A 144,179-nucleotide genomic window follows, 5' to 3' on the forward strand; every position below is an offset into this window, starting at 1 on the left:
CCATGTCTTCCTGGAAATCTAGACCACTGCAGCAGCTAGGGGAGAAGGCCCAACCTCATCCTCAAGGCTGACCTTTACAAAAACTCTTTAACATTTGACATGATATGGGGCTTGAACAAAGGGCCTGGGTGCTGTCCCTTACGGTTTTGTTTTTGCTTTTGTTTCTGTCAATTATATAGCTTGAACTCAGGGCCCTATCCCTGAGCTCTTTTGCTCAAGGTTGGTACTCTATCACTTGAGCCACAGCTCTACTTCCTAGTTAATTGGAGATAAGAATCTCACAAACTCTCCTGCCTAGGCTGACTTGGGACCATGATCCTCATATCTCAACCTTGTGAGTAGCTAGGATTGTAGGTGTGAGCCACCAGCACCAGACTTTGATGCAATATTTAAAAAAAAATATGAGGCATAGATGCTTTTCTGGGGATAGAAGTAAATAAAAATGCATGAATGAATGAGAGAAGGAACTCTTGCAACTATTTTAATCTTTGTTAAATTCCACTTATTTGGAAGCAAGCTGTGACAAGTGTGATGATGCCATCCAGATCTGAGACAGACAACAAAAATACCATTTTCTTGCTGGGTCAAGGAAAGGAGAAGTTGAATCTTCTGTCTCTCGGTTTTAGTTTTTATTTCTTTATCGTTATGTATATAGTTGAACCAAGAGACTTCAATTTATATTTCTACAATGCATCTTGATCAATGTCACTCTTCCATCATTTCCTCCACCTCTTCCAATCCTACCCGTACCCTCCATGAGGAAGTTCCATGTTCACCTGGTTCAGTGTTTCTCTCTCTCTCTCTCTCTCTCTCTCTCTCTCTCTCACACACACACACACACACACACACACACACACACACACACATACACACACACACACTTGTATGCCTAGCCCCCTCCTCTTGATCTCCTTCTCATTCTAGCTTCCTGGTAAAAGAAATGCTAATGAATCTTCCTAGGGTTGTCCTAATAATCAGTTCAGTTGACTTATAATAATGTCTGGTCCATGGTAAAAAAAAAAACAAAAAACAAAAAACTAGTTGCTATTAGAACTAAGACTGCATTATAATGTGCTCTATACTGTGCAAGAAACCATTCATCGAGGAGAATTGTGTGTGTGTGTGTGTGTGTGTGTGTGTGTGTGTGCATGCAGTTCTGAGGCTCTTAGCTTTTACCACTCAAGGCTGGTACTCTCCCACTTGAGGAACAACTCCACTCCAGGTTTTTGCTGGTTAATTGGAGATCTGAGTCTCATAGTCATTTCCTGCCCAGGCTGGCTTTGAACTATGATCTTCCTATCTCCGCCTCCTAAGACATGCACAAATACTTCCAATGAGTAATTTCTGAGTCACTGGGTCATGCCTAACATTTGTTCCTGTGCTGTGAATTCACATGACATCCCACCAGCCAAGGAGAAATGGCTTCTGATACAGACATATTAATAGTAGCTAGAAATAGAGGAAAAGCACAAAAGCTCTATCATTTCTCTTTATTCATGAAATAAAGCAAGAACTATGAACTTAAAAGGGGGAGAGGTTAAAGCCTTACCAATCAATACCTTCCAAGGATTGAAATGGGATTTCACCTGAATCTGTTGTATGCATTCCTAAAATTGCCTCTCCTGTAGGTTCCAACTGAGATTGTTTTCTTCCCCAAGAAAACTGATTCACTATAGCAATGGTACCTCACTGAAACCACAGTGCCCTCTACTGGATGTCAGAGATCAAATCAGGAAGGAAAAGTATAAAGAGTTGGTCATTTTAAATAAACCTTATAGAAGTTATGCATGAGAAATGCATGGAAAGTGAAGAGGACCTGTTACAGGTGCAAAACCTGTCACTCTCCAGAGGCAAAAGTAGGAGGTCAGAGGTGTACGTGGAGATGGAGGGAACTCCAAGGTGAGCTTAGGCTCACTCTGGGGGCCCCAGCACTGCTTATGCTTGCTGTGCCGTTGGGTAATTGATCATACCTTGCTAACCTTTTGTTTTCTATTTGCGAATGGAACAATTCATAACAGTGTCACTGTTGGGCCTTAGTGGCTCATGCCTGTAATCTTAGTACTGAGATCTTAGGCTGAGATCTGAGGATCACAATCCAAAGCTAGTCCAGGCAGGAAAGCTGTGAGACTCTTACCTCCAATTAACCACAAAAAAAGACAGAAGTAGAGGTGTCGCTCAAATGGTAGAGTACCAGCCCTCAGCAAAAAAAAAGCTAAGAGACAGTGCCCAAACCCTGAGTTCAAGCCCCAGTCATGGCATTTAAAAAAAGGAGTATTATTGATGCTGAAACTGGGGACTTGCAGGCTGTGACCACAAAGATTTTAGTAACTATCCTTCTTCGCTCCTTCTTTTGTAGGATCCTGCCCCCATTTCATTGCCAGGCAGGTTTATCAGCTTATCCTGCCATCTGTAAATTCTCTAGGCCACAATTCCTCACCCACTTTTCTACTAACTTGCTTCACTAGCATAGGCTGACAAAGTCTAAGCATATGTGTGAAGGGGAGAGGTCACAGCAGCTGGACTCGGCCTCAAGCACCTGTTGGGTGGGTGGATTGCTTCCCCTTTCCTGTGAGCTGTCATACTCTCAGGACTGTGACTGAAACTGGGCAGGCATGAGTGAGCATGCCCTCCAGTAAACAAGCTCCAGTAGTAGAGGGCTCAGACTGACTAAAACTCTGATGCCACCAAAAACATAACTCACTGTGTCTGGAGGGGCTGTCTCTCATTGCTTCAAAACTGTCTGTGAGGGGCCTTGCTGTATATTCTGGAGGTGCTGTAGATTCTGTAGGCATCAGCACACAGTTCTGAGTTCATCACGTAAGAACAGACAAGAATCATTACCACTAGTGGGTTTGCACTGGAATTCCAGAGATAATCCGCCTTGGTCACTCACTATTCACAGCTGCTATTAGCTCACTGGTGCTCTGGAAACACTTTTCCTTAAGACTAGGAGGGAGAGAGTTATCCTTTTCTCACCAACTCCATCCACTATTGGATTAAAGGTCCTGAGAATTGCAATAAAAATAAATAAGTAGAAAACAAGAAGTCGAGGGAGCAAGGAAAGAAGGAAGGAAGGAAGGAAGGGAGGGAGGGAGGGAGGGAGGAAGGAAGGAAGGAAGGAAGGAAGGAAGGAAGGAAGGAAGGAAGGAAGGAAGGAAGGAAGGAAGGAAGGAAGGAAGGAAGGAAGGAAAGAAGGAAACTACAAAGCACTGTTTTGTAGGGGTCTCAGTTGAGAGACTCTGTGGGCTGGAAGATTTCTTTGTTATGGTGGTATGTTCCCCATGCTCACTCCTAGCTTCAGTGCAACCCCGTGTCTGTCAGCTTCCAGATGCTGTGACAAATGCCTGAAGCACTCCACATTTAAGGAGGCAAAGGTTGATGGGTTTATTTCAAAGGTCTCAGTCCATGAATCCTTGGCCCTGAGGCAACACAGTGCACATGGCAGAAGCACATGATGGAGCGATTTTGTGCTTCATAGCGTGGGAAGCAGAGAGAGGACAAGAATGAGCTGGAGCCCATGTGGCCATGAAGGGCAGGCACCCCATTGACCTTTCTCCCAGTAGGCCTCACTTCCTGAAAATTCCATCAGTTCCCCAAAGGACCAAGCCTTCACCATATTGGCCTTAGGTCCAAACAAGGGAAAATACTAATCAAAATTGAAAGAGAGCCGGGCACCGGTAGCTCATGCCTGTAATCCTAGCTACTCAGCAGGCTGAGATCTGAGGATCACGGTTCAAAGCCAGCCCGGGCAGGAAAGTCTGTGAGACTCATATCTCTAATAAACAACTAGAAAACTGGAAGTGGTGCTGTGGCTCAAGCAGTAGAGCGCTCACCTTGAGCTGAAGAGCTGAGGGCGCCCAAGCCCAGAGTTCAAGTCCCATAACCGACAAAAGAAAAAAAATTGAAAGAAAGCTTTTATAGGTTGTAAACAATCTGGTTTATATGGAAATGACAAGACCTGGAATAGGCCTATCTCAAAAATAAACAATAAATGTCAATACTAGATTTTATAACTATTGAGGAACTATAATAATTGGTTTTAAATATTACTGTAGTATAGGGATCAGACAGTATAGCAAGGTGCTAGTAGCTCATACCTGTAATTCTAGCTACTTAGGAGGTTAAGATATGAAGACCACAATTCAAAGCTAGTCTAAGCCTGATCTATAAGTTGCTGATCTCTAGTAAACTACCAATAAGCTGGAAGTAGAAATATTGCCTTAGTGGTAGAGTGCCAGCTTTGACAAAAAAGGTAAGGGACAGTACACACACACACACCCCACACTCATTTACAAATCAGCTACTTTTACCTTAACTGGCTCATTCACAAATCAGCTACTTTTACCTTAACTTGGAATAGAAATATTGATCAGCAAAGAAGTATCTGGCTTGTCATTTTCTTCAAAAAGTCAAAAAATTGCTTATTTGGTAAGTTTTTCTAGAAAAATCAGCTATTACATTGTAAAGATGTAGATGTCGTTCTAGCTAGAGGTACCATAAAAACATCAGTACCTGTCTCCCAGGCTACAGTAATATACCACTGGGCAGTACCAGGACCTTGTCCAAGGCCCATGGTACCAGATTTCAAGTGGAAAATTACATGCTTTTGATTGACATCTCCACAATATGAGAAAACTAGATTCCCAGCACATTGTCCAAATAGCTGTGTGAAAACAACTGTGGACTTTGAATATGAATGTGAGTGTCGCTCTGATTTGGGTTTCTCTGACCTCTACAAGAAGAGCAATCTGCATTGATCAAGATACATTATATTGGTTCCATATCTTGGGCTATGGTAAATAATGCTGTGATGAACATTGTCATGGCTTTAGTGTGGCCTTTTTTTGGTCAATTGGGTAAATTCTCAGAAGTGAGATTGCTAGGTCATAGGGGAGGTCTGTGTGTAGTTTTATTTTTTTTAATTTTTTTTTATTGTAAAGATACTATACAGAGGGTTACAGTTACATGATTAAAGTAATGAGTACACTTCCTATTGAGCACTGTTACCCCCTCCATTGTTTTCCCCCTACTATCCCTTCCCTCCCTACCTTCCCTGAGGTTCTTTTTTTTAAAATTGTGATTAAGTGATTACATAATTTCCCAAATTTCACAGTATTGTGGAATAATGATGCTCATGTAAAGTCATTGTGTAGTTTTATAAGGAACCTTCACACTGCTTTCCAGAGCAGTTAACAAATTTGCACTCCCACCCACAGTGCAGTAGAGCTCCTCTTTGGTCACATCTCCACCAGCATCTCAAATGCCTCTCGGTAGATGAACAGATCAACAAAATGTGGTACACATACACAATGGAATTCTATGCTTCTATCAGAAAGAATAACATTGTTGCGTTCATCAGGAAATGGAAAGACTTGGAAAAAATTATATTAGATGAAGTAAGCCAGACCCAAAGGAAAGCAGGTCATATGATTTCCCTCATTTGTAAAAACTAGAATATGTATATGATATTCTTCACAAGGGATCTCAACAACCCAAATGCTTAGTGTAAAGGGCTATATATAATGAAGCATATCAACATGAACTCTACAACTTATGAAAACAAGAGGTTCTCATTAGACCCTGTACATAGGTTGTTCTTTTTTCTCTATTGTTGTCTTTTTCTTTCTTCATTTCTCTTAGATTTTTGTACTTCATATTTTGCATAAAAGAAATGCTATATGTGAAAGGGAAAAAGAATCATAGAAACAGCAGAACAATGGATGAATCCCAGCAACATTGATACTCAACACTATGTGGGATATGAACACTACAATGTGGGGGGGGGGGAGAGGGAGAGGTAAGTGGGAGATGAGGAGGGATGGGGTAACAATGATAAAAAACAAATGTACTTTTTGCCTTACCTGTGTAACCGTAACCCCTAGCTCATCACCTTTTCAAGAAAAAAGAAAGAAAAAAAAGATGCATTGTACTCATAAGTGGACATGTTAAATTGAAGCCTCTTTGTCCAAATACTTAAAGATAATTAAAGATATAAATGAAATGAAAACCAAAATGAATTCTCTTCTTGTAGCTCTTCCCATACTGCTTTCCCTGCACTTTGGACCTGAAGGACAATGTCAGCTTCCTACATCCAGATCACTTCATCTCTTCCTCAGACTGACACTCAGCCTGGAGCCTGCTCTACCTTGTGAGGAGCAGTCTATGCCAAAGGATGGAGGAGGGTAAAGGTTTTCTGAGACTATGATGACATCCTTGTTATTAGTTGAACTAATACCGGTTATTAGACTGTGTTATGAACTGTAAAAATCCATTGTAACTTCTGAAAAGAAATAGTATGCATGCTCCAGAAAATGATGTTGATATGTCCATATCACAGGCCCCCAGAGTGTGGAAGGATGAAGCTGGCCTTGGGGGTGGGGTGGCTAGAAATAGAGACCTGGATTCAAATCATACTTCTTACCACTTCCTGCCTATATGATTGTGAACACAAGCTCTCCTTGTCTTCAGTTTTTACAGGCTGTCCTGAAGGAAAATAGACAGTGCTTGTGAACAATTTCACAAAGCCCTTAGACCTCAAAAACAAAATGTAGCATCTCTTTGGAGAACTTGAGAAAGAGAAGTACAATATGTAAAGTAAAAGAAACTACAGAAGCTGTTATGTAAGTTGAGAAAGAGGAACTGGGACCCAAGAGGAGAGGATAAAGTCAAAGACAACTACTGTCCATTGCTCTCTGGCTCTCCCTCAAGTTATGCTTTTTTGTTTCACAATAAAACCTGGAATCATATTTAGTCACTTTCAGTGGCTACAGATGGAACCCAAAATGAGTTACAGGAGGCAGTGAGGAATATGGATTGGAGAATAGGCTGGCTTTTACAACTGAGCCAATCAGGGGGCAAAGAACTGTTTTGGAACATCTAAAATGATATTCTCCCTCTCTCTTCTCTCCCTCCTTCCCTCCCTCCCTCTCCTGCTCCCTCTCCCTCTCTATTTATGCCAGACTCTAGCTTGAAGGCAGGTCCTCATGTTTTCATGGAAGGCTGGTCCTCTACCATTCAAGCCGGACCTTCACTTCTAGCTTTTTGTGGGTTAATTGGAGACAAGAGTTGCACAGACTTTTCTGCTCAGGCTGCTTCCAACCATGATCCTCAGATCTCAGCCTCCTGAGTAGCTAGGGTTACAAGCATGATCACTACTTATGAGGCTAAGATCTGAGGATTGAGGTTCCAATTCAACCAGGGCAGGAAAATCCTTAATACTCTTAACTCCAATTAACCATTCAAAAAGCCAGAAGTGGAACTGTGGCTCCCCGGTAGAGTGTTAACCTTGACTGAAAAAAACCTAAGGGACAGAGCCCTAAATTAAAACCCCAGTACTACAACACACACACACACACACACACACACACACACACACACACACCTTGAAAAAAGTTGAAGACCAACAAAAGGGAAAATATTTAACATTTTAGTAACTTTAAGGTCAATTTTACTTTGCTTTTTGAACAAGATTACATATTCATTTTATATTGGACCCTATAAATTATGGACGTTTGAGGGACACCTGCATATCATTCCTGTCCTATTTGTCTATTATTTGCTGAGTGATTATATAACACTTTACCTCAAACTCTGTGCCTTGAAACAATCTTTATTTTTTAATTTTTTTAAAAAAACTTTTTGGTGCTGCTACTTGGGCTTGAACTCAAGGACTCAAGGACTATTCCTTAGCTTTTTTGCTCAAGTTTGGTGCTCTACCACTTGAGACACAGTTCCATTTCAAGCTTGTTGTTGGTTAATTGGAGATAAGTCTTATAGACATACCTTTCTGGGCTGGCTTCAACTATAAACCTCAGATCTCAGCCCTCTGAGTAGTTAGGATTACAGGTATAAGCCACCAGGGCCCACTGTGAAACAACGTTTAATTAAACAATGGTTTAATATCTCCTGACTGCCTACAGAAGCTCAGGCAGGGCTCAACTGAAGGTCCTTCCAATTCACGTGAGGTTAACTATGTTTAATGTTATATCCAACTGCTGTCTGGGCCAGTCACTCATCTATTTTTGCAAGAAAGAAGGAAAATGGAATTAGCCTGTCATTCCCATCCTGCCTTTCCCCACCCACTTGGTCTTAAGACTACCATCTTTAAGATTCTTACATGGCAATCCTGGGCTCCACCAAGAGATAGTGGCAGGCCAATATATAAGGTTAGGTCTAAAATGGCAATTCCATCACCTCTGTAATACCCTTAGTCAAAGTAATCACATGCCAGCCTAGATTCAAGAGGGAGATTCTAGTACACATTAGGAAAAGCGAGGCCTCGAAAGAGGTTGAAATGATTTCCTGAAGCCACACAGCTAGTAGATCACAGAGCTGTGAGGTGACCCCATCTGACTCCAGGGTCTCTGCTGCATTCCATTTGCTTCTGAACTGACAGCTGTCTCTACAGGTACCCACTGAGGTGAGGAAAGAGGATTCATCCCAGCTCCAGATGACAGCCTGAACATCAAAGGAGAGATGTTTTAGGAAGTGATCTTCTGATCTGTAGGAAAAAGAACTTCATAACAACTGGAGTTATAAAAAACGGAACAGAGATTTTCAGCACTGCTCTGATCCTACATACTACTCCTCAGGAGCAAAAGCCTCACAATGTTGCAGGAATCTGCAAGGGATCCAGCTTGGCCTGACTGCAGCCATCTTGAATGGCTGTCCATGCATAAACCTGGTGTGTTTCCCCTGCAGTGTTTCCTAGCAAGCTACGAACAAACAATGACATTAGTTTGACTGGTGCAGTTTTCTGACAGACTCTGGGACACAAGGTCCAGGAAGGTGACTGACTCTCCTATACTAGCAGCCATAAACTCATCTTTGCTTGCTTTACCTATATCCCTTTCCCATCTCAACTGTAGAGATTCATCTAGTCCTGCTGCTGCCCAGGACACCCCTCTTCTGCCACTAAGCCCCCAACATACTGTACTCTTTCCATCCTGGATTTGCCTGCTTCCTTAATGAGTCTCCTGGCACCTGGGAGTTGGTTCTCCTTCCCTGGAATCTGGTGCAGAAGCCATATCACACTCCTGAGCTAAGCCAGGCCTGTTTAAGAATCACAGCATGTGGGCAGAAAGCCTGAACATAGCAGGAATGAATTCATCACCCATCCTTCCCAGGCCAGATGCAGTCTGGAAATCTCAGAATACTACAGTTTCTTCAAGCTAAGCTTTCCCACTGTTGAAAACCAACCAACCAAACAAACAAAATCCCTGGAAATTGTTGCAAATGCAAAAGTATGTGTTCAGTCAGTGTGAAGATTCAGTCAGCGTGAGGAAGGCCATGTGTGCCCCGTAGTGCAACAGCTAAAGGTTGATTTAGGATGGGTTTTTTGTTTTTGTTTTTTGTTTCTGTTTTTTACTGTTTTTGGCAAGTCTATAATACTGGGCTGCTAACTTTGATTTTCCTGGCATCTGCAACTTACATGGCCTGATGCTGACTCACCTGCCCAAGCCTGCCTTGCTGTTGTTGAGTTCATGCCAAGTACAACACTAGGAACTCAGGAAGGCTGTGAGCCCAGGTTCCCAGGAAAAAAACTCCGCCTCCAGGACCTGCCCATACCTCTAGCCCTGGGGCCCTGGATCCTGGACCTGCCCATAACCCGGAAGGGAAGACCCTACCTCCGGGAAAAGCCCACAGTGTTGGGGAACAACTGTATCATGACCCCACCCACAGCTCCGGACCGGAGCCACGCCTCTGAGACCAGCCTACACACCTAGAGAGGCATTCCTTTGTTGCCCTTGTCTAGATGAAGGTTCTCTCCTGACTTTGTCAGTGTTCATCTGTCTCAGAGGCTGGACTACACCCTGTGTCTCTGAAGGCCTCTGTGGCCCAGCCAGGCCCCTGATTCTCAAGATAAGCCTCTCCAGTTACTGTATTTTTCATTACTAAAGTGATTGCGTCTTTGTTGGTCCTACCAAATTAGACTGTCACAGAAAGGATTTAGACCTTAGGAAGTACTTCCTGAAACAGAGTGCTAAGAGACTGGTGTTGCGATTCTTGCTTTGTCAGACCAGGCATCCAGCCAGAGACTACTGGTTATTAAGAAGGTCTTCCATGTGCACAGATAATTTTTCATTCTTTCTGTCATATAGCTTTTCTGTACAGATCAAAATAAAATTAGGTATGAAATGATGTTGCAAAATGTAAAGCTCCTATTTGTGGGTTTTTTCTGTTGTTGTTGTTTTTTTGAATTAAAGATTATGAATGTGAATACATATCTTATGGTTCATTTCCCTAACATCACCTTATCTGACCTTTTCTGCTTGACTCAGACATATACTAGATATTGCAAATAAGGGAAACCATGGGACCTATGTTTCTTTGGGCCTGGCTTACTTCACTTAATATAATTTTTTCCAAGCCTTTCCATTTCCTAACAAGTGGGGCAATGTCATTCTTTCTGATGGAGGCATAGAATTCCATTGTATATATACCACATTTTCTTGATCCATATGTATTCAAATGTTTTTTTTATGCGATTATTTCTAACACATTTATAAGATTATTTCTTTGTTGCTTTGTATGTCCCTCCCCTACAGTATAACCCCTGCTTTTACTGTATTTCATGTTGTATAATGTGTGGAGGGGAAGGGGGATACAGGTGGACCCATTTCAACAATGAGACGTACAAGTCGTTATGTCGAAAACGAACTTTACAACTTTGGTGTGGGGGGAGGGGATGGAGGATGGGAAGGGGAAACAAAGGAGGAGGCTACAATGCTTGATAAGAAATGTACTCATTATCTTGCCCGTGTAATTGTAACACCTCTGTACAGTATTTTCACAATAAAAAACATCAAGAATGTGAATGTAACACCATTGGGAGTGAATTTCAAAGATGACTGGGTCTTAAACAATAACTGGAGATCCTGAGACTGAAAAGGATATTAGTGGGAAACCCACGAGACATAATGAAGTCTGAATTAAGGGAAGTCTTTATCTGAATATCACTTGGTTCGAGGAGAGGTGAACTTTTGGAAAGGCTGGCAATAGGGGAACCAGGAAAATCCCAAGTACAGACTTTTCTGTGAGTCCAACACTAGGCGTTAAAAGAGATAGGGAAGAAAGATGAGAGGGGTGGTGTCAAAACTGACATGTTGAATTGAAAGCCCTTTGTACAACTACATAATGATAATAAAATCGTAATTATAGTCAAAATAATGGATCTGAGAAAAAAAGCACAATGAGTCCAAATTTGCAAGCTTATTGAAAACATCAAGAATAGATTTCTATTATGTTAATGTATTTCTGAGTCAAATTTGTTTTCTGTATTGAGTAATAATACATTTTTAATCTTTTCAATCTTTAATCTTTAAGATCTCCATTCAAGATTTGTAAACATAATATGAATTAACACAATATTTCCTTATGGTCATTTATGAGATCAAATAAAATGTAAACTTTCAAAACAAAACCCAGGTATGGTGATGCATGCCGGTGATTCCAGTACTAGGGATGCTGAGCTAAGACCAAGTTGAGTGATCTAAGCAAGTATAAGGTCAGACTGGCCTATATGGGGAGACATTGCTCACAAAATAAGAACAAAACAAAATGTATGGCTCAAGTGGTGGAGCACTACCCTACCAAGTCCAAAACCCTGAGTTCAAATCCAAGTACTGACAAAAAAATGTATATTTTACTTATAAATTTAAAAAGAAATCATGCATTTAAAAAGTTTTCCAACAATATCACCAGTGAAGAAAATAGATTTCTGTCTTTCTCTCTCTCTCTCTCTCTGTCTCTCTGTCTGTCTGTCTGTCTCTCTCTCACACTCTCTCTCTCTTCCTCTCTCTCTTGTACTAGGGCTTTAACTCAGGGCCTTGTGTTCTTCCTTAGCTTTTCTGACCAAGATTGGTACTTTACCAGTTGAGTTAAAACTCCACTTCCAACTTTTTGCTGCTAATTAAAGTAAGAGATTCATGGACTTCTCTGCTTGGCTGGTTTCAAATTGTGATCAACTATTCCTAAGTAGTGAGGACTGTAAGTGTAAACCACTAGCACCCTAAAAAAATAGATCTTTCTGTTCATCTTTAATACTTTTGAGTTTTTCTTCCTTTCAATATTATATGAAAAAGAATCTCAGGAGCCAGGCACCAGTGACTCATGCCTGTCATCTTAGCTATTCAGGAGGCTGAGATCTGAGGATCACAGTTCAAAGCCAGCCCGGAAGGAAAGTCCATGAGACTCTTATCTCCAATTAACCACCAGAAAACTGGAAGTGGCGCTCTTGCTCAAGTGGTAGAGCATTGGCCTTGATCTGAAGAGCTCAGGAACAGCATCCAGGCCCAGAGTTCAAGCCTCACAAAGGACCAAAAAAAAAAAAAAAAAGAATCTCAGGGGCTGGGAAGGTGGCTCAGTGGTAGAGTGCTTGCCTCGCATGCATGAGGCCCTGGGTTTGATTCCTCAGCACCACATAAACAAAAAGAAAAAAGCCAGAAGTGGCGCTGTGGCTCAAGTGGTAAAGCGCTAGCCTTGAGCTGAAGAGCTGAGGGACAGCGCCCAGGGCCAGAGTTCAGGCCCCACGACCGGACCCAAAAAAAAAAATAAATAAATAAAAGAATCTCAGAAATAATGTGAAATCCTAGGACATATACCTCAGACTTAACACCAACCAAGCAAATATAATGAAACCTTCTTATACATAATACATGGCAGATGGTTGAGAAACACAAACCCCAGCTTCCTATGACCCTGTAATGGGCCACTAGATAGAAGCATGTGGGCACTAGAGCTGGATTCCACAGGGCTTTGAGGGTGATAAGCCAGGATTTTCCTTCCCCAATCTTAAGTATGAGAACCCAGCTTACAATAGCTGATCCCATCTGTCCATGATCATTCCAGCTGACCATTTTCCAAATTAGAACCTAGTGCCTGGCAAATACTTTTACATTCATTGAATTTATTTACCATCTGCATTTCGGATTACTTGATAACCTTGAAGGAGTTTTCTGTGTCAAAGGCCATCAAACTTGTTCTGCCAGGAGCCAGAGAGTCTTTTAAGCCTGGGAATCTGCATATAGTCTCTCTCAAATGTTACCTACTTTGCTTGTTTATTTTTTAATTTATTTATTTTATTGTTGTTACAGAGGTGATGTACAGAGGGGTTACACTTACATGAGTCAAATAATGAGCATGTTTCCTTTTGTACAGTGTTCCCTCATTCTCTGCCAGTCCTTCCCTCCCATCTCCACCAACGAGTTGTATAGTTCACTTTCATCAATGTCCAGTGCACTCCGCTGCTGTCCTTTTTACCCTTTTCCCCTTGAGTTTCTTTTTTTTTGGGGGGGGGGGTCTGGTCGTGGGGCCTGGGCGCTGTCCCTCAGCTCTTCAGCTCAAGGCTAGCGCTCTACCACTTGAACCACAGCACTACTTCTGGCTTTTTTTTCTGCTTATGTGGTGCTGAGGAATCGAACCCAGGGCTTCATGCATGGTAGGCAAGCACTCTACCACTGAGCCACCGAGTTTTGTAAACTTTTAAGCCAAATTATTATGCCAATCTAGAATTTCACTTCTAGTTTTGTATATTTAAGAGACATGGAAAGGAAAAAACCCACATCTACCCAAATACCCTTATTTAAGGCAGATTATAATAGTAGCTAAAGTAGAAACTGATGAATAAATAAATATAAGGTAGTAAATCCAAGCCGGGTGCTGACAGCTCACACTCAGGAGGCTGAGATCTGAGGACCACAATTCAAAGACAGCTGGGGCACAGAAGTCTGATATTCCTATCTGTCGTTAACCATCCAAAAAGTATGCCAGAGGTGTGACTCAGGTAATAAGAGTTCCAGCTGTGAGCAAAAAAGCCAAAGGATAATAAGAAGTCCTGAATTCAAGCCCTAATATAGACACACACACGCAAACAGACACACACACATACACACACACACACACACACACACACACACACATCCATTACAATGCATATCCATTACAGTGTGTACTATCTCCGTTCAATGTAACACTATTTAATAATAAAAAGGAAATAGAAACAAATGCCTGTTCTGACGTGAAAATAGTATGCTAAATGAAGAAGTCAGACCAGGAGAGCAAGCATGCTATGAGTAAATTTATGTGAGATGGGCAGAACAGACATGTCACCAGAGACAGAGAGCAGACGTGTGGATTCTCAGGCTTCCAGTGGGGAGGGATTGTGTTGCATGGGAAAAACAGGAAATGCTATAGACCTTCTCGCTGGAGTTTAAAAAGAAATTCTAATATTGATTGTGGTGATGGATGCATAACTTGGTGAATGTACTTAAAACCATTGAATTGTACACTTTAAATGGACAAGTGGTATAACACGTATGTTGCAGCTCTTAAAAACTGCTAAAATTTATTCGTACTTCAAAAATAAAGAGAATGAGTCCAGTGCTACTGGCTCATCTTTCTAATTGCAGTTACTCAAGAAAGCTGAGACTTGGAGTTTCAGGGTTTGAAGCCAGCCTGGGCAGAAAAGTCTGTGAGATTCTTAACTCCAATTAACCACCAAAAAGCTGGAAGTGGAGCTGTGACTCAAGTAGTAGAGTACCAACCTTGAGCAAAAATGCTAAGGGACAATGCCCAGGCCCTAGTACTGGCACAAAAGAAAGAAAGAAAAAAAAAGAAGGGAGGGAGGGAGGGAAGGAGTTAGAGAGACAGACAGAAAGAGAGAGAAGGTAGAAAGCAAGAAAGAAGGAAGGAAGGAAAGAAGGAAGGAAGAAAGGAAGGAGCGAATGAATGAAGGAACAAAGGAAGGACTTTTCATTCTGTTAAAATGTTTGGTGAAAATCTGATAGTAAAAATCTGTATTCTTGAATTCTAGAACACAAAGGAGAAATCATTGCAGACTTGCAAGCCTAAAAGGAAAAGCCTAGAAGGAAAAGACCCCTCCCTTCTTTCATGACCACCCAGAAAAAGGGGAAGGGGAAGAAAACAGAAAACGTAAAGTTACTCATAGTAACCGAACAGGAAAGGAGGAGACAGCGTTAATGAAATAAGGAAGTGCTCTCTCACAGAAGTATGAGAGGCCTAGGGTGAGGTCAGACCACACTCCCAGACACCTTAGCCTGTGAATCACAACATCCTGGTGATTTGAACTCAGATCTACAGAGAAGCACATGAAACCAGACCTTTCCTTGCTTTCCTATGGCTGGCTGCAGAGTAGTGAAAATATCCACTGTGGAGCTGAAGACAGAGCAAGTCAGCCATTGAGGTTAGTTCCAGGGACACCCCCCCCCCCCACTGAACTGAGAGGTAAGAGAAAACTCAAAAGTGCCCTCCCCCCAAAGTGCTCTCAGGTAAGCTTTAAATGATGCACCTAGACTCCCATGGGAGTGGGGAGTTCTTGCTGAGCCCGCCCTGCCAATTCCATGCTCAAAAGCCAAAGAAATTAGACTTCCAGGGTACCATCAGCCTTCAAAAGGAAAAGGGACGCACACAAAGATGAAGATCAACAGCTGTCTTCCCCGCTGTGCAGCGGAGCAGAGCAGAGCAAAAGGCTAGAGACACCTGCCATGCATGGAGACGAATCAGTGAAGTAGCAACCATGCAAGGCTTACCAGAAGCTGGCGTGCAAAGTAAAACCCTGTCTGAAAGAAATTTCATGGGACCTATGTTTCTTTGGGCCTGGCTTACTTCACTTAATATAATTTTTTCCAAGCCTTTCCATTTCCTAACAAATGGGGCAATGTCATTCTTTCTGATGGAGGCATAGAATTCCATTGTGTATATATACCACATCTTCTTGATCCATTCATCTACTGAGGGGCATCTGGGTTGGTTCCATATCTTAGCTATGGTAAATAATGCTGCAATAAACATAGTTGTGCTGGTAGCTTTAGTGTGGCCTTGTTTGTGGTCATTTGGGTAAATGCCCAAAAGTGGGATTGCTGGGTCATTGGGGAGCTCTATATGGAGTCTTTTGAGGAACCTCCATACTGCTTTCCAAAGTGGTTGAACAAGTTTACATTCCCACCAACAATGAAGTAAGGTTCCTTTCTGTCCACATCCCCTCCAGCATCTGTTGTTGTTAGAGTTCTTGATTTTTGCTGTTCTAACTGGAGTGAGGTGATATCTCAATGTTGTTTTGATTTGCATTTCTTTTATGGCTAGGGATGTTGAACATTTCTTCATGTGTCTATTGGCCATCCCTTATTTGCAATATCTAGTATAGGTATGAGTCAAGCGGAAAAAGTCAGAGAATGTGATGTTAGGAAAACGAACCCTCAAATATGTATTTTAATGTTTTTGTTTCTTTCATGCATGTGTTTCTAATGCATTTATAATATTATTTCTTTGTTGCTTTGTATGTCCCTCCCCCACAGTGTAACCCCCGCTTTCACTATATTTGAAGTCAGTATAACATGTGGAGGAGACGGGGACAAACAAGTCGTTTAAGGATTCAGGTGGACCTGTTGCAACAATGAGAAGTACAAAATGTCATGTCAAAACCAGCTTTACAATGTCGGTGGGGGGGGGGGAGGGGGGGTATGATTGGGTGGGGGGGAAGGGGAGGCTGGGAAGGGAGGTGAAGGGTAAACAAAGGAGGCTGCAATGCTTGGTAAGAAATGTATGCATTTTCCTGCCCATGTAATTGTAACCCCTCTGTATAGTATGTTCTCAATTAAAATAAAATAAAATTAAAAAAAAAAAAAAAAGAAATTTCAGATGCACAGGATACCAAATGACGTGGGGGGGAAAAACATGAATTCAATTTTAAAGAGCCTTCAAGAAGCAAGTAGGTAATCAGAAGAAAATAATAATTAATAGTAACTAAAGGATGAGATAAAAACAAACAAACAAAGAAACCCAGGCTAAAGGAGCTAAGCTGTGGACCAACAAACTAATCTAGAAACAAATCAGAAATAAGGGAACCAAAGCGGTCCCAGCCTCAGTTAGTTACTGATCTAATTTATATCAACGAATCTAACAAACAGAAAAATATTTAAATGAATAAAGCAAAATGTACTTGAAAGAAAAGCCTAAATATTTCAGTTAAAGAGGACATCGTATTTTAAAGCAGAAGTACAAGCTTATCTACTTATCAATATCAATGTATATTCTCTTCACCTCCTCCTTGTCCTTCTCTGCCTCTTCTTCATCTTCTTGTTTGGTGCCAGTACCAGGCTTTAAACTCAGGCTTCATGCTCTTGCTTTCCTTGCTCATGATTGGCACTCTACCACTTGAGTCATGCCCCCAGTCTAGCCTATTTGGTGGTTAATAGGAGATGAAGTCTCTCAGATTTTTCTGCCCAGGCAAGCTTTCTAAATAGGTTGAAAAAAGATTCTTGAGATATCAAGGAGGAAGAGCAAGTGGTATGGTCTGAGTGTCCCTGAAGGTTCATGTGCTTGGCAGCTTGGACCTAGTGTGGCCAGGTTGAGATGGTAAAGCCCCAACCCCGTGAGACGTATGTTGGGAGGTGGTTGGGTCACTGGAGCAGAGGGGAAGGGAATGCCCTCAGACCCTTCTGAGTCAATGCTGTTCTCCTGGGACCCTGACTAGTTCTTATGAAAGCAGGATTGTATAAAAAGAGCTAGTCTGGCTCCCAATCTTCTATGTTTCTGTCTGCCCAGGTGGTCTCTTATGCACACACTCCCGTCATGGTGATATCAGTTTCCATGGCAAAAGCCAAAACAATGGGGCCACACAATCTTACGCAAGTGAGCTAAATAAACCTCTTTTCTTTACAAGAAATCCAAGTGTCTGGTATTTTGTTAGTAACAACTGAGAACAAACTAAGATAGCTGGCCTCCCAGAACTGGAAAAGATTAAAAGAGCTGGCTATTCTCAGATTTTTTCTGGAACAAAAACAAGGGAGTTAAATCGACCCGTTTGGGTTAAGACAAAGTGGGACCCAAAGAGTATGTCCATCCTTGATACCATCCCAAGGAAGTAAATGTAATGAACTAACATCTTCAAATCAGATAGAAGATTCAGCGGGTTGCATCACTTGTGAAAATAAAGGAATTAGGAATAGTACATGGAGGTAATTTTTTTTTTTTGGTCTGTTGTGTGGCTTGAACTCTGGGCCTGGGCACTGCACCTGAGCTCTTCAGCTTATAATATGAAGCTTATAGCTTCAGATTATAGGCATGAGCCACTGGTGCTCAGCTTACAGTTATGTTTTTTTGTTTTGCTTTTTTCTTTTTGCTTATGTGGTGCTGAGGAATCGAACCCAGGGCCTCATGCATGCAAGGCAAGCACTCTACCACTGAGCCACCTTCCCAGCCCCCACAGTTAAGTTTTTAAAAAGTAGGCACAAGAAATTAAAATGTAACAGTCTAATACAACAAAAAAATCTTGAAAGTCCAGGTGAAAGAGTGGAAAGTGACGGAGGTCGGTGGCTGGTGTTCTGTAGAGGAGTTAAGTGAATTAAAACTGAATGAAGATAAAAATTGAAAACATTAAATGGTGGAGAATGATGGAAGGAGTGACATTGATCAAGAAGCATTGTTCTCATAACCTGACTTATAGAATTATAACCCTTTTGTACAACTACTTAATTAAAAAAGAAAACAATGAATTGCCAAGCTCATGAAACCATGGCTCATGCCTTAAATCCTAGCTACTCAGAAGGCTGAGATCTGAGGATCGTAGTTCAACGCCATTTGGGACGGGAAAGTCCATGAGACTCTTATCTTTAATTCACCACCAAAATGTTCGAAGTGGAGCTGTGGAACAAGTGGTAGAGTGTTAGCCTTGAGTGAAAAAGCTCAGGGACAGTGCCCTGAGTTCAAGCCCCAAGACCCCACACACACACACACACACACACACACACGACTAAAATGGCTTATTTTCCTTGTCTTTAATGAGTGGGATTATTCCAGAATGAACTAATAGTCATATTTTCTGTGGAGTTTAATGTATAATAAAACTATTAAAGTTAAAATGATACCATTTTTGTGATACCTATTACTAGGTATGCAGAGGTATGCTAATCATCCAGCACTAATATCTTTGTTATTCTAGTCACTTCAGTTATGTACTACCTGTATTTGCAACTATTACAAAAACAATGTCTACCTTTAAAAAAATTAAATAAAACTTCAGGTCTGGTGCTGGTGGCTCATACCTATAATCCTAGCTATTAAGGAACTGAGATCTGAGAATCAAGGGTCAAAGACAGATTGGGAAGAAAAGTCTGTGACACTCAAATCAACTGGCAAAAATCCAGAAGTAGAAGTGGCAATGTGGTTCAAGCAGTCAAGCACTGGCTTTGAGCAGAAAAGCCAAGGAGGGTATGAGGCCCTGAGTTCAAGTCCCAGTCTAGCACAAACAACAAAAATACAATTTCAGGTTAACAATAAAATGAAGATACTGATAAGACAGGATGCAGATTTTTGTATTGATGTGTTTTTAATTCCTTTAGGTTGATAACCAGAAACATACCAGTTGGCTCATGGTAAGAGTAAATTTAATTGTTTATTTGTTTGTGCCAATCCCGGGGCTTGAACGTGGCACCTGGCACTCTCTCTTAGCTTTTCACTCAAGGATGGAATTCTACCACTGGAACCAAGTGATTCCACTTTTAGCTTTTTCTGGTAATTTGGAGGTAAGAGTCTCATGCACTTTCCTGCTTTGGATGGCTTTGAACCCCGATTCTCAGATCTCAGCCTGCTGAGTAGCTAGGATTATAGGTGTGAACCACTGTCATCTGTCCTACATTTACTTTTAAGACACTGTCAACAGTCTTCCAAAATAGCTGTGCCATTTGCATCTCCACCATCAATGCGTCACAGCTCCTGCTGCTCCACATTCATGTTAGCATTTGGTGCTGTCGATGTTCTCGGTTTTGGCCAGTCTAGCTTGTCCACCGTGGGAGCTCACTGCTGGTTTAATTTACATTTTTCTCTGTCAGGTGATGTGGAGCATGCTGCTCTGATTATTGGACATATTGCCTCCTTTGATGAGGCATCTGGGCAAATTTTTGTTCCATTTTGTTAGATTGTTTGCTTACTGTTGAGATTTAAACGTTCTCTGTGTATTTCGGATAATAGTCCTCTATCATATGTTTCTTTCACAAGTACTTTTGTGACCTGCCTTCAAGTTTTCTTGACATTGTCATTTAACACTATCTATTGTTTGCGCATGTGCCAGAACTGGGGCTTGCACTCAGGACCTGAGTGTTGTCTTTTAGCTTCACTTAAGGTTAGTGCTCTATCACGTAAGCTACACCCCCACTTCTGGCTTTTTTTTTTTGTTTGCTTCTTTCTTTCATTTTTGCTGATTAACTGGAGATAGGAGTCTCACAGACTTTTCTGCTTGAGATGGCTCTAAACTGATCCTCAGATGTGAGTCTCCCAAGTACTTAGGATTAGGCATCAAACACCAGCATTTGGCTAACAATAGCTAAATTTTATAACTGTATTCAAAATACAGTGTAAGAAGAATAAGTTCAAAAATAAGAAAATCATATAACATGAAAAACTGGCATTTCTATTCAATGAGAAAATAATTATTTATTAAAACTATCATTATTTCTGGGCACCAGTGGTTCATGGCTATAATCCTAGCAACTCAGAAGGCTGAGATCTGAGAATGTAGGTTCAAAACTAACCCTGGGAGACAAACTAATGAAAATTTTATTTTCATATAACCAGCATAATGATGGAACTTGAGATGTGTTTCAAATGGTAAAGCATCAGGCTTAAGCAAAAAGGCCAATTGAGATTGTGAGACCCTAAGCTCAATTTCAATACTAGCATGTGTGGGTGCGCGCATGCGCATACACACACACACACACACACACACACACACACACACACACACACAATTGTTTATCCATTTGGAAGTAAACCAAATTAGTTACTACAAAGTGAAATATACAAACTGAAATTAAAACAAAGCTTAACAGATAGAAAGACTTAAGTACAAAAAGTTAAAAAGCAGAACTAGTAGAAGAAAATATGACTTAAAGGTGAAGTGTTTTATTATTTTTGCTGGCAAGGTTAAATTTCAAGTGCTACACTCAAAATTTTCTTCTCAATTTTACACAGCAAACAAATATTATCTCTCTCCATATATATACATTTGAGTATAAATGTGACCTTTGATGTACCCATAGATAATGAAATGAATACCATAATCAGGCTAATGAACAGCTCTTACCTCAGAAGATTGTCTTGTATGTGTAGTGAGAACACTTAAGACCTACTTGCTTAGTGATTTTCAAGTGCACATTAAAAAAAAAAGAACTGTGGGGGAAAAGAAGGATTGTATAATTAAATGCATTTAATTCCAAAAACTTAGAAAGTTTGTATATGTCATACAAAACTGGTTGAAGAAAAATAAAACTAAGAGATAGATCTGCAATTGTAATAGAAAAGTGCTCATACGTTTGGAAAAGATACTGAGGGATGAAGAGGATCCAAGTATATGACATATATAAAACAACACAATAAAACCTCCTCAACACTTAGAAGGGAGCAGAAGCAGGGGAAGAATGAGAACGAGAACACAGTGGAGACAGTGACCCTTGTTCAATGCATGTACTCACTACCTGACATATGTAATGGTAATCCCTTTGTGCATCACCTTTATAATAACATTTTTTTAAAAAAAGAGTCTGGCTAGACAATTAGGGCAAAGACCTCTTCCCCAAAGATGTTCTACATCCCTCATGATGGCATTAGCAATGGAGCATGTGGGCTCCTGGGCATCACAGGGTGGCCCATTGCCCTGGGAAGGCTTGCTAGTGCACAGCCGCAGACTGAGTGGATCCCAGAGGCGCATGCTTGAATGGGCACCCAGTGTGTAGGGCTACAGGATGCATGGAGAGCTAATGAAGGCTGTGTGTAGCCTCTGATTGGATCTGGGGACTGATACGGCTTATAGGCTGTCCAGTGATCTTGAGAGTCATGCACCTGTCTCCTACAAATAATTGATTGACTCCTACATTTCAGGCAATGCCCTCCCTTAGGCCCTTTCCTGTCTAACAGGAGTGCTATTTATCTTTTCTTTAAGAAGTATCTGCCATTTTACTTCTCCTTCCCATGGACTCATTCTTTGAGATCTTAGACACAAAAGTGTTGCAATTTTCTGATATTAGTATTAGATAGGCTACTGCAAAAGCAAAGTAAAATTTAAAAATTCTTAATAGTGAATTTCACATGAACACAAACTCCTATAAATGGATAGGCAATCTGTTAATTACCCCATAAGAAAATGCACGGGTAAAAACTAGCAATGAACAAGAAGAAATGAAAATTTCTACAAATAAAGAAAAAGTTGTTCAGCCTCAGAGAAACGCATAGACAGTAGATGTCATTAGTCCTCTCTCTTCCTTTTTGTATGTGCGGGGTGTGTATTTGTGTGCATCTGTGTGTGCATGTGCTTGTACTAAGACTTGAACTCAGAGCCTAGGTGCCATTCCTTAGTTGTTGTTGTTGTTTTGCTCAAGGCTGGCATTCTATCACTTGAACCATGACTCTATTATTTTTTAAATACTTCTTATTGAGATTAAGTGATTACATAAATTTCACAAATTTCACAGTACTGTGAGATAGTGATACTTAAAGTCACAAACACATTTTAACCTTCACAAGGCAAATTGTCATTATTATGTCTACAATGTTTATAAAGTCTCTGAGCTCTGAAAATACAACTATTTCTTCCTCATTGGGTGATATGTACATTTATTTCCTCTTGCTTAGTGTAAGCTGTTTCCTTTTTCCCTCTCATTCCCTCCCTCCCATACTATTGACTTTTTAATAGTTAAATGGAGATAAAACTCTGATGGACTTTCCTGTCCAGGCTGGCTTTTAGTTGTTGACCTCAGGTGTGAGCCTCCTGAGTAGCTAGGATTACATCCTAAGCCAAGGTACACCTACCTGTTAGTCATCTCTCATAAAAGCTATCAGTGATCCAAGGCTTGGTGAACTGAGATTCCTCATGTGAGAAAGTGCAAATTTTTGTCATTTGCTTGTGTATGAATGAAGAAGTATGCATAAAAGTTAAAAAAATAATCACAATATTTAGCTTAATCATCCCATTTTTAAGGGGTTACACAATAATGGTCTAAGCATGGCAGATACTTCACATCTTGCCTGAATTCATTCCCCAAGATAGGGTATCCTGACCCTTCCTCTAATATCATCATACATTATCAATTTCAAAAAAAACTGTTGACAAAAGTTTCTACAAACCTCAAAGGAGAAATAAGAAATTACCAAAAAAAGAATAAAGAAGTAAAATAATTTGGATTTTCTGACACTTGAAGCAAGAATATGATAGAATAATGACTAAAAGTTGCCCAGAAACATAAGTTACAATTCAAAGGAGTCATCAAATTCAGGGGCAGAGTATTTGGGTCAGGGATGGTCTTAAAAATACCTACTTCAGTCACACACCAGTAGCTCATGCCTATAATCCTAGCTACTCAGGAATCTGAGATCTCAGGATCGCAAATTGAAGCCATCTCAGGCAGATACATCTGTAGGACATCTCCAATGGCCACCAAGAAGTTGGAAGTGGAGACTTGGCTAAGTGTTAGAGCACCAGTCTTGAGTGGAAAAAGCTAAGCAAGAGTATGAGGCCCTGAGTTCCAACACCACTACTGGTATACACACACACGCTATTTCTATTTCTCAAAAAGGTAAAAAAGATACTGAGTGGAGGGCTTCACCAAAACAATGGAATAAACTAAGAAACAAAAAGACAGACTGGGGCTCAAGTGGTACAGAGCCAGCCTGAACAACAACAACAACAACAAATCTAAGGAACAGCACCCAGGACCCAAGTTCAAGCCCCAGGACCAGCACAAAGAAAAGGGGGTACAGATGCTTCATGCCAGCGGGGCCCTCAGCAATGACACAGGTCCCTAGGTAGTAGGAAGAAGGGGTGGGACCTGTGCTGTTGGATTGTTGACCAACCATCTTCTTCATATGTGAGGGCCTTTGGGTGTATCCCGTGCCGTTGTAGCCTGGTGATCCCGGGCTCTGGTGCGTCAGGGTGAAGCTTGGCCACCTTGGGGCGCAAGGGGTGTGGTCAGCAGCAGGGCCCCCGCGGGGCTAGGGCGGAGGGGCGGTGGCCAGGAAGAAGTGTGGGCCGCCTTCTCCGGGCGCGGTAAGGAAGTGGCCCAAAATGAGGAAGCACCACGAGACCAGAGGCTGAGGCGACACTGGAGACAGGAGCTTGGGAGACGATCGGCGGCCAGAGGTGGGCCCCAGCTGCCTGCAGGGACGCTCCCAACCCACACCCCGCGTCCCTCCCTCCTCGCCGCACCTGGCACAGGTAGGTGTGGCTGCGCTGCGTCCCCTGCGCCTCAGGTTAGAAGGGGGCCCCTGCGCAACCCTTGCCGGCTCTTGGGGCCCAGGATCCTCTCGCTGGGGCCCAAGGCTTTGGCTTTTCAAAGCTACAAAGATTAGCGCTTTGAAGTTCAAAGAGGCGGAGTCCTCTAGCCTCTCCTGAACTTCGGAGTGAGGGGACCTCCCCGCCTCCGCTGAGCCTACATTTGGGTGCCTGGATCGAAGGGACACCCGGGAGAATCTGGGGCTGGTAACCCGGGTCCCCGAGGCCAGGCCAGGTTGCCCTGGCACGGGCATGGGAGAACCGGAGCTTGGAGAGCCACCCTCTTTCAGGACACTGAGCAATGCCCTGGGCGACACTTTGGCCATTGTAGTGATAGAAATGACTCGTTACAGAAGCGTCTCCTGGCTCTTGAGGCTTTGACTGAAGCCTGGCTTATACTGAAAAAAAAGCAAGCAATGTCCTAAAACTACGAAGTCCTAAAATTGGGCTCAATTGCTTGGACTGCTTGCATCCTGACGCATGAAAATGTAACGTAGCCAATGAAGGACTTGATACGGAGGAAACGTTTTAAATAGTAAAATAGAAATTTGAGCTAAATCTTTTCTTCCTCCCTTTTGGCAAAGCCTTACTCTCACCTAAAATAAAATATCCAATTGGAATTCATCCTTTTGTTTGCCTGTTCAAGAACTGGCAAGTCATTAGGGAAGGCAGCTTGCCATCTTGCCCCTTGGAAACCTGCAGATTCGTTTATATGAATTTTGCCACCAAGATTGGGTTCAAGTTAGGTAAAACTATTGACTGGGAGAATTTTTCTTTTTCTTTTCCCCTCTTGCCTTAACTCCTCCCCTCTTCCTCCCACTCTTCCCCTCCTCTTCTTCCTCCTTCCCCTCCTTCCCCTCCTTTCTTTTCCCTTCTCTCTTCTTCCCCTCTCCTTTTCTCTCCTCCTCCCTCTCCTCCTCCTCCTCCTTTTCCTCCCTCCTCCTATACTTTTTGCCCTGTAGCAAAAAGTGCTGGAGATATTACCATAGCCGAATCTTCATGTTAAAAACATTAACCCAGGGATTGGGGGCGGGGAGCAGGGGGGGGGGAGGAAGCAACAGATAGGGTTATCCTGAGTAAAGTATATTATTGCACCTATAAAGTGCCAAGATAAAATCTCTGGGTGCAATATATTGAAAGGAAAGAAGAAGAAAGTAAACTAGGTTGTGTTGTGGAGGGGGGGGGGAGCAGGAAGATCAACAAGGGGTTAATGAGGATGAAGATGGTGGAAGGTGTTTTTTGGCATGTTTGAAAATAGAACAGTGAAACCTGTATTGTTTCAAGTATGGGAGGTTGACAGAGAGGGGCAGGCTGATCCGGATACATTGCTTACAGGTGAAAATGTCAGAATGATCCCCATTGTATAACTAACAAGTGTTAACCAGAGAAAAATTAACCTTACGATGTAGGGGAATTCCTGGAGGATTTGATTCTATCATCTAATTTGTTTTATTAAGAATAAATTGATCACTTTCACATAAGTAGCTTTTGAATTCAGTTAAATCCACTGATAGATTTTCCTTCCCTGCAGTGAACTAACATTGTATAGTTAGATTTATATTGGAGCAAAGACATTTGAATACTTCCAAAATATTGGGTACAACTGTAAAGAGAAATCTTGCCAATCAAAATTAATTTTATCCAGTTGTTTTGTTTTATGAAACCACACTTTTATTTTAATGTATCTAGAAATATTTTGCAGTAAAACAAAGGTTGATTTGTATTGTCTGTATTTAAAGTGCTTAGATACATCTGATTTTAGTCTTAAAAATTAGAATATTTTAAATGTCATAGGTTAGGATAAAATAGCAACTGTACTTTCAAGTCTACCTTTTCTGAGAGATGAAATAAATAGCAAGATTATTTTATTGTCGAATCTGCATTTAAGAAATTATTCTTAATGTTCTTTATTGCCATAGGTAATACTCTAAATGCAGATTTAATCTCTCTTTCTCTTTCTCTTTCTTTTTTTCTTTTGCCGGTCCTCGGAGTTGAACTCTGGGCCTGGGCACTGTCCTTCAACTCTTTTTTTGCTCAAGACTAGCACTCTACCACTTGAGCTACAGCGTCACTTCCAGTGTTTTGTGTGTGTGTGTGTGTGTGTGTGTGTGTGATTAATTGAAGCTAAGATTTCCCAAGCTTTCTTGCCCTGACTGGCTTAGAACCACCATCCACAAATGTCAGCCTCCTGAGTAGCTAGGATTACAGGCGTGAGCCACTGGCAACCAGCTTTTTTTCTTTCTTTCTTATTTTTGTGCATTGACAGGGGACTTGAACTCAGGGCCTGGGCTCTGTCCTTACTTTTTCACTCAAGGTTGGTGCTGTACTACCTGAGCCACAGCTCCACTTCTAGCTTTTACTGGTTGATTAGAGATAAGAGCCTCAAAATTTTTTTGCCTAGGCTGGCTTCAAATTGTGATCCTCAGATCTTAGCTTCCTGAATAGCTAGGATTCCATTGGCACCTGACTCTCCACCTCTCTCTCTCCATATGTGTGTGTGTATTTAAATATATATTTAAAGAATTTTAAGAATTAAATATACATTTCTTTAAATATATATACACATATATTTAAACAAATGCTTCTTAGCAGAATTTATGCAGCACAGTATATAGTCATCCCAAACCCTGTGTCAAAAGAAAGACTCTGGAATTCAGGATCTTTCAGGTTTTAGAACTTAAGTTTAGAAAGGCACATGTCCAGTGCAGTCTGAACACATCCTGCAATCAAACACTCTTACATGGAACAGTTTGAAAATCCACCCACAGCAGAATAAAGACAGACTATAAATAGCTATGTCTGTTTAGGACAGGTGTTGTCACAAAATGAGGCTTCAAAACTTAGAAAAGAAAAACTTGCTTTTCAGAGTTCTGCATGAGGGACTGAGTCTGTCTTTGACTCCCTATAACTGCTTGTCTTTAAATTAAATTAAATTTGATTTTACTGGGACTTGAACTCAGGGCCTTGTGCTCTTCCTTGTCTTTTTCTTTTTTTCTTCTTTCTTTCTTTTTTCTTTTCTTTCTTTTTCTTTTTCCCTCAAGGCTGGTGCTCTACCACTTTGGCCATGTAGGTTTTTTGCTAGTTAATTGGAGATAAGTGCTTCCCTACTTTCCCTTCCCCAAGCTGGCTTCAAACCATGATCCTCAGACCTCAGCCTCCTGAGTAGCTCTGATTATAGATTTGAGCCACCCACTAGTGTTCTACCTGCTGACTGTTTTTGAAAGCAGATCTTTTGTCCTGCCTGCAATCTCCAGCTTTCCAGAAATGGGCTGGGCAGCAACCTCCCCCCCACCCCACTTCACCCCCTCTCCCTACCCCCAGCACAGGGAGGAGGAGTCTGGAGTAGCCAGAGTCCTATCACAAGGAGATTCTTGATCCTTCAACAAAGTGGGCTATTTTATGTTTTATCCCCTTTGGAACAGCAGGACTTGAGAAGGAGCCAGCAAAAGCTACAAAGAGCAAGTAAGTGTCCTCTGTAGCTTCAGCAAAGAACTGGAAGCAGAGTTGTTTGCTTCTCTCTGCAGTTGCTTCTTTCTACTTCTGTTATCTTCTCCAGAGACAGGAAATCCATCCTATCTAAGCTCATTTCTTTCTGCCTTCTCCACTTTCAGTGCACAGGTATTTTTTTCCAACGGTCCCAGCTCAACTCTTCTGCATTCATTTTTATAGGTTTTAACATTTTATTCTGCTGTTGGATGGCTTTAGCTGTAATGGGTCAGAGAGGGAAATAATAAGAATTTAGGACTTTAAGAATATTTTCTTTTTCAATGTCTATGAATTGAACTTTTTTTTCTTCTACCATCAAAAAGCAGAGCCTTAACCAAGATTGTAATGATTTGCCTGCTTAATTATGTCTTCTCATCTAAGTCTTGCATTTAACTACGTTGGATTGGAACACTAGGAAATAAAGGTTTTTCTGTTGAATAACTCTGAGAAGAATATAAAAATTTGAACATTCATACATTTGCTATTAGCTTGACTCCATTTGAACGTTTTTCCTTTAAGGATCAATTGTTGGGTGATATTGGCCAAGATGCATTGTATATATAAACTAATTTATTGAACTAGAATCTTTTTGCAGAAGCAGTAAAATAAAATACATTTCTTTATGTGTTGGTACTGAGGTTTGAATTCAGGACCTTGATATGCTATCATTTAAACCAAATCTCCACTTTCTGGTTGTTGGTGGTTAATGGGAAGTAATCTGAGATCCTTAGATTTCAGCCTCCTGAGTAGCTAGTATTAAAGACCTGAACCACTCTTAATAATAATAATAATAATAATAACTGGATTATTTTTATTGTTTTGTTTTTAAAGAATCAGTTATTGACTGGTGCTAGTGGCTTATAGCTATTATCCTAGCTACACAGTAATCTGAGGTCTGTTGATGGGGACTTAAAGCCAGCCCAGACAGGAAAGTCAGGAGGCTCTGTCTCCACTTAACTTGCATAAAGCCAAAAGTGGAGGTGTTGCTCAAGTGATAGAGCATCAGCCTTGAACAAAAAAGCCAAGCAAGATGTGAAGGCCCTGCGTTCAAGCTCCAGTACTGGCGCGCACACACACACACACACACACACACACACACACACACACAAAGAGCTTGGCCCTTCATAAATGCCATGCTTTGAATGTTGTTTGTATTTTTCCTACAGGTTCACCTTGCTTGGCTTTTTCACTGAATGCTCTGCCACTTGAGCTACCTTTTTGATGGTTAATTGAAGATAATGAACTCACAGATTTTCCTGCCTGGATTGGCATCCAACTAAGACCTCTTGATCTCAACCTCCTGAGTTTATAGATGTGAGCCACCAATGCCCCACAAGTTCCATTTTTATTTCTCTTTTTCTGAAATCTTCTATCTTTTTGCTCCATCTGCTAATAGATCTTAAGCCTTGCCTCACCGGCAAAAGAAAAAAATGTCTTGGCGAAGTTTGATGGCTACACGTACCTTTTTGCCAATTTTTGATACTATTTCCTGTCTTACATTTAAGAATATTGACATACTTCTGAAAATATTCACCAACGTTTACCTCTTGTAAATCCATGAAACCACATTTCCCCCTAGCTTTTTGTTTGCGATTTGTCTGTTCATTTTGTGCCAGTCCTATGGCTTGACCTCAGGACCTGGGTATTGTCCCTGAGCTTTTGGTTCAAAGCTAGCGCTTTACCACTCAAGCCACAGCTCCACCTCTGTTTTTTTTCCTCCTCAGGTAATTGTAGATAGGAGTCTCTCAGATTTGTTTGCCCCGGCTGGCTTTGAACCATGATCCTCAGTTTTCAGCATAGCTAGGATGACAGACATGCCATTGTCATCTGGCACTCTTTAGCTTTCAATTTCTATGGTTATTCATTTACTTATTTCTCAAAGCAGAGGACTTTTATAATGTTGTCCACGAGGACCCATTTTGAATCATGCTTTGTTAAAGATCAGTTTCACCTCCAATGTAGAAGTATGAGACAGCAAAACAGTGTCACCGGTCAACTGTCCATGGAGGGGAATTTTTTATCTCTGGTGAATGCAGATGGCTTAATTCCACCTTTCTCTTATTCCCTTGGTTCTGAGGACAGATGCTTTGGAGTGGGGCAGGATTTCCTGGGGGTGCTGTTTTTGCTTCTCTCAGTTTGATCACTAGACAGCAAGCAGGAATGAAGACTGTGGCTGTCTCAGAGCCTTACCCACATCTTGCCTATGTGGTATGCATGCAGTGTGCACACCTTGTATACACCGTGTGCACACAGGTCCTCAGAGTCAACTGCAAGAATGCCCTTGTCCTGGGGGCAGCTTTACAGGGCCAAGGCATCTGCAGCCTTCTGAGAACAAACACCCACTTCTGGCTGTTCTTCTTACAATTTCTTTAGGATTTTCTTGGGAAGAGCTAGAGCATTGTGGCTCTTTTCATCTAGTTGCTTAAATTCATTGATTGCTGCTATGCTTCAAAGCCACATTTACTGAATGTTTTATAAGCAGTGTTGGACAGGAGGGGATCAAGGTCCCAGGGGGTTACAATCTCCAGTCTCTATTTTTAATCTACTGGAATTCTTTTTCTAATATGTTTTTTATTGTAAAAATACTGCACAGAGGGGTTACAGTTACATGAGCAAGGTATATGAGTATATTTTCTATCAAGCATTATTACCTCCTCCTTTGTTCTTCCCCTACCCTCCCTTCCCTCCCACCTCCACAACTACACTCCCCCCTCCTCCCCCCTCCCCCTCTGCCTAAATTGTAAAGTTCATTTTCAACATAGTGTCTTGTACATCTCATTGTTACAATGGGTCAACCTGTATCCCTATTTAAGCATTTTGTCTTTTCCCCTCCCCTCCCCAGCTAGAGACTTTTTTCAATGAACCCATCACAAGGGCGATGCATGAGGCCCACCTTGCCAGCTTGCAGTGCTGGTACCTGGCTTGTGGTTAGAACTGACATAACTGTCAGCCTTCCTGTGATGTGGTGGTGGGGTAACTCTAGGAATCTGGCCTCCTCCACTGTCTTGCCTGAAGGCTAATAATTACACTCCCAGAGTGGCTTCAGACAAGCAGCAGCACTTTCTAATGTGAATTCTCCTGAGCTCTGAAATGGGAATATTTTCCAACTTCCCCTTTTGGAAAGTTATCAGCTATATCACTGGTGCAAGGGTAAAGAATTCAGATACAGCAGGCAGCTGTGAAACACTCTGACCACCCTTCTCCCCGACCTCTTCCTCCTCCTTATGGGAGGAGCAACTCAATGATGAATTTCTTATGAGCATGGTCTTGGGTAGTCCTATATGTAGTTTGTATTCTCATGGGTCTTTTGCAACTGTAGCGTGGACTGTATATAAATATTCATTATTTCATGGCTCTGAGACTTGATGATGATGATAATGATGATGATGATGATGAGTGTGTGTATGTGTGCGCGCACGTGCATGCACATGCCAGCTCTGGGGCTTGAACTCAGGCACTGTCCCTGAGCTTTATTTATTATTATTATTATTATTATTATTATTATTTTTTGCTCAAGGCTAACATTCTACCATTTCAACCACAGCTCCACTTCAGGCCGCCTCAAACTATAATCCTCAGATCTCAGCTAAGATTACAGTTATGAGCCACTGATGGCTGGGTATTACTATTATTTTTTATCAACAAGATCTTGGGGAAGATGCTCCCTAAAATCTATGATCATTGAATTTTATTTCACAGTAGAAAATAGGATAGATATTTTTGTTCCACTAGTTTTTGGTATTTGCTTGTATCAATGTTGTGACAAATATACTTCCCTTCCCTCCCCTCCCCCTCCCCCTCCCCTCTCCTTCCCTCCCTTCCTCTTCCCTTCCCTTCCCTTCACTATTTGCACTGTATCTTCAGGGTAGTTACAAGAAAGGTCTCTAGCCTTGTCCTTCCTGAGATTCAGCCCATAAATTGAGTGTTTTTGTTTTAGCAAGCCAGTGTTTAATTCCCAAGGAATGCAGTAAATTCTTTGTTTCTTTCCTTGATAATAATTAGTTTGTGCATTTTTGTTGTTGTTGTTGTTGGTCATGGGGCTTGAACTCTGGGCCTGGGCGCTGTCCCTCAGTTCTTCAGCTCAAGGCTAGTGCTCTACCACTTGAGCCACAGTGCCACTTCCGGTTTTCTGAGTGGTTTATTGGAGATAAGAGTCTCACAGACTTTTCGGCCTGGGCTGGCTTTGAACCGTGATCCCGAGATCTCAGCCTCCTGAGTAGCTAGGATTATAGGTGTGAGCCACCGGCACCTGGCTGTTTGTGCACTTTTTAAAACTGTGGATTTCCTTCTGTGGGCATCCTCCAGAGGATTGCTCTTTTGGTGTTTCTTCTTTGTAGTACTGGAGTTTTCCTTTTGTTTTGCTTTTTGTTTTTGTTGTTTTGTTTCACTTTTGTGATGATAATTGGGCTTGAACTCAGGGCCTGGGCAGAGTTCTGCTCATAGCTGGTGCTCTACTACATGAGACATAGCTCCACTTTGAGCGTTTTGCTGGTTAATTGGAGATAAGAGTTTCTTGGATTTTCCTGCCCAAGCTGACCAAAATATGAATCTCAGATCTCAGTCTCCTGAGTAGGGAGGATTACAGGGGTGAGGCACAGACACATGGCTGCTTTTCCTTTTTAAAATGAGTGCTAGGTGCTAGACCTTTGAGGCTCTATTTGTGGTATGAACCTCTGCAGACTATCCTCCCTAAAGTAAAAGGAAGACGAGACAGACAGGCAGAATAAGCCCAGTGATGGTGTGCTCCTAGTAGAGATTGCCATGCCCTGCCTAGCTTAACCATCAAACCCTCCTCCTTTCTTAGAAGGGCTGTCTATAGCTTGCTTAACTGCTGATGAATGGTAAATAGCCAGGCTTCTTGACAATTCCCCTCATCTATCACTTTCTTTTTTCCTTCCTTCCTTCCTTCCTTCCTTCCTTCCTTCCTTCCTTCCTTCCTTCCTTCCTTCCTTCCTTCCTTCCTTTTCTTCTTTCTTTCTTTCTTTTTTGTCAGTTGTGGGGCTTGTTCTCAGGGTCTGGGCACTGTCCCTGAGCTCTTTTCTGCTCAAGGCTAGTTCTCTACCACTTTAAGCCACAGGTCTACTTCTGGTTTTACAGTGGTTAAACTGGAGATAAGAGTCTCATTGGGACTTTTCTGCCTGAACTGGCTCTGAACTCAGATCCTCAGATCTCAGTCTCCTGAGTAGCTAGAATTAGAGGCTGGAGCCACTGGTACCTGGCTCATCTTCGCTTGCAATTTGCCACAGTTTGGGGGCTTCTCCCCTCTCATCTGTCTCCACCCCCACTGCCTGCATTTGGGCCATCAGCTTCCCCCTTTATTGCGAGCCTACCTTGTTTGGTGCCTTACGAAGGGTACTATTTTCTGATCTACCGATGGTTTGGTTTCTTCGCACCCCATTCTGTCTGTGGGTGTGTTTTCTGCTATGTGCTCTTGGTACTGCTTCTTTTTTTCCTCTGTGTTTACAAGCTCTTGCATGTGCTTGAGGAGGAAATCTACCACTTCCTTTTTCAGTCACATTGATGATCATGGCTATATGGAAGGGAAAGGAGTACTTCAAACAGGAAGGAGAAGAGGCTAGATAGAGCAAAGTGGGTATATCTCAGGCCAGAGTGTTTGGTTCCTCCAAGTTCTGCTAGCTTCTGGTTCATTTTTTTTTTCCTTTTAAAAAATTATTATCTTTAAGTAGTTGTACAAAGGAGTTGCCATTTAACAAAGTAGTTTATGAATACAGTATATCTTAATCAATGTCTCCCCTTTCCACATTCTCACCCATCCCTCCCTTCCCCACCTCTTCCCTTTTCTTAATTTTGTAGTCTATCCATTAGATTCTTAGCTGTATTCTCCCTCTCTTCTTCTCTTCATTGTCTACCTTTATCTCTGTGACCCCAACCTACCCCTTTCAAATATCTTCTTCCTAGTGTTTCATTTGGATAAACTTTGACTTTGCCTTTCTAAAATAAATTACTATTTGACTTCTCCCTTGAATCTGTCATATTTCAGTTAGTATATTTGTATAACTTTGCATACCACTCAACGTATTTACTTATAAGTTTATAAGCTAAATCTAGCTTCCGTGTAAAAGGGAAAACATTCACCCTTTGTCTCTCTGAGCTTGACTGACTTCACTTAACTTTTTTTCTAGATGTTTCCATTTCTTTACAAATGATACAATATCATTCTTTCTAATGGATGAGTAAAATTCCATTGTGAACAATTTTTTTTTTTGTCTGCTCGTGGGGCCTGGGCTCTAGGCCTGGGTACTGTCCCTCAGCTCTTCAGCTCAAGGCTAGCGCTTTACCACTTGAGCCACAGAGCCACTTCCGGTTTTTTTCTTTTTTGTTTATGTGGTGCTGAGGAATCGAACCAGGGCCTCATGCATGCAAGGCAAGTGCTCTACCACTGAGCCACCTTCCCAGCCCCTAAAATTCCATTGTGTTGAATTTTCTTGATCCATTTATTTTGGATCTTTATTGTTCTTCTTTGATCCTGTAAGCCACACAAGAAGTGTATTGAAGCCAGGCAATGGTGACTCATGCTTGTAATCCTAGCTACTTAGGATGTTGAGATCTGAGGATCATGTTCCAAGCTAGACCAGACAGGCAAGTCCATTAGAATTTTATCTCTAATTAACCAGCAAAAAGTTGTAAGTGGAGGTGTGGCACAAATCATAGAGGACTAGCCTTGTGTGAAAAACCTAAGAGACAGTACGTAAGCATCACATTCAAGCCCCAGGATTGTGTGTGCGTGTGCGTGCATGCACACACAAATACACACACACACACACACACACACACACACACACACACACACAAAGTGTTTTAGACTAGGAGTTCCCATGGTGAAGGTCACATTGGTCCTTAGGACCCTGAGCGTCCAAAATCACAAATTTCTTAGAAACTTGTTTAACTATGCATTGGATGTTAGAGGTGATAGGGTTCCTAGGGATCATCTAATTCAACCTACTGAACAACAGTAAGGCTCAGAAAGGTTAAGGGGTTTCACTAGCTAAGTGACATTGCTAGGATTCAAACCCTTAAGCATAAAGGTTTTTCACCCAGAACTGGAGCTCTTATCCACCACTGTGCTTCATTGATGAGAAGATTTAAAGACTTAGACACAAATTAAGGACTCCCACAGATGCCAAATGATGGCGTGAGCCTGGTGTAAGACATGTTGACTTTACCCTTTGACCAGTAGTTGTAAAAGAATTAGAATCTTTATAACTTTGGGTTAAAATTTTAAGTAAGCTCCATAGGATCTGGACAAAACTCCTGGACCTGTGAGAGATAGATGAAAGCATTTGGTGTGTTTACACAGGCCTACTCTCCACAGAGGTTAAGGTCATTGGCAAACTTAGTATCAATAAGGGACCTGAAGTCACATAGCATGAAAAGCTATACCAGAATGGGAGTCATGAGCACCATGGTCGATCCTGTGGTTTGGATACAGATTGGGTCCATGTGATTAGAGTTGATGTCCAGGGGTGCAGTACTGGGAGTTTTTGTGGAATCTTTAAGAGGTATGGTCTGGGGGTCACAAAGGGTCCTACGTTCAATTATAGCATTTCAATGAAACCCCAGAGCTCTTGTAAAAAGACTGTTATAAAAACAAACAAACAAGCAAACAACAAACCAAGCCTGATCTGAGTGCCAGGATTTATACCTGTAATCCTAGCTACTCAGGAAACTGAGATCTGAGGATTGTGGTTCAAAGCCAGCCTAGGAAGAAAAGCCCATGTGAGATTCTTATCTCTAATTAATGACTAAAAACTAGACGTGGTGCTGTGGCTCAAATGGTAGAGCACTAGCCTTGAGCAAAAAGAGGCCCTGAGTTCAAGCCTCACAACTGACAAAAAGAAAAGAAAAATAGAACAAGTCTGGCTATTCTCTCTCTGCTTCCTGGCTCAAGATGTGATGAGATGGTTAGCGAGGCATCAGTGACTCCTGTCTGTAATCTTAGATACTCAGGAGGCTGAGATCTGACCACCAAGATTCAAAGCTGGCCTGGGCAGAAGAGTCCATGAGAATCTTATCTTCAATTAATCAGCAAATGGCTGGAAGTGGAGCTGTGGCTCAAATGATAGAGCGTCAGCTTTGAGAGAAAAAACAATAATTAAGGGACAGTGCATAGGCTCTGAGTTCAACTCCAGTACAGATGCATGTATGCACACACACACACACACACACACACACACACACACACACACACACAATGCACACAATGCGATATTTGTTGCTATGCATTCTCACCAACCATTGCTATTTTTCTATCTGCTTTGGGCTTCATCAAAATAGCCAACACAGGTACCATGTTCTTGAATCTCCAAACTGTGAACTAGATGAAATTGCCTTTCTTTGTCAGTAACCAGTGTCAGGTATTTCACTACAGTGATGGAAATCTGACTAATAGAGCATCTGTGGCTGTCACACTGAGGGGCAGGATGGATGCTAGCAGTTACAGTTCTGAGGGCTGGGGGGAGGGAGAAGTACAAGGTATTCTGAAGAGTTGGAACAGGACAAGGGAAAGGAATGACAGAGTCATTTCTGTTTGGAGCTGAGAGCATTTGCTGTGTAGGTGGCATGTTGATGGTCCGGTGGAGGAAAGGCAGTTTGGCACCTGGTCAGAAGGAAGAAGTCAGAAAGCTGATTTTTGTGAGGGCCAGTTACTCCATTGGAGCCAACAGTGTCTGGGAAGATGTATTTGTAAGCCATGCTCCGGTGGCTCACTTCTTTAATTCTAGCGATTCACAAGGTTGACATTTGAAGACCACAGATCAAAGCCAGCCTGGGAAGACAAATCTGAGAGACCTTTATCTCTATTTTTCCAGCAAAAAGCCATAAGTGGAGGTGTAACTCAAGTGGGATAGGTCCAGTTTTGAGCAAAACAGTTAAGGGAGAGCACGAGAGGTTGAGTTTAAGCCCTGGCACCTGCATATACACACAAAATAATTCTTCCAGCTTATTTGTTTCAGGACAGTCTGGAAACTGTCAGTGCCCATTCATAGAGGGCTGGTGTATGGCTTTGCTCTGGGCTTCTGTGACAACAGAACGGAAGGATAGGTTGTCTAAGTTCAGTTGTGGGCAAAGTAGCCTCCTTCTGAGAGCTGTGAGGGCGACCTCTCCAGGCTTTTCCTTGACTTGAAGATGGCTATCTTTACCTTTGCATGGTGCTTTCCTTCTGTATGTGACTCTGTGTCCAAGTTGGTATAGCTACCAATCAGTGTTGGACTAGATCTTACTCTCAGAGCCTTATTTTAATTTAATTACTATAGCTAAACCTATCTCTAGATCGGTGCCGGTGTCTCAAGCTTATAAACCTAGTTACTCAGGAGGCTGAGATGTGAGGATCACAGTTCAAAGCCAGTCTGGACAGAAAATTCCCGTGAGACTCTTATTTCCAATTAGCAAAAGCTGGAAGTAGAGGGGTAGCTCAAGTGGCAAAATGCCAGCCTTAAGAAGAAAAAGCTAAGCAAGAATGATTTCAGGCTCCTGAGTTTTACCCCCAGTACCAGTATAAGAAAAAAAAATCCAAATATATTCACACTTTTATTTTCAAATAAAGTCACACTTGATCAAATATGTGTAACTCCAGCAGTTGAATCTGGGGAGCAGGAGACCCGATTCAGCCCATAATTGTTGAGCAAGACTGGTTCCCCCTCATGGTGGCTCTCCGTACTCTTCTCTGTAGTGTCATAGAGCTCTCTGGCATTAAGAAAATGAGGTGTCCAGCATCTGAGTGAACAGCAGAAGGTTAAACTAAATTAATTGTGTTTAATTGGAAAGGAAGGGGAACAACAAAATGGTGAGACAAAGGTCAAAGGGCAAACCAATGTAACAGCAATACTCACAAGACAATATGTTGGAAATGAGCTGTACAGCTTGGGGAGGGGACCTGGAGGGGGGGGGGAAGTGGGAGAAGAATAAGGGAAGGGGTAACAAGTTCGACAAGAAATGTACTTACTGCCTTATGTATGTAATTGTAAACTCTCTGTAGTCACCTTGACGATAAAACTAAGGTAAAATTTTGTTTATAAATTGGTTTAAAAGCTAAAGTAGTGAAGAAGAAAGATGAAGGGAAAGAAAAGTGGAGGAAGGGAAGGAGGGAGGGAGGGAGGAAAGGAAGAAGGAAGGAAGGAAGGAAGAAAGAAAGAAAGAAAGGTGGGTAAAAAAAAATCCTCAGGGGAGAAAAAAAAGAAAGCAAAAGTGACCAGGGGAGTGTAAGGCAGAGCTACCTGATAATTCAGACTGGGTTCATCTGTGGAAGTCAGTGGGGAGCAAGGCCTCAAGGTAGAAATATGAATTAATTGTCTTCGAAGACACTGGTTTTTCATTTGGAAAAAAAGCAACACTTTGTTCTTTATACTAAAATAAATTCCTGGTAGACAGAAAAGAAAAATACAGCAGTGAAATTCTAAATATACTGAACGCAAACTTGGAGGACATTTTAAATAATTGGGGCCTAAGAAGGCCTTTGTAAATGCCAGAGGGTATATGAGTCCACCACAGAGGAAAGATGGGTGACAGATTTCCTTGAACTCAGGGCCTGGGAACTGTCCCTGAGGTTTTTCATTCAAGGCTGAGACTCTACCATTTGAGCCACAGTTCCCCTTCTAGATTTTTTTGGTGGTTCATTAGAGATAAGAGTCTCACAGACTTTCCTGCCCCTAGCTGACTTCAAACTGTGACCCTCAGATCTCGGTCTCCTGAGTAGCTAGTTCCAGGTATGAGCCATCAGGGCCTTTTTTGCGCATGTCTTTTTTAAGTTAAGAAAATAATATTAAAATAAGAGTTGTTTGGGAGTAATAAGAGTATGCAGGCTGAGACCAAGAAGCGAACTACTTTTGAGAGGTGACATCTGTCAGGACTGTGCACAGGAGGGAAGCTTGGACAGGTGAGGCAGTTGCCCAAGGTTGTTTTGCGTCTGTGGCTTAAGCCTGCTGCACACTGTCAGTCACCCTGGAAGCTTGTCCACTGCTGCTCACAGACCTTCCTCCAAAGGGGCCAAGGTGGGCGGGTGGGGCCTCCCCCCCTACTCTACCTCACCCAGGGCAGTGCCAAAGAGGAAGACCACTGTCGGTTCATAGTTCCTAGGGTTTCACATCACACAAGCGCCTCTTTGAATGCCAGGGAGGTTTCCTCTACTATAGAGTTTGTGGATACATGGGTTATAATGGCAGTTGTGTGTACCTTGATTGTAAAGAGTGATCACTTTTCATTCAGTAGAGGTGGGTAATGCGTGTGCAACAGAAAGAGAGTGAAGAGAGGAAAGAGGGTGGGGCAGAGAAGAAGAGCGAGGGGCGACATGAGAGATGAGAGAGACTGAAGAGAGAAGAAAGAGATGAAGAGAGCAGAGAGAAGAAAGAGGAGAGAGAGAAGAAGGAATTAAGAGGAGAAAAAGGGAGGAGAGGACAGGACAGGACAGGACAGGAAAGGTCATCATTTTTCTTAGGACTGGGAATTTGTATTCCTACCTTGCTTGTCATTCTGCAAACTTTGGTGGAAGGTGTTCTCTGCATGGTATCGACACATTTCTGGAAGGTGAACACATATGAAACAATTCAGAGCAGAAGCAAAGGCACCTGCCTGTAGTACTGTCTATGCAAGAGGACTGAGATGTGTGCTTCACTGAAATTATTTTTCAGTATTATTCTTGGTTCATTGAACTTTGTCATGTGGCTGGGCGGGGGCCTTTCCATCTCCCTTCTACAGCAGCGCCCAGTTGTCTTGCATTAAGTCTTAGGAATGGGTACCCAGCCTTAGAGAACTCCAACTAGTCCTTTTATTATTAGTAGTATTTTTTTCTGTGATGGTACTTGGGCTTGAACCTGGAGCCTCCATCTCTCACTTGGCTTTTGAACTTTAGGCTGGCATTGACCATTTGAGTTGTGCCTCCACTTCTGCCTTTTTGCTAATTTTTGTTAATTAGAGAGAAGAGTGTTGTGGATTTTCCTGCCTGGGCTAACTTCAAACCTTGATTTTCAGATCTCAGCCTCTTTAGTAGCTAGGATTACACGTATGAGCCACCAACACCTAGCTAATGTCATGCTTTATAGAAAGGACTTGAGCTGCTGCAGATTTGGGCATTCGTGGTAGAAAGAAGGGACCTTGGATCTGGTTCCTTGGAGCAGATATCAGGAAAACCTTGATTCCTGAAAGGATGGAGTAATTGTACAAAGGAGTCTGGGGGAGTGGAGAGAACCTTAGTAATTATTTCTCTGTAGTTAAAAAGAAAGAAAATCATAGAGAGAGAAAGGGTGGACAAAACAGTCATAATATGTAAAGTACACAAAAATAGAACTAGGAAACTTGAGGGGATAGGTAGGATTGGGAAAGATGGGGAGAATGATGGAAGGGATGACAGCAATCACGATGCAGTATACTCATAAGTCATATGCTGAATTGAAACCTCTATTTGAAGATATATATAAAAGGGCTGGAGGTGTAGCTAGGTGGTAGAGTGAATTCTGTCTCCAACATTGAAAAACATAATACATCTAACATTTCCTTGCACATTTGGTGTCTAACTTTTGTCCATTTAGAAACAAAGACATGGAAAGCCAAGTATTTGTGCTTCATGCCTGTAATCCTACCTATTCTGGAGGTTGAAATCCAGATGATTTTTGGTTTGAGACCAGTTAGAGCAGAAAAGACCATGAGATTTCATGTGCAATTAACCAGCAAAAATATGAGCTAGAGTTATGGTTCAACTGGTAGAATACCAGCTGAGCAAATAAGTCAAAGGAACTCAAAAAACCATATGGGAGGAGCCATGGCCCTCCTCATGAGGCAAACATGCCCCATGAGTGACCCTATGCTACTTTGGAATCCAAGAAGCCAGACTTTGCCACTGTGTTTTTGACTCCTTTGCTCACATCGGAGCTGTGGGCAGCAGAGGGCTGAGTGTGAGAGATCCTTTATTTGGCAGCATTGAGCAGGATGTGGAAATACAGGGACTAGGGACAGATGTCACCTCTCACAGTGACCTTACCAAGTCTCCTCAGCCCCAGCCTCCATTCTGGTGTCCCAGTGAGAGAGGGGACAGTTTGCCTGTCTCTGGAATTCCTGTGTTGCTCAATTCGCATATAGATAAAATACCACAAGACAATCGCTACTCAGAGCCTGTGAATTAGGACACTTCCTTCCGGACTTCAGCCTGACATCAGGAAGCTCAACAGCCCACAACCAGTACTTGCTCGTGGGGTTGAACAGGCAGCAAGGGGCCCCATCGAGACTCTTCCTGAAGAATCATGATAATATGACTCACTGTCTAATATAATCCATGGGAGTGCTTTAACTAACCCAGTGCTCCTGAACAGCTCCATCCATCCACATTTCTTCCTCCACTTCCTGTTCGTTTTCTCCTTTTCCTCTTCCTCTTATTCCTCCTCCTCCTTCTTCTCTTCTACTTCTTCTTAAAATTTATTTATTTATTTATTTTGGTCGGTCATTTTTGGCTTGGGCACTGTCTCTGTGCTCTTCAGCTCAAGGCAAGTGCTCTACCGCTTAAGCCACAGCACCACTTCCATTTTTCGAGTGGTTTATTGGAGATAAGAGTCTCATGGACTTTCCTGCCCGGGCTGGCTTTGAACCATGATTCTCAGATCTCAGCCTCCTGAATAGCTAGGATTACAGGTGTGAGCCACCAGCGCCCAGCAAAATTTATTTTTAATTAATTTATTTTATGCCATTACTGAGGCTTGAACTCAGGGTCTGGGTGTGGTTCCTTAGCTTCTTTTGCTGCATAAGCAGAGAAAGGAATAAGGCTTTTAAATCCTATGGTCTCTTCATAATTTTAGATACTATTTAACTAATTAAGCCGGACTTGGTGGGTTCACACACCTGTAATCCCAGATACCCAGGAGACTGATTCAATTGCTAGAATCTTTAAAAATTGGCCAGAATCTCCAATCCCAGCAAGACCCCAGATATAAGCAGATAATAGAAGAGCAATACAAAAGATGTGGTTAATATGTGCCTCAACTGATTCTTTTGATGAAGAAATGAGGAAAAACTCCTTGTGGCTTTGGCTGGGGAGGGGTAAGCGAAATTATGAAATGCATCTAGAGCCTTCTCCATTGTAAAATACTTCCTTGGGGAATTCTTTGATGCATTCTTCATCATCCAGCACTCTCCTGACTTCTTGTATTACCTAAGGGACAAAAACACCCAATGTAAACAGAAGTTAGGGCCTTAAAGAAATTGTTACTTACTGACAAATTGATCCAACAACATGTATGCATGTAATAAGAGCATCAAAATACATAGGGCAAAAGACATTGATAAAACTGAAAACATACACTGATCCACTGTTACGATTAGAAATTTCGGTTTCTGTTGGTCAGTAATTAATAGAAAATCAGTAAGAATATAGAGGCGTGAACACTGCCAGGTAAACCATTCAACCTGACAGCTGAGAATGCACATTCTTTTCAAGCTCACATTGGTTATTAACCAACATAAAGCACATTCTTTGAAAATATATTAAATTTAAATTTTAAAAATCATACAAAATATTTTCTTAAACAAAATTAAATTAAATACTAACAACAAAAAATTGCTCACTCTTTCCATAACCCCTGTCTCAAATATTTGGAAATTAGATATCAAACTTCTCTATAACCTATGGGTCAAAGAAATGGTCTTAAAGAAAGTCTTAAAATATTTTGAATCACATAAAAAATAAATATATGAGTTATTAAAATTTGGGGGATTCAAAGCCTGGGACCCATGGCTCATACCTATAATCCTAGCTACTTAGGAGGCTGAAATTAGGATTTCAGTTCAAACCCAGCCCAGGCAGAAACTAGGAAACTACAGAAAGAGAAAGTGAAACCTCAATCAAGAAAAGGAAAATTAGTGATTAAGGAAGAATTATAGGGACTAAAACCAAGAAAACAACAGAGAAAAAAAATCAATAAAATCTGTTTGTTCTTGGTGGGAGAGGGAAGGGTTCCTGGAGCTTGAAATCCTGGCCTGGGAGATGTTCCTGAGATTTTTTTGTGCTCAAGACTGGAGTTCTACCACTTAAGCCATAGCTCCACTTATAGTAGCTAATTAGAGGTAGACTCATAGAGACTTTCCTACTAGAGCTAGCTTTCAAAAGTCATCAGATCTCAGCCTCCTGGGTAGCTAGGATTATAGGATTATGTTGGTTCTTTAAAATTATCCCTGGAAGAGACATACCAATGATTCATGCTCATAATCCTAGTGACTCTGGAGCCTGAGATCTGGAGGATTGACATTCAAAGCCAGCCCTGACAAAAAAAGCTCATTAGACAACATCTCTAGCCAAAAGCAGGGCTAGAGACATGTTTCAAGAGGTAGACTACCAGCCCAGCCAATACCATAAAAAAATTATCTGTGGAATTATTTAACCATTAGCCATGGATTAATTAAGAAAAAAAATGGAGAAGGTCATTTTAAGCCATTAGTAACGAGAGGTAACGAGAGCTTCTTTTGGTGGTGATGCCTGTATAAGACAGGCCACTGGCCACTGCTCAGTTTGTGCTTGTTTTGCTGGAATCCATAATCTTGAGTGGTAGCAGAGGCCCCTCCCACCAGCACCCTCACACTTCTGCTTTCTGGTTATTTTTGCATGCTAACACTTTGGGGAAAGGCTACTTCCCTAATTGGAGACACTAGTGACTGCACCTCTTCTGTCTTCTCTCCATAGCAGCTGTCCTCGTTTGAAAAGTTCTATTTCTGTAAACTGTATCCTTCCCAGACCCCAAGTTGTGTGGCACCTGCCTTTGCCTTTTCCAGTTTCTACAAGGAAGGTAGGGAGGATTCTATACCAGTAGGGAGTGGCCAAGGGAGGGAGATTATGCTTCAAACAGAGCTCTTTCTGCCCTTGTTTACTAAAAGCATTCCCTGCTCCACAAATGCCTATGTTGAGCCATGGAGTTGAGGGGTTCTTGCTGATAATTCTCATGTGGTAAACCTACCCTCCTCCCCAGTGTACTCTTGTTCCCTTTCTTTTCACATTGGAATATATGTATGTGTATATATGTATATATACACATATGTATATATACATATACATATATATGTATGTATATTTCTGTCTCAAGGGCATGACAGGTACAGTTATGAAGTTTCCGGAGATCATCATAATCTTCTGGAATATTATATAGATATTTAAATAATATAGTCTCTAATGTCTTACAATTATCTTTCAATTGGCTGGAAAAATATTTTTTCATATATAAAATCATATATAGGAGCTGGGCATCAGTGGATCATACCTGTAATGCTAACTCCTCAGGAGGCTTAGATCTGGGGATCATGATTTGAAGCTAGACCTGTCAAGAAAGTCCCTGAGACTTTTATCTCCAGTTAACTTCCAAAAAGCCAGAAGTGGAGCTATGACCCAAGTGGTAGAACTCTAGGCTTTAACAGAAAAGCTCAGAGATAGTGCCTAGGCTCTGAGGTCAAGCCCTAGGGCAGCACACACACACACACACACACACACATACATATACACACACATATGCACAAACACACAAAACCATATACAGGGGCATATGCATGTATAAACTAACAAACTGGCTAAATTATACAGCAGTGTATTCATGGAAAGATTCCCAAGGTATAAATCCTTTGAACATCTAACTTGCAGTTTAACAAAATGAATACCGGGAAGCTGAAATGTGTATTGTCAGGAGCAAGAGAGTAAGGTTCAAAGAGGGGGAGTTGGGTCAGATGATGGAGAGAGGAAGGATAGAGAAAAGGCCATGATATTCAGTGTATTTATGTGGAAATGGAGCCAGATAACTATAGAGGATGGGTGGAGTTGGGAGAGAGGGAGGAGAATGATAGAAGGAGGGATATTGACCAAGATGCATTATACTTATAAACCGACATGTTGGATTAAAACTCCTTTGTATGGGTACATAAGGATAATTTAAAAAACCTGACATGTTGCATTGAAACCCCTTTATATAACTACTTAGAAATATTTTTAGTGGTCATTTTCTTGCACACTTTGTCTCTGAATATTGCTGTAATGCAGCTTCTGTGTGTTCTTTTGTTTTAAGGCATGTGGTTTGACTTCTCTAACAGCAAATCAGGTCCCCCATATAGATTGTGCTAATAAGAGGGAGTGATGGAAAAATAGAAGATTGTCTGAAAGCTGGAAGGTGTAGTTAGGCCCCTGTCTGTTGGAAGAAGTGGCTGCTTGCTGACTGTAGTCACTTCCGTAGCTGACTCTGTGTTTCTGGAAGGAAAAGTCCTGGGCTTGGAGTAGGATCAACAGGAGCTCCAGTAACTTGCTGCCTTGTTCACCTGCTCAATGTGAATTCTTTTTTTTTTTTTCTTCTTTCTTTTTTTAGTCAGTCACAGGGCCTGAACTCTGGGTCTGGGCACTGTCTTCAGCTCTTCAGCTCAAGGCTAGCATTCTACCACTTGAGTTATAGCACCATTTCTGGCTTTTTCTGTGTAGGTGGTTCTGAGGAATAGAACCCAGGGCCTCATGCATGCAACGCAAGCACTCTACCACTGAGCCACCTTCCCAGCCCCAATGTGAATTCTTTTGTCTATTTGATCAATTGTTTGTTTTTTTCTTTCTTTTCTTTTCTGTCGTACCTTTTTCTGTTTATCTCTCTCTTTTTCTTTCTTTCTTTCTTTCCTTCTTTCTTTCTTTCTTCATTTCTTTTCTTTTTTATGCCTCAGGGCCTAGGCACTGATATTTGGCTTTTTTGCTCAAGATTGGAGCTCTACCATTGAAAGCACAGTCCACTTCAAGCTTCTAGTCTGGAGACAAGAGTCTCATAGACTTTCCTGTCTGGGCTGGCTTTGAACCACAATCCTCAGAGAGCAACCTCCTGAGTAGCTAGGATTATAGGTAAGAGCCACCAACAAACAGCAAACATCTTTCTTTGATTGGTCATTTTTCTTTTTTTTTTTCTTTGTTATTTTTATTTGAAAATTCTAAAAACAGAGGAGTTACAATTACATAATCTGGGCAAAGAGTACATTTCCTTTTGGGCAATATCACCCCTTCTCTCACTCTCTCCCAGTTTTCCCTCCCATACCACCCACAAGTTGTATAGTTCAATTTCAACGTAGTGTCCAGTGAGTGCCATTGCTGCATTTGTTCACCCCTTGTCCCTCCATTTCTGTGCCTCGGCTTTCACTCCAAAAGACAAAAAGAAAAGAAAACAAAAACAATAACAAAGAAAAAAGACTCTTGTTTCCATTTCCTGGAGTTCATCTTGATAAGTATTATTTTGTATGATCAGTTGCACATAGACATTATGCCTTCTCCTCTTTTGGTGTTTCTGTGTATGAATGCCTAGAGTCCTGTATAATTTATTATGTCTCAGTATATTTTAGATCTAACTTCTGCATGTCAGAGAAAATGTGTGCTGTTTGTCTTTCTGAGCTTGACTTACCTCACTTCACATGATTTGTTCTAGGTCCATTCATTTCCCTGCAAATGACATATTATTATTCTTTCTATTGATTGGTCATATTTCTATACGTAACCGACCCCCTGACCAGACCAACAAGATCAATTTTTTTCCCTCTCCACTGGGCTTATTCCTCTTTCTTATGAAAATCAGTCTAGCCCATACAGGAAGTTTTTTTTCTTTTAATTAAGTCCTAGTACTTAATTTTCTGAGCTTAAGGCCACAAAGAAAATTCCCAGGTGCATTTGAATGGGGCTGCTTTGCATGGGGTGGCTGTGTGGTTTGGAGTGTGATAAATCAACATTCTCATCCTTCTAATTTTGTTCCCCTGAGTGACATGGATTTGGCAGAATTTCCCTTGGATATAATTTCCCTAGCGAGCCATTACTCCTGCTGTGGTCTACAAGGGGCTTTCACAGCCTAGTTGATGGAAAAATGAGCCACCTTAAGTTGCTGAGTGCTGTTGGAAATGTTCATGGAGGATGGGGCTAGAGGGGGAGTAGGGGGGAGTGACACCTGCAGGATCCATGCTCTAATGGTCTCAAGAAAAGCAGAAGCCAAACCAGAGGGCTCACACCCTTCGCTACTCAAGAGCCTGAGATCTGAGGACTGAGGTTTGGAGCAGTCCAGACAGGAAAGTTCAGAGAGGCTCTTATATCCCATTAAGGACCAAAAACTGGACATAAAGCTGTGGCTCAAATAGTAGAGGATTAGCCTTGAGCAAAAAAGCTAAAGAACAGTACCTGTTCTGAGTTCAAGCCCTAGGACCAAGACAAAAAGAAAGAAAACAGGAAGGAAGGAAGGAAGGAAGGGAGGAAGGGAGGAAGGGAGGAAGGGAGGAAGGGAGGAAGGGAGGACGGGAGGAAGGAAGGAGAGAGAATCCTGCATCATAGATCTGTGGCCCTTTTGTTAACTAGGATAGATAGGTTCATAAAAGATGATTTATGTCAACCTTAAAATCAACAGATTTAAAGAAGAGAAATATATATTATATAATATATACTATATTATATAATATATACTATATTATATAGTGTATTTATATTATATATACTATATTATATAATATATACTATATAATACTATAATATATACTATATTATATAATGTATTTATAATACATATATACTATATTATATAATATATATATATACTATACTATAATATAATATATAATATATATACTATATATATAATATATACTATATTATATAACATATAATATATACTATATTATATAATGTATTTATATGTCATACATATATATATGAATGTATGTATATGTTGGTCCTGAGGCTTAACTTTAGGGCCTGGGTGCTATCATTGAGCTTTTTTGCTCAAGGATTGTACTCTACTGCTTGAGCCTACTTCTGGCTCTTTGGTGATAAGAGTCTCACTGACTTTCCTCCCCTGGCTGGCTTCAATCTGTGATTCTCTAATCTCAGGATTAGAGGTGTGGGCCACTGGCATTTGGCCCAGTAAACACCATCTTTTCTTTTTTTCTTTTTCTTTCTTTGTATTGGTACTGGGGCTTGAACTCAGGGCCTCATGCCATCGTTTGGCTGTTTTATTCAAAGTTGGCACTAACCATTTGAGTCACACTTCCAGTATCTTTGTGGTTATTTGGAGATGAGTCAGATTTATCTGCTCAGGTCAGCTTTGAGCCCATGATCTTCAGATCTCAGCCCCTTGAGTAGCAAACATCTCAAACCTGAGCCACGTTTTATGTTTGAGCTTGGTGATTTTACTGACACCTGTCTCCTATGTAATGCTTCAGTGCTGCCTGCTGTATACACACAGTAGGCTGTGACCTGGGAGCTTCATGGAGTGAACATACAGGTGACAAAAGCTTGGCATAGGTCTGTAATGTTCCGACACTTGAGTTCAATATTAAGATATCAACAGTGTGTATGAAATTAGTCTCTTTTGTTTTCTAGTTTAATCTTCTAATGGTTGTTCATGAGGCTTACAATTTAACATTCACATTGATGTGGCTAATGCATCTTTTTTTTTGTTGGTTGTGGGGCTTGAAGTCTGGGCCTGGGCACGGTCCCTCAGCTCCTCTGATCAAGGCTAGTGCTCTAGTACTTGAACCACAGCACCACTTCTGGTTTTCTGGTGGTTTTATTGAAGATAAGAGTCTCACAGACTTTCCTGCCTGGACTGGCTTTGAACCGTGATCCTCAGCTCTTAGCCTCCTTTGTAGCTAGGATGACAGGCGTGAGCCACCAGTGCCTGGCGTCCAGTTCATCTTGATGAGAGTCACCCTTCTATCATTCCCCCACCTATCCTTCCCCACGAGTTATATCCGTTCCCACTTCCCTTTTCACATAAGTACATTGTTATGACCATATTCGTCCACCATTCCTTATCCACTCATTCCACCATTCCCATTAGCCCTCATCCCATTCAAAACATACTTAAGCATCCTCACAGTCACTTTTTTATTTTATTTTATTTTATTTACATATTTTTTGGTCAGTTGTAGGACTTGAACTCTGGGCCTGAGCTCTGTCCTTTAGCTCTTCAGCTCAAGGCTAGTGCTCTACCACTTGAGTCACAGAGCCACTTTCAGTTTTCTGGTGGTTTATTGGAGATCAGAGTCTCACGGACTTTCCTGGCCAGGCTGGCTTTGAACCATGATCCTCAGATCTCAGCCTCCTTGAGTAGCTAGAATTATAGGCGTGAGCCACCAGCACCAGGCAACTTTTTTAAACTGTTGACTGTTCTCAGAGTTCACACCGTGATATTTGTCTACATGTACTGTACATGTAGCCGACTTGATCATGCATATAACGCTGTGTGTGTTTACACAGGGGTTATATTGAGGGTATATAGAGAAAAACAGAAACACACATACAAAGAACCTATATATTTACTGAAAAAAACTTAGCCTTATAGCTCCTGGATCTATGGCTCCAAATTTGCAAATTCAGTGTTCATGATGACTCCCTAGGACATAAGTACTGACACTGAAAAACCGCAACAACTGCTCACATCCTTTGTCTCAATGGTCTTGAAGAATGAGTCCACAGACACAGAGGAAGAAGTAAAATGGCAAGTATTTATTGAAGAAGAAGAAGATAATCAGAGCTCTTGGACAAGAGGGGTCTCAAGGGGAGGAGTTGCCCAGTGTGTATTGTGCAGGGTTAATAAGGTATCTCTAAAAGAATGCTATGTGACTCTCAAGATTATTGGGCAGCCTGTGGGCCACATCAGTCTCTAGACTCGATCAGAGACTACAAGGAAACCATCATGAGTTCTCTATGCATCCTGTAACCTCTCTGACTAGTTGCCCATTTACGCACACCACTCTGGGGTCCAAGCAGCCTATATGAGTGCAAGTTTTTCAGGGGCAATGGACAATGAAATGATGTCCAGATGCCTGCCTGACTGCCCAAGGCCAGGTTGATAGGATTTCTAGGGACCTGCATTCAGCACCGTTCAAGGCCATAGTGAATTCTTTGTTCTGATTGTCTTGCCTTGTATATTGATGCATTGAACCGGAGAGAAGAAAGCAGAGGAAGAAATGGCATGCTGATGATTTATGAGTCACAAATTGTTGATGGTCTAAACTGTGGGATTCACCCCTGGTCCTAGTTCTGGGAATCTGTAAGTGCCAGGTCCAGATACTGCGTCCCTTGCAGGGTTCCAGGGAGCCAGTGCTATGTCCTGGCCTAATGCCCAGGCACACAACAGATGGACGTAGTTTGAGGCTGATAGCCTCTAGGAGCTCACCTGGGCTTGTGCGGCTCAACATCTTCCTTCCTGATCATTTTCTCTTCTCTCACCATGGTACTGAAAGTTTTACCCCAACTCTGCTCAGCCTAGAGTCTAATACCTTACTTTCTCCTCAGGTTCACTTGTTAATAATTCACTCAAGTACTTATTACACATTGGTTGCTTCTGTCACCTAGCTATACTGACATGCTCTAGTAATAATCTGTTGCTGCTTAAACAATTACCCTAAACTTAGTAGCTTAAAACAACATATTTTAGGCTGAGTACCCCTAATTTGAAAATACAAATTATTCCAAACTTTGGAATGCTTTGAATACTGATACCATGCCACAAACAGAAAATTCCATGTTGTGAAACTGTTTCGTGGAACAAGGTTATTAAGAATACTATACGAAACTACCTCAGGCTGTGTGGGTAAAGTACACGTGAAACATACATAAAAATTGTATTTCAATGTCCCAAAGTCATCTCATTGTGTATAGGCAAATATTCCAAAATCTGAAAAAAAACCCTAAACTCTGAAATAAGTTTATCCCAAAGCATTTTTGACAAGTGATCATCTATGTATTGCTCTTGATCCCTGAGGGACAGGCATTTAAGACAGCTAAGCTGGTATTGAGTCCTGTACAGTGATAGCCCAATTTGAGCCTGAGATTGTAACAGTCTATCTGAAGGTTTCATGAGAGCTGGAAGATGGCCCCCATGGCAGAGAAGTTATTACTTACTGTTTGCTGGAAGTTTCAGTGTCTAGCACCTGGGCCTCCACCCCCCACAAATTTCTCAAGTGCCCTTCAACATGTCATCTGGCTTTTCCCAGAGTGAGTGATCCACTGGATACCTCTATTTTTATTATAATGATGGACTTTGAACTCAGAGTGTTGCAATTGCTCAACTCTCTCACTTAGCTGGCCCGCTACCACTTCAGCCTCACCTCCAGCCCAACTTTCTGCTGGTTAACTGGAGATACAATTCTCATCGACTTTTCTGTCCAGGCTGACTTCAAACCCTGATCCTCCACGTCTCAGCTTTCTGAGCAGCTAGGAGTATAAGTATAAGCCACTGGGTTATGTATATCTTTGTCTTATCAAGCTAAGAGTCTTGGTGAGCTAGCTTTAGCCATCCTGAATGTCATGCTGCAGTAAGTCAATTTGTGTGAGAGAGGGTGTGAACACCAAGGGAAGAGATCCACTGAGTACCATAACAGTAAATAGACTTGCTCTAATCAGTGCCATTTCTATTGTTTTGGGGGGACCATAGTCAGTGAAGGAAAAAGAAGAAAAGAAATAAGGAAGGGAGGGAGGAAAGAAAGAAAAAAAGAAAGAAAGAAGGAAAGAAAGAAAGAAAGAAAGAAAGAAAGAAAGAAAGAAAGAAAGAAAGAAAGAAAGAAAGAAAGAAAGAAAGAAAGAGAGGGAGAGAGAGGGAGAAAGAGAGAGAGAAGGAGGAAAAAAAGAAGGAAAGAAAGAAAGGAAGGAAGGAAGAAAGAAAGAAAGAAAAAAGAAAGAAAGAAAGAAAGAAAGAAAGAAAGAAAGAAAGAAAGAAAGAAAGAAAGAAAGAAAGAAAGGAAGGAAGGAAGGAAGGAAGGAAAGAAGAAAGAAAGAAAGTAGGAAGGGAGGGAGAGAGGGAAAGTTGGGATTGGCTTTCTCAGGTGCCAGGTGGGCATGTTGAACCTATCTTCATTATGTGTATGTTCCCATTGACTGTCCCTCTGCAGGGGTGATATTTCCTTCCACAGGGGCCATGCATGCCCATGACAGCGTCTTAGCTGCTTTTCTAGATCTAAGCATCTGTAATAACTTTGCACTTGCATGGCCTCTGGAAACATGATAGATTGATTAGACTAATTCCCTTCCCTTCCCTTCCCTTCCTTCCTTCCTTCCCTCCCTCCCTCCCTTCCTTCCTTCCTTCCTTCCTACTTTCCTTCCTTTCTTCCTTCCTTCCTTCCTTCCTTCCTTCCTTCCTTCCTTCCTTCCTTCCTTCCTTCCTTCCTTCCTGCCTGCCTGCCTGCCTGCCTGCCTGCCTGCCTGCCTTCCTGCCTGCCTGCCTTCCTGCCTGCCTGCCTTCCTGCCTTCCTGCCTTCCATCCTTCCCTCTCTTCTTCCATCCTTCCCCACTCCCTCCCTTCTCTTCTTCCTCCTTCCTTCTCCTCCTTTCTTCTCTTCTTTCCTTTCCAGCACTAGGGATGGAATTTATGGCCTCACATTTGCTAGGCAAGTATTCTATGTACCCTTTAGCTTTGTTTTTTTAGATAGGGTCTCATACTTTTCTAGATTAGCCTTCGGCCTTGATCCTTCTGCCTCTACCTTCCTAGAAGCTGAGCTGGAAGGCTTAGACCACCACACCCAGCCAGAGGCATAATTTCCTAACAAGCACAACTGCTCTCTGAAACACTGCTTATGAAGGAAGGCATTCTCTGTGACTTTTCATCTGTAAAGTTGCTATCTGATAAAATAGGGCTACACAATCTAAATTCATTTTGAAGGGCCAAGATCATACAGTCATCCTTAATCTTTGGCCTGGGGAAATGGATTGTGAGTGTCCATGGGAAAGGAAGCTCAAGAGGAGGTAGTTAGTGGAAAAATGATACAGTGCAACTGAAACCAAATTTGAAAGTGCTTCCTGGATACCTGGAGCTCTTTAGCATTCCCAGGAATTCATTTTACAAGATTAGGGTCGGCACCTGGTACAGTGCTCAGAGCAGCTAACAGAACCAGTATCCATAAAAACAGTAGCACTTAGCCGGGTGCTGGTGGCTCACGCCTGTAATCCTAGCTACTCAGGAGGCTGAGATCTGAGGATCGCGGTTCAAAGCCAACCAAAGGCAGGAGAGACTGTGAGACTCCCATCTCCAATAAACCACCAGAAAACTGGAAGTGGCACTGTAGCTCAAGTGGTAGAGCGCTCGCCTTGAGCTGAAGAGCTGAAGGACAGTGCCCAGGCCCAGAGTTCAAGCCCCATGACCGACAAAACAAAACAAAACAATAAAACAGTAGCACTTCAACTATATTTATTATTTATTTATTCATTCATTCATTTGTGCTGGTAGTGGGTCTTGAACTCAAGGTCTGGACACTATCCTTTAGTTTATTTTTCACTCAAGGTTGACACTCTAGTACTTGAGTCATAGCTTCACTTCTAGCTTTTTGCTATTTGCTTGAAGATGAGAATCTCATGGCCTTTTCTACCTAGACTGGCTGCAAAGGTCAGTCCTCAGATTTCAGCCTCCTCAGTTGCTAGGTTTGAGGCCTGAGCCAGCAGCATCTGGTTTCTACATTCAAGTCTTACAGTATATTCTATGCGACACTAGAGAGGCTTTGTGAGCAAGGAGCATCATGTTTGGCTCAGTCACAGCCTCCACTGTCCACATTCTTCTGTGGATGTATCCGTCAGTCTCCCTCCCTTGCAAGCACTCAGCCTCCTCCTGGGTAGGCTGTGCCCATTCCTTTCTCCTGAGCATCCCACCACCACATACTCCTTTGCTCTATTCAGAGTTCCTGCTCCTGGGAGACCAGTTTCCATGGTAACTCCACATTCTGCATTCATGACTGGGACTCTCGTTTCCGTGGCTTTGGTACTGCTGTCATCTAAATTCCTGGAGAAGTGCTATGGTACTCAGGTGCCAGGGCTACAAAGACTCAGAAAGGACATCCACATTGCCCACCGCATCCTCTGCCCTGCATCTCTAGCGTTACTGCCTTCTAGACACATTACCCCTGGGACTTCCTTCACAACACTCTCTCATCCTCTATTCGTTGGTGAAGATGCTAGAAAGTTAGATAAGGGAAAGATAAGCTGGAAAAGGGACTGAAATCCTAGAAGGCACAGGTCAGATCGATGCTTGGGTCACGGGGGCTCACCCAGTCATTTCCAAACCAGGGGAAGGTTTGTCCCCAGGGAACTCTTGACCAAGACTAGACTGGGGTTGCGCTTGTCATGCTTGACATGCTACTGGCATGAAGTGGGCAGAGGCAAGGGATGCTGCCAAATAGCCTCCAGGGGACAAGACAGCTGTACTACCCTACCCACAGTCTTCAGGAGATCCCTAGCCCCACTGCCAAGCATTCTAGGCTGAATGCCATGAACTAAGGTAATGGGAGATGCTAGAAATGGTTGGGACCACGGAAGGGAAGAAGGTGTGGCAAGGGCAATTGTTTCAATATGTAAATAGAGGACATGGAAGGTGTATCATATGTGAAAGGGAAACTCAATGGTCCAGCAGCCCAGCGTAGCTGCTGGACAGCTGGCATCAGTAGAACACTGGCACAGATCAAGGAGATAGCAAGCAATAGCATCAAAGTCAGTGGCATTGGTGGGAAAGTGACATGAACACCTTGAAATGGAAAATGAAGAGACTGGGCTGGGAAGGTGGCTCAGTGGTAGAGCGCTTGCTTTGCGTGCATGGGGCCCTGGGTTTGATTCCTCAGCACCATATAAGCAGAAAAAGCCGGAAATGAGACTGCCTTCACTTCAAGGGTTGCTGTGGGGTGGCATTGGGAGGGAGTTGGGGAGCCAGATATATGTGTCTGGGCAGACAGAGTTATATGGATGACTGGGCCTGGAACCAGATGAGCACTCACTTCCCACCAGAAGCCTTGAGCACGTGCTGAAGCAAGTTCCCTTCCCATTGAAAGCTATGAGCTTGTGGAAGAAGCAAACTCCACTGAGGCAGCTGCAAGGCTTGGCTACTCGAAGGCTGAGTGAGCCAGCCGTCTTTGGGACACTCAATACACAGCTACTGGATATTTTGCATTTTCAGTAGGATAGCAACATATACTCATCATAGACACTAAGAAGCTACAGCATGCTTCTGTTGAGCAGGGATTTTGTGGATGTCTGGTAAACCCTGAAACATGAACAAGTCAGCCAAAATTTATGATCCTTTGGAGTTTGTATTTAAGGATAAGAGAAGGCTTGCATAAATGCTATGGAGGAAGTCACCAAAATAGGTTAAGTGTGAAACTGGTCATCAAGATATACCCAAGGAGAGGTGTTGAATTGAGACCATATGCCTGGGAGAGAGAAAGAAGCCAAGCATTCATTAATGGCTTAGGGCTACAATCCAGGCTAACCAGAAAGGGTAAGATCTAAGTATCATGGTTTGAAGCCATCCCCAGCATGAAAGTCTTACCTTACTCAGAGAGACTCTTACCGCTATAATCGTTAAGCAAAAGTCCAGAAGAGGAGCTATGATTCAAGTGGGAAAGCACAAGCCTGTATGGAAGAAACTGTTTCCTTCCACAATATGGGGATTTAGTGAGGAGTTGGCATGCAAAATAGAAGCCCCATTTTGGATTTGTGAAGGCTGATGGCTTACTGGACATCCAAGTGCTGATATCAGGTCAGCTGACAGAGAGGTCCCAAGCTTGGTGGGGAAAAATGGATCCCTATACATCCGCATGTATGTTTAAGTTTGTACACCAGCTCCCCATGTACCAGGAGCCACCCAGGCATTAATACATGGCTAAACTATGCTCACTTCCCAGAGCTGGTCCTCAAATTCAGTAAGTGGTGCTGTAGCAAAGAAATTGAACCTGAGTGAGTGTAGGCCTCAAGAGCCCCTGGGGGTCCTAGTGGGGGCTTCGGTCCACAAGCAGGCAGCAGATGGAGGGGTGGTCTCAACTAGATCGGTGCCCAGCATCTGCCACACCAGGACAACCAGAGCTTTAGTATCTCAGGTCTCTGCCATGTAGCAGAGTCCCCATGCAATGCACGCAACGGGAAGTTTGAGAGACACTGAGTTAGGGTGGATGGATGGCAGAAGTGAAGGGGAGGCCTTAGAGGTGCATGTGGCCTGGCTACAGGCTGTCCCTGGGAAAGGGCAGGGCAGGGCCAAACCTACAGCTGAGGAAACACAGAAAGATGGGGAAAGGGTAGAGACAAAAGGGAGATGTGCCTCCCAACATCAACTCTCCGCTGCTTTTTCTGTGTGCACCAGTACTGGGGCTTGAACTCAGGACCTTATGCTCTTGTTTGGCTTTTGTGCTCCAAGGTAGTGCTCTACCACTTGAGCCACATCACTTCTTTCTTTTTGCTAGTTAATTGGAGAGAAGATTCTTGAGTAGTTGGCCTCAAACCAAGATCTTCAGATCTCAGCCTCCCAAGTAGCCACAGATGTCTTTTTGTTATTAGTGTATCTAAAATGATAACAAATGTAGACAGTGCTTAAAAAAAAAAAACTGAACTCAAAACCTGGTTAAGATGAGCTTTTAGAAACTTGGACAGAGTTGGTGAGTGTGATACTCAGCAAGCCCGGAGAGGGTGATGTGTACTTTCCTTTGTTGTCACTATTTCTTGGGTGCTGTCTACAAATACACCTTGGAGGATAGCACTGGAGGAATTAATTGTTCCCTACCTATGACAAATGGGGTCATTAGCTGTGCAGCCACATGGAGGAGGGTGACTCACACGAGGAAACGGCCATTTTATATAACCATGTGTGCTCTGTGTGTATAAGTGAGGTCTGCTTTGTGTGTGTATTTATTTGACAGTTTTGGAGTTTGAAGTTAGGGCCCCATGCTTATTAGGCAATCACTCTACCAGTTGAGCCACTATTTGATAGTGGTGCCTAGTGAGCCACTCCCCTTACTATTCAAGCCTCGCCCCTATTGGTCTAGCCACACCCACTACTAGATGAGCCATGCCCCTTCCTTATCTATTTTATGTTTCCATTTCCTGGAGTTTATCTCAATAAATACTATTTTGTATGACCAGAGGCATAGAGGCGTTTCATCGTTGTGTTCCTCTCCTAAGAATATCTTCCTTTGGTCAAACACTGTGTGAGTTCTAGAGTCTTATGTAATTTATCATGTCTTGATGTAGTTTAGACCTTGCTCTTGCATGAGAGAAAGCATGCACTGTTGGTCTCATTTGTTTTTATTTTTTAGTATGTGGGTCCTGGGGCTTCAATTCAGCATGGGCACTATCCCTGAGCTTTTGTGCTCATGGTGGGCACTCTACCACTTCAGCCACAACTCCACTTCCAGTTTTTTGTTGGCTAATTCAAGAAAAGAGTCTCCCATACTTCCTTGCCCCAGTTGGCTTCAAACCTCAATCCTCAGATCTCAGCCTCCTGAGTAGCTGTGATTACAGTTGTGAGCCATCATTGCCTGGCATTAGTTACTTTTAAAATATGAGGTCTGGTGTTTTTGCCTAGCCAGATTCTCATCTGATTTCCAGAATAGATGAATGTCACTTTATGTAACTCAGTGACTGGCTGGTCTTTCCCCTAGGCAGAGCAGAGAAGGCTTTAGGATGACCACAGGCCTCATAAATGAGGCCAGTGCTCTGGGACTCACTGCAGAAAGCAGCTCCTATGATTCAGGCACATGTCATTGGAGACTTAAGTGGATGCTCTACAGGACACCCCTCAGGGTGGTTTCTGTCCCTGCACTGCTGTCTACCCTCAGAGGGAGTCATGAGCCCGGCTCGGCTGTACCACTGTGTGTACCAGCACTTTTGACAACTGCCATGTATTTGGATGTATTAATAATGATATAGGTAGAAAGGTCACCCACAGTGGATGGTCCTGGGAAGAAAATGCTTCCACCCTGAGCAGGAAGGACTCACTTCAGGCTTGCATGGGCTCTGATGCATTTAGCAATGTCCCTTGCTTATCAAGCTCCTCACTCATGTCATCAATGTTTGTCTCATTCAGGTGTACCCTTACGCCCTGAAGGCAGAGCACAGGCATGGCGGGCAATGCGGCAGACAGTGCCAATCACCTACCTTTCTTTTTTGGCAATATCACCCGGGAGGAGGCCGAAGACTACCTGGTCCAGGGAGGCATGACTGATGGGCTGTACCTGCTACGTCAGAGTCGCAATTACCTGGGTGGCTTTGCCCTGTCGGTGGCCTATGGCAGGAAGGCACACCACTACACCATCGAGAGAGAGCTCAACGGCACCTATGCCATCTCCGGGGGCAGGGCCCACAGCAGCCCTGCTGACCTCTGCCACTACCACTCCCAGGAGGCCGATGGCCTCATCTGTCTCCTCCAGAAACCCTTCAACCGGCCACCAGGGGTGCAACCCAAGATTGGACCCTTTGAAGATCTGAAAGAAAACCTCATCAGGGAGTATGTGAAGCAGACCTGGAATCTGCAGGTAGGCAATTCATAATCCCACCCAGATGACTCCGTTCCTGAAAACCCATGCAGTGGTACTCTGTGAACCCAAATAAGGCTCTCTCTCCCTCCCTCCTTCCTTCCCCCTCCTCTCCTGCCAATCCCGGAGATTGGACTCAGTACCTGGGCTCTGTCCTTGAGCTTTTTGGCTCAAGGCTAGCTAAAGCAGTCTAGCACTTGAGCTACAGCTCCACTTCTGGCTTTTTTTTTTAATGCTTAATTGGAGGTAAAAGTCTCTCAGGTTTCTCTGCCTAGGCTGGCTTCAAATTGTGATCCTCAGATCCCAGCTTCCTGAATAGCTAGGATTCCAGGCATGAGCTTTTGATGCCTAGCTTGTGTCTGTTTTTTATGTTTATAGGCACATACTGATTCACACTGGATTTTATGACTTCTTAGTATCTCTTGCAGAACCTTCTGTGTCTGCATATACAGGGTTTCTCCACCCTTTATTTGACAGTCTGGTACTGCCTGATAGGAACTGTAATTTATTTAACTCAGGCCTACTGAATTTTGTTATTCATCAATAACACTGTTAAGGACATCATTCTGTAGAAATCTATGGTACGGTACATCTTAAGGATAAATTCTGCCACAGCCAAGGCTATGTGTGTTTGACTTGGACATAGTGACAATTCCATATAAAATTGTTGAAGAGATAGTAAGGATTTACATTCATGCCTATCTCATACCTTTTCTGTTTTCATGGTCCTACCTCCACCTCTGGAATTGGAACTATAAAGGTGAACCACTATGGCTGGTCTTTTTTTTTTTTCTTTCCCTCCATTTCTTTTTCAGAGCCGGGAATCAATGGTCTTAAGCAAGCAAGACATGTGTCCTATCATTGAGCTACATCCTCAGTCTGTGTGTGTGTGTGTGTGTGTGTGTCTGTGTCTGTGTGTGTGTGTGTGTGCATATATTGTACTGGGATTAATTCAGAGTCTTACACCTGCTAGGTATAACTCTGCCATTTGAACGATGCTCCTATTTCTTTTGATTTTAGTTTGTTTTTCAAATAAGGTCTTGTTCTTTTGTCCCAGTCAGACTTAGTTCATGTTCCTCCTATCTCTATCTCCAAGTAGTTAGAATTACAGATGTGCACCACCACATACAGCTTGGTTTTGAAACCAAGTCTTATTAACTTCTGCTAGATTTGGCTTTGAACTATGACCTTTCTATCTCTACTTCCCAAGTAGTTGGGATTATAGGCATGCTTCACCACATTTGCTCTCCTTTCCCCATCACATTTTTAATAGCATTTGGTGTCAGAAGCCAACAAGTTTGGTTTTACGTAATAACCATTTTCCTTGTGCTTTCTGATGTCTGTTCTGTGTACCTGATGGTGTTATTGACATATGCAAATTATAATGAAATCAAAATTTTTGAAGATTATATATAAGGAGTTTGCACATAGTAACTTCATCCTTTTCCAAGGTGCTGTCCCGTGGGTTTTGAAAAGAATCATATAACCCCCAATCGAGATGTATAGGAAGATTGATACTGCTGGCTCACCCCTGTAATCCTAGCTACTCCGTGGCTGAGATCTGAGGCTTGATGTTCAAAGCCAGCGAGGGCAGAAAAGTCTGTGAGATTCTTATCTCCAATAAAGTAGCAAAAAGCCAGAGGCAGAGGTGTGGCCTTGAACAAAAAAGCCAAGTGAGAGCTAAAGGTCCTGTGTACCAGCATAAAGACACATTACTCCATCATGTACCCACCCTGCCCTTTCCCACCCCAGTGCCTGATAGTGAGACATCTAATTTCTTTCTCTACACTTTAGCTTTCATTGAATATTACACATGGAGTCCTAGAGTTACATACCCACCTTCTGCTTGTGTTGTTGTCTGTGTCATTGCTGGCTCTTGTGTGTCTAAGTGAACTCCATAGCCATCCACACTACCTCTTCACTCACTTGATTCCAGGTGCCATGTGTCCGTAAGTCTAGATGCACTCTACCTGTGAAATAGATTTTTGTTGATTTAATATGTGTGTGTGTATTTGTGTGTTGCATCTGGAGCTTGAACTCAGGGCCTCCTATGCTAGCTTACCTTTTCTTTGATCAAGGATTGAGCAGTTCATTGTGAAATATGATTAAAAAAAATTTAGTGTGCTCACATTGCAATCTCTTCTATTTCCAGGTCTGAGATGGTTTTATTTTTTTTATTTTCCTGCTTGAGTGTTTCTCTCTCTCTCTCTCTCTCTCTCTCTCTCTCTCTCTCTCTCTCTCTCTCTCTCCCCCCCCCCCCCCCCTCAGTCATGGGGCTTGAACTCTGGGCCTGGGTGCTGTCCCTGAGCTTTTCAGCTCAAGGCAAACTCGCTACCACTTGAGCCACAGCGCCACTTCTGGTTTTCTGGTGGTTATTCAGAGATAAGAGTCTCACAGACTTCCCTGCCCCGGCTGGCTTTGAACCATGATCCTCAGATGGCAGCCTTCTGAGTAGCTAGGATTACAGGTGTGAGCAACTGGCATTTGGCTTTTGAGTTCTCTTTATACATGCATATAATCAAGCTCTGGATCTTCATCTGTTACTGTCAAGAAAATCTATTTCTTCTCTCTAAGAAGGATGAGGAAATCAGTACAGTTAGCTCTCAACCTCATTTTTCATTTTTGATTCCCATTATCATCATGTCCACACAGTAAAGACTGCTCACCTGCACTCTGAGCCCATCTCCTGCAGGTGATGGCTACATGTACATTCTTTACTCACATCTTAAAGCTTCTTGCTGGCTAAGAAATGATCATGTCCTAACATAAAACCATCAGTTGAGTGACTGACTGTGGTTTCAAGAGCCCAGAACAGGATGTCTGCTCTCTGGATTTTATGTACTAAGTCAGCTGGTATCCAAAATTTACCTGACTTTGAAAAAAATCAAAATGATGTCTTTATTCCAAAATCTACCTTGTTATTTCTATAGTGGAAGGTATGCAAGTGATTTATCTTACTGATTTTATTTATTGAATGAATGAGTGGATGGAGCATGGGTAAATGGATGAGTGCGGTTTGATTTTGCTCTATTATACTATCCTTAAGACAGATTGTACATGATTACCGTTTGTCCATCTCTATCTGGCTTACGCACTCCATCCTTGCTTACTGCAGGGCCAGGCTCTGGAACAAGCCATCATCAGCCAGAAGCCCCAACTGGAGAAGCTGATTGCTACCACTGCCCATGAGAAAATGCCCTGGTTCCATGGAAACATCTCCCGGGATGAGTCAGAACAGATTGTCTTGATAGGATCAAAGACAAATGGGAAGTTTTTGTAAGTATTGTGTCTTTCCCCTCATCTTCCATGTTTGACTTGGCTTCTTTATGAGTGGCCCTCATGAAACCTCAGGAAACGGCTGCCTGTTACTATATGAAAATTTGTCTGCAGGTCTGTCCTAAGGGTGTTTCAGATGGAAGCTATCATTTGTGATTCAACCTGAGTTTTACCCAGTTTCATTCTAAATGGTCATGTTGTATTTAAAGAAACTCATAGACACACATAGGTTGAAGATTACTTTATTCAAAATGCTTAGGAGAAGTTCTTTGGATTTAAGATTTTTCCCCATTTTGAAATATTTGAGTGTATAGAGATACCTTGGGTATTGGACTCAAGTCTGCACTTGAAATTCATTTATGATTCATATACAACTTAAATGCATAGCTTCAGGTAATTTCACAGGATATTTTAATGTGGCTATGTTTTAACCCGTCAGGTTAGATCATGTGTAGAATTTTTCACTTGTGGTATCATGTGAATGATCAAAGAATGTCAGATTGTACGTTATTTAGTTTTTAAATTTAATTTTATCGTAAAGGTGATGCACAGAGGGGTTACAGTTACGTAAGTAAGATAATGAATACATTTCTTGTGGAATAGTGTTAACTCCTCCCTCATTTTCTCTCACTTTCCCTTCCCACTGACTCACCTTCCCCTCAAGTTGTAAAGTTCATTTCCAACAGAGTGTCTTATGAGTATCACTGCTGCATTGGTTCATCCTTTGTCCTTTGTCTCACCATTTTGTTATTACCCTTCCCTTCCCCAAATCAGATAAACATATGTACAATACACAGGGTACCAAAATCAAAAACAGTGACAATGGGGGATAAGCCAAAGGGGGGGAAAAACAAATGAAAAAGAAATATCTTCACACAGTACATGCAAAACAAAACAAAAAACCCTCGTTTCCATTTCTTGTAGTTCATTTCAATTAGCATCGTTTTATATGGTCATGTGTACATATCCATGGAGCTATTGTGATCATCTGCTAGGACTATCCTAGACATATACTAATTATTACAAATGAGGGGAACAATGGAGCCTATGTTTCTATGGGTCTGGCTTACTTTACTTAATATGACGTCATTCTTTCTGATGGAAGCATAGAATTCCATTGTATCTATATATAACATTTTCTTGATCCATTCATCTACTGAGGGGCATCTGGGTTGGTTCCATATCTTAGCTGTGGTAAATAATGCTGCAGTGAACATAGTTATGCTGGTAGCCTTGTTTGTGGCCATTTGGGTAAATGCCCATGAATAAAAGTGCTGGGTCATAGGGGAGCTCTATATTTAACCTTTCAAGAGTGGTTGAACACGTTTACATGCCCACCAACAGTGTAGTAGCATTCCCTTTTGGCCACATTCCCACTAGCATCTGTTATTATTAGTTTTCTTGATTACAGCCATTCTAACTGGGGTGAGATGAAATCTCAATGTTGTTTTCATTTGCATTTATTTTATGGCCCCAGATGTTGAACATTTCTTTGTGTGTCTATTGGCTATTCTTATTTCCTCTCCAGAGAAGTCTTTTTTAAAAAATATTTTCAATCTCTGATTTTCTGATTAGGGAGGCTCAACCTGAATGATTCTCTTATTGGTAAATATGAGCTGTACAACAATGTCTCTAGTAATCCAGAAAAACTAAAATACTAGTTTTTTTCCACTCTGATTTGACCCTGGACAAATATTAAAAATTGGAGTGGCTTATGTGATTGGTGAATGCAGCTCTGTAACCAGAACCAGCCTTGTGACCTCGGAAATCAGAAGAAATGATCCAGTGCTTTAACCGCTCCTTGTCTTTGGTGGATCCATGTGAGCCTAAGTTTAAAAAGTAGAGGAGGATCAGGCCAGCTCAGTATGGTCCCTGACCCTCATGGTCAGGAGCAGTCATTGGGCCAATGAACCTCTTTTTGCAAGATGCTGCTGCCATGGTGACACAGTAAGTCATGCTGGTAGAGGAAATCATCCTTGATGCTTATCACCACTCAGTGTCCCCAGTAGAGATGCTTCTTGTGTGGTGGGGGCAGAGCACAAAGGACTACTCTCCCATTGCTGTTGTAGATTCTTAACCAGTATTAGTGGTGTAACCTTCTAGGCAAGCCAATTCATTATCCAGCTACCAACTTTTCCTAGAAATAGAAGAGATTCTCTATATAGCCATCTGTTGAAAGACTTTCCCTCAGACTTCTAATTTTAAATACAATCCTATACAATCTTATTGAAAGAGAAAAGAATAGCTCATGTCAGCACTGGGTGGCTGGAATGTGGTATGTTCTGGACCCAGTCAGTGCTGGCAAGACTAAGAGGAAGGAGGACAGTTCCTGAGGGTTATTTCTCCAGAACCTTGGCTCTTCTCCAGCTTCTTCTCAGAACTAATTCCAGCACGAAAGTCATGGGATGAAGACTCAACATCAGGACCCACCGAGTGCCCGAATGACATAATGTACACAGCCAGACTGCTGACCTTTTGCCCTCAGGCTCTTTGGGGAACGGCCATGCTCCAGGGACAGAGATTTTTTTTTTTTCAGTGATCTGGTACTGAAGACAATGTTTGCACACTGCTTGGGCCTGAATCCTGCTAATATAGTCCATTTCTAGGGATGTGAACACACCCCTTGCAGAAGACAGATCCACTGCAACCTGGTCTGTCTACTTGGCCTACAAAAGACCGACATCTCACAACCCCTCATGGCACATTCAATTTCCATGTGCGTTGTAGAAAAAATTTTGAAAACTGTCATGCATGATCTATCCTGGCTGATGCAGGACTCCTGGAGGTGGGAGGCCTAAGTAATTGTATTTTTAATCTGTGTGTGTGTGTGTGTGTGTGTGAGGGAGAGAGAGAGAGAGAGAGAGAGAGAGAGAGAGACATGGAGAGACATGGAGAGACAGAGACAGAGACAGAGATGGAGACAAAGAAAGAGACAGAGACAGAGTATGGTGGGGCTTGAGCTAGAGGCCTGGACACTGACCATTAGGTTTTTCACTCAAAGCTGGTGTTCTACCACTTGAATCACACCTCCACTTCTGGTTTTTGGGTAGTTAATAGGAGATAAGAGTCTCACAAAGTTTTCTGCCAAATCTGGCTTCAACTTATGATCCTCATATCTCAGCCTCCTGAGTAGCTAGGACTACAGATGCAAGCTACCAGTACCCAGCAACGAACTGCATTCTTACTAAGTATCCCCAGATCTTTTTTGCACTGGGCTATTGATTCAACTTATATTGCAATTGCTTAATTGCTCCCTATAGACCCTCACATCATCCCCAGCCCAGTTCCCACTACCTCCTGATCTTCTACCACACCTTCAAGGCTTAGCTGTGGATATATCTAAATCTGTATCTATATATATCAGGATACTGTTCTTCACTTGGACCTTGTCTCATTTAAAGGCAGGGCCCAAGCCTGCAGATCACATATCCCTGCTTCAAAACCTATGTTCCATGTCAATTACAGGACCTTAGGCAGAGGGATAACTTTGAAACTGAGGCTGAGCTTCTGTGGGTGTGGTGATCATTGACAATACTCTACTATTGCCTTGAAAACATGTGCCGTCAGTGCCGATTTCTGCTCTGTTCAGTGTGCTTTCTATATCAGTAGCACTAAAGAATTCTCATTACCAGGAACTCTCAGGGTTGTTTTCCCATGGTTAGAAGGCAGCCTTCTTGGACAGCTTTATTATTTGATGATCTGGCCTAATAGGACACTGCCCTCCTGCAGAAATTAATGCTTGACTGTGGCTGGCCTGAGGGATTCACTTCTCTCAAGAAGAGCTTTTGGTTGCTTGAGTGCTTAAATAGGGTATGCATACATGTGTAGAACTTGATGCTGCTCTTTGTCTAGTAGTATCAATATCAATGAATGCTATCTCCCAAGTCTAGATTTCCCTGACCAGATTCCTTCACCCTTACAAGCATTTCATCTATGCTTCTTGTAAGGAGACTAGAGATGAAAGTCTTTCATGAATTATTTTTTTGTGAGTTGTGGGGTTGGAACTTAGGGCCTGGGCACTGTCCCTGAACTTTTATACTCAAGATTAGTGCCCTACCACTTTGAGCCACAATTCCACTTCTGGTTTTCTAGCGGTTAATTAGAGATAAGAGTCTCAAGGACTTCTGGTGTGTGGGCTGGATTCAAACTGCAATCCTTAGGTCTCAGGCTCCTGAGCAGGTAGAATTACAGTCATGAGCCACCAGCACCCAGTCTCCTTGAACTCTTTTAAATTAGCACCAGATTCTGTGGCTGAAAATTCAGTGTGAGTGCTTCTGGTGTGTGTGTGTGTGTGTGTGTGTGTGTGTGTGTGTGTGTGTGTGTGTGTGTGTGTGTGTGTGTGTGTGTGTGTATGTATGTATGTTCATGGGCCCATGCATGCACGTGTACACTCTAGGACCAGGGCTTGAACACAGGACCTCACACTCAGCTTTTGGCTTTTTCTCTCAAGGCTGGCACTACCATTTGAGCCAACCTCCACTGCCTGCCAGGCAGCCCTCTTATCCTGACATTCATCTTTGTCCTTCCATCTTTCTGCTTCAGTTTTCCAGTCAATCACATTTTCCTGCAGGGTCTGATCTCTGCTTCTTCTGCTCATGCAGTGGTTTTGACCCACCATCACATTCTTACCTCTTTCTCCTCCCCTCCACAGCATTTTTCAAGGCATTTGTCTCCTGATGACCCTGTCTAAGTCTCCCTTTCCCAACCATCCACCTTCCTGATCCTCCCACTGAAGAAACCTGGGCATCTCTGAACTAGAAATGAAACCTAATTTTCGTACTATACTTCAATAACTTGATTTAGAGTAAAGCAATGCACATGAATGTGCTGAGCATAAAGTTAGGTTCATAATAAATATAGGCAGAGTCAGCCTCATTCATGAATACAGGAAATACAGTCTCAGTGGAATAGAAGGACCCAGCGGTCATTTTCACTGAGAGAATCGTATGGAGAATCAAAGATAAAAATATGAGAGTTCGTTCTAGAACCTCTGGTTTACGTTACAATTCAGCATACCCTTGTCCTGAACGCTCACTGTCTTCCTTTGCAGTGCTATTCCATTGCTTTCCCTTGGGGAAACCACAGGAGGATGCAGAGCCCATCCCCCATAGCCTTCCCCATAGCCTTCTTCACAATTCATTATCATGACATGGTGGTTTTCAGAAGGGAGGTTGAAATGGAAAGGTGTTCATTTGAGGTGCTAAAAGTTGTGCAGAAGTCTGAGACCTTGAAGTCACATTACTGGGCTGCTCTTAGCCCGAATGAGGTCATGGGAAGAATGCTGTGGCCAGCACTAAGGTTCCTATGCTTCTGCATAGGAGCTCATCATACTGTTGGCATAGTGCCGCTTAGGTCTTGTACATGGCTACTTTCCCAGTGCACCTCATGTCTGATGAAAACAGGATGTGATGTGACTGTCATTTTTTCATCCAAACTCTCTTGGCATGAAAATGCTCTTAAAATTCCACATCATGCCAGATTTTTTAAATGGGCTTGTAACTTTCTTTACGTTTAGTGTCAAAGTAGCTGTTTTATTGTCTTGGCTAAGAGCCTTACAGATCTGATAGAGCCAAAAATAAGTGGAAGATGACTTTGAGAGTACATTATATGGGCTTGGTGTGGTAGCTCTCACTTGTAATTCTGGCTACTCAGAGGACTGAGATCTGAGTAATGCAGCTCAAAACCCAAGTAGGAGAGTACATGAGACACTTACCTATAATGAACCATCAAAAGTCAGAAGTGAACTGTGGTTCAAGTTGTAGAGTCAGCCCTGAGCAAAAAAGCTCAGGGACAGAGCTCTGGCCCTGAGTTCAAGCCAAGTATGGACACACACACACACACACACACACACACACGCGTGCGCACACACACACACAATGCATACATGACCTCTCTCCAAAGAGCTGAATTTATGTTACAGATTTGTGGAGAGTCATTAATCTAGTCCCTAATGTTACCCGAGTTTCAGTTTTTACTTCCTGGCTTTGGTTGTGTGGTATGGAAAACCAAAATGACTATGGAAACATTCATGTCAAAGACGCACGCTAAGCAGTGGGATCAAGGAAACACACTTATTCCTTGCCTCATCAAGTTTTCTATACAAAGAAGATATCAGAATGAAATGTGTGTGTGTGTGTGTGTGTGTGTGTGTGTGTGTGCGTGCGTGTGCGCGCACACGCACCACAGAGCCTGTGAGATGCAGTAATAGGCATTCTCCATCATGGTTGTCTCATGGAACTCAATGAACTGTTTCTTGCAAGTGTTATCTTTACTTTGCTCATTTACTTATCTATTGTGCCTCACTCCTGAGACTCAGGATCTTCACAAGAAGGGTTTGGATTGCCTTCTTCAGGAGTATAATGTCAGCTTATAGAATAATATCGGGATGGAAGGCATCTCTCTCAATAGAAGACTTTCTGTGCTGATTGAGGAGCTCTCAGCATGGCCAGAGCAAGGCATGCATGGCTAGGTATGAGGGACAGGTCCATGGACCATATAAGAAGTTGCTCCTAAGGAGGTGGCCATGAGACATTTTTGAGAAGGGAAAAGGGACTTCTGGTTAAATGGGAAGGGAGACAACAGGGTTGAAGAGATGTCTCAACAGATAGCCTTGCCCTGTGTGCACTAATGGTCGACCTGGGCTGTGATCTTTACAGGAACCTGATGATTATACATAACTGGATTTGAGGTTTCGCCAGTCACAACTGACAAGAGAACCGTGCAATGATTGATCCAAGGGAACAAGAGTGTGGTTGATAGGGTAGGCCTGGAGGCCAGCAGGAGAGGAAGGGAACTCAACAGGAAGATGCAGGGTGGGGATGCAGGAGGTCATGTGTCTTTAGAGCCTTTAGATTGGAACTTTGGACAGAAGGTCATGGTCAGTGGAGTATGAATAGATGCATCAATCTGGAAATAACCAAACAGCTTGATGACATCATTGCCATGGACTAGGAGGTGAACAGGATTGAAGGAGATACCAGTAGATCAGGGTATCATCCATACGGACACCAGTGCCCCTAAAAGGTGAAAGATTGGCCAGTTAGGTGAGAGCATGTTTACCCTTTGTATTGAGGAAAACCTGGCCTTCTTGGCTGGCCTGAGTGGGGATAATGTGGAGAGAGTCAGGTCTGAGATCAGCCACAGCAGTGGTCAAAAAAGAGTGATACCCATGGAATAGCTAAGTCGTAGGAACAAGGACACTGAGTCAAGGAGAGGAAGTTCAGGCAATTTTGAGGCATCTATGTAGGGCAGTGGACAACTGAGGTGGGAGGTGGGAGCTGTGACCTGTGATCTTAGCTGATGTGACATCACTAGAGTATTCGTGCTACTTGTTGTTAGAGCGGTCCTCAGCACTTTGCTCTGGCTTCTGTTGGATGTGATGAGAGAAACCCCCAAGTGCTCCTTTCTTATGTCAGTTCTTCAGTGAGTTACATCCCTCCCAGGAAGCTCCTGTTTCCTGTCCATGAGAGATATCACAGAAGGCTGTCCAAGTAGAATCAAGAGCATGGATTGTCCTCCGTGACCTGGATGGTCACTCACCTGCAGCTTCCAAGAGTCCATCCGTGGCCTACGTACATGCTCTTATAAGTTATACAACTGAAGTTCGCATGCTCACCTGATCTTTTCCTTGTCCCTTTCAAGTCCTTTTCTAGTTGCCATTTACCAAGTAGAATAAGCCAGGCTCATTATTTTCTCCCTTTCTCTTCCTTCCCTTTCCTTACCATATACTTACACTCCTCCTGGCATCTCCCTCCTTTACACACACATTCACACACATGCACACACAATACATTATTCATCCATGCTTGTGCTATTAGGTTTGGTTTGGGATCCTACAGAAGATTCTCTCTCTCTCTCTGTCTCTCTGTCTCTCTCTGTCTCTCTGTCTCTCTGTCTCTCTCTCTCTCTCTCTGTACTTAGGATCTGATCATTGCCCCCTAGCTTTTTTTGCACAAGGCTGGAGCTCTATCATTTGATCCACAGCTCCATTTCTAGCTTTTTGGTGGTTAACTGGAGAAAAAAGTCTTACAGACTTTTCTGCCTGGGCTGACTTCAAACTGGGATTCTCAAATCTCAGCCTCCTGAGTGGCTAGGATTACAGGCACAAACCACTAGCACTCAGCTTTGGTTATCTTTTTTTTATTATGAAAATACTGTACAGAGGGGTTACAATTACATGGGCAAAATAGTGAGTTCATTTCTTATCAAGCATTGTAACCTCCTCTTTTGTTTCCCCTTCCCATCCCTTCCCATGCTTTGGTTATCTTTTAAGGCATTGTACAAAGAGATTTCAATTCAACATATCAGTTTATAATTATAATGCTTTTTTCAGGTTTTATTATTTGTTATCTTTAAGTAGTTGTACAAAGGGGTTGCAGTTCATGATATCAATCTACAAGTGCACTGCATCCTGATCCTTTCATTTTTCTCTCCTATCTCTCCCAACCCTACCCACCCCCTTACATATTATGGCTATATTCACCCACCATTCCTCTCTGCATCCGTCTGCCCCTCCTCTCCTTGAGGCCCAGCTTCCTGACAGTCATTTTGCTAACCCATGTGTTAGTTGTTCGAAGGAGTTTCATAATTGGAATCTTCCCTTGAACATACCACACTTTAGTCAATTTTTGTATATGTATGCATATCACCCTTAATATGTTTACATATTTATTTATAATTTAGATCTAATGTCCACCTATGAGAGACAACAAGCTCCTTTGGTCTCTCTCAGTCTGACTTGCTACACTAATCTCTTCCAGGTGTTCTACCCATTTCCCTGTAAAGGACATCTTCCTGATGGGTGAATACAATTCAAACCCAACTTTTTACTCTCAATTGCCCTTCCCTTGTCTCAGCTCAAGTTTCAACTCACTTTTTGTTTTATACATATAGTTTGAAAGCTCCTTGTGGGTTTAAAACCAACGCCCTTCTCTTTACCCATCAATGGATGTACCCATCTTTGACTGTCATGAGCTTCCTATGCCACAATAAAAGCCAAGTTCAAGAAGCTCTCTCACAAACTGTCATGGTTGATCAAAGCAGGACATTTTGGTTTGATTGATGTGTATGGGTTTGTAGCCCTAGGTCAGCCAAGAGCATTACAACCTGTCTGAAGGTAGAGGTTCAAGGGTAGATAGCTGTGGGCTGATGTCACCACTAATTCCATGGTACTGATCTTATGAGGCTGGAAGGGAGGCAGTGTGATGTGAACTAGCTCTGCCTTCATGGGTTGGGCGGATGCAGGAAGGAGAGCCAGAGAGGTGTGGCAATCTGAAAAGGTGTTCTGAATATTTGAAACGGTGGAGCAGCATAACATGTACACACATGGCTGCTTTCTGGACTGATCATGCTATCAGGTGGTATACATATAGTCTGCCCAAATGTACATGGCAACAGCATCTAGAGTCTCACCCTCTCTTGTCTTTGTGGGATCCACAGCATTCCTCCTCAGAAGAGGGCTACTGGCTTTCTGTCAGAGGAACACTGTCAGGCTGTCACTCATTCTTAGGTCCCCTCCTCCCTCTCCCTCCAGCCTTTGTTCTGGAGAAGCCACTGTGGGTGGCCCACTCTGCCCAGCAGCAATCCACTTGGTCTTTCTGAATAGTCCATCCAGCCACAGGAGCATCAATCCTGTGTCCACAGCAAATCCCTTCTGCTCCTCCTGGCTCTGGTGCTCCAGGCAGAGATGCTCCCTCCACTCTACTGTGGGAAAATGGCCTGAGTGAATGAGAACAAGTAGTCGGCCAGCATGGGCTGGATGTTCAGTTATCTGCAGCAGAGGTAGGCAATATTCCAGGAGAGGTTGGAGAGGCTTCCTTGAGGAAGGATCCCACCATCTCCTGGGTCCTAACTTTCCCTCCAGTGGCTGGCATCACCACCACCACCACTCCACACACATTTCCTCACTTCCTGCATAAGGAGTGCAGAAGAAAGTCAAGGAAAGAGCCAGGAGCTGGAAGCTCACTTCTATAATGCTAGCTACTCAGGAGGCTGATATCTGAGGGTCATGGTTCAAAGCCAGCCCAGGAAGAAAACTCTGTGAGATTCTTATTTCCAATTGATCAGCAAAAAGCCAGAAGTAGAGCTATGGCTCAAGTGGTAGAAGACCAACATTGAACATAAAAGCCAAGTGAGAGTACAAGACCCTGAGTTCAAGTCCCAGTTCCAGAACAAAATGAGAGAGAAAAAGAGGAAGGAAGGAAGGGAGGGATAGAAGGAAGGAGGGAGGGAGATAGAGAGAAGGAGAAGGAGGGAGGGAGAAAGGGAGCAAAAGGAAAGAAAGTAGAAAGAAAGTAGAAAGGCAGGAACAAAATACAAACTATATATTTTAGTTCACTTTTTACAAGGGAATAATTGGGAAGAAAACAATTAAAAATGAATCAAGAGTTTCAGTGAACAACCTAAGGACAGTTGAACCAAACTAAAGCACGAAGTCTTTCCCTTTGTTATACTTTAAGCACCTCAGTCCAAGATCTGCCTGAGGCTGGCGGATATCTCACAGGGACTGGCTGTTAGTGTGGCTGGGTCTTCTGGTCTTTGTCACCTACAGGTGTTAGGCCTGTGCATTTCCTGCCTCTGCCCTGACTTCCTGCCACTTGCCTTGGGCATTACCCCGGAGTTATCCATACCTGCCGGTTACCTGTCACTGGGAGTACTATATGTACAGGTGAGGGAGATTGGGAGTCGCCTACAGTACCTGTTCTCTTGGGGAACTTGGAGGAAGTATGGGCCTTTGCAGAAATGGCTGCCCATGAACAAGACACTTTCCTTTTTTTTTTCTGCTTATGTGGTGCTGAGGAATCGAACTCAGGGCTTCATGCATGCAAGACAAGCACTCTGCTACTGAGCCACCTTCCCAGCCTCGAACAAGACACTTTCCATTTCCACCTTGTGTCACTTCCCTTTATATATTGTTTTATCATAAGCTATAAAACACATCAATGTCCTGAGCTACATGAGTACAACTGAACAAATAGTGGTCAAACAACCATCAAGAAATAAAACACAGCTGGGCACCAGTGGAGCATGCCTAGAATCCTGGCTACTCAGGAGGCTGAAATTTGGAGGACTGTAGTTTAAAGACAGCCCAGACATAAAAGTTGGGGAGACTCCAAAGTAATAAGCAAAAGGCTAGGCTGGAGGTATGGCTCAAGTGGTAGGACTCCAGCCAAGGCAAGCAAGAGTCCCTGAATTCAAACTCCACAGTTTGAGTCACTGAAGTCTTCCTGGAGGAATACTTCCTGGACTCTTGTGTCTATCAAGAGTTTTATTTTGGTTTTATATTTGAGCTTTACCACCTAGGTGTCCACTCTAAACACAACTGTTTGCTGTTGCTAATTTGGGGATTTAATAAACAGAGTACTGGAGTCTATTTTCTACTTTTGAGACTCATTGATACAGCCATATTCTGTGAATTCATATTGTATGAATAGATATATTACACAATTGATTTCTTAGTCTATCGTTTATAATATGGTTTGTTTATGGTTTTAAAGAAGCATAAAGAAAGCCAACATAAATATTCCAGGACATTCTTTGGGAGCATAGCATAGTTCATACACTTTTTATACCTGAAGGTGGAATGTGTGTGTGTGTGTTTGTGTGTTTGTGTGTGTGTGTGTGTGTGTGTGTGTGTGTGTGTGTGTGTGTGTGCGCTCATAGTGGGACTTGAAGAACCTAGGGCCTTAAACTCTTCTTTGGCTTTTTTGCTTAAGACGGTTACTTTGCCAACTGAGCCACACCTCCATTTCCAGCTTTTTTATTGGTTAATTAGAGATAAAAACCTCATAAACATTTTATACCTGGACTGGCTTTTGAACAGTGGTCCTCAGATCTCAACCTCCTGAGTAGCTAGTTACAGGTGTGAGCCATCAGTACTTTGCCTAAAGGTAGAATTGTTAATACACAGGAATATGATTTATAAGTGGTTAAATCAGTATGTACTCCCAGAAGCAGTAGAGGAAGACCCTTGTTGCTCCTGCCATCTGCACACATGTAAAATGATCAGTCTTTTAGATGATTGCCACAGTGATCTTAATTAACATTTGCCAGTTTCTCCTGAATCATTGCATCATTTCCCAGGGTGATCTAGATCCTTCCTATCAGTTTTGTTTACTTGTTTGTTTTTAGAAGCAAGGTCCCCTGTGTGGTCCAGCTGGCTCTGAGCTATTAGGCTCAGACAAGCCTCCTGGCTCAGCTTCATGAGTATCTGGGACTACAGGCACTCAGTACCACACCTGTCTTCCCAGTCAATTTTAACAAGAAAAATCCCATCAAGATTTAAGACAAGATATTTTAGTAGAGACCAGAGGTGATTTAGAAACCAGAGTTCCGAGCTCTGTTTCATCTCTATGAACTCAAGATGAAGGACTCTAAATCAAGAAGATTGACAGTTTGGTCAATTTTCTCCTAGGACCAAGGTTTATAGACATTTGTGTATCTTCTTGATGCTTTGGTGTTTATATAGTTCTTTATACATCCCAGCTCTCCTGTCAACCATTGAGGTTTATAAGCAAAGCAGACATAAATCACCTCACACTAAAAAACCAACTCAGTTGTCCACCTATATTAGAAAAAATATGGTTAATTGTGTGTTTGGGGTTTTTTTTCCTTTTTTTTCCTCGGGGGGGGGGGGGCGGCATTTACCACTAACCAAGTATGGTTTAATCAGCCATGTGGCCATAAAAAGGAGTTCATATCTCAGGAGGCCAGCAACGCACTTGGGGAGAAAGGAGCTGTTTCCACAATAGGGAAGTTTCAGAATAGCCACCTGCCAGGGCTAAGAAGGTTCTGGCTGTGAATCTCCCACTCCACTAGCTGCCCTAAGCAGTGACGTACAGACAAAACCTGACCACTGCGCCCAGCCAAGCACAGCTTGAAAAGAAATTCTGGAGTGTCTTGAGATGAATCTTACAGAGCAAGGAATAGAGAAGTGTGGCCGCATTTGGTTTCAAAGCCTTAGCTTTCAATGTGGAACTGGTCATGACCTCTTGCAACCTGGAAGAAATTTCTCTCATGTGCAGACATCTTGGCCCTGGCATCCAGGACACAGCGAGTTCTTTCTAAGGAACCTTGTGCTGGGATGCGCTGCTTAGAGACGGGGCTCTCAGCTTCCTTGTTTTAGCAAATGCAGGGGCTGCCGAGGTTTCCTGGGACTTCCCTGGCTTGCCCTTTCTCAGATCTCATGATCTGAAGGGCTTGGGTTGCAGAAATAGTTAGTGGTGACTGGAACACACTATTGGGAGATTCATCTGGACCCTGGTCTCCAAGTTCTGTGGGTCAGGAGGGAGACGGAAAGGGCATGCACAGGGCTCCCTCACAGTCAAGAGTGTCCTGTGTGTCTTTCAGTGGGGGTGCTCATCGGCATGGTGTCACTCCTGAGGCTCAGCCCACCAGAATATGGGGAGCCCTGAGGATTCCCCAGGATGATAGTGAAAGTAGAATCTGTGTGTGCACACATAGCCCTGGTGCAGCCTCTGCTACTTCTCTCCACGCTGGTGGTCATTTTCTTCTCTAGCATGTGGGGAATTTGTCACCATCATCGCTGAACATTTGAAACCCCAGCCTTCCCAGGGATGAGAGAGTAGAGATAAAAGAGGGCTGTGGGCATAGAGGCTTTCGTACCTCTCCATCCACGTTCTAGAAGGTTCCTGGTGAAACAGACAACCCCAACTGCACTCTAAGTAAGGCAGTACCATCTATGGGCTGTACCTTCTATGGATCTGTCCCAAACCCAGACTCTAGTTAAGAAGAGAAAGCAACCCAGTGGACTTCTTGGATTATTCACCCTGAACTTCATTGCTGTCTGCTAACTCCAGAATCATCATCATCATCATCATCTCCTCCTCCTCCTCCTCCTCCTCCTCCTCCTCCTTCTCCTCCTCCTCCTCCTCCTCCTCATTTTGGTGCTGGTACTGGGGCTTGAATTCAAGGCCTGGCACTGTCCCTGAGCTTTTGTAGTCAAGGATAGGGTTCTACAAATTGAATACAATTGGAAGCTAATTGGAGATAAAAGTCTCACAGTCTTTCCTGCCTGGGCTGGCTTTGAACCACGATCCTTAGATCTCAGTCTGCTGAGTAGCTAGGATTACCAGCATGAGCCACCAGTCCTGGCTTCTAGAATCTTCTGAGCCCTCTGGGGCTCTGGGACCTTGTTAGACCTTCACAGTGGCCCAACCCCAACTGTCAGCATCTCCTTGTTGCAAGCACTGTAACTGGCCTGTCCCTGTCTGACTCTAAGCTGAGCCTTCCTGGGACTTCCAGGATTGGCCTCCATTCGGCCAGGACCTACTCTCCCGGGCTCCCACTCCTGAACTGGTTGGAGTAGGGCTGAGGTGGCCTGTCGTCTCTTCTAGGATCAGGGCCAGAGACAACAATGGCTCCTATGCTCTGTGCCTGCTACACGAAGGGAAAGTGCTGCACTACCGCATCGACAAGGACAAGACTGGGAAGCTCTCCATCCCCGAGGGGAAGAAGTTCGACACCCTCTGGCAGGTATGTGCCATCCTCTCCGCCCTCCTGGGAAGAGCACCTTGTCTACCGCGCCACTGTCCTCTAGAGTCTTAGATACTGGAGAGGGCATGCCAGCTAGATCCCAGAAGAACCGTTCAGAAGAACGCACATGGTGTAAAAGCATAGATGGCCAAGAAAGGAGCTCAGGGATGGGGATGCTGCCATGGATGCCAAAGGTCCTTTGCCTTTCTCACAGAAACGGAGCTTCTCTCCACGGAGGGTACAGTGACTTTGCGACTGAGTCTGCCTCTCCCAGACTTCCGGCTGCTGCCAGTCCAGGGACGTGATAGCAGTTGTCATAAAAGGGTGTCTTCTTGGCCCAGCTGTTAGTAACCTAGGAAACAAATCACTGTTCTGGAGTTACTATGGCATTTAGGAGCACTTGCAGAGTGCTCATGGCTGTGTATCCATCCATCTCTGGGGAGCATATATTGCTTTTCTTGATTCTACATTAGCTGATGATTCCAAGAATGATGGCTCTTTGGGCACCATTTTAGCAGAGCTACCGTGTGTGTGTGTGTGTGTGTGTGTGTGTGTGTGTGTGTGTGTGTGTGTGTGTGCATGCGCACACGCGCACGCTCAGTTTTGACTTTTTTGCTTGTGGCTGGTGCTCTGCTATTTGAGCAATACCCTCTAGTCCAGACGGTTCATTGGAGATGGAGTCTTACAGACTTTTCTAGCTGGGCTAATGATCATGATCTTCTAGGTCTCAACTTCCTGAGCAGCTAGGATTACAGGTGTGAGCCCCAAACGGCTAGCCAGACTAGTAATTGCCATGTTTAACTCCTGTAAGTAAGAGACATACTCAGGGGTGAGTTTAACTCTACCCATGCAGGCCCATCCAGAGTCACACATGAGGGCCAACCTGGATGAAAGGACCCAACGCCCTGTCTTTTTTAAAAGCTAAGGCCATGGATTTCCACATTCCCTTTAAAGAATTGGAGCTAACTTTCCATACTGTGATTTTGTTCCTAGTTCTGTAATGGAAAAACAGAGGTACTTGGGGTTTTTTTTGTATTATGAATATTCAAATACGCCAGTCATGATGGAGCATTGTCTTTTGGCTTCTCGTCTCACTCCCGTGGGTCTATAGGCTTTTCCTGCAGTGCAGTGGTATTGATTTCAAAAAGTACTTAGGGTATACTTTGTATACTTAGGGTACGAGGCCCTAGAGGTAAAAACTATTGCCTTCCAGAAGTCGGCAATGTTATATTTCTTTTGGAGGGGGGGGCAGTTGTAGGGCCTGAACTCTGGGCCTGGGCGCTGTCCCTCAGCTCTTCAGCTCAAGGCTAGCGCTCTACCACTTGAGCCATAGTGCCACTTACGGCTTTTCTCTTTTTGCTTATGTGGTGCTGAGGAATCCAACCCAGGGCCTCATGCATGCAAGGCAAGCGCTCTACCACTGAGCCACCTTCCCAGTCTGGCAATATTATATTTCAATCACAGGCTTTTGCTTTTTACAAGAATCTTTTATGAGCTGGTTGCTGGTGGCTCATAATTGTAATCCTAGCTACACAGAAGGCTAAGATCTGAGGACTAGGATTCAAAACAAGTATTGGTAGACATATCTGATAGACTCTTGTCTCCAATTAACTACTCAAGACCAGAAGTGACACTGAGCCTCAAGTGATACACTGCTAGCCTTGAGCACAAAGAAGCTCAGGGACAGCACCCAAGCCCTGAGTTCAAGCCCCAGGAGTGAACGTGTAGTTCAAGTAGTAGAGTGCCAGCCTTGATCAAAAAAGCTTATTGAAAAAGCCTAGGCCCTGAGTTCAAACCCCAGTACCAGAATAAACACAAACAAAAACCCAAAACAAGAATCATGGCTGATGTGCATTTAGAGGCACCTGGTTGGGGGTGGAGAGGGGCTAAGTATAACTCAATGGTAGGTCCTATGGGGGAAGCCCTGAGTTCAATCCTCATTGTTGGAAAAATAATAATAATTTTAAAAACAAAGTCATGTGCAATGACACATCCTTATACCCCTAATGCCAGAGAGGCAGAGGCAGGAGGATTATGCATTTGAGGTCACATAGAGAAACTTTATCTCAAAAAGTAAAAAAAAAAAAAATGTGGGCAAATTAAACAGTCATACTTCCCATACGCCAGCCTAACTCTTGAAGATCTCACGTCTGCTCACTGAACTTGTAAGTGTCTCACATTGTGTTCTAGCTCACAGTGGCATTCAGCACTACTAATGGTTGAAAAGTTCCTTCCCAAGAATTGGCTATTTTGTGTGGATTGCTTTGGTTTGTCATAGTAGTAAGCCTTAATTAAATGTTGTACATTTTCTAATCGTTTTTTAAAGAGTGTGTGCCAGTACTGAGGCTTGAACTCAGGGGTCTTGCAGTCTGGTTTGGCTTTTTTATGCAAAGCTGACGCGCTATAACTTGAGCCATACCTCCACTTCTGGATTTTTGCTAGTTAGTTGGAGATACAAATCTCACAGACTTTTCTGCTTGAGCTGGTTTCAAAACGTGATCTTTAGCTCTCATCCTTTTGAGTAGCTAGGATTACAGACATAAGCCACCAGTGCCCTGCTAGCCAACATCTTTTATATGCATAGCTATATCGCTTGTTCCTGACAGCAATCCCAGGTACATCTACATATGTCCCACTGCCAGGCCCAGAGTTATTTCCCTGAGAGCTGGTCACTGTACACTGTATTAGGTTTATCTTTTTTAACTTAACTTAGAGGTCTGCATACCCACAGACCACATCCAGCTCCAGATCTGTTTCTGTGGCATTCTTGAAAATGAAACAAACAGAGGAACTGGTCATGGTGGTACACAGCTTTAATCCCAGGATTTTTGTTTTTCCAAGGTTTTGATTTTTGTTTTTGTGTGTGTGTGTGTGTGTGTGTGTGTGTGTGTGTGTGTGTGTGTGTGTGTGTGTGTGTGCCAGTCCTGGAGCTTGAACTCAGGGCCTGGGCACTGTCCCTGAGCTTTAAGCTAGTGCTCTGCCACCTGAGCCATGGCTCCATTTCCATCTTTTTGCTGGTTAATCGGAGATAACAGTATCATAGATTTTCCTTCCCAGGCTGGCTTCGAGCTGCAGTCCTCAGATCTTAGCCTCCTAAGTGGATCACAGGCATGAGCCACTGGCATCAAGTAAGGTGTATAAATTCCTGACTCAGCTTTTCAATTCTACCCTATCACCAAGACCTAGGTGATGGAGACCTGTGGTTCCTCAGAGCCTTAAACATCACTCTCCAGTAGGTTCCAGAAATAATCTCTGCCCTTCTCCTGAGGACATCTGGGCTGTGGTGACAGCTTCCCATTCTGTATCTTTGGTTCAGGTTAAAACCTGACTGGCAGGCCTCACTCCTTTTCCCCAATCCTTGGTTCCATTATTCACCACACTTTCTTCCTGTCTTCTCTTCCAGCTCGTGGAGCATTATTCTTACAAGCCAGATGGTTTGTTAAGAGTTCTTACAGTGCCATGTCAAAAGATTGGCTCACAAACAGGTGAGTTATACAGCCAACCGAGCATCTGTCTGTGGATATTAGTCATAATCAGCCTCCTTCAGATTTGGTCTATTCCAAGTTCTGGTGGGGACTTGTTTTTACCTAGTGATTAGATGTGATGTCACTCCAAGTTCAAATATCATGAATCAAAAAATAGTCAATGGGCTGAGATTAGTGCTTGCCTCGCATGCATGAGGCCTTCGGTTCGATTCCTCAGTACCACGTAAACATAAAATTAATAAAATAAAAGGAAAAATAATCATTAAAATATTTTAAAAATAAAAAATAGTCAATTGGAGACTAGGCACCTGTGACTCATGCCTGTAATTCTAGCTACTCAGGAGGTTGAGACCTGAGGATCGTGGTTCAAAGCCAGCCAGGGAAGAAAAGTCTGTGAGACTTTTTTAATCTTAAGTAGTATCTCCTACTAACTCCAGAAGTAGAGCTATGGCTCAAATAGTAGAGCAGTAACCCTGAGCTAATGGTCATGCTCAGACCCTGAATTCAAGTTATAGTACTAATACACACAGAAAAACAGCCTATAGGATTGTATACTAGTGGCTCAGATATATAATCCTAGCTACTCAAGAGATTTCTTTCTGGATGGTAGTGTTTTAAGCCAGCCAGGGCAGATAAATACAGTCTTGTCTCCAACTAACCAACAAAAAGCTGTCCTGGAGCCATAGCTCAAGTGTTAGAGCACCATTGCTAAGTAAGAACATCAAACAAACAAGCCAAGTAAGCATGAGCCCCTGAGTTTAAGCTCTAGTAGTGGTACACACACACACACACACACACACACACACACACAAATAGTTATTAAGTTATTACACTTAAAAACCTAATGACTTGAACAGCCAGTGATAAAGGATTGCAAAGAAAAGAATGCAGAATTTGCTCTCTTCTCAAAAAGCAATGTGTTCCAGTCACATTGATGGACTGGCAGTAGCAATAGAGATAGTAGAGATAGATGTCATCCACTAAGGCAGCAGTGATTTTTCCAGCCTCTAACCTACAAACATTACCTTTTCAGGTCAGCTACAGAATGCGAGTTCCCCTCTTCCGGTAAGTGTAACTTAGCAATAACAGCCAAGGAGAGGTGACTGTGTATGAACACAGCTGCAAGGCAGGTTTAGCTAACAGTGGGGACGGCTCTTGTTTTAGTTAGTATTTACTTATTTAGTGCTGGTACTGGGACTTGAACTCAGGGTCATTCCCATAGATTTTTTTTCACCCAGGGATGGAGCTCTACCACTTGTGCCATAGCTCCATTTCTGCTTTTTTGGTGGTTAATTGGAGATAAGAGTCTCGTTGATATTCCTGGCTTTGAACCTCGATCCTTAGATCCCCAGCCTCCTGACTAGGATTACAGGCATACCACAGTGCCCAACCCATGTTTGTTGGGTGCCCTTCAAAAGACACTCATTGTGAGCTGGGAATTCCAGTGAGTATCGGATACAATTAGCCTGATTTGCTGCTAGGCAGACATCACTTCTTAACTTCTAGGTTAGGTAAAATCTTCCCTTTGCCTCAAACTATACAAAATGAGGAGGGAAGTTAATGTTAAATCAGAGAATCAGACTTGGGCGCTGGGCACATATCTTTCATGATCAGCCTTGAACATCTATGTTAACACCTGTGTATAACCCACAGGACCACGAGTGTAGTTGGCCTAACACAGGGTATGGATAGGATGGCTACCTGGGTGGTCTGCCTGACTCTTTTGGTATCAGAGGCCTTGACCTTGCTGGGTAATAAACTGGCTTGACTGAAGCTTAGGGGAGGGAGGCCTGGGATGGGATCTTGGTGTAATCCTAAGAGATGCCCCCAAAGAAGGGGGCTGGCTTGTCCACAGCTATGACCTCCCTCCACCTCAGCAGGAGGTGAGAGCGGCCAGGGTTTGCCCATGCACTAACCATGCCCCGAAGAGAAAGGGCACCTTCTCTGTCCTTCCAGTCTGTTAGGAGCCAATGCTCACACTGCTATCCCAGCAGACTTCAGAGGGGACTTCCCGTTCCTCTCAAAGCCATGTGGGAAGTGGGTTCTCTCCACCACATCCTGGCTTGCTGACCCCTGAAACACAAAATCCATACAAGGCCAGATTCCAGGCTCTGCCTCAGAGGCCCTGGGGAAACCAGGAATACCTGTGGTAATACACGGACAGACCTGGAATTTACTAAGATAGTAGAGAGCTTTGGGACTCTCTCTCTCTCTCTCTCTCTCTCTCTCTCTCACACACACACACACACACACACATACACACACACACCCTTATGACATGGTCATGGTTTTAATCCTCCTACCACTAAAGATTCAGGTACATCTGCCTTCAGATTGCATGTTCATGGAGACAGATCCATTTCCTTCTTTCACCCATATATCATACAATGGCTTCAAAAAGTCACCTTGTTTTAAAACAATTTTCTATATACACAGAAAAATATGTGGATGCCCCAAGCATAGATCTCAGTGAATTTCCAACACAGTGGTCCAACATCCATACTGAAGAAATAACACCAGCCAGTGGTTAGCTCTATAGTGTCTTTAGGATGATTGTGCCAAGTGGCCACTTAAAAAAGTAAGAAATACTTCCCAATTTTCTTCTAGATCTTGCTGTTCCAGTGGTAGACTCTTCCAGAAGCATTCTGGTCATCAAGAGTTATGCACAGGGGCCAGGTGCTGGTGGCTCACATGGGTCGATGGCTCATGCCTGTAATCCTTAGCTACTCAGGAGGCTGAGATCTGAAGATCACACTTAGAAGCCAGTCTAGATGGAAAAGATCCTGAGACTCGTATCTCCAATTGAACACCAAAGAGCTGGAATTAGAGGCCTGGCTCAAGAGATAGAGATCCAGCCTTGCGTAAAAATTCCAAACAAGAGTATGAGCCCAGAGTTCAAGCCTTAGCAGTGGCATCAAGATAAATAAACAAATAAATAAATCTCACTGAGGCAGCGGGATGGAGAATCGGGTAGAGATGGGCAGGGGAGGCGGGCTTATCTCAGAGGTGAAGCTACAGAAGCAAGTTCAAGCAGTCTGCTATATAATCTGCCCTGTATTTGTTTCCTGTAACTAAACTTACTGTTCCTCTTACTATTATGGTTTCTAGACTTGGTTACCGGGTGGAATAATCTCAAGAATCAAATCCTACACCTTCCCAAAGCCTGGCCACAAAAAGGTGCTAAATGGTCCCCTGCTTGCTGTTGCTAACTAAGTGGTCCTGCATGCTCATGGTCCCTGTGTCCACAGCCACACTGCTTCTTTGTCTGCCTGCCTGCTGTCTGTCTGCTGCTTGTCTGCCTGTCTGCCTGCCTGCATGCCTGCCTGCCTGCCTGTCTGCCTGCCTGCCTGCTTGTCTGCCTGTCTGTCTGCTTCTGTCTCTGTCTCTGTCTGTCTCTTTGTCTCTGCCTCTGTCTCTGTCTCTGTCTCTCTCTCTGACTCTGTCTCTGTCTGTCTGTCTGTCTGTCTGTCTCTCTCTCTCTCTCTCTCTCTCTGGATGTGTAGCTCTGCTAGTACCTGTTGTCCTGGCATCCCATGCCAGATGTACTCAATCCTTCTCCAGTGGGTCCTAGTCATCTGCTTCCAGATTCAGACACACCCAGATGCTCACATTGTTAAAGCCTGATGTTACAGTCACTTCTCTGAGTGTAGTCTATGGTGGTTCATTCCATGTCAGAAAGTCTGGGCAAGCCAGGTGCTGGTATCCCACACCTGTGATCCTATGTATTCAGGAAGCTGAGCTCTGAGGATCACAGTACAAAGCCAGCCTGAGCAAACAAAGCCAAGAGACTATTATCTCTAACTAACCAGCAAAAACCAGAAGTAGAAATATGGATCAAATGGTAGAGCACTAGTTTTGAGAAAAAAAGAAGCCTAGCAAAAGTATAATGCCCTGAGCTCAAGTCCTAGCATCAAAAAAGGAAAAATAAAAATAAAAAGATTGAATCAATTTTTAAACAGAAATCAATATTAGAAAATTATCTGATTACTATTTATTGTGAAATTGCTTACTCAGTAAAAAGAAAAAAAGATTATTGCCTAATTTAAATGTATAACAATACACTGAATTTTCAAAGATGCTCAAAATATTAGGGGATCATCACCAAAGAGTTATATGATATAAGCTCTGGATTAAATATACTATTAACAATGTCTTTTTACCAATAGATGAAGAAGAGTCCACTATTTAGCCAATCTCAAGAAAGAACTTGCTAAGAGAGCAAATTTTAACTTCTTCATGGTTATTTTTAATAACTTGGGTACAAAAATTCATGTGAGAACTTTAATGTCTATGTTGTTCATGAAAATTATGCTTTAAGATTATTTAGATAAAGTAAAATTGTTTATAATAAAAACCTAAAAGGAGGCCAGGCATCAAAGTCTCTCACCTATAATCCTAGCTACTCTGGAGGTAGAGATCTGAGGATCATAATTCAAAGCTTAGCCCATGCAGAAAAGTCCCAGATATTTTTTTTATCCCTAGTTCACCAGTAAAAAGCCAGAAGTAGAGCTGTGGCTCAAGGGATAGAGCTCCGTCCCTGAGAGAAAACCTTGTGGGTCAGTGCTTCAGGCCTGAGTTCAAGCCTAGTACCAGAGCAAAAGAATAAATATAAAAACAAATAAATAGAAATAAATAAAAAATTAAAATAAAAATACCTAAAACAGATACAGTTTAAACTTTTTTTTAGGAATCAGAAACATTATTTACAAAATTATAATCATTTACAAAATATAAGTGAATTTTATACATGTACTTTCAAATCCTCCTCGTCATTAGTCTGAGAGTTTTTGTTGTAATTTTATACAATTGTTTTGGGCTAAACATTGTTCTCAAAGACTTGAAGGCAGCTTTTTTTTGTTTCATATTTCAAGGTTATATTCCCTAAGATAGTTAGACTAAAATGCATCCCAGAATTTCTCATGCAAACCTAGTTTTCCTGTTATATTCAATACAAATGTTGATGGTTAAGGTATTTTAAAAACATGTATTTAGTAGGGTGTGGTGGCTCACACCTGTAATCCTAGCTGCTCAGGAGACTGAGATCTGTTCAAAGACAGTACAGGCAGGAAATTCTGTGAGATTCATATTTCAGTTAACCAGCACGAGTCTTGAGTGAAAACACACACACACACACACACACACACACACACACACAAACTTGTATCTAAAACTAGTTTACTAGGGCTTACTCAGTATGGAGAGAGAGGGAAGGAAGGAATTCTCAAATTGCACTTCTTTTTTTTTTTCCTGCTGGCAACATCTCTAAGTATTTCCCTATAACCCTAAAGGGCTACAACATTAGAGAACTTCCAGTAATGCAGGAGATTAGGCCACATGTTAATTTTCACTCACTTAAAAAAGCCTGGCCTTACAGAGAGCTCCCAGACACTGGAACCCTGGCCTCTTGTAGACATTGTTCCCAGCAGCAATCCTGGGGAGCATGTTGTCACCTGCATTAACACTGTTTCCTTAATTTGAAAATGTCTTTCAAGAAATTAGGAAGAAAAGCCAATACCTAGAAAACAATTCTGTAGAAACAGAAAGTTTCAAAATGTCAGTTGCACAGACCAATTGTTTTTCTCTTTTGTTCTCTTTCAAATTCCCAGTTCTTCAAAAATATATGATACTAAAAAAAATCATTTGCCAAATGCTTTCTCTATTTGTTGCTGAAGCTTAGACATCATCTATCATCATTCATAATCAAGCATGCATTTTAAAACAGTGCTGTAGAGTAGTCTGTTAATATCTGAATTTAGAAAACTTAGGAGTGGCAAAGTACCCATTGCTCACACCTATAATCCTAGCTATTCAGAAGGCTGAAAAATCGCTATTCAGACAGCCCAGGCAGACAAATCCATGAGAATTCTTACCTGTAATTAACCACCAAAATGTCAGCGGTGAAGGTGTGGCTCAAGTGGTTGAGCGACAGCAGTGAACAAGAAAGCCAAGTGATCGCAAAATCAAAATAAGTATAACAAAAGAAAAACTTGTAAATTACCAATCACTGGTTTAAAAATAAGAAGCTCAGTTTGGTGGTGCCACCTAGTGGTGATCAGGCATTATGATGACTGTTTTTGTGACCTGGCAAAATAGGGAGAAATTTACAATCCATTTCCACCTTCATATCTTTTCTGTAAGAGATGAGTCTCTCAAATGTGTTTGCCCAACCTGGCTTTGAACTGAAATCCTCAGATCCAAAAGATTACAATACCTTACTCTTTTCAATATTTTTCTAATAGCTTCTGTTCTAACCATTGTTCCACCAATTCCTCTGTTGGGTGATGCCATTTTTGTTTAATTGTAATAAGCATTTTGAAACCCACTTGCTCTGGAGAAGCTGCAGCCCCATACTGATGCCCTATGTGGATAATGGGACAGGTCTTGAACCAAGATACCTCTCTCCTCTAGTGAGCTATCCTCGGACATCCTTTAACCCAGGTCTGTTTAGGTTTTTGTCTAGAGATCTCAGAACTCTCCTGCCACCAGGAAAATCAAAGGAGTTGAGCTGATTGTAAATATTAACCCCAAAAGGCTTTTAAAACTCTTTTTAGTCTGGAGTTTGATGAAAGGTTGTGCTAAGCAGAAGGGAAGACAGAAAACTAGGAATCACTGGGTTTCTGCTGGGATAGATTTTGGTTTTTTGTTTGTTTTTGAAAGGGAATTATAGTGTAAGTTAAAAGTGAATTCAGATACACCCAGTATATAGAAATGTTGAAGAAAAGTAGACTGTCATTTGGAATGATTTGTACCAACTCTCTTGTACTACTTTAAACCATTTTAGTTTACATGCCGTTATAAGAAGTGATTTTCTTATTCAGCCATCCATGGGGCTGGGAAGGTGGCTCAGTGGTGGAGCGCTTGCCTTGCATGCCTGAGGCCCTGAGTTCGATTCCTCAGCACCACATAAGCAAAAAGAAAAAAGCCGGGAGTGGTGCTGTGGCTCAAGTGGTAGAACGCTAGCCTTGAGCTGAAGAGCTGAGGGACAGCACCCAGGCCCAGAGTTCAGGCCCTACGACTGGACCCCCCCGCCCCCCCGCAAAATTAATCTTATTCAGCCATCCACTCATCCATTCCTGCATTTATCACATTTACATTGAGCACCCTTCATACCAACATAGACATGATATAGCTGCTGCTGCTGCTTTTGTGTGTGTGGGTGCTGATACTGGGGCTTAAACTCAGGGTCTTTCTCTTTTATTTGGCTTTTTCTCTCAAGGCGGATGCTCTACTATTGGAAGCATCACTTCCAATTCCAACTTTTTTGGTGATTAATTGGAGATTCGAGTCTCTTGGATGTGCCTGTCTAGGCTGGATTTGAATTGCAATCCTCATATCTTAGCTTCCCAGATAGCTAGAATTACAAGCATGAACCAATGGTGCTTGGCCCATGGCATAGCTTCTAATGTGATTTCATGCTGTTCCACCCCAAATATGCACTCTGGTGTCATTTGTGACAACATCACAGTTAATTTCAGTATGTAATTAAGACTATATGGTTAAGAATGTCCATATAGGAACATATAAGACCACATGTTCATTGGCTTCACCAAAAGGTCTGTTACCACCACAAGCAATGCCAGCCTCTGGTGCCCAGTAGACAGCATGGAAGAAGGAAGTCAAGTGTTTGGGGACACATGACCCGGTGGTGGTACTGGAGCACTGTGACACCATCATTAGGCTTTGGTTCCACTGCTCTTAGTATCAGCAATTTAGGCAAGGATTTACTGTGTGCCATAGGATGGGCGTCTGTGTGATGCTAAGCTTGATGTCTCTGCTGCTCTAAATTTCCCCCAAGTTTAGTGTTATCTCATTTTCTTCCTGGCAAATGTTTGGGCACTTATAAGATAAATAGACATGTATTAAGATGTTACTCAATTCACATTCAAAGTAAAAGAGGCATTGACTCATGGGTCTCCTGGGAGCCGTGTCATAGCAACCACTTTGCTCTGATTCGAGGTGAAGATGAGTCAGGAAGACTCCAAAGGAAGATACTCCATAAAATCCTTAGGCATACTCAGAGTAGATTCCCCCCCAGCTGTTTCCTGATGAAAATTAATGTTAAATAAATAGACAGGAAGGCTGACCCTCGTAACCTCCTCCCAAGGCTTTGCTTCAGATACACTTTATTTACCTGCCACGGGTATGAGGAGGAATTTCATCCCTACAGGTAAGTGAAGAGCATCTATGAATATTAGAATGATCATTACCATGATGATGATGATGATGATGATGATGATGAACGTATCACCTGGGCAGGTAACAGGCAGGCTTCTCCTGCTGGATCTTGTGTTCCGTGGCCATGGCAAACCCTCTGACATCAACTCAAATATTGCTAGTTCTCCATCACTGATAAAAAACGCCTGTGGAGACTAGATTGCACACATGCTGAGAGCTGTAGGGTAGAGCAGAGGGTAGATATTTAATTTTCCTTTGTAAATAACTTCCATAAAAAGTGAGATCCACTGAGACAGCATTAAAGGTAGGAAATGAGTCCAAAGGGAACTGAGGCTTTTTGGTCTCAAAGAAGGTGGGAAAAGGACATAATAAGCGTGGAAATGAGAATGAAATTCTCCCAGGACAAATAAAACAAACTGTTTCTTACCCCTCTTGGGGAGCCTGCAAAGACTCCTGAGTTGTTCAGGATAGGCTTTATTTAGCCTATCCCAGAATCCAAACAGGTGCCTGAAGAATGAGATAAACCTTTTGTTTCCTTGCCTTTTCCCCTTAAATCTTTTCCTTTATCTTCCTTGCATAAGCTAAACTGTGAATCCTTGGAAATAAAGGGGGAAAAAACTATAATTACTCTGGTCCCGTGGACAATGCATAATTGAAGAAGAATGACGCGTGGTCTTTTGCGTTCTCCAGAGCGCCTCACCTCGTGGGAGCCGGCCAGAGAGCACTGTGTCCTTCAATCCCTACGAGTCAGACCGCGGGCCCTGGGTTGCAGAGAGAGGTGAGCACCACGCAAGGTCATCTGTGACTTGCACACCTTCTGTAGCATCTAGAATCACAAAAGAGGCAGAGTTCCAGCAGAACCAGGCAGGAGTTGCTTGGGCTGTACCAGCCTTGCCTTAGCAGCCCCATGCGGTGCTTCTCAAGTGCTCTACTGATTGACGCCATTATAAAAGCCCCCAAGAAGGCGATCTACACCCTACCCCCCAACCAGACCTAGTTGAAAGCCCTTGCTGCCTCTGATCTAGAAGACCTTTTTTTTTTATTCTTTCTCCTCACCCTGCCTTTAGTTCTCAACTATACTCCAGGTGACCAAAGATGGGTTGTGACTTCAAGAGAGGAGGGGGACTAAGCCTCACAAAAGATATGGTTCAGAGCCCAGCATGTCCTGATCTCCTTGCAGGCCCTCAGAGAGAAGCTATGCCCATGGACACAGAGGTGTATGAGAGCCCCTATGCTGACCCTGAAGAGATCAGGCCCAAAGAGGTGTACCTCGACCGAAGCCTGCTGACCCTAGAAGACAGCGAACTGGGCTCCGGAAACTTTGGGACTGTCAAGAAGGGCTACTACCAAATGAAAAAGTAAGCAGCATTGTTCTCCTAGGTTACTGTCTTCTGCCCAAAATCCAACCTAGTATAAAGTTTTCTTCTTCTTCTTCTTCTTTTTTTTTTTTTGCTAGTACTGGGGCTTGAACTGCTTGAACTTAGAGCCTTTCACTCTTGATTGGCTTTTTTGCTCAAAGCTGGTGCTCTGCCACTTGAGCCATAGCTCTACTTGTAGCTGTTTTGGCAGTTTATTGGAGTCTCAAAGACTTTCCTGTCCAGGGACTTTGAACTGTGATCTGAGATCACAGACTCCTAAGTAGCTAGGATTATAGATGTGAGCCTTCAGCCCCCAGCTTCATTTAGGCTTTTCTTTCTCAGAAAATATTGACTAGCTCAGCATGATCTAAGTGATATTTGTATGATAAAATGAAAAGTCTAATTGCTTTGCAAACTTGTTGAGGCTTGTTTAAAATGAACGAACTGTAACATGGAAATATACTGGAATATTGTGTTTGTTTTTAACCAGGAGCTTTTTATGTTTGGTACCAGTACTGGGGCTTGAATTCAGAGTTTTGTGGTCTCTCTTGACTTTTTCACTCAAAGCTGGAGCTTCACCATTTGAGCCACACTTCCATTTCTGGCTTTTTACTGGTTAATTAGAGATAATAGTTTCTCAGATTTGTTTACCTAGGCTGGTTTTAAATTTTGATCCTCAGATCTCAGCATCCTAAGTAACTAGGATTCCAGGCATGAATCATCAGTACCAGCTAACCATGAGCTTTAATATGTATACATATATTAATATTATAGCTGAACCTATATGAAGGAAATTTTATATTCTTATGCATATATGCAATCTAGATGACAAATAGGAAGATATTAAAATGATCTGAGTATATCGTAGCTGTTGAGGTTTATGTGGAAGTTATTTAAATATTTGACAAGTTAGGGTTTTTCCTTGGTTTAGGGCAATCTTTGCACCATCTGCACCATTAGTTACAAGTAATGTGTGTTTGTAAACTGAGAGAGTGTGAGAATTGCTTTACAGAAGACCCTTCTGTTTTGTGGCTGATATTTCCATGTTTCCTGCATAGAGAACATGCTTTGCATAATATGTTTTCTAGACGTGAGCCAGTTGGGGTTGTTTCTCACGTGCACTGATTTGTTTTCAGAGTTGTGAAAACAGTAGCAGTGAAAATCCTGAAAAATGAGGCCAATGACCCGGCTCTGAAAGATGAATTGCTCGCAGAAGCCAATGTCATGCAGCAACTGGACAACCCCTACATTGTCCGCATGATTGGGATTTGTGAAGCGGAATCTTGGATGCTGGTTATGGAGATGGCAGAACTGGGTCCTCTCAATAAGTATTTGCAACAGAACAGGTATCATGGTGCCCAGAATGTCCTGAGACTAGGGTCCACATTTGACTGCACTGAGCCTGATTTCTACAGGAAACCTCCCTTCTCCTCCCTTTCCACACAAGTCTATGCTCAGTGAAATTGAGAGGGGAAGATGACCTAGGAAGATGGGGAAAAAAACTTAGAGGAAAACTCTGAGCCAATTATTTTTATCTTCATTCTCCTCCTTGACTCACTGGAATTATCCAGTGTTAGACTTTGACTCAGGATTTCTAGTCTGGAAATCTCTCCTTTCTAGGTAGAACATGCTCTTTTTATTATTAATTAATTTGTTTATATTTTATTTTTATATGTGCGCCGGGCGCTGGTGGCTCACGCCTGTAATCCTAGCTACTCAGGAGATCTGAGGATCGCGGTTCAAAGCCAGCCCGGGCAGGAAAGACCGTGAGACTCCTATCTCCAATAAAAAACCACCAGAAAACCGGAAGTGGCGCTGTAGCTCAAGTGGTAGAGCGCTCGCCTTGAGCTGAAGAGCTGAGGGACAGCGCCTAGGCCCAGAGTTCAAGTCCCACGACCGACAAAAAAAAAAAAGAGTTTCTTATTTATATATGTGCGTGCACGTGTGTGTGTGTGTGTGTGTGTGTGTGTGTCTGTCTGTCTGTCTGTCTGTCTGTCTGTCTGTCTGTCTGTCTGTCTGTCTGTATGTATGTGCCAGAAGTGGGGCTTGAAATCAAGGCCTCACATTCTTGCTTGGCTTTTTCACTCTTGTCTTGTGCGTTACCACTTGAGGTACTCCTTCACTTCCACTTCTTAGTGGTTGATTGGAGGTAAGAGTCTCTTGGGATTTGTCTGTCTGGGCTGACTGAAACTTGATCTTTAGATCTCAGCTCCTGAGGAGCCAGTGATGACAGGAATGAGCCACTTGTCTATTAAGTTCCCTTTAGTGATAACTTCTGAAGGTGTTGGTTGCTGTGTACTGGTTGCATCCATCTGTGGAGCAATTATGCTGTACTCTTTTAAAGCTGTTATTGAGATAGAAAAACTCAGAGGAAGAATGCCAGCCAAAGATTCGTTCCTCCATATGCTGCATTTTGCTTGTACTTAGATTGTCATTTTCGTTTCCATCAACAGAAGGCATTGTTACCTGTCCTTTGCAGGTAAGAAATTGAAGAGTCTTATCTCCAATTAACTACCAAGAAGCCAGAAGTGAAGGTGTGGCTCAAGTGGTAGAGTGCCAGCCTTCAACAAAAAAGCTAAACAAGAACATTAGGCCCTGAGTTCAAGCTGTACTGGCACAAAAATAGAAGAATAGGGAGTAAGTGGATCTACTTGTGTGGGTCCTGAAAAGCATAGTTGCCTCCATGTTCACTGCCCCTAATGGTACCCTTTTGACCTTCAGGCATGTCAAGGACAAGAATATTATAGAGCTGGTCCATCAGGTCTCCATGGGAATGAAGTATTTGGAAGAGTGCAATTTTGTGCATAGAGATCTGGCCGCAAGAAACGTGTTGCTGGTCACTCAACATTATGCTAAGATCAGTGATTTTGGTCTTTCCAAAGCACTTGGAGCTGATGAAAGCTACTATAAGGTAGGAAAATCTCAGCTAGAAGTCATGGCAACAGGTCACAATAAATCAAGAGGGAAATATGTGGGCTCTTCATTTCAGTGTGATAGGATCTGAAGAAGCAATTCCACAAGTAGCCCTGGCTTCTCTCAAAACCCCTTCGTTCCTTCGTTCCTTCGTTCCTTCCTTCCTTCCTTCCTTCCTTCCTTCCTTCTTTCCCTCCTTCCTTCCTTCCTTTCCTTCTTTCATCTTTCCTGCCTTCCTTTCCTTCTTTCATCTTTCCTGCCTTCCTTTCCTTCTTTCATCTTTCCTGCCTTCCTTTCCTTTTTCTCTTTCCTTCCTTCCTTCTTTCCTTTCTTCCTTCTTTTTCATTATTCTCTATAAATGATCGTACAAAGAGGTTTCAGTTCAGCAAGTCTATGAATACAATGCATCTTGATCAATGTATCTATGCTCTTCCATCATTCTTCCCCATCTCTCCCAACCCTACCCATCCCCTCAAGTTACCTGATTCCATTTTCACACGTGTGTGCTGCATGTTATTACTGCATTCACCCACTCTTCTCTCTCTGTTCATCTTCCTTCACCTCAAGAGGAAACATGTTTCAGCTTCCTGGTATTCATTTTGTTAAAATATAATTTTAGTTGTTCAAAGCAGTTGTGCTTTTGAAATCCTTCCCTGCATGTAGCATACTTTAGTCAATTTGTTTGTGTTCATATGCATATGACCCTATATATGTTCATTATATGTTTATAATGTAGCTCTAACTTACACATATGAGAGGAAGCATGCATTCTTTGTCTCTCTGAACCTGACTTACTTCTCTAAACATAATTTTCCAGATCCTCCCATTCCCCTTTGAGTGATATAATATTATTCCTCCTAATGGATGAGTAAAATTTCTAAGTGTGTGTTTATACATATATGTTTGTACATATATGCTTATACATGTATATGTACACATATACATACATTTTCTTGATCCACTTATCCATTACTGGCAAGCTGGGTTGTTTCCCTAAGTTGGCTACAGTGAACAGTGTCAACAACGAACATGAATGCACAGGTGTCTTTACTGAATCCTGACTTGTAGTCTTTTGGAGAAAAGTCCAAGAGGTATCACTAGATCATAGGGCAATTCTGTGTTTAGTACATTGAGAAATCGCCACAGTGCCTTCCATAGTGGTTGTACTAGTTTACATTCCCACCAACCGTGTAATAGAGTTCCTGGTAAAAATGCTCTTATTCAGTATTGATCCTATCAGTTAAAATAAAGTAAAAATACTCTAATATATCATCCATTGAGATTTTTTCAGACTAGTGTCTTCCAAATTATCTTTCATGAAATAGCAGGGAAGCAGATATTAACTGATGGCTCATTTTGCAAAAAGAGAAGTGTGGAAATCCACGGCTAACTTCCTTTGGAAAAATGCAAGTGGGATGGGATGATTTCTGAAACATTTCCCTGAGCCCTGTTTCTGTGAATAGGTATTGTGAATGCAAGTGGATAGTTGGTCTTTGTTGTATATCTCAACTCTAATTCATCCATGGACTCCTTTTCCCCACAAAACATGTGTCCCACCTATGGGACGCTGTTTTACCACCCCCGGTATGGATCACTTCCAAAATAATCTTTAACAAATACACAGATCTATATGTAAAAGTTTGAAAATGCAGATGCAAAGTGTCAAGTAAGTTTGGCATCTCTACCCAAGTAAAAAATTAAGGTCTCCTGTCTTTCTACTATGTATGAGGAAATTGTCCTATGAGCATAATTAGTATCTAGGGTAATTGAGCTATTTTTTTTTAAAAGATAATACGCTGAGTGATTTACTTGTGTAATCTTAACTACTCGGGAGGCTGAGACAGGAGGATCATGGTTTGAAGCCAGTATAGGTAGAAAAAGCCATGAGACTCTATTTCCAATTAAGTAGCATAAAACTGGATTGGAGAAATGACTGAAATGATAGAGTACCAGCCATGAGCAAACAAGCTGAGCCAGAGTGCAAGGCCTGAGTTCAAGCCACAATATCAGCAAAAGAAAAATAAAAGAAAAAGAAAAATCAATGTAATGAATGAGACTAGAAAACACCTGCTCATCTGTCCAGGCTGAACTAAGGATGGACTCCCAGTAAAGCATAGTACTAACCAAACTGGACATGCACTTAGACTTCCCTAAGTAACTTCACAAGCACCCACCCTACTTTCTGAGGTGGTGCTTTTTCTGCTACCCACCTCCAAATCCTCTAAGGAACTAATAACAGCAGAAAGAAGAGAAAGGAAATAAACCCTATGAACATATCTACGGTTTATGATGACCAAGTAATAGGATTACATCTGGTAAGGAAAAGAATGTGCTGAGGAAAAATCTGTAGCTCTGCAATTCTCTAGGAATATCTAAAAGTCTCAGCAATAAATGGAAAACTTTATAGGGCCAATTCATAAGTGGCAAGAAAGGACCAGTGTGGCCATTCTGTTTGGGACTGTGGGATTGAGCCTGAGTGTCACAACCTGAGATGGTTATTGAAGTCCTAAGGGACTGTAAGGTTCACCCTGGGAAGGTGGAGCAGACTCATCCCTCTTCTTGGTTAAGTCTCCGCCCAGTACCTGTGTCACCTAGGTAACGGACACACTAGAAAGCAGTCACCTTCCCCCCTCCCTGAGGTCACATCCGAATCCTGGGTGGCCACACCTTCTCCCACCCCTGGTCTTGGTAAGTCTGGCCTGGCTGTGGTTCGATCCTTTTTTATTCCTGCTGCGTGGGCTTCCAACTTGACCAGAGGCGGCCAGCAAATAAACCTTTCCCTTGCCTGAATACCACGTGCTGCTCTCTTTAGTCGGATGCCAATTTAATTTACCTAACAGTGGCCATGTCCTTCCTCCCGGAAATGGAGGATGTCAATTGTTAATGGGATGAACCCCAGGAGCAGGCTGGCTTCACCCTCTTGGGCCCTGAAAGCCTCTGGGAGAGCATCATAGGCACCACCAGCTGCCCAACATCTTGCTCCCACACAGCCTATCACTCACCTCATTCCTCACAAAACAGCCATCCTAGAGGGGTGTCCTTGGAAATGAGGGTCCTGAGAAAAATAACAACATGGTCTAGACAGAGGTACAGCCCAGGACACCCCAGCCTAGAAGAAAGACACAGGACTTGGGAAGATAGAATGTGTTCTAAAGCTAGGCATATGTTGGAGCGAAGAAGCCAAGAAGCCTGTGTGGTGCAGGCGCTCTCAGAGGACACAGAGAAGGGGGAAATGTCAATGTGTCACTGTTATCTTCTGCTGTCTGACAGGTTGGCTCATGCTCGGTGCCCTGCAGCCCTAGCTGGTGTGCAGCGTCCACACCACAGTGTGGGTAGATCTCAGTGAGGACTGGTGCGTTTGTTGCACACAGTAGCTGGGAGGCTGCCCCACGGAGGTCCAGGGATCCAGTTCCATTCTATACATTCATTAGTTAGTGACTAATTAGAGTCATACTGTGAGCCTCCTAATGGCCCTTGGGCTTCCTCACAGCGTGGCAGCTCAAGAGTCGGAAACAGAGGTTTGTGACATTGACAAAGCTGATAAGGCCTGGATTCAGAAACTCTTGTCAAGTGATTTCCACTTGATGGGTTGGTAAGAATTGCCACAGACTACTTAGATTCAAAGGACAAGGGAGGAAAGACCTGTCTTTAAGAATGTGGTTTGTTCTGTTTTCCTACATGACCTATTTCTTATAAATCACTGTCTTGCTTTGTTCATTTGTAATGATTTGATCCTTTTAGATCTGATAGGCTCTCTGCATAAATCTATTCATCTGCTTGTATTCGGATGGGCCCCTTGAGAAAGAAGCATCCAAGAACCTGAACACTGCTTCTGACACTGCCCTGGCTATTAGACAGTATATTGTTAGAGAAGGCACCAACAGCTCTCCGAGAATCAGCCGGGAGAGACAGGACCATAACAGAAGTAAAAGCCATGTTAGAAGAGGCAATGAAGGGTCCAGCAATCCTGAAAAGTAGAGACAGGAAGGACTTCTTTAGGAACATGGAGCAGAGTGAAGTATAAAAGAATAAAGAGTTAAACCAGATCACAGAGCAATGACAGTGAGGGAAGCAGGGTCTGTGTGGCACCCGGCTCAGCTCCAACACTCTCACCCCTTGGCTCCCTTTGGGGCAGACACAAGCCTCTGAGATGTGTTCCAGTTGATTTGTAATAGAAGAAAGCTGCAAACTATCTAAGAGACTTTCAGTAGGAGTCTGACTCTATCAGTCCTGGGGGATTCAATGCAGCACAGAAGGCAATTCTTTTCAAAGAGTTCATGTGCTGATATACAGTTGGGTTCATGATGTTCCAGGTAGGAACATTAAAAAGTAAGTTGCACACACACACACACACACACACACACACACACACACACACACACACACACACAGAGCATGTTGCAGCTCATAAGCTTATTTATCCTTCTATAAATTATGGTAAAATGCATATAACAAAATTTAGCACCTTAATTTCAAATTCTCAGTTTAATGGCGCTCAGTACACACAATACAATATAACAATACAACTTGATGTCAGAATTCTTTCCACTTGCAAGTTAAACTCTGTATTCATCCATCAGATACTCTCCTCTCTCCTCACCCTGCCCGACAGTCTATTTTCCCCTCTGTCTTGTGGATAGTTCTAGTGACTCTAGGTCTTCATACAAGTGCAGTTATACTGCCTTTGTCCTTTGGTCGCTGGCATATTCCCCTTACCATGATCCCATAGGTTTCTTCTATGTGGCAGTCTGGGTTAGGGCCTTTTTCTCTCCTCTTCACGGGTGGACAGCACCCATGCCATGGTCTGGAGGGGCCACAGTTTCTGTTCATCTCAGTTCTGGGGACTAAAGCTGCGCTGAGCATGGTGCATTGCATGTTGTTCATGAGATGCTGGCCTCTGCTTTGTCTGTAGGCACAGACACACGGGAAGTGGCCGGTGAAGTGGTACGCGCCAGAGTGCATCAACTACTACAAGTTCTCCAGCAAGAGTGACGTGTGGAGCTTCGGGGTGCTGATGTGGGAGGCGTTTTCCTACGGGCAGAAGCCTTACCGTGTGAGCTGGCCTTTACTCTCTGCTTCATGTCTCAGCTCTAGCACAAATGAGCACCAGACTGTTTTCACAGGAACCCGAAAATGATGAAAGAGCTCTTTTAAAAACATTACTTGATGCTAACTGAACAGGGTTGTTTCTTCACTGCATATTAAATGTATAGATAGATGCATAGAATTGATATCCAGATGTACTTTATTAGTGTTGAAATAGAATTATGACTACTGACAGTACAAATTTATCACTGCTATGAGTTTTAGATGTGTGTGTGTGTGTGTAAGAGAGAGAGAGAGAGAGAGACTTGAACTTAGGGCTTCTTCCTCTGCTGGGTGGTGCTCTATCACTTGAGCCATGCCTCCACACCTCCACTTCCAGCTTTTTGGTAGTTAATTAGAGGTAACAGTCTCTCCGATTTATCTGTTTTGACTGGCTTTGAACCTTGATTCTCAGATCACAGCCTCCTGAGATCTGGGATTATGGGTGTGAGTTACTAGTTAGAATATTTTAATATATTATATATATTATATGTCATCTTACATACACATACATTAATATAGCAGCATGAAGCTGATACCTGCCATGAAATGAACCTCCAGTTGGGGAAACAGTAGAACCCAGAGTCCCAACTTCCCTTCCCACTGGGCAGTCCCTCCTGACCTCCAGTCATGCATTTGATGTGCTCCTGGCTGTGTAGCTTACATCATTGAAAGCATTCCGTCTGTGCATGTACTCATTTCCTCTTGGGGGAAGAATTGTTTTGTTTGGTATGCTAGCACTAGTTTCAAAGCTCGTGTGTATTTGTTTGTCTCAGGGAATGAAGGGGAGCGAGGTGACTGCCATGCTGGAGAAAGGAGAGCGCATGGGCTGCCCCACAGGGTGCCCGCGAGAGATGTATGAGCTAATGAACCTGTGCTGGACCTATGAGTGAGTACCAGACACTTTCTGCTATATGTCCAGGGCTCTGGAGAGAGATGGCCTTTTCAAGAAACACACATCACGTTCTGCCCTCCCAGTAAACCAGGGAGCCAGGAGCAGGGACTGTCTTGCTCAAGATCCAGTTATGTCACTTAACAAAAGGGATGCATCCTGAGATATGCACCAGTCCGCATTCTGGCCCTTGTGTGAGCATTTTAGAGTGTCCTTATACAAAATCACCAGGCAGCACGAACTTATGGGATCACTATCAGAAGCTTTAGTGAGTCTCCAGAGTTTGGAACATACACCCGTGATGTGCTCAGGCAATGGCTAGTACCTTATCCGGCAACAGAACATTTAATCTCCACTAGGAGATCCTGCAGATCACGGACAGGTTCAGTGCCAGAGGCTTACCATGTGATACACTCGCACACTCCCCAGTGTAGTTACCCAGTTCGTAACATGCAGGACTCTTTTGCTCCCTGCTAAACCACCCTCAACATCTCCAGAGCATAAGTACATTATGAGTACTCTGAAATTTTGGACAGCAGCGGAGGCACTGGACACATTCTGGGATGGCAGAAGGTGGATGTCAGTCACTGCTCCAGAGCATGGAGCTTCTTAGGAAGTGCTGCTAAGTGCTACATGTTGGAACACTGCAGATGAAGCATTAGCCACAATGCCATTTGATGGGACTACCCAAGTGGGCAGTGCAGAAAACACTCTGCTCTGCTAATAGTAGTGGTTCTTGGTGCTCAGTGTGTTCTGGTAGTTGTGAGACAGAATGGCTGGATGTGGAATGTAGCAATGAGCTTAATATCAGGATCTTTTTTTTTTTTTTTTAACACTGTTGGCAACTTTATCCCTTGGCATTATAGCCCCAAATTTTGCAAAATAGGAAAAAATATAACTTCGTTTTGTCAGTATGAGGACTTTAATTCAGGGCCTGGGTTCTATCTCTTAGCTTTTTTGCTCAAGGTTACTACTCTATCACTTCAGCCATCGCTCCACTTCCAGCTATTTGGTGGTTAATTGTAGATAAGAGTCTCACAGACTTTCCTACCCAAAGCTGGCTTTGAATCATGACCTTCAGATCTCAGCCACATGAGGTGCAAGCCACTAATATGAAACTCGCTTACAAATAACTTGGAGGTGAGGATGGATTCTCAAGGTTTTAATGAAGACAATGGGCTTGCAGGTTCCATAGTAGTAGATTCAACAAACAATGGATTGAAAATATATGCCTAACTGCATCTGAGAGGAACAGTGAAACACGCCATATCATATTTTGTCATTATTCCCTTTACAATACAGTCTTACAGCTATTTCCATAACAATTACCTTATGTCCAATATTACATAAGTAATTTAGAGGTGGTTTGACATATACAGGAAGATATCTGAAGTTATATGCAATACTGTATTATTTTATAGAGCAGACTGGAACATCTGAGGATTTTGGTATTGATGGGGGTTCTGAAACTAGTCCTCTGTGGATGTGGAAGAGCAGCTATACATCCTTAAATTGATACCGTATGCTCCCGTTAGAGCATGCGCATGCTTATTTGCAGATCATGGATTATTAAAAGTCTTGCCCATAGTTTACTTATATCAGCACATCATTTACTAACAGCACAGCCTTCCTGTGTTAAGATTTACAACAGAAAATAGGTGTGGTAGGGCACACCTGTAATTCCAGGTACTTGGGAAGCAGAAGCAGGGGACCCATGCTTTGAGGCTAGCCTGGACAAAGCTAGCATGACCTAGTCTCAAATTAATAATAATAATAACAACAACAACAAAAATAATATAGTAGGATGGACCTAGGGAGAGCATAATTCAAGTGGTAAGCACTTGCCTAGTAGGCTCAAGGTCCTGAGTTCAATTTTCAGTGCAGAAGAAGAAGATGATGATGATATAATAGACAACATCTAGGTCTTTGTCTTGGCTATCACTGTTTTACATTCTAGAGCTCCTATTAGCCAGGAGCCAGTGGCTCATGCTTGTAATCCTAGCTACTCATGTGGCTGATATCTGAGGATCACAGTTCAAAGCCAGCCCTGGCAAGAAAAGTCCGTGAGACTCTTATCTCCAATAAACCACCAGAAAACGAGAAATGGTGCTGTGAATCAAGTGGTAGAGCGCTCACCTTAGCTGAGGAGCTGAAGGACAGCACCCAGGCCCAGAGTTCAAGCCCCACAAATGACAAAAGAAAATAAAAAATAAAAAAAATAAGAGCTCCTATTAACAGCCCCCATTGAGAAAGTGAAACATCATCCATTGGAGCATGAGAAGGAAGAAAAATACTTACACCCATATATTTTTTCCTCTCAAACGTTTGAGAGTTAAACATGATCCACGTCTGTAATATGTCCAGCTCCAACATGTTTTTAGACATGTTGCTGGAATTGCAAAAGCCTGTACAGGGGGAGAGTTGTAAAGGATCCCGAACTTCTCCAGTACACGATTCCCTTGGAGATCTTGAGAAAATGCAGGGTTGGGTTCTGTAGGTCTGGAGTGGGATGAGGCTGTATTTCTGTTTCAGAACATCAACCAGATAGACAGATGCTGAAGCACCTCTTTTAAGCTTTGGCTACCAGGGAGTGCAACTGTTTGCGCTCTATGCTGTAGAGGGGTGGTTGATCTATAGTATTTATTTCAAGAGCCGTCTTGACACACACTAACATCTCTTTCCCAGGGTGGAGAAGAGGCCTGGATTTGTAGCAGTGGAACTGCGGCTGCGCAATTATTACTACGACGTGGTTAACTAGCAGCTCCCTCTGGTGTCTGTCCCCTCCTGGGCAAATGTATTCTGATGGACTGGTTTTCAGTGTCTGCAACACCTCTGCCGGTGGAGAGAGCCAGCCTCATGTGGAACATGGCATGTCCTTGGACTCTCCCTCCCCAAAACAAGCTCATCCCCAGAAGGAGGATGGACAAAGGGGCCCCTGAATTCATCTGTGTGGTTTTCATGACAGATCACTTTTAAGATCTGATTCCGAATTCCTTTTATTTTCACTGGGGCCTGGACTGCAGGAATCCTGGAAAACTTGAACTAGAGGCAGGGCTGGGGGGTGTAGCATCTGCAGATCAAGCTAGCATTTCGCAGGTGATTCCTGAGATGGAGAGACAGCCAGGGTAAAAAAGGACAACGGCATCTTGAACAGACTTTGGCAGCTGTGAGACTGATCCCTGGTCACAGAAATGCTGTCTGAATGGATAAATGCTATGGGAGCTTTCAAAGAAAGAGGAGGAAGAGGAAGAAGAGTAGAAGGAAGGAGAAAAGGAAGAGAATGAAGAGGAGGCGGAATAAGCTCTACCAGTATGAGTTCTAAGCATCTAGCCAGTTAGTGAACTAATAATAATATGAATAGTCATAATTAATAATAAACCTGGATGTTGCTTTTGCTCTGTGTTTGGAACATAAGAAACATCTGGAAGAGGAACAAAGCCCCTAGGAAACCCCTGGTTTGGCCTGCATGCCCCTTGCAGACTATGCCGAGGCCTGTCCATCTGTGCCTGATAGGGACAAGTGAATAAAGCTCCCCTTGCGTGGGAGTGGCAGGCTCCTGTTCACCTTGTGTGACATAGAATACTTCAGACTGCCATGTCTGGAGCACAGCAGAGAGCATGCTACCATGAATGAATGCATGCATCTGTAAGGAAGGCCATGCTGGTCCCCTTTAGTTGCTATCATGGATCATCTAGACTGGGCAATTTATGAAGACATTTATCATTCACAGTTCTGGGAAGTTCATTGCCAAGGTGCAGGCATCTGATGCGTCGAAGCCTGGGAGGGCATTGCTCGGACAGAGAGAGGGCCCCACTCTTAAGACCTCCTCTACACGTAATCACATCCTAAAGTCCCACCTACAAAGACCCTATCCTAGACATTTGTATTTATACTATGTCATATAATTTTGTCTTCATCACAAGAATTTGGGGGGGGCTCAACTGCACCAGAGAAGAGGACAACTTGAGTATCAAAGTCATCTGAAGAGGAGTTTCTGAAGAGAGAATCAATTCACAGTAAAATTAAGACTCTAATCCTCATCCCCAAATGGGCCTTATTGAGAGTGGCCTTGGGCTGAACATGTTTGGCCTGAGAATTCTCTTCCAGGCCCTAGACTTAACGACTCCCCACCTAAGGTTTTCCCTCATGCAAATCATCAACCCTTTTGTGTGTTTTGCTTGAGTCTCTGGAAACTCAAAAGCTCCTGGGCACCAGCAAGTTAATGCCTGTGATCCTAGCCTCTCAACAGGCTGAGATCTAGAGGACTGTGGTTCAAGGTTAGCCCAAGCAGAAAAGTCTATGAAACTCTGTCTCCAAAATAACCAGCAAAAAAGCAGGGCTGGAGGCATTGCTCAAGCAGTAGAGTACCAACCAGCCAAGCAAGTCGTCTGTGTACAAGGTCATGAATTTAAATCCCACCAAAAAGAAAAAAAGTTAAAAACAATCCAGCCATATGTCAGTAGACACATGCAAAGTTGTACCCACCTTACTGTCCACTTAGGACATGTAAAACACACACAGCCCTGGATGACAGAACAGGATCTACTCACAAAGGGCAACAACACACTGAGAAAGGAGGCCATTTTACCTTTCCTTTGCTGAAGGAAGACAAGCTCACTTGTTGAGTTTGTGTTAAGTTGCCTTAGAAGCCACCCACACCCTTTGGAATTGTAGTTCCTGATAGGATAGATGTGTGCTAAACTGAGCCAGTTCCCAAAACATAGTCAAGTCCCTGCAGTTGTGAAGATCAGTGACAAAATCTCCATTGGTCAGACCATAAGAGATGTAGAGTCATGAGGACAAGGGTTGAGCATGCTGGGTTTGGTAAAGAGGCTGCATCAGAGGCTCTGATTCTGGGCTCTGAGTCTACCTGACTCAGCTCTCACTGTAAGTATGTGTGTGCCTGTGTGTGTGTGTGTGTGCATGCATGTGCGCATGACTGGAATTTGAACTCAGAGCCTCACATTCATGCTTGGCTTTTCTGCTCAAGGCTGGCACTTTACTGTTTGAGTCATGCCTCCACTTCTGGCATTTTGCTGGTTAAGTAGAGATGAGTCTCACAATTTTGTCTGTCTGGGCTAGCTTTGAACAGGGATCCTCAGATTTCAGCTTTCCAATTAGCTAGGATTACAGGCACAAGCCAGTGACATAGGATGGATCTTTAATAAGATTATCTGCTCAAAGAGTAGTCTGTGTGTGTAATAACTTCTTGGATATTTTTGGCCTCTCTAGTAGCATCCCTCCTTCCTAGGAGTCTGAGCCTGACCAACATAAGGCTGACAGAAGGCTGGCCAGCCTGGCCACGGACACGGGTCCCTCTGTCCTGGAGACAATGTCCAGGGCCTCTCACTGTAGACAGCAGGTTCCTGTGTTGTATAGAACCCCATGGGCCAGTGTGAGGCTGTCTTATCTGGTAGAAATCATGATCTTCCATCAAGAATAATTGTGTGTGTGTGTGTGTGTGTGTGTGTGTGTGTGTGTGTGTGGGTGTGTGTGGGTGTGGGTGTGTGCCAGTACTGGGGCTTGAACTCAGGGCCTGTGAACTATCCCTTAGTTTTTTAATTCAAGGATTCAAGGAGGCTGTTCTACCAGTTGAGCCACAGGTCCACTTCCAACTTTTCGGTGATTAAATGGAAATAATAGTTTCACAGACTTTCCAGCCTGGGCCAGCTTCCAACCATGATCCTCAGAGCTCAGCCTCCTGAGTAGCTAGGATTACAAGTGTGAGCCACCAGTTCCCAGCTTAATTCTTTTTCCCCTGGGGTGATGGCAGCTTACTAAAGGAGGACCAAGGCTGAGGAAAGGGCAAATTTGGAGAGAGACCTTTCTCCAAGCAACTCCCAGGGACCTTTCAGCCACCGTGCCGGGCTAGAGTTCTGCTCACAGGCTGTCCTGCAGGTCCTTCCAATCTCTTTCCTGGGGGCTGTGCTCTCTCTCTCTATGCCTTTCACCTGCTGGCCTTTTTCACAAGGGCACAAACGAGCACCCTGGGCTGCACTGGCTACAGTCTACTAACTACAGATGCCAAAGATACCTTGCTGCCTGCCAGAGCAAATGTCTCATACAAGCAAAATCATGGCACATGTTTTCCGGTGAGCATGCTGTTCGCCCTTCATCTTAACCCACTTTGCTGCTGGATGGTAACTTCAGGTGGACATGAGCCTGATGATTACCTCCATCAGCAGAGGTGGCGGCTCGATGGTCAGTCTTCCCCAGCCAACCCTGCGGCAAACAGCATGCTTCCCACATATTTCAGAAGGGCTACGTTGTGTCACTTGGTTGTTTGAAACTGCATGAATAAAAACGTAAGACTAGCTTGGTCGTGATGTCCACATGAATCATTGGGACAGGACAGGCTCACTGCCAGCTAGTGTTCGATGGCATTGTCAGCTATGCAAGCTGCATGGCAGAAAGTTGAGGCCCTGCCGCATTGTAAAACACGGATTTACATCTGCCACACCGGAGGAGGCCTGTCCTGTGGGTGTGTGGGCTCCATTTCATGGATCTCCCATGAGGATCTCATAGCCCATCCGTACGCTAGTGAGCGGTGGACCATGAAGACCCCCATCCCCTAAGGCCAAAGCAGGGCATGGGGTATGAGCTCTGCCTTCCTCTGTGAACCCAGCCTGAGAGCACTGGGACAGAACAGGAAACAACTCCCAAGCCCCGTCCCCCCTCCTGCTCAAAGACTACAGCAGCCAGGTGCTGCTGGCTTACCCTGTAGTCCTAGCTACTCAGGAGGCTGAGCTCTGAGGATCATGGTTGGAAGCTAGCCCAGGCAGGAAAGTTTATGAGAGAATTATCTCCAATTGATCACCAAAAAAGTTGGAAGTGGAGCTGTGGCTCAAAGTGGTAGAGCAATAGCCTTGAGCAGAAAATGTTAGGGACAGCACTCTGTCCCGGAGGTCAAGCCCCATGACCAACCAAAATAAAAAAGATTGTAGATACACACACACACACACATACTCACACGCACGCACATATGCATTCACAGATGAAGTCACACTTGCCTCCATAGACAAAGTTATGCTGCACACCCGTGAATATGTGCATAAGCAGACATTATATTCATGTATGTGGGCACACAATTATATGCATGCATGTATATAATTCCTCTGTATGATGTATATGTGTACTGATAGAAGATCAAGCCTTAGTACATGGTCTTTTGAGAGGCCTTTAAGATCCCAGCTGTGGTATGCAACATACATTCCCACATGTGCGTGTGTGTGTGTGTGTGTGTGTGTGTGTGTGTCTGTGTCTGTCTGTCTGTCTGTCTCTCTGTCTGTATCTCTATTTGCCCACATCTGACTCACACCCCAGGACACATGACCATTCACAGAAAGAACCCTCCTCTGGAACATGCTCTGAGCTAGCGACTGACCCTGCCTGAGCCACCAGAGCCCTGTCTCCCTGGCCATTCCTGTGAGCCAGCCCCCCCTCCCCCCCACCACCCCATGGGCCACCAGACCAGCAAGTGATGCCGGCCACACGCGGGCTCAGCTGGGGACATTTCCAGCAGCTACATTCTTAGCTAAGCATTGCTGCCGTGAAGCCATGAGTCAGACGCTTTACAGCCCTGCAGCCTTGGAGGTCTGTGAGCCAGTCTATTTTCCATAGCTGTCACCAAGCTGTGGCTCACTGAGGGAGAAAACGTGGATTGTTCATAAACAACTCGTCCTTATTCAGGAAAAAGAAAGAGCCAGTGTCTGGTACTTTCTTCTCCATGGCTCCTATCAGGTGACATCATACGTTTCTGGAAACACGGAGCTGCCCAAGCATGGCATTCAGTGTGGTAAACACACTGCCAGAAACAGCTGGACAAGTCCTCCCTGCGCCCAGCCCAGGGGCGAGGGTAGGCCTCAGCCTCAAAGGCCAGTGCATGAGGCCAGGCCACCGACTGTGTTCTTACCAGGAAGAAAGTGCCCATAGCCACATGATCTGTTCCCCTGGATGCTGGCAGATGGCACCAGGAGTGTCTAGTGACAGTGGTGTGTTGTCACTCAGGAAGTGGCCTCTAGGGACACAGCTACCTAAAGAGAAAGCCAGCAAGGTGCCAGATAAGGAATTCCCACCCTTGCACCACAAGCATTGTGAGAAAATCCAGGAGGATCAGTGTTCAAGGCCACCACCGAGCAGAGCTGGGCTGGGACCCTGTGTGGGGAACAGGGATCTAGGGCCTGGGGAGCAGGGCTCGAGAGTTGAGTAGCAGGATGGGCTGTCCTAGAAGGGAGAATCAGGCTGAGGAGACCTGTAATGCAGAATCAAAGCCTCTTCACTTACCTTTCTCTGTACCTGCAACAGCTAGATATGCATGTTCTAGAACACGCCTGCTGACAATATGAAGGCACCCCATTCCTCAGTGTCTGCTGTGTCTCCCCACACGATACTCTGATGCTCTGATCTGCAGCCTCCTGCAGGAGCCTGAGTAGGGGTCAGCTGCTCAGGGCATTGTGGGTGCTTCCCACATCTGGGTCCAAGCTTCGCCCTCACGGGGTTTGGAGCACATGGTCTAAAGCAGGTCACTAGACCCAGGTTCCTCCAGGGGCGCTCCGTGTGCCTCTGAGGGTGTGTTTGTGCATCCTGTGCGTGTGTTTGTATCTGTGAGGCATGTATTTATGTATGTGTGTAGCATGTATATATGGTGTAACTGTATGTAGTGTGTGGTGCCTGTGTGTGGTGGATAGTTGTGTGCTATGTGTATGCTGTATGTATGGTGTGGCATTGGATGGTGTGTGTGGTATGTGTGTGTTGGAGTATGTATCTCTGAATATGTCCTGCTATATGATGTGTTTCTCTGTGTGTGATGTGTGTGTTGAGTGTATAGTATATATCTATGTGTTGTGTATGTTGCATGTGTTTGTGTCTCTGAATAGTGTGTGTTTTTGCCTAGTGTGTGTTTGTTGTGGTGTATGTATGTATGATGTGCCCAATATATTTGTTGTGTGTAGTGTGTATGTGTGTGGTGTATATGTGTGGCATTTGTGTATATGTGTGATGTGTACGTGTGTACGTGTGTATATCATGTATGTATCATGTGTATATGTATCTGTAGCACATGGTCTAAAGCTGGTCACTAGACCCAGCTTCTTCCATGGGCTTTCTATATGTATATATGAGTAGTGTGTGATGTGTATGCATGTGACATGTATGGTACGTGTATGGTATATTTTTGTAGTGTGTGTCTGCAGTATGTGTGTTTGGTGTGTGCACTGTGTGTATGTGTACACATGGAGTGTGTGGTGTGTATGGTGCACATGGTGTGTGTCATGTGTGCATGCTCTGTGTACATGTGTATGCTCCTCCATGTGAAGCTGTGTCTGTCACAGAAGGGTGCTGTTGTAACACCAGCCCCCCTCTTGGGCTTTACCACCCCCAGCTTCCACAGCCTTCCAGGATATAACCAATGGAAGATGTCTGCACATGGAGCCAGAGAGCCCCAGAGCCCGGAGACCAGGTGAGCTCAGGAGGGCTCTGGCACTGTCCTGATCCACCTGGCTAAGGGGTCTCCACGATGACATCCTAGGGTGCAGTCAGCCCCACAAGGCTATGGCTCCCCATGGGTGGGCCCTGCCTGCCAGGGCTCATTTAGTCATCACAACTTGTGGGAAATGGTGTCCCAGCCAGCCAGCATGTTCTAGCTTTGCCCTCTGACCCTGAAAGGTCAGACAGTTCAAGTCCCAGAGGTGTCTCCACCTCATAGATGCCCCGTGGACAGTCCTCTTTGCTCTCAGCCCCTCTGCCATTCCAACGGAACAAAGACAAATGTGACCTAGACCTACTGATGGGACAAACGGAGTCATTGAATGGCTAGGCCAGGTTGTATGTGTGAATTTTCTTCTGGAACTCAGCCTTGTGTGTGTGTGTGTGTGTGTGTGAGAGAGAGAGAGAGAGAGAGAGAGAGAGAGACCCTGGAGGTCGCAGCCAGGTAGAGTTCTTATAGCTCTCTATTAGGCCCAGAGAAAGTCAACTCTTTACCCCACCCTCTAGCTGTTATATGGTGCTGAGGATTGGGGGTGCTTAATAAGACCTCTCCTTCAAGATCAGAGTTGGAAGCTGGGGAAGCCTGGTGCAGCACCATCGCTGTCCCCTTTACCCCCTTCCCCAACAATTGTCCCTCTAGTCTAGTCACAGGAGTGTCCATCAGCCAGTTAGATAAATGTCTAAGCCTGGTGCCGCTGGCTCACACCTGTAATCCTAGCTACCCATGAGGCTGAGATCTGAAGATCATGGTTTAAAGCCAGCCCAGGGAGGAAAGTCTGTGAGACTCTTATCTCCAATAAACTACTCAGAAAAAGCCAAACATGGTGCTGTGGCTTAAGTGGTAGGGTGGTAGCCTTGAGAAAAAACAGCTCATAGACAGCACCTAGGCCCCAGGACTGGCGAAAATAAAAATAAACAAAAATTAAAAAAAAAATAACCAGCATCCAGTCACATCCAATCCATCAGCTTTGGGGCAAACTAGGCACAGGGGTCATGGCTACCACCTCGCAGGCACCTCTGTAGAACAATTCACACCATGAACCTCTCAGAAGCACCCTGTGACAATGAAGAAGCTAAGCCCAGGGCTCAGTCCCAAGTTCCCTATTATAATGATGAGTAACTGGTGACAAACTGAAGCTACTCCCCCTCTAGAGGTCCTGGGGCACAGGGTGTACATTTTCACCTTAGAAAGTTGTATTCCTGATGTCTCAGGATAAACCAGACGGGCAGGGCCTGTTCAAGGTGTTTCTCAATGCAGACTCAATGCTGATTTACATAGACCAAGTCCATCCTAGAGGCTGCACTGAAAGCATTGTCCATTGTGACCGGATTCCCTCTCCCTCCTGGTTTATTCCTTAACCTGGAGACAATGTAAACAGCAAACATTATTAGGAGGTAGGAGTAGAGGAAGAAGGGAAAGGCAGACAAGAGGGGAGAGATGACTATGGTATCAAGTCTGAAACACAGAGGTGGGTGTATCCAACTAGAGGACCCTCTCCTTAGCAGGAAGGTGAAGGCAGCTGGGAGAGACCAGTAGACACCTCCCCCCCCTCCCTCCCCCCATGGAGTTTGGAGTTGCTAGCTCAGAATATCGGCGCTACTTTTCAGATGTCCACTAGGTGGCAGCAGACACTCAGGCAAGCGCTTGCCCCGGCCATACCATGGGCAGACAGAAATGGAGTAGCTGCCTCCTTGGCTATGCTCTTGGTTTGTTTGTTTTGTTTGTTTATTTGTTTGTTTGTTGTTTTAAAAGAGTGAGAAATGCTGACATTGATTTGTGAAAAATAATGTACTAATTGAGTTATTGTCAAAGTGAGAAGTTGGCAGATGCTCCATTTGGAGAAGCAGTTTCTAATCAAAGCGTTGGGCGGGAGAAGGGATTTTAAGTCGTTTCTTTACCTCTAATGATCTGTTGGGTATGTTTCCTCTCCTGCTAGTTTGACATTGAAATGTGGTCATTTGAGGTCTTCAGTCACCCATAGTAGGAGATAGCGGACCCTCGCCCAGGCCTCCCTCCTGGGGTCCTAACAGGACACAGACGCTTCCCTGAAGAAGGTCATTCAGACAATGCAAAGTGCCCAGCTTCAGTTGGAGTTTGAATAGTCGAGGCTTTTGATTAAGTTTGAAAATGAAGTCATAGATCCATGAATTCTTTATCCAATGTAGTTTAGAGAATTTCTACCTTACAGAGTACAGGGCCCACTGATGTAATGAAAACTACTCAGAAATAATCCAACCCGGGGTTTCCACGTGAAGAAATGGCATCTAAAAAGTCTGAAGTGAATGAGACCATTTGTGCTGAGCTTTGTCGCACGTCTGCCCAGGGCCTGCAGCACCTTTTCAGGCTGTGGCATGCGGCCTTCTTGAAGAAACCACACTACAGGGACAGCTCATGTCTCTTTGATTTCTCGACATGAGTCAAAGCCAGGGATGAGCCACCTTCTTCACACATCCAAGAAAATATATGAGAACTGTCAAGAACGGTGACATTTCTTGGGTGATGGGAAGGTATGAATTTCACATATTTATCTACTCACTTCCTGTCAGCTAACTGACATGTACAGAAAAAGGATTTGACTACGAAGCCAAACACATTCATCGCTCAGTGTTCTAAACAACCACCACAGAGAGATTCCGTTGGAGGCCCAAGTCAGATGCTCTGAATCATCAGCATCCAGGATGGGGTGTTCTTTCTCTGGCAGCTAGGGTCCACCCATCCTGAGATCCAGGAGTGGAAAGGGGGTGGGGCATTCACCATTACCCGTAGCCGCTCTGTGGAACAATTCATCTTGCTGATCCTGTGACTTTATATGTTCTACTGGCTTGGAAATCTTAGCTACAGAAGGATTGATGTTTCCCCCAAGGAACTGAACTGGAGGTTAAAAAAAGCCACGTATTCGTGTTGGGCCCTTTGAGTCAACAGGATAAGAAGGGAGTGATGGAATTGGCTGGAGTGATGATCTAGATTAGTACTGGAAAATTAAACTAGGACTCCTCAACAAAAGAAAGGAACAATATTCTAGAGTGCAAGTGATCTCTTAAAGCACCTTAGATTTACTGTGTTGTCCTGAGATTCAGGTCAACAAAATCAAGCCAGGTCAGGCAGAACTTGGATAGCCCAGACCTTTTAAGAATTAAAAAACTAAGAAACATGACCCACTGAGGAGCTTGTGTGCTGCAAAGGGTATCTAGATTGGGCAGGAAAGAAGGTATTACCAGCTGCCATGATGGGACCAGGCACTGAAAGACAACTATTTTGTTACAAGTTTTTCATGCCGTTTTGTTGAGAACACATATGTGTGGGTGTAGATATGTGTGAGTATGTATACACATATAGGAAGCAAATTCTTTCCTCTCTTAGTCTCTTATCATGTAATACAATGTATTGACTTTATACGGGTATTTAAGTACTTTTAAATTTACACCTGGGGATTTAAATTATGGCCTATCCAAAAAAAAATGCATCACTCAAAGTCTTTACCTTCTCTCACAAAAGGGAATAAGCAGGTTTATCATGTATAATTGTATCATGTTAGGAGACTTTGATGGCCAGCTACTGATGACTCAGATCTGTAATCCTAAACACTTAGAAGGCTGAGAATAGGAAGACTGAGGTTGGAAGCCATGCCAGACAGAAGCTCAAGAGAACTTTTGAAGCTTTTGAGCTTTTCGATGCTCAACTAATAGCTGGGTGCAGTGGCATGAGCTTCTTATCCCAGACTATCTGGGGGGCTGAGATAGGAGGAGGGTGGTTCCAGATCAGCCAAGGGTAAATGGACATTGTTGGACACAGTGGTTTGCACCTGTGATCTCATGGGAAGCTTAGCAAAGCTGGATCACAGCTCAGGTACCTGCTCCTGGTAGGAAGCAAGATCTTATCTTAAAATTCGCCAAGGATAAAGCTGGGTACCAGTGGCTCTCACCTATAATCCTAGCTACTGAGGAGGCTGAGATCTGAAGATCCCTGTTCAAAGTTAGTACAGGCAGACAATTCTATGAGACTCTCACTTCCCAATTAACCAACAGCAAAAGAAAAATAAAACTGGCCTTGGGTGAAAAAGCTAAGGGACATATCCTAGGTCATGAATTCCAGCCCTAGTACTGTACACACACACACACACACACACACACACACACACACACACGATAAAACAGGGCTGGAGGTGTATGCCAGAGCTCCTGACTAGTAATCACAAGACCTTGAGTTCAAATCCCAGTAACTCCCCCCTACCAAAAAAAAAGACAAAAGAGTGATATTTCTATCTGTTTATTGGGTGACACTTCTGGCATGGGAGTCAGGTTGGCAAAGGATAGACCCACGGGGTGTATTTTTGCATTCAAGCTCTACTAGGTTCAGATGATTGGTAAAGTGTGTGGGTATGTCTGTGAGGTCTGAAGAAGAGATCATCAAGTTAATCCAAGGCTGAATGAAGGTAACACCGTCTCAATAATGCAAGCAGGCTTCTCCCAGCTGCTGCCAGCCTGAGGAGACCAACTTGCAGTGTTAGGGTAAATTTGCTTTCTGCATTTGAGCTGGGATCCATCTCCCTTTCCCTGCTCTCAGCCACAGTTGCTCCTGGTCTTGGGTTTGGGGAATCAATTTGGGACTCACATCATTGGCCTCCCAGGTTCTTGACCTCTGGACCAGGCCCAGATGATGTCACCATCTTATCTTAACATGCCTGGGCCTCTAGATTGCAGTCTGTGACCATCTCAACTCCATAACCACATGAGCCAGTTCCAGGAAGAAACCTCTCCTGGGTCTGTGTACATCCCATTCATTGTCTTTCACTGGAGAATACTGATGAACACATTGTCTGTTGGTTGTAGATAAAATGATACACTGCTTTCTAGAGCTACAGGCTCTTTATACACCATAAATCCCCCCAGAACAAATGGATAAGCAAATGCAATGAAACAAAAAGGTATTCTTTCGCAGCCAATGTGGTACTGAGTAATATCACTTTTGTCTTCACCCCTCAGTTTAGTTGAGCGGATACATGGGGTTTGAGTTAGGGCCACCTTTACTGGAGGATGGAAGATCGGTGTACCCTCCAGGCTTGTCCTGCTTTCTTCTCTTGCGGGGCTGAAGATGGAAACACAGGTTGCATGTAGGCTCTGCCTGTGAGCTCCAGCCTCATTTTACAGCACATGACTTTCCCCCACCTTACATGGAGGTGCACTGTCTCTTTGGACTCTAAAGTTGAGGAGGTTTTAAAAGTCTTCCTAGGGGTGACCGTGAAGAAGTGCTTAACGTCTGAGCCATGGCTTTGCGCAGTGACACTAATAATAATGCCACTTCCTCAGTCCAGGTCATAACACTTCACTCAGTAAGTCATAATGCTTCTCCCTTTCCCACAATGACCTTCAATGCCTGGTGGCTGGACTCTCGCCAGGTACAAGCCCTATGCAGCTTCTTCCAGAAGACAGGTGCTCCACAGGGGCAGAAGACCCCCCCCAAAACGTGAGTGTGTGAGCCAAAGCCAGATGACCTGAGCTCCTTCGCTTTGGGAAGGTCACAGGCCCCGGCACTCTGCGTGCCATGCTAGGCTCTCCCAGGACATGATCCTTGCTGGGCGCCAACCTCCCAGAGGGCTTCAATGAGGAGAAGACTCCAGGAGGAAACGAGCACTTTAAACTTGGTATGCCCAGGCCTCTGGGTTCAAGTGAAGTGTGAGGTACAGGGGGTGTACCTAACTTTGGAGTGCAAAGTCAGGTCACTTTGGTCTCTGAGGGATCAGGCTTTCTAGCATAACAGAATACCCAAACAGATATCTGTGTGCAAAGGTCAGAGATGCCCATCGAGGATTACTTACACATTTGCACCTGAGAATGAGCCTGGCGCTGGAGTTGAGCCCATGGCCTCATGCATACTATGCACATGTTCTACCATGGAGCTGAACGTGTCCATAGTAAAGCTTCAGCACAGTCACCAAGTGCCAATGGTTGTTGCAGAAAGAGAGAGAGAGAGAGAGAGAGAGAGAGAGAGAGAGAGAGAGAGAGAGAGAGAGAGAGAGAGAGAGAGAGAGAGAGAGAAGAGGGGGGAGAGAGGGGGAAAGAAAGAAAGGAAGGAAGGAAGGAAGGAAGGAAGGAAGGAAGGAAGGAAGGAAGGAAGGAAGGAAGGAAGGAAGGAAAGAAGGAAGGAAAGAAGGGAAAGACCACTTACATGGATCACATCTTGTATTCATCATGAAGGAACTGCTTTGGAGGGAAACAGAAGAGCTGTAGCTGTAGCTGTATCAAGTATCTGAGTGAATCAGCTTAGGAAGTGAAGAGGCCTATTCTGCTTCCCTATCATTTGGAGGCTTGGGTTCATGGTCGGTTGATTCCATTGCTTTGGGCCTGTGGTGAGGCAGCACCTCATGGCAGGAGCATGTGGTGAAGTAAAGTGTTCTCAGTTCATGGTCAGGTGACGGACATGCAGGGAGAAACTAACTCCAGAGTTTTTCTTGTATTTGCTGGTGTGTGCATTCTCCCACCATCCCCTACTGTGGGCTGACTGAGGAGCAGACACTCCAATGGATGGGGAGCCATGGCTGCTCTGTCTACCTTTGTCCCTCTATGCCAACATTTTCAATGCCTGAAATGCAGGAAAATAGCTGGGATGACAGGAGACATGGCAAGGCAGCCTGTTGGCCTCCTTAGAAGGCTTAGAAGGCCTTCTCTTGGCATCTGGAGAGTTTCCTAGTTCTAACAGATGGTGCATGACTTCTTGGGGTGTCTGTCCCCCTCCTGGACGGTGTGGATATCATACACTTACTTTTCACTTATTTGGAGTGTCACTGATATCTTGCATCCACACCCAAGGATCCACTTGAGTTCTGTGCTCCTGGACACTGGGGACACAAATGAGACCACCAGGAAGGAGATACACGCCATGTACTACTTCTCTGCTCATAACCACCCATGGCCCAACAGACTTCATTGCCAAATGCAAATTCAGAGATCCAAATGATTAAGAATCTAAGATGGCCACAATGATGACTCAACTAAGCTTAAGGCCCATGTGGCAACACAGGTCGTATGCCCAAGATGCTAGCCTTACTTTTTGAACCAAAAATGTTCTGATATACATTCTATCATTATTTGATTATTCCCTTCCTGTGGGGTGCTCTGGCCCCTCCTCCTGAAATGAGCAGATGTGTAGGAAAACTTCTGTTTCTCCCTTTCCTGTATTGAGTTTCTCTCTTGATTTGATTCCTTGTCCTTGGGAATGGAATACCACAAGAACTCCTTGATCTTTCAGGCCACTAATTCTTTCTTCAGTCATACCTGTTTTGCTGGTGAGACCATTTACTGAAGTTTTATTACTAGTCATCTTTTAGATTTCAAAGTTGGAGTTTTGCAAAACAGCCTTCTCTTCTTGTTTTATACTTTATAGTCCTTAATCTTCCTGAATTTTTTACTCATAACCATATTTAAAACTGTAAGCTGTAGCATTAGCTGTTTCCTTAAGCAAGAAGCTGGATCTGAATGCTGCTTTTGTATGCAATTAAAGCAAGCTGAAGCTGGATGCTACTTTTGCATGTAATTCATTTTGCCTAAACACTTGGCAGCTCTTGTCTGTTGACTGAGATCTTCCTGCTTGGATATCCTTGATCAGCCATGTTTTCTATTTGCCACACTTTTCTCTTTTGTGAAATCAGGGATACTAATAGGTCGGTGATTCTCCGTTATCTTGCACATTTAATACCAACAAATTAAAGTTTATTTGTGGAAGCACAGTAATAATTGAAATAGAGGCACCCTCCATCCCTGAAGATAACCACTTGGATCTTTGGAGTCTCCCCGATGTAGCCGCACCACTCAGCAAGGCCTGGTGTGTGGCTCTTGGACTGAGTGATCTTGTGGATTGTTGGACCACTGGACCATAGGATAATGGATCGGGTAGTTCACCCAGGCATTTCAAATGTCTATGCTGTATCATCCCATGAAAATAGATATCCATAGGTGAACTGTGAGATCCCTTTTCTTTTCTTTTAAATTTTAGGTCAGAGTTGGGGAATCAGACTTGGTACCTGATGCCTTCACTCATTGGCTAGCTCTCCAGCTGAGCCATGCCTCCCACCCTGAGATCCCTCCTCTTAACTATCTATGTTAACATGGTTCTAGAAACAGAAGGCTCTTCACAGCAGGCAGAATAACAGTGAGCAGTTCACTATCACACTCAAGACAGGAACTGACTCTCCTTAACAGCTTCCAGATAAATTATTGGAAAAAATTCTAAATAAAAATGACAATGTCACCATCATAAGAGCATGCAGAACTGTGTTCTTGTCTATCAATGGGCCTGCTGATTTCAAGAGAAACATTTTCAGAAAAGATTGCACTAGGCTTCCGTCTTGATCTCTATGTATCATATGAAAGTAGATATAAGTATGGCATTTTTACAATAATTGGAGAGAGGAAAATGCATTTTCTGTTAGACCTCAAGGCTGTTTTTGCCCAACCACGATACAGAACAAATACCAAGCTGGGGCAAGGGGTTTGTGAACATACTATTCAGTTTCTGATCCAGAAATAGCACCAATGGGAAAATACCTATAGCCTTAAAAATAGGTGTGTGTGTGTGTGTGTGTGTGTGTGTGTGTGTGTTTGTGTGTGTGTGCGTGCGTGCTTGAGTATGCTTGAGATTCCATAAAGAAATGAGGAAGTGAAAGTTCTGTGCTGCTTCATCTTCTTTTGTCTGGGAATGATGGGGTTTAAATATTTCTGTGAGGCTTCTCCCTTTGAAGAAGTCAGTTTTGCATGCATCAATGCTGGGAATGTGGCTTCGTGGTACAGTGCTTGCCTCACATGCACGAAGCCCTGGGTTTGATTCCTCAGTACCACATAAACAGAAAAATCCAGAAGTGATGCTGTGGCTCAAGTCGTAGAGTGCTCGCCTTAAACAAAACAAGAAGCTCGGGGACAGCACCTAGACCCTGAGTTCAAGCCCCAGGACTGGAAAAATTCCACCAAAAACTCTTGAAAGATAGATTGCTTTGGCTCCGTGAGGTTCCATTCTCCTTCTGAGCTCTGGACTGTCCTTCATAGCCCCACCCCACTCCAGTGACTGGAACGTGAGTTCTTGAAGAGTCTCTAGGGGGTCCTCCATGAAGGATGCATTCTAGAAGAGTCTCTGGTCTTCCATGAAGGATGCATTGAGGAAGAGTTCCTGGTCTTCCAGTCAAAGGCCAGCGTGTACGTGGTGTTCCCACTGTTTGAGGTCACCTGGAATCCCCCATGTTGACATTGCCATCTCCAAAGAAGTGTCTTTGCTTTTCCTTTTGTCTGCAGCCTCACAGTGGTCACCGCCTCCTATCCTTGAGCATAACACTTCTATCCCCAGGGCAAATGACCCAGGCCAGAGCCAAGGGCAGCAATAGAGTGCCACGGGCCAAGGTCAGTATGTCTCTAAGTGGCCTCTGTGAGGTCATGTGGGTCTCTATATCCACTCAGCCCACAGCAGAGCAGGCCTCCGTTTCTGTTGTTTATGAATTTAATATATACAAAGGCATGCACATAACACATGCATACATACATACATACATATACACTCAGGAACATGCATATACCCAAAACATACACATACCTTAACTGTCCCCAAACAGCCCGTGTGCTAAGAAGTGGTGGAGATGGAGGTAAGAGGTGGGGCCCAGTAGGAGATTTCAGGACATTGAAAACTGCCTTCCAGAGGGACAGTGGGCTGGGCACCGTGCCCATGCTGTAATCCTAGCCTCTGAGAAGGCTGAGATCTGAGAACAACAGTTCAAAGCAGAAAAGTCTTATCTCTAATTAACCATTAAAAACTTGAGTGGAGCTGTGGTTCAAGTGATAAAGCACTAGACTTGAGCAGAAAAACTCAAAGACAGCAAGCACCCAGGTTTCTAGTTCAAGCCCCACTCCCAACACACACACACACACACACACACACACACACACACACCCAAATCCACCCAACCAAGCCACTCCCAAATTCTTAAGCCACAGAGATTGGGTATGATGAGTTATTATACAGCAATAGAACTTTAATACACATTAAAGATCTGGGGTGGGGGTGAGGATATAGTTCAGTGGTATACCACTTGCACTTGTGGTATAGCACAAGTCTCTGAGTTCCACCCCCAGAAACACACTTTGTCCTACTTCCAAGTATCAAAGCAGTGTTGATAAGCCTTGAGGCTATTTATGGCAGTATAGACTCAATAAATAGCGAGTAGTAGTGAGGTAATAATATCTCTATTGACCCAATAGATGGCATATATATATAGGTTGAGTACACACACACACACACACACACACACACACACACACACATGAGAGAGAGAGAGAGAGTAGCAGTGGATTGACCTGGTAGGTTCACTTAGTAGATGGTCAGTAATTACTGATTGGTTAAGCTCATGAGTGATGTGAGCACGCACTGCAGAGACCAGCGTACAACTTAGCTAGGGCAGATACGGGCGGTTTGAATGTGCTGAGGTAAAGTAGAGCAAGGTAAAGTGGCTGTTTATATATATTTGTACCATTTGCTCAATGTCAGTTCTGAGGAAAATTGAAGACGATGATGATTTGTGTACCACCTACAATGCACAAAACATTCTGCCTTACATCGGTCACAACATTCTGAGAGAGAGAGAGAGGATCAGTCCTTGGCCTTGGAATGGTTAGCTACTATTGGACTGAAGACCACCTCCAAATTTCCTACAAGTTGAACATTTTCAATTTGAACTTGAAAATTCAAAATGCGTACAAGTGTGAAATCTGTGTTTGGGGTAGGGGCACAAGGTATTGCCAGTACTGGGGATTAACTCAGGGCGTGGCATTCTTGCTTGGCCTTTTCACTCAAAGCTGGCCATCTACCACTTGAGCCACAGCTCTTACTTCTGGCTTTTTGCTGGTTAATTGGTGCTAAGAGTCTCACATACTTTTTCTTCCCAGACTGGATTTGAACTGAAATCCTGATTTCCACCTCCTGAGTAGCTAGGATTCCAGGTGTGAGCCACCACTTGGCTTAAAAATCTAAAACTGTGTGAGTACTGATGTATTACCACGAGTGAAACATTGCACACCATGACACTTGGTTTCAGGCAGAAAGTTATCGGAAAATATTGTGTCAATTATCCTGAAGCTGTGTGCAAAAGCCGCATATGGAACATAAACAAATTTTGTTTAGATTTGGCCACACTTCCTAGATATCTCATTATGCATATGCAATATTGCAAAACCTGAAATCTTCTAGTCCCAATCATTTTAGATAAGGAACACTCAACCTACAGCTTTGAATCATCATTTTCTGCAGCTCATGATTCAGCTGGTTGGCTACTTAGGCTGGGATCAGCAGGGTAGTTGTCAGTTGTGCTGGTTCACATCCTGTATCACTGCAAAGCGAAGGAGCAATCTGGGCTGGGACTCCTCACCTTTCCCACTGATTATGTCCCACAGCGGCCCAGCCCAGGCTAGTCCTCAGGCAGACACAAAGGCACAACAGCCAGAGAGAGAGGCAGCCTTCCAGGCCTACCTAGCTCACAGCTGGTGCCCCGTATGTCCTGTTACCCAGAACCATTCATGGTATAGCTCAATGAGTGTAGGACCAAACTGTGCCTTCCAGTGGGAGGTGCTGAAGAGTCGCATTGCCAAGGGCATAGATGCAGGACAAGAGAGCAAAAGGGAACACTGTGGAGATGGGTCCCTCAGATCTACATTTTGTAAACAAAAAACAAGACAGGTTCAGAGGAAATTGAATACCTGACCCAGGTCATCCTACCTAAAGACTTGAACTTGAACTTGGGTTTTCTTTTCCAAGTGAGTAGTCTTAAAGGTGTAGTAAACTCCTACTCATGTTAGTCCCCTCAACAAGATTCTGGCCACTAGGAATTACCCTTATGCTTCTTCATTCAGACCCGTGGAGATAGCTCTGTCCCCAATTCACCTTGGGCACTGTCTTTACCACATCCCAGTGACACAGAGCTGTTTTACTAGCTCTGAATGATTGCTTGCTTGCTTGCTTGCTTGCTTGATGCTAAGAGGTTTGAACTTAGGGCCTTGCACTTGTTAGGCAAGCACTCTTATCACTCAAGTCACATGCGCCTTAGTTCTTTCTGCTCTGTATTTTGGGGGGGTTGGGAAGCACATAAGGCTTGAACTCTGGGCCTGGGCGCTGTCCCTCAGCTCTTCAGCTCAAGGCAAGCACTCTACCACTTGAGCCACAGCGCCACTTCCAGTTTTCTGAGTGGTTTATTGGAGATAAGGGTCTCACAGACTTTCCTGCCTGGGCTAGCTTTGAACCACGATCCTCAAATCTCAGTTTCCTCAGTAGCTAGGATTATAGGCATGAGCCACTGACGCCCAGTCTGTCTTGGTTATTTTTGAAGGTTGGATAGAGCCCTGTGATTTTTTTTTTTTTTTTTTGGTCAGAAGTTAGCCTCAGATTACAATCATTTTATGTAAGCTTCTCACAATGCTGGAATTACAAGCATGTCTACCATGCCCAGCTTCTGTGTTGAGATTTGGGGAGAGTAGTCCTACTAATATTTTTGCTCAGGCAGGTCTTGTACTATGATGCTCCTGATCTCAACCTCCTGAGTGGCTGTGATTATAGGCGAACCTTAATAATTGGGTAGGCAGAAGCAGTGAAACTGCAAAGCCTGGTGGCTACAAAGATAGTGAAAATCTCTCAGAAAGTCTGGACTTCGGAGATTGTGCAACTAGGAACAAAAAGGGACTTCAAGGTTGAGTCACCCACCTGCTATGACTGTCCCTTAGAAATGTCCTGCCAGTTCCTTAGGCAGCAAATCTCAGATTCAACCTGATGCTAAAAGGAACGTTTCATTGTTCTTACTTTAAAAACAATAAAATGTTGGTGAAGCGATAGATGTGTTCATTAGCGTGATTTAATCTTTCTACAAAGTACACATTGATTATAATATCACAACCCTGTACAAACACATAATTATTATTTGTCTGTTAAAAATTAATTGATGATTATTTTTTAAAGACCAGATGCCTTGCATAGCAAGAAAGATTTGAGGCTGCCTTCCCCTGTTATTTGCCAATTAGAAAGAGATTAAAATGTACTGCATCACGTTTATTGAAAATGTCAACTAAAAGACTTTGATAACATATGTTTAAGTCAAATAGAATTAAGATGAAAGTATAATTAGTTTCACCAAGATTTTCGCCCCTAGAAAACAATAGTATTGCTCAGTTTCATTCAGGTTAGCAAACTGTAGTAGGTGGGCTGAGTTCAGCCATGGCTTGCTGGTAGGACAGTTGTATGAGCCATGCTCAGTCCCTTATGGTTTGTCAGTGGCTGTTTTCATTTTATAACCACAAACGTGTCTACTTAGAATGTAGACCACATGGCTAAATTATTTACTACTTGATCCGTTTTAGAAAACATTTGCTGATCTTTGATCTGCAAACTCTGCAGTATGTCTGGGCTATGAAAGGCAGGGAAGGGATGGCCAACTTGTTCATTTCTGTGGTGCTGAGGCAATGTTTGTGGCTCCTCCTCCAGATCACTATGAGATTTCAGAACGCCTGCATAGAATGAACAACTGAGGCCTGACACCAAGCTGAACCCAGGGTTGGAGAGCATGAGTCTTGTCTCATTCAGTTAGCTAGGCTATTAGACCCAGTTGAGCTCACCTCAAAGATCAGCTTCCAGCTGGCCACTGGTGGCTCCTGCCTGTAATCCTACTCACGGGGCTGCATCTTGGAAAATCCTGATTTGAAGCCAGCCTGAAAAGAAAAGTCTATGAGACTCTTATTTCCAATTACCCAGCAAAAAGCCAGAAGTGGAGATGTGGCTCTGATGTAGAATGCTAGCCTTAAATAAAAAAGCCAAGTGAGAGCATGAGGCCCTGAGTTCAAATATAAAAAGCAGAAAATGAAAAGAAGAGGAGGAGGGAGAAAAGGAGGAATAGGAAGAGGAGGAGGATGAAGAGGAGAAAGACCAGTTCTAAATAGCAGTCCAGTCACATGCCACTTAATTTGGTCAACAATGGGACCATATGATGGTTTTATAAGATCATCACATGGAGTAAGGTACCCTTGGCTCACACCTGTCATTTTAGCTACTCAGGAGGCTGAAATCTACAGATCAGAGTTTGAAGTCACCCTGGGCAGAAAAGTCCATAAGCCTCTCATGTCCAATTAACCACCAAAAAGCTGGAAGTAGAGGTGTGATCAGGTGGTTCAGTGCAAGCCTTGAGTAAAAAATAAAAACAAACAAACAAAAAAAAACAAATGAGAATGAGAGACTTGGAATTCAAGCCCCAATACTGGCACAAAAGTAAATAAACAAACGAATTAATACAATTAATACAACATTTTGTAAATAAACTACCTTTTTTTTTTTGCCAGTCCCGGCCTTTGAACTCTGGGCCTGGGTGCTACGCCTAAGCTCTTTTTGCTCAGGCTAGCACTCTACCACTTGAGGTAAAGCACCATTTCCAGGTTCTTCTGTGATTAATTAGAGAAGAGTCTCACAGACCTTCCTGCCTGGGCTGGGTTCAAACCCTGATCCTCAGATCTCAGCCTCTTGAGTAGCTAGGATTACAGAAGCCTGAGCCACCAGTGCCTGGCTCTGCCATCTTAACACAATACATTGCTCAGGGTTGCTGGTCATTTCAACAAATCTCTTCTGCCAATAGCATCAAAGCAGAACATACAGATATTATATACAGGATAGTACTTAATGTCAGTTAATGATGGTACCAATGGTTTGTGTGTTTACTATATCATACTTTTGTCACTATTTTGGAGTGCTATCTATGAGAAAAAGTCAACTGTAGGGAAAATTGTAATGTTACCCTGGCAGCAGCCTTAGGCAGCTCAAGTTTCCCTAGATGACATCATTTTCTCTGGTTCTAGTGTAAGCACATTGGTTCATCCCTGCCCCATGCACAATAGGCTGCATTATAGACTGATCCCTTATAGCTGAAGTGCAGAGTGGTCTATGCAATCTAGGTTTGTCTAACCATATTCTCAGGACATATTTCTGTCATTCGATCATTCAGTAATGCATGGCTCTGCTTGTAGTGTGTGTAGCTTGGAAAGGAAGTCTAGAAATTAACTTGAATTAAATTAGTTAGAACTCTAGAAAATGACAACAAAAAGGAAGAGTTAGCCCAACAGTTCAAATGGCCACAAAAAGTCATGACTAGCTAACCAAGAAATATTCAATTAAAATAACAATATCTTAGCTCTGTGCAATCCAGTGTAGCCCAAACAGAAACGGAAGAGAATAGAAACTTTGAACTATGAATAAAAGGTTAAGAAAAAGTTTGTAAACTGGTGCTGGGTGCCAGTGGTTCACACCTATAATCCTACCTACTTAGGAGGCTGAGATCTAAGTAAGGATTATTACTCAAGCCAGATCAAGCAGGAAAGTTCATGAGACTTTTGTCTTCAATTAACCACTCAAAAGCCGGAAATAGAGCTGTGGCTCAGATGGTAGTAAGCTCGCCTTATGCGAAAAAGCTCAAGGACAGTGCCCAGGCCTGGAGTTCAAGCCATGGTCCAAACCACCGCCCCCCCACACACACACATACACACACATACCACAAACTGGTGTCATAAAGATGGAAGAATCTCAAAAATTCACTCTAGGGCATGTCCCAAACAAAATGGAAGAACATGTACATCCAGGGACATATATAATGATAAAATTTGCAACAATATTCAGAATAGCCCAAACTGAAAATAACTCAAACATACATCAATAACAGAGATGCACTCCCAAGGTGAATTGCTAAGACAAGAATGATCTAAGGAAACACAAACACTTATAGCAGAATGCCTGATATATGACTTCATTAAGATAGAGATCAAAACCCAGCAAATCTCCACCCTGTGATTCAGGTGCTGAGGGGAAGCAAAGAAGTGATTTCCATAAAAGTCGGGGTAATTGTTAGCCATGGAGATAAGTCTTCTAGGAGTAGCAATGGTATTTCTTCAACCTGGCTTTGGGTGTTTATTTTGTTATAAATTATCTTGATCCTTTCTGACTGTCTTGAATTCCATAACTTTAAAAAAAAAAAAGAAAGATAAAGGAATATTTGCAATTAAGCTCCACTTGGTGAAGCCTTTTGAGACGAGACCCCTCTGTAGACCTAGTTCCAAGAGTGTATACTTATTTCTGGATGTGGTCTCTTGAAACCGATCTTGTCTCCTCATTTGATTTGAAACGTGGTGCTGGACAGCACCTGCAAAACATTGAAACATCAGCTAACTTCCTTTGAGATTTATTACTTTCTCCCTAGTAATTCATTTGAGCCTTTCTTATTATCCATAGGTTGATAAGTAATTGTAGCTTTTCATCTTCTGAATTTTATATAGCACTGTCTCAATTATTTATTGCTGTTCAGCAAAAAACGTAGTGAATCCGAATGATGATAGAGTATTCTTCATGATTCAGCAATCTAGTCTGGGGTTACTCAAGCTAGAAAACTGTGTGTAGTAGCTGGAGCACCCAGGATAGAATCTTCATTCCACTGGGCACTGCCCAGAAGTCTTTCATTCCATCGAATAGTTTTCCCAACAGAGTAACCAAATCTCTTTACATGAGGTTTTGTATTAGTCTCTCTGCTTTTGCCATAATGAAATACCAGAGATTGAGTACTTTCTTTTCTTTTTCTTTTTTTTTTTTTTAAAAAAAAGGAGTATCTGTGGCTCATAGACCTGGAGATTCAAGACCATGGAACTGTCACTCTGTTCAGTTTGGGTGAGGGTCTTCAGGGTCTATTACAACAATGGCATGATGGTGGGAGTGTATGAAACAAAGAAAGATCACACAGCAGTGAGACAGGAAGCTAGAGGGAGTGAGGGACATGTTTACTCTTTCATAACAATTCACTCTGGGAGACCAGCATTAATCCCTCCCTAGAGTGATGCCCCTGTGATCTGCTTACATTGTAATAGGCCTCACCTCTAAAGGTTCCATCTTCTATCAATCACAGGGGAGAAGATTCCCACACATGAATCTTAGAACAAAGGCTTTGAATTTGAATTCTGTGAGATGAGAATCCACAGGGGGTGGGGGAGAGGGATAGAATGTCTGGCTGGGACCCATGCTCTCCACGGCATATGGGATGGAGACAGGTCAAGAGATCAGGTGGCTCAGGTGGCCTCAAGTCCCCACTGGTGAGAGAGAGGTGGTTAGATTCTGGAACAGTTTCCTGAAATGAGTCAAGACTGACTTCTATTGGGGAGAGTAAATGTTCTTAAAGATAATGTTCTTAAAGAACTGAGGCCAGGGCAAGGGAGCTTCTGTCACTACAAGGAATGGCTGACAGAATTGGCAAAAGAAAGTGACTTTTGGCTCAAATGGCTTTTTGGCTCAAGACTAGAGGCAGCACACTCTGGTAGGGCGGGCTTGGTGAACAAACTTTCCCTGAGGGCCAATGAGAAAGAGAAAAAGAAATAATGTCCCACAATCCCCTCTGAGAGCACACGCGAATGACTTGAAACTTCCCAACAATCTAATCCCTAAAATGTTTCCACCACCTCCCAGTAGTGGGGTGCAGGGCCCAAACCTTGACTACATGGGCTTTTGGGAGACATTCAGATCCAGACTGTGGCAGCAGTGTAGGGTCAGTTTGGCTTGGCAGCTGCAGGCTCCCAGGCTCCATTTAGCGGAGTTCAGGGTGGCTGGGGGCATGACTCTGAGCCACACAGAGGAGCAATTCCTGAGAGCATGATCTCAAGTGGGAAGGCAGGGGATGCAGGACCCACAGAAAACAAGGACATTGTGTGTCATTTCAATGAGCTCAGGATGTAGTGCGGCCTTGCTTTTGGACATGAGCAAGACACCCACAGGTCTGGTCCCCTTTCTGATGTCCATATTCACCCTCTGCCATCTCCTTTATATTATCTATCTCCATAAATGGCTTTTACTCATGGTCAAAGTTTTTATTTTTCCTTTTAAGGCTTTGCTTTTTTCCCCCTTTTTGCTTGTGTGGTTTTTGTCTTTTGTTTTTTTCTCTCTCTTTTTTTTTTTGGGGGGGGGGTCCATCTGGGGTTTGAACTCTGGGCCTGGGTGCTGTCCCTGAGCTCTTCAGCTCAAGGCTAGTGCTCTACTACTTGCACCACAGTGCCACTGCCCGTTTTCTGGTGGTTAATTGGAGATAAGAGTCTCATGGACTTTCCTGCCAGGCTAGCTTTGAACAGTGATCCTCAAATCTCAGCCTCCTGAGTAGCTAGGATTACAGGCATGAGCCACCAGCCCAGCTGCACCCGGCTTCTCTTTGCTTGTTTTTAATTTCAATAATGTTTATTGTTATTTCAAGATATATATTTTATTATCTTTAAGTAGTTTTACAAAGAGGTTGGCATGCAACAAAGCACTTCATGAATACAATGTCCCTTTCATCATTATCACCCCCATCACACCCAACCCATCCCTTCCCTCAGTTTTCTTAATTTTGTAAGATACGCATTAAATTTCATGTCATGGTAACATCTATGAACAACACAATTCAAACACACTCATGTTTGTTCTCTTATAGTGTAAAGGGTTGGGAGTCGTCAGGCCCACAGGCTATATAAGGCCCATGAAAGCAATTGGTCTACTCCTGCCAAGAGAACTTCAGCGAGGACTCAATTCAATAATTCTAGGAGCTTTTCACAAAGCAAAATTCAATAAGTGTAGGCCCATGAATGATATTGTTAATATACAAATGGCCCTTGCTAAGAGGTTCTCCATCCAAGTTGAACATGGGATTAAGGAAGTGGCAGATTATAATCTTGGGCTCATACCTGTAATCCTAGCTACTCAGGAGGCTGAGATCTTAGGACTATGGTTTGAAGCCAGCCAGGCAGGAATGTCTGTAAGACTCTTATCTCCAATTAAACACCAAAAAATCAGAAATGAAGCTGTGGCTCAAGTGGTAGAACACCTGCTTTGAAAGAGAAAGCTATATGACAGTGCTCATGCCCTGAGTTCAAGACCTAGCACTAGTGCATGCACACACATGTGCATCCGCGCGCATCCGCACACACACACACACATACACACACACACACACACACACACACACACACCTATCTTTGGGTGTTTATAACTCCAAAAAGGAAAATCCATAATGTTATGAGGGATGGGTGAGGTAAGACACTCTGGGATCCAACCATCTTCAGGTTGGATTTGTTGCATACGGCAAAAAAAAATGTAGCTTTTGACTGTAATTTTACTGTGTGCCAAGCAACACTGTATATGTCACCTTATTTAATATTATCACAGCCTCCTGTGATAAGGTCATGTTTCAACCCTATCTTACAGATAAGGAGTGCAGGATTCCATAATTACCCCCCTCCCCACCCCATTTACCTTGTGTAGAAAGTGTCATAAACCATAAGTTAACCTGGGAGGTACTGAAGGAGGGGATCTCATACACATGCCTGATACCAATAAGTGTTGCCAAAGACTGCCATGACCTTGCCAAAGGCCACCCAAGCCTAGCACAGAAAATACTTCTTCAAAGATTGATGTACACCCACTCTTTGATAACCTTGTGCTCACTCCATCCTTGTTATTGATCCTGGAAACCAACAAGTACTGACTAGAAATGGTTTAAAAGTAATCCTCATTGCAAGTGCAAAGGCTTCCTTGGGTCTCAGTCACTGGACTCACACTTGGTTTACCATGACACACGTAGTCTCTTTCTGATGCTATTTCAAGTGAGACGTCTTCATCTTCAGAAGATCTCTCCATATTTGTTCACACATTGACAAAAGGGAAGGGATGGCAGGCTGGGGGACAAGCTCACTCTTCTAGCACTTAGCTGGGGCAACATTTGTGCCAGGATGGGTGTTGTCACCCACTCCTTCCATGCTAAAATCCTATCAAACATTCCACATGAATATGGCCAAAAAGTTATTCCAATACACAAATATCAGAGGGCATCAGAAGGTATTATATCAGAAGCGCTAAAAATAAATAATAAGTTTGGTCCTAGTCCGATGTGTTTTGGGGAGGTGAATGGGATATATCTGGGCCATTAACATAGTAACATCTTCACCTAAGAAAAGGCATTGGCTGATGCCACAGACTCCAACTGGCCAGCATTTCTGTGCCTCTAACCGCAGAGTGAATGCAGCCCATGGAAGGAGACTGTGTTTGAAGTCACCTCTGTGAGCACACAGACCTGTGGAGGCCTCCATTCCTCCTGGCTGGTGCTCTCTGTAATACCTACAGGCCTAGACCTTCGTGTCCTCATGGAAATCCAGCACATCCCAACTGGCAGGGACTGCTTTTTATGTACGCAGCATCCGGTGGTCAAACAGGCAGCCTGCTGGACACAGGAAGAGGCAACGTTCACCTGGCTGCAGAAAGACAAGGCCTGAAGAGAGAAAGGCCAGTGAAATTGTTCACCTCACAAAGGGTCTTTCAGACCCACTGACTGACAGGTTAGATATGCAACTCATATGTTACCCGCATGATATCTTGGGGTATAAACAGACCACACTCTGTTTAAAAAATAGATGTAACAAAGAAAATAGTTATTTTTATATGTGGGTATGTGTGTATACACACACACACACACACATATGGTGAAATTTGCTGTAATAGATCTATTCATCTCATTAGGTAGCCTTCCCAAAGTGATTCAAGATGTTAGGCAAATATGTCATTAGAGCTATGGTTTTGTTTTAGAACATGTTATTTAAAAAACATAATGTGTATAGCCTATGTCATCTGGGTCGTAGGGCAGTAGAAAGTTTTCTTTATTAATTTGTAAAAGGAGTCAATTTCAGGTGAAATGTTGAGCAGATAAGATGAAGCTGGAATGCTAAACCAATGAATGCCGAGTCCATTCCATACTAGTGGGAAGAAAGAGAAAGGGAAAGGGAAAGGAGAAGAAAGGGAAGGAAAAGCCCAATCCATGACTTCCTGAGTTCCTTTAATAGGTAGCCTCACATTCTGTGAACAATATATGCCACTTGAACAAATTACTACTCTGGTGTTTAGTTAAGTATCCGTTTAGAGGTTAAAAGTATTCATGCTAAAACCTATCTGGATGCATTAAATCTTTGTGATGTCTTTTAAACCTGGGGTGAGCTTTCCTCCCTACACCATTGCCTAAGGAAGAACCCCAGAACCCATCTGCTAGCAACATGTCTTGGGAAGCAATGGGGGCTTCCAAACCCAAGCAGGGCTCTCTGCTTCTTCTTTTTTTTTTTGGGGGGGGGGGGTCTGGTCGTGGGTCCTGAACTCTGGGCCTGGGCACTGTCCCTTAGCTCTTCAGCTCAAGGCTAGCGCTCTCCCATTTGAGCCACAGCGTCACTTCCGGCTTTTTTCTTTTTACTTATGTGGTGCTGAGGAATCAAACCCAGGGCCTCATGCATGCAAGGCGAGTGCTCTACCACTGAGCCACCTTCCCAGCCCAGGGCTCTCTGCTTCTTGAGGACAGTATTGCACCCTTCCTCTGTGATTTTGTGTCCCATGGTTTCAGTTCTAGGAGTCAATCAGAGTCTGAAATGGAAAGTTCCAGAAATTACCTATTCATATGTTTTGAACCATTAGCTAGCCTAAGTGGCTATTGGAATGAAATCTCATACTGTCCCACTCTATAGTATCTGGAATATGTACCATTTCTTTAACAAGTATATCTACATTGTGTATGCTATTCTCCTGTTAATCCCTTAGTGGCCCTCTTGGTTATCAGATTGGCTGTCCTCAAGTTTGTGTTCCACTAACTCTGGTTTTAATTAATAATGATCCCCTAAACAGAAAAGCAAGAATATTTAGGATTCTGTTGTGCTAAAGAGAGCTAGCATTTTGTTGGTCAATTGGAAATGGAGTTTCTCAGATTTTCTGCCTGGACTGACTTCAAGCCTTGATCTCAGTCTCCTGAGTAGCTAAGATTACAAGTGTGGGCTACTGGTACCTAGCCACATGAACTCTTAACAAAAGGAGTCTCAGTGCTTTCATTAGGAAAGGTGCACAACCACAAGACAACCTCTATAGATCATTGTCATGAACTGAGAACCCAAACTGACTCTGATCATTGCCTCCCACAAATGGGGCAGCAAAGGTTCTCCATGTCTGGATACTGTTAAGTTACAACTTTTAAAAATCCAAATGTTTGAGTAATAATATTTCGATAAATGAGACAGTGTTTTTCTCCCAAGGATATCTGCTACTTGGCATGCCTTGGCAATAACTGGAAGCCCAAAGTAAGTAGGTCACGATTCAGGCAGATTTGAGACTATCCAGAAAAGAGCTACCAAGAATGAAAGTTGAGCTGGAGGTATAGGTCAGAAGTATCATACCAGCCTAGCAAGCAAGAGGCTCTGAGTTCAAACCCTAGTACCGCCACAACACACAAAGAAAAAATAAACAATAAAGAACAACCAATAGCAACCAACAACCTACAAAAATAACAACAAACAACAGCCATCAAACAACAACTATCACAAACTATAAACATTACCAACAAAAAACACCAACCAAAACCAACAAACAACCACCACAACAAACATCAACAACAAAAGTTTGAGCTTTTGAAGCATTTCAAGTCTCCAGATGAACAATGTTCAACCTGTGCGGTCCTCCTACATCCTCACTCCCATGACTGTGTGACTTGAAAGTCATACCTCCTTGGGAGCGATCTTCTTGGAGGAAGATCATTTCTACTCCCCCCAAAATGAAAAAGTACAAGCTATCATGTATTTTATTCTGATAGAAATCAGAAATTCTGGGGCTGGGAAGCTGGCTCAGCGGTAGAGTGCTTGCCTTGCATGCATGAGACCCTGGGTTCGATTCCTCAGCACCACATAAGCAAAAAGAAAAAAGCTGGAAGTGGCACTGTGGCTCAAGTGGTAGAGTGCTAGCCTTGAGCTGAAATGCTGAGGGATAGCGCCCAGGCCCAGAGTTCAGGCCCAACGACTGGACCCCCTCCCCCCCCAAAAAAAGAAATCAGAAATTCTTGTGTAGGGTGTGCAAGAGAAATCTTTTCCATTTTGACCTCTATGTGGTCTTTCTGGCTCAAGTGTTTTTTTCAAATACAGTTTTTCCTGCAAACATCTTGAATGTTAGTTTTTCTCCATGAGGTTCATGAAAGATTTTCTTGCATCTCTATCTTGAATCCTCCTTAGCATGGTTAGCTTTCCTGTAGACAGTCTTCAACCATCTTCAACTTTTCCCTCCTTGAGGAAATTGTAGAAGTGTAAGGCATGCCCACTCCTTGGAACATTTGAAGGACACTAGAAAATTTTAGCCACAGAGTTGCATGCCTTTAGGCATATATACATAGAGAGAAAGAGAGAGATATATACATACACCCATATACATATACATGTACATATATGTGTTTATATCTAGGGATTAGACAGTCTCAGGAGTACTCCTAGAAAATCAAAACAACGAACTGAACTCTCCCTCTCTTCTCTCTTCCTTTGCTACTTCCACCAAGAAATGAGTACACCCATTATCCTCATGAAAATTTTAATTTGATCTCATGGGTCTTGTTGATAATGCTTCTTATTTTTGAAATATTTTAATGCATTTTTATTGTTTTATAAAGGTGATATATATAGGGGTTACCGTTTCATAAGTTAGGTAATGAGGGCATTTCTTTTTGACTATTAACATTGAATAATGTCACCCCTTTCCTCATTCTCTCCCAGTTTTTTTCTTGTGTTCCACAAGTTGTGTAGATCATTTTCAATATAGTGACTAGTAAGTACCACTGCATTTTTACACCGTTTGTCCCTCCATTTCTGTGCCCCCTTTACCCTCCCAAAGACAGATAACAAAGACAAAAGGAAAAGAAAATAAAAGAGAAAAAGAAATAAAAAATATATTAAAAATATTATAAAAAATAAAAAGAAAATAAAAGACAAAAGGAAAAGAAAATAAAAACAGCTGAAATATTTTATTAGTATGTATTGGTTAAAATATATCATTATTGAATATTAAGTATAAGATACAATTTTATTAATAAATATCAATTTTACAAAGTGAGAGATTTCATTATGATATGTCCATAACAGGCATAAATGTATTTTGATCATATTCACCAATCTATTAATTACTATGTCACTCTCCAAGCCCTTACCATTTTGAAAATTTTTCAATTAAGATTTTTTATTAGAGGGCTGGGAAAGTGGCTCAGTGGTAGAGCGCTTGCCTTGCATGCATGAGGCCCTGGGTTCGATTCCTCAGCACCACATAAGCAAAAAGAAAAAAGCCAGAAGTGGTGCTGTGGCTCAAGTGGTAGAGCTCAAGCCTTGAGCTGAAGAGCTGAGGGACCGCGCCCAGGCCCAGAGTTCAGGCCCCATGACCGGACCCCCCCCCCAAAAAAAAGATTTTTTATTAGTATACATTAGTCTACAAAAGAGGGGTTATTATAAACTTCCACATATGTGTATAATGCACCCTGATCACCTGATAGTCTTGCGCCTCCATCTCGCTGTCATCCTCTTAACCCCTTTCTTAGAATATCAACAGGATTCATTGTTCTATCTTCATATGTGCATATAATGCACATCTATCATTCTCATTGCTCACCCTCCCACTTCCTGTTGCTACTTGCCTCCCTTTCTTGCTTGCTTACTTGCTTGCTTGTTTGCTTTTCCCTGGAACCAACAGATTCAATTAGTTTCCTGTCATTCTTTGTTTTGATATGTACTAATTATACCCAGGTGTTCCATCATGGTATTTCACATGTGTATATATATATATATATATATATACACATGCACATATATATATTGATCAGAATATACCCCTTTACTGATTCTCTGTCTCCCACTCCCTATTATTTAATGATTTTCAATGCGATTCTGTATGCTAGCTGTATACATCGACACAAATTGAATAAATAAACATTTTATTAGCATAACTTAATTGTATAAAGGGGCCTTTGGATATGCTTAGGTGGGATCGGTGGACTTGTAATAGGGAACAGAGACAAAGAAAACTCCTTGCTCTCTCTCCAGGTGAGGGGACTGGGAGAAGATTCCATCTGTGGACCAGGAAGTGGGCCCTCAGCATACAGAAAGCCTACCAGTGAATCAACTTGGATTTCCAGCCTCCAGAACCATGAACCCACTGGGCTAGTGGTGTGCTGTGAGCAGGCTGAGTGACCTAAGATGGCAGCTGATATGGGGCTGGCAGGCCAGCTCTGGGCTGCATGCATCTGGATGAAGCTGTGTATAAGAAGTCATACCCATGTGCAGGTGCTTAAGCTACCTTAAGCTCCTGGGAGCTTCTTTGCTATATATCTACTTGTCAACCTTCCCTAGTGATTTCATGGTAATCAAATAGTCACTTAGAAGGAGGGTGATAGTTCCACTCTGGGTCAAAAGCAGCTTCATTGAGAGAAGAGGAATAGAAAAAAAAAAAGCATGATCCTCTGACCCAGTAGCCCAGCTAAACTCCTGTGTAACAGGAGGAAAGCTTTCCTTCCTCCCTTTCCTCTCTCTCTCTCTCTTCCTTCTCTCTCTTTCGTTCTTTCCTTCCTTCTTTCCTTTCCCTTCCTTCCTTCCTTTCTTTCCTTTCTTTCTTTCTTTCTTTCTTTCTTTCTTTCTTTCTTTCTTTCTTTCTTTCTTTCTCTCTCTCTTTCTTTCTTTCCTTCCTTCCTTCCTTCCTTGCTTTCCTTTCCCTCCCTCCCTTCCTTCCTTCCTTCCTTCCTTCCTTCCTTCCTTCCTTCCTTCCTTCCTTCCTTCCTTCCTTTCTTCCTTTCTTTCTTTCTTTCCTTCCCCTGGAGTCAACTAGTATTATCATGCAACAGAAGCTTTAGAGAAAAACAACCTGAGAAACAAGATTGTCAAGCCGGGCACCAGTGACTCATGCCTATAATCCTAGCTACTCAGGAGGCTGAGATCTGAGGATCATGGTTCAAAGCCAGCCTGGGCAGGAAAGTCTGTGAGACTCTTATCTCTGATAAAGCACTAGAAAACTGGAAGTGGCGCTGTGGCTCAAGTGGTAGAGCTCTCGCCTTGAGCTGAAGAGCTGAGGGACAGTGCCCAAGCCCTGAGTTCAAGCTCCACGACCGACAAAAATAAAAAGATTGTCAAGTGACAAGCAAAGCCCCAAGTCTACAGAACTATGAGACTGTGAGTACAACAGTAATTTAATCTACCAGAGATGTAAGAGTAAAGCAGAGAAGAAAAGCAATGTGTGAGATCAAGGTGTCTCTAGCATGCTGGCCAACGGGGACAATCCATCCAGATACAAAGGGGGGCAGGCCAGGAGTTCTGAAAAAACCTGATTTCATCCCATGGTATGACAAGCTGCCTGACACTCAGTGCTACAAAGTAATTCATGCACACACATTCCATGGTGAGGGACTATCAGTAGGACATGACCAGGATGACTGAGCCCTGGGCTGGAATCATCTAGATGCCACTCTCTACAGGAGGCTGTGACAGAACTGAGGCCACTCTCCTCCTGTCACCCATAGCAACTTTCAAAGAACTCTCCTGAGCGATTTCATCTGATAACTCCTTCAGCCACGGTGTTCATCTGCAGAGAATCTGCACTTGGCCTCTCTCTCCCTTGACTCTGGCTTTCTTGCAGCATGATTCCAATAGGGACAAGACAAAATGCTAAGTTGTCTAGAAGCCCTTGGTGGGAGATACACAGGCCCCATGTCTTGCCTTTGGGAGCCATATATTGCTACTCATATGGCATTTATTGGTTATCATGCAGTCCCAACAGTCAGGCCAGGGTCAAGGGAAGGTGCTGGGACTCCCCACTCTCAGGAAAGGAAGGCCACATCTCAGAAGAGCTGGTAGGGCTGGTAATACTGTGAAATCACTGTTATGCGAAGCAAGCATGCCCGGATTTGAACTGTCTTCCTCCTCCACAAAGGTCAAGGCTTTGAGCAGGAGTAGAAACCAGCAATATACACCCCTGTACATATCAAAGACAAATGAGGGGCTGGGAAGGTGGCTCAGTGGTACAGTGCTTGCCTCTCATGCATGAGGCCCTGGGTTCAATTCCTTAGCACCACATAAGCAGAAAAAGCCAGAAGTGGCACTGTGGCTCTAGTGGTGGAGCGCTAGCCTTGAGCTGAAGAGCTGAGGGACAGCATCCAGACCCAGAGTTCAGGCCCCACCACCACTAACAACAACAAAAAAGATAAGTGATTTGTGTTTCTTTTCAGGTCTTCCTTGCCAATTCTGGTGTTCTTCAAATGAAGAAAAACAAGTTGTTGTTTACTCCAGATAAATCCTAGATGCATACAATTTGTACATAGTGATTCTTTAAGACAGAAATAAAGTAAGATTGTTTCTTTTCTATAACAGTCACACAAGCACCCTTGCTTGTCCGGAGTGGTCAGCCCACATCCTACATTGCTTCTGTAACACCATAACCTCCTCCAGGGCTGTGTTAATAACTCCATCTGACACTGATTAACTGAGATGTGTGAGGCCCCTTGCACAGAGACAGACAAGTGAAAGATATTTCATGATTCATTTTAGATTACGGAGGCACATTATAGGCTGGATGACTGTTAATACTCAAAACAGCAGTGGCTAACATGTTTATTTCCTTCTAATATAAGATGGCAAAACAAAAAACCTGAGCAGATATCACAGGTTCTGCCACTTTCAACACATGGCTTTATTTCTGGGTTCCAATTTCCAAGTCGAGGAACAGGGGAATAGTAGACAGCCATTTTCTTTTCTAAAGCAGGTGTCACGTCCTTTCCTATTTCATCTAAACTTAGTCACAGGGTCTACAAAGGAGCCTAGGAAATGCAATCTCTAGAGAAGAATTAAACACTGACAAGTTAAAACCGTTAGTTTTCCTTCTCAAAAAGAAGGGTGAAGGGTTGTCTCTACCCTACGGTCGAGGAGAAATACCCTGCCAAGATATTTGGGTTTATGGGATTATTCTGCCATTGGACAGAGGAAAGCACTTATTATTGACCACAGACAGTGGTTGCCATGACAACCACACTGGCTGGCTGTGGCTACCCACAATGCTGCCTTTTTTTTTTTTCATCTTTTGTACCAACAACTTCCCTAAAGAAGCAAGTTCGTAAGAAAGAAATTCTGTGGGTAGTATGTCCACTGTTTCTTCTTCTGACTTTCTTTAGTTAGAGCTAGAGACTTCTATGTGCCAGCGACTACATGTGGGCCTTGATCTTTTCCCCTAAAAATGGCATACCAGTATTATTAACTTCCTCAAGTTAGTTATGGACACTGATTGGAAGAATGTTCAGACAGAACCATGTTGTCATTTCATGAAAACTCATAAAAAGGTCTTCACCACTAGTTTTACCAGGCAAGACATAATCCCCAAGAGGGCAGTTTGCCAGTCTAAGAGGTAGATTTGTGCCAGGTGTGGCCCAGGAGACACTCTGGTCTTCCTCTACTGATTCATTCTCCCAGGTCCATTAATCTACCACAGGAGCCAGCCATAGTTATTGCTCTGATTAGAGTAGACTGGGAAAGTCGGATGGAATTTGTTCTCTGGTGCTATGCAATCGAAGCAGCACTGGGGAAGAGGCTGTAGATGGGATCTGAAATGCTCTCTAAAGGCCCAGGTATTAAAGGCTTGGCCTCCAGTTTACTATCTCCCCCACCTATAAGCTGGTAGGAAATTTCGGGGATAGGATCAGAGGCATACCATCAAAGGGGATTATGGGCCCTCCGTCCCTTTCTTTCACTTTCACCTGCGAGCGCAAGGAGATTGGCTTCTTTTCACCATACTGTCCCTACTCTGATGTGCTGCCTTGCCACAGATCCAAAAGCAACAGGTAAAACCAGCCATGGACTGAAACCTCTAAGACCACAAACCCAAATTCGCCTCTTCTCTTCCTAAGTTGATTTTCTCAGATATTTGTTACAGGCATAAAAAGCTGATTGGCTGAGATGGTTTAGACTTTCCACCAATTCTTTATTTATTTTTTTTTTTGGTCGGTCATGGGGCTTGAACTCTGGGCCTGGGAGCTGTCCCTCAGCTCTTCAGCTCAAGGCGAGCGCTCTACCACTTGAGCTACAGCACCACTTCCGGTTTTCTGGTGGTTTATTGGAGATAGGAGTCTCACGGTCTCTCCTGCCCGGGCTGGCTTTGAACCGCGATCCTCAGATCTCAGCCTCCTGAATAGCTAGGATTACAGGCGTGAGCCACCAGCGCCCGGCTTTTCCACCAATTCTTACATCACTCAACTTATTCCTTCCTGGCTCCGCCAGTGCCTGGCTTCTGAGTGCAGTTAGACAGAGATGTCCCGGAGGAATTGGGGAGTTTCTTCTTGTGAGTCATGTGGAGATGAAGCCAACCATGTCAGGCATTCCAGCTCTAGAAAAGTCTGGAGTTCAAGTTCTGAGTTTCTCTTCTTCATGTCCACATGGCCTTGCTTTAGAATCTCAGGTCACCCAATTGGGCTTCCCAACTCTAAGAGATAACTAAGCCAGGATAAGACATCTGCTCAGGTGGTCTCCATGGAAACCCAGGAAGGAGGCCTGAGGGGAACAGCCAACAGGTCTTGCCAGCAGGGAGGCCCATCCCACTAATTGGATAATGTATTTGCAGGAGCTGATCATACCTGGCACTTAAATCAAAGGGTGACCTCACTAGGTGTGAATCATGCCAGCCGTTTAAGTAGGTACAAAAAGGTTTTATTCCTGGCTATAGGAGTGATCTTGCTGGCAATTAAGCATCATCTCTAATGTCTCTAAGACCCATAGCATTCCCTGGGATGCTAAGAAGCAGAACTTAACCAGGATGCAAAGCGTTCTTGTTTTCATAGACAATTGAAACTAAAACAGATGCTTCTCTGAGGGGTATAAAGTACAAATGTCAGGAAAAAAATAGAATGGGAAATGAAAAGGAAGGAAAGAAAAAAGAGAAAAAGGAGTTCAGATGGTGTGCAGTTGACATGAGGCTACCATGTTTGAATTATTTCATAGATATTAAATATAATAAAGCTGTAACTATCCCACCACATCTGCAAAATCTTTGAGACATGAACGGGATTTTGGCAAAATGTAAGCAAAAGCACAATTTTAAAGCACAGCTGGCAGATTTGACTGCTATTCCCCCCAGGCTCCTCATTTCCTAATTCCTAGACAAGTAACAACTGGATTGCATTCCGAATATGAAAATCAAAGGGCAAGGTTACAGACACTCTTAACTCCATCTTCCTTTCCTGCCTCATCCGACTAGGCTGTCATTTGCCTTCAATGATGCCTGGCGCTTGGGAAAGCAAGCTTTCCAACCTGTCGGCCTTTTGAGCTACAGAATAGGGATCAAATATTAACCAGTAGCAAACCATAAACATGTATGTCCAGACTGGCTATTCTTACCTAAAACGCCAAGAGCCAGAAGTATTCCAAATTTCAATTTTCCAGCACTTGAAATCGTCACACAAACTACGAAAGATCTGAGTATTTCCCAAACCAAAAAAAGGCCTGATATCCAAAATTTTTGAAATAATATTCCAAGTTTCAAATTTGAGATTTTTTTCTCTGTTTGGATTAGAGCTACTCAGGAAAGAACATATAGCTTAAAGCAAAGGTAAAAAATTGACAGAGAGTAAAAAATGAAATATATTTGCACCAAGGGCTCAATAGCTATGTGCATATGACCATATAAAATTATGCTTATTGAAATGAACCACAAGAAATGGAAATGAGTTTTTTTTAATTGTGCTGTTTGTCTGATTTGGGGAGGAGAAGAGGAAGCATGGAAATGATGGGACAAAGGGTGCACCAATTCAGCAGTGATACTCACTAGACACCATGTTGGAAATGAACTGTATAACTTGTGGGGAAGGAGGGATAGGAAGGGGAAAAACTGGGTGAAAATGCAGGAGGAGGTGACACTGTTCAAAAAGAAATGTAGTCTTCCTCTGACTTATGTAACTGTAACTGTGCATCAACTTTACAATAAAGTCTTTTTGTAAGAACATATAGCTTGAAGCAAAGGTACAAAATTGACAGTGAGTAAAAAATGAAATACGTTTTGCTTAATTTATTCTAAAAGTAGAACAACTAAAAGTAGTGTTGCATGGTTTGAGGGCACCAAGAAAAGAAGTCTATCTTGGATCATACTATCTTTAACAGCGTTTGCTAGCTGACTCATAAAGGGTGTTAGGGTGCTAGAATTTGGGAAATGATGTTGTGTTGCCATCTAAACTATTACACGCCTGACTAAAGCTCCTGGGAAAACTTGGGTACCATCATAAAGGAGTAAGAGGTGTCTTTGAGCCTGAGCTTTGTGTAAGAACAGCATGGTAATTTCTCCAAGGGAGGGTGGGGTGGAAGTGAATTTTATTAGGACATGACACACACACACACATCCTTCAACACCTGATCTGCTCTATAGGCCTGGTGATGTCCACAGGGAGAGAGGAGACAGGGGCCTTCATGCTGCTGAGTGGGGATGCTCTGGCTGGCAGCCTGGACGAGCTGTAGCCTGCTCTTGCTCAGCCCAGCTTTTGTGTTTTGTGCACATAAAAGCCTTGGCAAGTCTCAACAGGGTAGAAAGTGGCATCCCTTTTCCTATCAATACAAGAAAGAACTCATTTTCTTCTTCTTTTTTTTCCCCTCGAGAATCTAAAGACCCAGTGCTACAAATCAGGGAGTGACTCATAGAAATGGGCAACACTTGAAGATTGGATTATATTTGATTTCTTTGTGGATTGTTACTCATTTTATTGTCCTCATATATTCTATAGAGAGAGAGTCCTGCTTATAGCTCATTGAGCAACAATATCTCATTGAGCACTTGCTTGGTGACAGGTGGTTTATCTTCATGTATGTGTGTGGGTGTGTTGGTCGTGGGATTTGAACTCACAGCCCAGGTGCTGTCCCTCAGATTTTGTATTCAATGCTGGTGTTCTACCTCTTGAGCCACAGCTCTACTTCCAGCTTTCCAGGTTAATTGGAGATAAGAGTCTCATGGACTTCTCTGCCCAGGCTGGCTTTGAACTGTGATGTTCAGATCTCAGCCTCCTGAGCAACTAGGATTACAGGCATAAGCCACCAGTGTCCAGAGGTTTATCTGGATTTTAAAAATTCATTCCAATGCTTGAATCAGTAAAGAGCAGAGGAGAATGTTCCTATCTGCATTTTATCAGCAAGAAGCCTAAAGCCCAGAACAAGTGAAATCTTGACATCATCACGGCCCTAATGAGTGAGAGAGATCCAGATACGCTGGTTTCTGACATTCAGATATCCTCCCACATGCTCCAACTGCTTTCTGTTCAGCCAGGACAGCTAGCAGACCTGCTCTCTGGCCTGCTGAGTGCTTGCTTCCTCTTTGAGAGGTTCACCTCCTAGTATTTCCTCACAATGCTTGGCTTTGTTGTTCAAAGATAAGAATTTGTTGCATCAAGAATAGTCAGAATGTTCCTCCGTGGGCTCAGAAAAACAATAACAACATTGCAAAAGGGCCTTGAAGATAATTGGATCTTTTTTTTTATTCAGCATATAATTGCAAAAATACTGCCAGTTCATATTAGTTTAAAGGTCAGTCTAAATGAATGGGAGTGTTGAGGGAAATTCCTTTAATGAATGGAAAAAGTTCACCTGCAACGAGTACTTCCTTGTCCACGTAGGAATGTATCCTGACACAATTTTCTCTTGAGAGAGAAAACTGGCTGCCTGCTGCATTATCCTGTGCATGGTTATTCACGTACATTAACACATTCATACAAGCTTACCTTCAAGCAAATGTAGTGTCTCCTGAGTAAATACCACCACAAAATAATTATAAGACCAATCTACCTATGACCATGACCTTCCTTGGTCTTGCAGTCCCCACTGGAAAGGGGAAGAAAAAATACCAACTTTAGGCACAATCAAAAGTTCAGCAAAAATAAAACACCAGGAAATGGGTACTTGAAAGGAATGGAGTGGGGTCAAGGAGAAAGGGGCAGATAAATGAGGAGGAGAAGGGGAAATCCAATGCATATATACAAAATTAAGAAGAGTGAGAGAAGGGGCGAATAGGGAAGGGAGAGAATGTTGAAAGGGGTGACATTGATCAAGATGTATTATATTTATAAACTACTTTGTTAAATGGCATCTCCTTTGTACAACTACTTGCAGATAATAAACAAATAATAATTTAGAAGAAGAAAAAGCAGCACCCTAAGGAACCAGCCCCAGAGGGCTCAGTGTTACACAGGCTTTTTAGAAACCAATCTGTTCTGTTGGAAAAAAGTGACTGACAAGACACTGCTAAGGCCCTCAGTTCCCCTTGCCTGGGAACAGCTCAGACACTTCAGGTAATCCAGTCCCCCTGTGGGACCGAGCCAATGCTCCCCAGGACTCAGCAGTTGGTCTGCAAGCTTCCTACCAGGCACTCAGCATCCCTTTCCGCTCATACCAAGGCAGGTCCTCTTCAGCTGAGAAGCTGAGGCACAGGAAACAGAGCAGGAAGATGGGTCCTATAAAGTCCAAATCAGCTGCAGAGATATTGCACTTTCACCTTTTAAAACCATTTCCAGTCCTAAAACAGAGCTGTAAACAAGGGAAGACAGACCCTGGGGTGTTTATTGTTGGGGAAAATGGAACAGAAAGGAAGGACACAGGCTGGACACGATCTTTCACAAGCAAGGGCTCTTCGTTGAAGAACATTGAGGGCCAGCAACCTTCCCATGGGATCGGAAGTTGTGTCGGAGGGGGGGTGGGGTGGGAGTTAAGGCTTTTATGGGGTCTGAACAAGGAGACAGAGGTTACTTGAGTTCAATATAGAGGAGGTAACTACAGGTAGGGGCAGAGAATATGGTAATTGACTCCCTTATCTAAGCTCCCAAGCTTTTCAATGTTAACATCTGTCTTGCCTAGACAGTTTGACCTTCTCAGGGTCCAGTTCTCCGGCTTCCAACCTCTTAACCCTTTCCTGGCCTCACAGATCAACCTCAAAGCCTTACAGGCTAGGCCGACAATGGAGTGTTCACAACCAGGCTCAGGTCAGGTTACCCTGCCTGTGTCAAGCACATCCATGCACCTGACATCCACATGCACCTGATAGAACAGGGTGGAGGCCAATCCTTCATAGTCCATCTTTAGTAGCATAAAACGATTGGGCCAGGAGGAGAGGGATGTCTTTCTTTTATGGTGACAAAATGGAGAGGCACAGTCTGGAGACATGGTGATGGTCTACCTCTCACCTGCAATGGTCTGACATCTTAAAGTCACGGGAGGGATGCTGGCTTTCTTACCACAGCTGCCTGGGCCACCGCACAACTGGCAGAAGAGAATGGAAACAAATCTACAAAGTCATAACAGACTTCACTTCCTCCTTCCTTCCCAGTGGCGAGCATGCCTTCCTCCTTCCATCTGTCTTCCCTTCCTTCCCTTCCTCCTCACTTTCATCTCTCTATCCCTCCCAACCTCCTTCTGGCCTTCCTTTCTTCTCTTCCTCCCTCCCTTCCTCACTGACTTCTCTCACCCTCTTCCCTCTTAGTCTCCCCCCTTCCTTCCTTCCCTCCTAACCTCTCTTTTTCATTCCCTCTCTCCTTCTTTCTGTTCTTCCTTTCTCCTTCTCTCCTTTCCTTTCTCCCTCCTTTCTTCCTTCCCTCCCTCTCTTCCTTCCTTTCTTCCTTCCTTCCTTCTTTCCTTCCTTCCTCAGGCATTTGACCAACTGTCACAAAACAAATGGTATTTTTGATGCATTCAAGTACACTATATCCCTTTACAATGTACAATTATCCTGTGCCAATCAAAAATACAACTTTTTAGAAATTGACAAACACAGCAGAGCCTTAGAAACAGCACCCCCAAGAGTGTGTGTAGGTTTTATTTCAGAATCAGACACATAATCTCAGTGCATATTTGTGAGATAAAGTACTGACTGTGATTTGTTTTTTACAGTGCACGTGATCAAACCCCTAGCTAGGCAAGCTCTGTACCACTGAACCACATAACAAATGTGATTTATGAATAAGAAAATAATCTCACACAGAATGAATGAGCAGGTCCTCTATCTAATCCTTTCTCTCACTGGGGATGACAAAGAGAAGCAAGAATAGTTGGGGGGGTGGTCTGTGGGAAGCTGAGATCTTTTGGGCCTGCCCTAAAGGCTGGAGTGGATGATCCGCCAGGAGGTCTGCCTGGGGACCCCTAACAAGTGCAAAACTCCTATCGGTTTCCTCATCTGGAGAAGATAAGCCAAAAAGCAATTTCACAATGACTGCATTGCAGTTTGGCATTCATGCACACACTCTCCATTTAGCCCAATAACTCTAGTGTGAAAACACAAATAGGTTTTTGTTGTCGTTGTTTTATTTTTTGTTTGTTTCTGTCAGTCCTGGGGCTTGAACTCTGGGCCTGGGTGCTTTCCCTCAGCTCGTCAGCTCAAGGCTAGCGTTCTACCACTTGAACCACAGCACCACTTCTGGTTTTCTGGTGGTTTATTGGAGATAAGAGTCTCACAGATTTTCCTGCCAGGGCTGGCTTTGAACCACGATCCTCAGATCTCAGCCTCCTGAATAGCTAGGATTTACAGGCATGAGCTACCGCTGCCCCACACAAGTAAGTTTTTATGTCGTTAAATTGCATGAACTGACTATTAGTTTACAAAGCAATTAAAGTTTGTGGCTTTTTTCCTATCCCAAGATTTGTGTAGACAAGTTCAGAATTTGGAAGGTGGGAGACTGAATAGAAAGGGGAAGACAGTGGGAATACAACCCTTTCTTGGGTGCGTCCTGGGAGAAATGCTGCCACACATAGTGAGTCTCAAATAGTGTCCCTGAGAGGCTATGACATTCTTTATACCAGGGCCGTTCAGCCAGTATATCTGGGAACAGATAGCCCCAGACTCAAAGATCCCAATCTTTAGAGACAGAGTCAGCAAGACTGGGACCACTGTCCACAAGACGGCAAAGGAGATCCTCATGGCCTAGCTATGAGTACTGGCCAGGCCTATCCCTCAAGATGATGGACAGGTCCTGCTACCAGGAATTAGATATCAAGTTCTTCTGTAGGGTTTTGTGGGTTTTATTTTGTTTTGTGCAGGCACTGGGACTTGAACTCAGGCCCTGGGTACTGCCCCTAAGCTTATTCACTCAAGACTAGCCCTAACTAGTCTTCAGCTTTTTGGTAGTTAATTTTAGAGGTAGAGTCTCATGGACTTTCCTACTGGGCTGGCTTTGAACTGCAATCCTCAGACCTCAGCTTATTGAGTAGTTAAGATTACAAGCATGAGCCACAGGCACCCAGTGGTTTGGGGTATTTTTCGGAAGCAGAGGTATCATCACTAAGGATACTTGTCTCATTCTATCACCACATACCAGAGAAACTGACAAAGGAACACCTAGAAAGCTTTTGACCTTGCCTGCATCCATGATCAGTAGAAAGCTTATGCTAATGGAAGCAGGGGCCTGAAGAGACCCAGGGGACCTGGGTTTCCTCTCTGGGCCACTGAGGGCCTCCCTTTGATGCATGTGTACTGGCTACTTGCTTGATCATGAGAAAAGGGAGCGAACTAAATCTCCAAAAGTCCCATCAATACCAGAGACTTTCAGGGCAATAACCAAGAAAGGAAGAATGCCACTCCGCATCCAGAAAGGCAACTGTTAAACTCACCTCAAAGCCTACTGTGCAACAGGCAGGAAGAACTTTATTCTTCCACTCATCCTCAAGGACATGTTATCCCATGTGTCCTCAGGTTCATTTTCTCTGCCAGTTAAAGGGCAGCGAAGTGTTTAAAACAGACTTTGAAAGGCTCATTCAAAAGCAAAAGAAACAGTGAAAGAAATATCAAAATGGACTTGGTATAAGAGAGCTCCCAGAACTGAGTGTCTATAATTGCTTCTCAGGGACTAGCTATATATAAGGCTTCTTACCTCCTCCTGCTTAGGGTGCACTCCTGGTATGATAGGTCAAGGTTGGGCATGCATAGCAGGGAGTCTTGTGATTGGTTCCATCTTTGCACACATGAGTACAGAAGGGGCTTCTGATCAGATGGAAGCTAGGGGACATAAGCCAAGCCACAGATGTAAAGGGTACCCCGCCCCTCACCACCATGTTGGAGCAGGTACCAGTTGCCTTCTACCTTCAAGGAGGCCCAACTTCCCTTAAATGAGGATGGATTTTGCCTGTGGGAATTTGAGGTA

The 144,179-nt window shown here is 43.3% G+C and overlaps 1 protein-coding gene across 2 annotated transcripts; it reads left to right on the forward strand.

The window, feature by feature from the left end:
* The first annotated feature begins 24,047 nt into the window (after nucleotides 1-24,047).
* Nucleotides 24,048-101,083, forward strand: Syk (spleen associated tyrosine kinase). Of its 2 annotated transcripts, XM_042686660.1 has the most exons (14): nucleotides 24,048-24,220; nucleotides 57,565-58,012; nucleotides 61,128-61,288; nucleotides 75,643-75,781; nucleotides 79,185-79,266; nucleotides 80,300-80,331; nucleotides 82,375-82,443; nucleotides 88,132-88,219; nucleotides 88,622-88,799; nucleotides 89,936-90,145; nucleotides 91,521-91,710; nucleotides 96,625-96,765; nucleotides 97,574-97,686; nucleotides 100,375-101,083. In XM_042686660.1, the coding sequence occupies exons 2-14, from the start codon at nucleotides 57,599-57,601 to the stop codon at nucleotides 100,445-100,447; spliced, it is 1,890 nt and encodes a 629-aa protein (XP_042542594.1). In that variant the 5' UTR covers nucleotides 24,048-24,220; nucleotides 57,565-57,598; the 3' UTR covers nucleotides 100,448-101,083. The 2 variants fall into 2 exon arrangements, with proteins under 2 accessions (XP_042542594.1, XP_042542595.1); XM_042686661.1 differs by lacking the exon at nucleotides 82,375-82,443.
* Nucleotides 101,084-144,179: the final 43,096 nt, after the last annotated feature.

This window comes from Dipodomys spectabilis, unplaced genomic scaffold (genome assembly GCF_019054845.1).
Source record: "Dipodomys spectabilis isolate Male_0828 unplaced genomic scaffold, ASM1905484v1 ptg000098l, whole genome shotgun sequence".
Classification (NCBI taxonomy): domain Eukaryota; kingdom Metazoa; phylum Chordata; class Mammalia; order Rodentia; family Heteromyidae; genus Dipodomys; species Dipodomys spectabilis.

Excerpts from the sequence above, each read along its gene's own strand:
- Syk (XM_042686660.1), top strand. The coding sequence starts at position 57,599 with ATGGCGGGCAATGCGGCAGACAGTGCCAATCACCTACCTTTCTTTTTT. Across the intron at positions 61,289-75,642 it reads AAGACAAATGGGAAGTTTTT|GATCAGGGCCAGAGACAACA; the intron begins GTAAGTATTGTG and ends CGTCTCTTCTAG. Across the intron at positions 79,267-80,299 it reads AAAGATTGGCTCACAAACAG|GTCAGCTACAGAATGCGAGT; the intron begins GTGAGTTATACA and ends TTACCTTTTCAG.